This window comes from Mobula hypostoma, chromosome 16, assembly GCF_963921235.1.
Source record: "Mobula hypostoma chromosome 16, sMobHyp1.1, whole genome shotgun sequence".
Lineage (NCBI taxonomy): Eukaryota > Metazoa > Chordata > Chondrichthyes > Myliobatiformes > Myliobatidae > Mobula > Mobula hypostoma.
The window spans coordinates 24,543,451-24,687,629 of record NC_086112.1 but is presented as its reverse complement, the minus strand read 5'-3'; the positions used below and the strand labels follow the sequence as shown (position 1 = coordinate 24,687,629).

General features: G+C 40.4%; 1 protein-coding gene across 3 annotated transcripts; it reads right to left on the bottom strand.

The window, feature by feature from the left end:
* Window positions 1-51,783: 51,783 nt before the first annotated feature.
* ythdc2 (YTH domain containing 2) lies at window positions 51,784-140,146 on the bottom strand. 3 transcript variants are annotated; one of them, XM_063068658.1, is made up of 31 exons: window positions 140,088-140,146; window positions 130,223-130,386; window positions 124,959-125,049; window positions 124,436-124,632; window positions 123,178-123,380; window positions 121,102-121,268; window positions 120,918-121,020; window positions 118,248-118,404; window positions 115,064-115,171; window positions 114,726-114,880; window positions 114,093-114,228; window positions 112,429-112,555; window positions 110,396-110,461; window positions 109,879-110,057; window positions 107,717-107,813; window positions 97,233-97,320; window positions 97,066-97,146; window positions 96,898-96,980; window positions 95,993-96,098; window positions 95,588-95,707; window positions 95,091-95,363; window positions 90,051-90,177; window positions 87,901-88,106; window positions 86,584-86,779; window positions 84,305-84,411; window positions 77,557-77,855; window positions 74,758-74,923; window positions 67,116-67,319; window positions 65,514-65,696; window positions 58,155-58,259; window positions 51,784-54,195 (listed from the first exon to the last, which is right to left on the bottom strand). In XM_063068658.1, exons 2-31 carry the CDS (start codon window positions 130,377-130,379, stop codon window positions 54,190-54,192), a joined length of 4,293 nt encoding a protein of 1,430 aa, XP_062924728.1. In that variant the 5' UTR covers window positions 130,380-130,386; window positions 140,088-140,146; the 3' UTR covers window positions 51,784-54,189. The 3 variants fall into 3 exon arrangements, with proteins under 3 accessions (XP_062924728.1, XP_062924726.1, XP_062924727.1); XM_063068656.1 differs by having other exon boundaries at window positions 51,785-54,195; window positions 84,305-84,414; XM_063068657.1 differs by lacking the exon at window positions 140,088-140,146 and adding an exon at window positions 139,517-140,063 and having other exon boundaries at window positions 51,785-54,195; window positions 84,305-84,414.
* Window positions 140,147-144,179: the final 4,033 nt, after the last annotated feature.

Here is a 144,179-nt window from a genome sequence, read left to right as displayed (position 1 = left end):
TGTGACTAGTGTCCTGAGCTGCCTATATTTCAATGCAAGAAGTATTGTAGGAAAGGTGGATGTTAGTGCTGAAGATGAGGTATCTGGTTTAAAAACGGAGGTGATGGGTAGTGAGGAGAGGATGTTGATAGGGCAAAATTGCAGTCAATAGGATGAGTTGCAATGTAAAAGGTGGACAAAATCGAAAAAGGTGAATACAGGTATAAAGGTGTTATATTTGAATCATGGCTGAAAGAAGGGTACAGCTGGGAGTTTAATGTCCAAGGACACACACTATATTGAAAGGACAGGCAGGAAGGCAGAGGGGGTGGTGTTGCTCTGCTGGTAAAAAATGAAATCAAATCATTAGAAAGGGGTGACATAGGGTCGGAAGGTATTGAATCATTGTGATTCAGCTAAGGAACCACAAGGGTAAAAAGACCCTGATGGGAGTTGTATACAGCCCCCAAACAGTAGGAAAAATGTGGTCTATAAATTACAACAGGAGATGGAAAATGCATGCCAAAAGAGCAAGGTTACAATGGTCATGGGGGACTTCAATATTCAGGTAGATTGGGAAAATCAGGTTGGTACTGAATTCCAGGAGGGGAAATTGCCAGAGTGCCTGTGAGATGGCTTTTTAGAGCAACTTGTGGTTGTACCTACTAAGGAATCAGCTATTCTGGATTGGGTGTTGTGCAATGAACCAGAATTGACCAGCGAGCTTAAGGTAAAAAAAAAATATGAGCGAATTCACCCTGAAATCTGAGAAAGAGAAGCTCAAGTCAGATCTGTCAGTATTACAGTGGAGTGAAGGGAAAGAGTCATGAGGGGGGAGCTGGGCAGAACCGATTGGAAAAGAACACTGGCAGGGATGACAGCAGAGCAGCAATAGCTGGAATTACTGGAAGCAATTTGGAAGGCACAGGATGTATACATCCTAAAGAGAAAGAAGCATTCTAAAGGAACGATGTCACAACCATGGCTAACAAGAGAAGTCAAAGCCAACATAAAAGCCAAAGAGAGGGGAAAAAAAAGAGTAAAAATTAGTGGGACATTAGAGGATTGGGAAGCTTTTAAAAATCAATGGAAGGCAACTGAAAAAGTCATTAAGAAGGTAAAGATGGAATACAAAAGTAGTTAACCAATAATATTAAAGAGGATACCAAAAATTTCTTCAGATACATAAAGTGTAAAAGAGAGGCAAGAGTGGATATCAGACTGCTGGAAAACGATACTGGAGAGGTAGTAATGGGGGACAACGAAATGGCAGATGAACTGAATAAGTATTTTGCATCAGTCTTCACTGTGGAAGACACTAGCAGTATGGTGGAAGTTCCAGGTGTCAGGGGTCATGAAGTGTGTAAAGTTACCTTAACTAGAGAGAAGTTTCTTGGGAAACTGAAAGGTCTGAAGGTAGATAAGTCATCTAGACCAGATGATGTACACCCCAGTGTTCTGAAAGAGGTGGCTGAAGAGATTGTGGTGACATTATTAATGATCATTCAAGAATTACTAGATTCTGGAATGGTTTCAGAGGACTGAAGAATATTCTCCAGTTTTCAAGAAGGGAGAGAGGCAGAAGAAAGGAAACTATAGGCCAGTTATTCTGACCTCAGTGGTTGGGATGATGTTGAAGTCAATTAATAAGGATGAGATCTCAGGGTACCTGGAGGCACATGGTAAAATGGGCTGTAGTCAGCACCGTTTTTTCAAGGGAAAACCTTGCCTGACAAATCTGTGGGAATCCTTTGAAGAAGTAACAAGCAAAATAGACAGAGTAGAATCGGTTGATGTTGTGTATTTGGATTTTCAGAAGGCCTTTGACAAGGTACCACATATGAGGCTGCTTAACAAGCTATGAGCCCATGGTATTACAGGAAAGATTCTGGCATGGATAAAGCAGTGGCTAGTTGGCAAAGAGTGGGAATAAAGGGAATCTTTCCTGGTTGGCTGCCAGTGACTAGCGGTGTTCCACAGAGGTCTGTGTTGGGATCAGTTCTTTTTAAGTTATTTGTCAATAATACCTATGATAGAATTGATGGCTTTGTTGCAAAGTTTGTAGATGATTTGAAGATAGGTGGAGGAGCAGGTAGTTTTGAGAAAGTAGAGAGACTACAGAAGGACTAAGGCAGATTGGGAGAATAGACAAAGATATGGCAGATGGAATACAGTGTCGGGAAGTGTATGGTCATGCACTTTGGTAGAAGAAATGAAGGGGCTGACTATTTCCTAAATGGAGAGAAAACACAAAAAAACTGAGGCACAAAGACAGGAGTCGTGCTAAGGGACTTGTGTAGGTTGAGTCTGTGATGAGCAAGGCAAATGTAATGCTAGCTTTCATTTTATGAGGACTAGAATATAAAAGCAAGGATATAATGTTGAGGCTTCATAAAGCACTGGTGAACCCTCACTTGGAGTATTGTGAGCAGCGTTGGGCCCTTTATCTTAGAAGGGATGTGCTGAAAATGGAGAGAGTTCAAAGAAGGTTCACGAAAATGATTCCAGGATTGAATGGCTTATTGTATGAAGAGTGTTTGATGGTTCTGGGCCTGTATTCACTAGAATCCAGAAGAATGAAGGGATGACCTCATTGAAATCTATTGAATGGTGAAAGGCCTTAATAGAGTAGATATGGAGAGGATGTTCCCTATGGTGAGAGAGTCTAAGGCCAGAGTACACAGCCTCAGAATTGAGGTGTGCCCTTTTAGAACAGAGATAAGGAGGAATTTCTTTAGCCAGAGAGTGGTGAATCTGTGGAATTCTTTGTCAAAGGCAGCTGTGGAGGCCAAGTCTTTATGAATATTTAAGGCAGAGGTTCATAGATTCTTGATTGGTCAGGACATGAAAGGATACGGGGAGAAGTCAGGAGATTGGGTCTGAGAGGAAATTGGCTCAGCCATGATGAAATGGTGGAGCAGACTCAATGGGCCAAATGGCCTTATTTTGTTCCTATATCTTATGGACTTATGGAACACCACTAGTCACCAGCAACCAATCCAAAAAGGACCCATTTATTCCCACTGTTTGCCTCCTGCCAATCAGATAATGCTATATCCATGTTAGTATTTTTCCTGTAATACCATGGGCTCTTATCATGTTTAGCAGCCTCATGTGTGGTACTTTGTCAATGATCTTCTGAAAAGCCAAGTCCACAACATCCACTGAGTCTCCTTTGTCTATCCTGCTTTTTATTTTTTCAAATAATCCCAATATATTTGTCAATCAAGATTTTCCCTAAAAGAAAGCTTTGACTTTGGCCTATTTTGCCCTGTGTCTCCAAGTACCTCAAAAATTCATCCTTAACAAACGACTTCAACATCTTCCCAACCACTGAGGTCATACTAACTGACCTGTAATTTCCCTTCTTCTGCTTCCCTTCCTTCTTGAGTGAAGTGACATTTGCAATTTTCCAGTCCTCTAGAATGATGCCAGAACCTATTGATTTTGGAAGATCATTACTAATGCCTCCACAATCTCTTCAGACATCTCTTTTAGAACCCTGCAGTGTAGTCTATCAGCTCCTGGTGACTTATCTACCTTCTGACCTTTCAATTTCCCAAGCACCATCTCCCTCACAACTGCACTCAGTTATGCACCATGACACTCTCAAACTACGGGCATACTATTAGAGTCTTCCACAGTGAAGACTGATGCAAAATATTTATTCAATTCATTTGCATTTCCTTGTCCCCATTACCATTTCTCCAGTGTCATTTTCCAGTGGTCCAAAATCAACTTTCACTTTTTCATCTTTCTACCCCCTCCCCCGCCCCTTAAGGTTTTCTTAGTTGCCTTCTGCTGTTTTTTTTTAAATTTCTTAATCCTCTATCTTCCCACTAATTTTTGTTCTATTATATACCCCCTCTTTTGTTCTTATGTTGGCTTTGACATCCCTTGTCAGCTACAGTTGTGTCACCCTGCCTTTAGTATACTTCCTCTTTGGGATGTATCTGTCTTGTACCTTCCGAATTGCTCCCAGAAACTCCAGCTATTGCTGTTCTGACGTCATCTCTGCTAGTGTCCCTTTCCAATCAACTTTTTCCAGCTCCTCCCTCATGCCTCTGTAATTTCCTTTTTTTTAATGTGCCATACTCTGCCAGAGCCTCGGCGACCACTTTTTCAAGTGGTTGTCTTGGAGGTAAGATACTGTGAGTGGTCCCCCACGTCCTTCTCACAGCGCAGTTTTTTTTAACGAGGCCGAGTTACGAGCTTGACACTCAACCTGGCACGGATGGAAAGCGTGCCCAGAAGCGGCCCGGCTGGGTTCAAATTCAGGAACCTTCGCTCCAGAGTCTGGTGCTGATGTCACTGCGCCACCAGCCGGCCTTTACTCCATTGTAATACTAATACATCTGACTTTAGCTTCTCCCTCTCAAAATTGCAGGGTGAATTCTATTCATAGTATGATCACTGTTTCCTAAAAGTTTCAATACCTTAAACTTCCTAATCAAATCTGGTTCATTACACAGCACCCAATCCAGAATTGTTGATCCCCTACTGGGCTCAACCACAAACTGCTCCAAAAAGCCATCTCAGAGGCATTCCACAAATTCTCTCTCTTGTGATCCAGCACCAACTTGATTTTCCCAATCCATCTGCATTTTGAAATCCCCCAACACCAACATTATATTGCCTTATTGCCATGCTCTCTCTATCTCCTCCTGTAATTTGTAGACCACACATTTGGAGACATGTAACTTACTCCTAATCAGGGTCTTCTTACCCTTGCAGTTTCTCACAAGGATTCCACATCTTCCGATCCAATGTCACCTCTTCCTAAAGATCTGATTTTATTTTTTACCAGCAGAGCCACTCCTCTTTCTCTGCCTACCTGCCTGTCTTTTCAATAGATGGTGTATCCTTGGATATTCATCGTCAGTGATCACTTGTAGTCCAGCGTGATTCTTCTCCTGGTGGTTGACTTGGTCACTTGCGGGTCATGAGACAACTGAGGAGGCCGATCCGTGATCCGCAAGTCCTGTTGCAGTGTTGGCAGGTGTAGGTCATTGAGGTGGTTGTGGATGTAGCTGGTTGGGCCTTTCCCTGTCTCTCCTTACACTAAGGCCACTTAGTCTCAGCGGCACGGGTGGAGGTATTCTCCGAGCTGTGCAGCCCCCTCATAGTCCCCTTGGATATTAACCTCCCAACTACAATAGTCTTCCAAACATGACTCCCTGATTCCCACAACATCATACCTGCCAATCTCTAACCACTCTACAAGATCATCTACCTTATTTCATATACTGCGTGCATTCAAATACAACACTTTCAGTCCTGCTTTTGACACCCTTTTCAGTTGTGTCCCTCTTTCACACTGCAGCCCATCCCACTGACTGCAATTTTGCCTCATCATTTAGCCTGCCCTTCATGACAATGTCACTCTACAGTATGACTGCTTGTACCTATCCTCAGCCCTATCACTCTGGCTCACATCCCCCTGCCAAATTAGTTCATCTTTATCTTTAACCAGTACATCTTTGGTATGTGGGAGGAGACTGGAGCACCCAGAGGAATATATAACGTTTGTTTCTTTCTCCCACACGTGTGGTGGAGATGGAACAATGAGAGAATCTAGAACTAGCAAACAATAATAGGATATTATTACAGGGTAATATTAATAGAATATTCACTTCTCACGCAAGATATCCAATGAAACCTTTGTGACTAGGTTTTTCAAAACATTCACTTTTCAAATGAGTTTAATCTTGAGGAACGCACCAAAACTGCTGATGTTATCACCTACGTCCATATTCATAGCATTGCTGCGTGCTATTGTCTTGTGTTCCATAGGTTTTTTGGAAAAACTGACTGTGGATCATTCTTTTCTTCCTCAAGGTTACTGTGAAAACTAATTATCAAAGATCTGTATCGATGAACAGAGATTTTAATTCAATGAGCCTTCTCTAATGGGTGATTATGTGTAAGTAATATTTCAGCATATCCCCAGCATAATTTATTTATTCATTAATCCTTTCAATTAAAAAAATAAATGACACTCTGAACTCAAAATAAAATATTAAGATCCATTCGCCCAAAAATAAATGATGTTTGTGTTTTTAATAAATGTTTAATTTTCCACTTTGGTGACAAAATTCTGGTTCCTTTCTGAGATGATCATACAGTTTAATTATTGATGGTTCCAGCAACCTCACGCCCACTGTTCCTGACTCTACAAGTTCTGAGCCTCAACAGTGCCAAGAAGGGGCGGGTACAAAATGGACTTCAGTGCTTCCTCAGTGAAGGAAATAAAAAACTGCAGTACGTTATTCAAGAGTACTGTGGTATTTCTTTAAAGAATAATATTTGCAGAAAGCCACATGACTATGCAGAAGAATCTTACCAGAGGAAATGAATTTGAAAGTAAAGATATTGAAACAACTAGCAACACAATAAATAATGAAGATGCCCAATCATTAAGTAAAAACATAATTGCAAGTAAGTTTCAGAATTAAGAGGTAAAACTGTGTCAGAGGCGCTTCATTGTCTCCCACCTCTCCCCCACCCCCCCCCCCGCCCCCAGTACTTTGCTGTTACAATATGGAAGGAAGCCACATTCAATTTGATTCCGGCAATTTTTTTTTTGGCATCCGTTAGTCTTGCGAGACCATGGATCTGCGCCTGGAAAATCTTCACTCTCCAGGGTGCAGGCCTGGGCAAGGTTGTATGGAAGACCAGCTGCAAGTCTCCCCTCTCCATGACACCAATGTTGCCCAAGGGAAGGGTATTAGGACCCATACAGCTTGGCACCAGTGTCGTCGCAGAGCAATGTGTGATTAAGTGCCTTGCTCAAGGACACAACACAATCCCTTGGCTGGGGCTTGAATTCACGACATTCAGGTAGCTAATCCAATGCCTTAACCACTTGGCCACGTGCTCCCAACAGGAGCAATTACAGCAGCATTATAATGCATAATTATTAGATCATTAAGATTGACGTTACAAGAAGCTAGACCATAAAATGGCAAGTTAAATTCTTAGGGCTGTTTCAAAGCAAATCAAGGAGATCGTTTTTGAGATGCACAAGACATTCTGTAGGACGTGCAGTTTAGGGCAACTGAAGAAGGGAAAGGTTTAAAATCAGTAGGAAAGGGAAAATGGTTGCTAACTCAAATGTCACATTCCACAGTATGTTTTGATGTGCATGTGATAAATAAATCAGAATCTGAAATGCTAGTGGGAATAAAACATTACAGATATAGAGAGATGTGTCCCATTCAGTCTTCACTAGAACTGAAGATCGCTTGGGAAATGAAGAGCTATGACAACATAGATACAAGTAAATTGCTTAATTTCTTTGAGAGGAAGGAAATTCAAAATGTGAGACCTTCTGGGACAGGGTTGAGGCAGAAAAGGCGAATCATTCTACAAGGAAACTAAATGCTTGAAGAAGTGAGCAATGAAAGTACAGGGAGTTGGATTGAACTAAATGCCTTCTGTGGAGAAAAGCAATGGCATTAACTTCGGGGGACTACACACACTCTGCTCCAGAGATGATCTCAGCCTTGGTCAAAAGATGGAGCAATGCACTGAATTCTAGAGATGAGATGAGTGTATCTGCATTGAGGCATCATTTGATCAACAGTGGAAGTCGATGTGAAGTCGCAAGGAAAGCACCTCAATGGTTGGAGTCAGACCTTGCATGCCCCAGATGTGGGTCCTAGAGATTATTCATCTCAGGTAAAAGACACCACTCCACTTAGGGCAGAATGGTGCTATTACGGTTATCGTAGCGCTTTACAGTACCAGCCATCAGAAGATCAGGGTTCAATTCCTATCATTGTCTGTAAGGAGTTGATATGTTCTCCCCATGACCATGTGGGTTTCCTCTGAGTGCTCCATGTTCCTCCCATATTCCAAAGACGTACGGGTTAGGGTTAGTAAGTTGTGGGCATGCAATGTTATCACCAGAAGGACTTGCAACACTTGCAGGCTGCACCCCCCCACCCCCACACATCATCAGAGTGTGTTGGTCATTGACACAAACCATGAACTTCACTGTGTGTCTTGATGTACATGTGACAATTAAAGCTAATCTTTAAATCCAGCAGTTTGCCAGGGTGGTAATCCAGGACCAACTACCTTCAGCTGCTTTATCAATGACCTGTTCTTCATCATAAGAGGCTTGCTTTACCAAGACCACCATCCCAAACATTTATTGCCTATGCCATGTTGGACAACTGTTGCATTTCCTACCATTTACAAAATACGGTGCAGTTACTCCAACAGCACCTCAGTCCACCAGGATGGTCTCAGGCAATTAGACCACTGGACCACCATGATGTGCAGGTTCCATCTGAGTCAGACATCAGCCTGACATGAAAGTATGACATCGTTCCTTTAGGTTCCCCGTTCCAAATCTTAGAATCCCTCCTGAACAGTAATGTGAGAAGACCTACATCAGCACTAGTTGAAGCTCAAGTTCAAGTTCAATTGTCATTCAGCCATACATGAATACAACCAAACAAAATAGAGCTGCTCTGGGGCCAAGGTGCAAAACTCAGTACCATCAGTCATACACGGCACAAAGTACAAATAGCACATATAGGATATCATTAAAATACAGTCACACAAAAAAAAATATAAACCAAGTTCCTGAGTCCATGAATGTTGCAGCAGTCTGCAGTCGAGCACCATACAGCTTGTCTTCTGCCAAGTGAACACTGGGGGGCAGCACCAATCCCAGCATGTGCACCATGCCACACCACCTCTGGCACTCCAGTGGAGTACCTGACTCTGATGTCTCCCCTGGCCGGCTGCAAACAGGTGGCACTGCGGCTTGGGGTCCAAGTCCTCGCTACAACCAAGGCCATACAGCTACCCCGCTGCCGGCCAATAAACCAATGAACTGGACTTGCAGCATTCCACACCACCAATGTCCAACAGGGCCTTGCAATCACGAGAAAAGCGACTAAGACGATCAGTTGCTGTGAGACTCCACACCTCCTTCGCTCACCGCAGGCAGCATCACAGTCCACACTAAGTCCGCTGTCTTCAGGTTCAGCTGACAACTCTGATGGAGTAGACCTGCAGTACTTTAAGTTCTAAATGTCCAACAAGGTCTTGCAATCGTAAAATATATGTTTAAAAAAGACAATAGGTCTTGATGGTGGGTCACCCACTGCCAAGGCCTATTAAGGATGGAAAATTATTGCTGGATGTTCCACAATTCCAAAATTCAGAGAAATTAATAATTTAAAAAATACATAGATGCACAAAAACCTTACTTTTTTAGAGAAACAGCAGAGTGACAGGCCCTTCTGGATCAACAAGCCCATGCCACCCAGTTACATCCATGTGACCAATTGACATGCTAACCCATGAGCCTTTAGAATGAAGGAGGAAACCCAGAGGAATGCACATGTTCATGGGGAGAACTTACAAACTCCTTACAGAATGCTGTGGGAAAATGATGTAAATTGGATAAATCATTATCAGCTGACCAAATTGATCTGGCTAATGGCCATCCAGGCTCCAGGTTTCAGATGACCAACGCACAGGTCTGACTCTGTCACTGAGGCTCACATACTGAACCCCAAACAGCCCAGCCTCCAGGACTGACTGCAGTGATGTCGACTATTACACAAGCTCCAAAACTCAGAGCTTGAGGTCCTACAGCTCAAGGCACTCATTGCACTTGTTGCTGTCCACGATTCAGAAAATCTTCTGGAATTCAAAGCTGATACGTTGATGGAATGAAGGGCTAGGTAAATAGGGGAAAAACAGAGGACAATGATTAACTTATAATCAATCACCTTGTAAGTGCCTTAGCTTACGCTTTGGACAAGTTTGGACAAGTCAGAAAGAAGCTTCACTCTGCAACGGGTGACATACTGGCCATTATTGTCTAAAGATAGGCATAGAGTTAAATAAGGAACTAAGTGATCCTGCAGAAGCATCTCAAGGTATAGCTAAATATGGGAGGGATGAGGTAACGGCTAGAATGTTCTTGAGAAAAGGGGAAGGGGTCCGAATGGGGAACTGGTGGGCTAGCTTTGGCTTAAAATAATTCTAACTAACTGACCAATGATTATCTTACATCTAATTGTATCTTAGCATGTGATTGAAATGATTCTAATAATGTCTAAACTTGTAATTGTAAGATTTCCTGCTACCTGATCAATGTTATAAATTGTGGAAAATTGTGTAATTCGGGGGCAGTTTCTGGACTGGCTGTTTTGGGAGATCAGTCTGTAACTTCCCCCATAGCATGCTATGAGTAGAGAATAAAGGTTTGAAAAGAATTACGTGTGTCAGTGTATTTGTGGTACAATTGCTCTTGCATCCGGTCTGATTGAGTATGACAACGTGACCTGCATAGAGCATCGAACAGTTCAGCACAGGAACAGGCCCTTCGGCCGACAATGTTATGCTGAACCAATTAAATTAGTAATCAAATAGCCTCATAAATTAGTCTGTTCTGCCTACACAACGTCCATATCCTTCCATTTTCTTCACACTCATCTAAACATCTCTTCAAAGTCCTGAATGCATCTGCCTCTACCACCCTCTCTGGCAGTGCATTCTAGGCATCTACCACTCTCTGTGTAAGTATCTTGCCCCTCACATCACATTTGACATTTCCCTCTCTCAGTTTAACTGCATGCCCTCTGGTATTAGACATTTCAACCGTGGGAAAAAGATACTGTCTATCTATTCTGTCTCTGCCTCTCATAATCTTACAAATCTCCATCAGATCTCCCCTCGGCCTTCACCGCTCCAGAGAAAACAACCCAAGTTTTCCCAGCCCTTTGCCCAGCACATGATCTCTAATCCAGTCAACATCCTGGATGTTGCACCCTCTCCAAAGCCTCAAAATCTTTCCCATTATGGGGTGACCAGAACTGTATGATGTGCCCTAACTAGAGTTTCATGAAGCTGCAAAGTTTACAGACTTTTTAACTCAGTGCCTTAACTGATAAAGGCAAGCATACCGTATGCCTTATTAACCACCCTAACAACCTGTATTGCCACTTTCAGGGAGCTGTGAACTTGACCCCAAGATCCCTCCATTCATCAACACCATTGAGGGTCTTGCCCTTAACAGTGTACTGCCATTACACATTTTACCGACCAAGATACAACACTTCATGTTTGGCTGTGTTAAACTCCATCTGCCATTTCTTCGCCCATATGTGCAACTAATCTATATCTCAATGTAATCTTCATCTGCCTTCTACACCACCCCCAGTCTTTGTATCACCTGCAAATTTACTAACCCGCTCATCTACATTTATCATCCAGGTCATTTACACACTGTACATCACAAACCACAGAGTTCCCGGTTCAGACAGTTGTGGAACACCACCGACCACAGACCTCTAGCTGGAATATGTCCCTTTGACCACCATCCTCTGTCCTGTATGGGCAAGCTGGTTCTGAACCCAAATAAACAATTCACCTTAGATCCCATGCACATTAATCTTCTGGATGAGCCTCCCAGGAGAGATCTTGCCAAATGCGTAACTAAAATCCATGTAGATAATGTCCACAGCTCTATCTGCCTCAGTCATCCTTGTCACCTCATTAAAACACTCAATCAAGTTAGCAAGATACAACTTGTCTGGCATAAAGCCCAGCAGGCTCTCGCTAATTACGCCATGGTTTCCCAAATGCTCATAAATCCAATCCCTAAGAACTTTCTCCATTCAGTAACTTCCCTATCACTGATGTGAGACTCACCAGCTTATAGTTTCCAGGATTGTCCCTGGTTTCCTTCCTGAATAATGGAACAGACCATTTGTTTGAGAAACGCCCCCCCCCCCCGACACCAACATTTAAAAGATTGACCCATAACGCAGAAGTTGGAGTGTCACAGTAGCGTAGCGATTAGTGCACAGCGCCAGCTCTGATACTGGGGTCCAATACCAACCACTGTCCATAAGGAGTTTGTATGTTCTCCCCGTGACCGTGTGGGTTTCCTCCGGGAGCTTCAGGTTCCCCTCACCTTCCCGAATGTACAGGTGAGGGTCAGTGATTTGTGGCAGAAACATGGCAAACACATGCAGGCTTCCCAGCACAATCTTGGCTGATTTGATTTGATGCAAGCGACACTTTTCATTGTACGTGTGACAATGAAGTTAATATATTTCTTACTGCCTGCTTCCTCCACTTCACTGAACTCCTCAGTCATCAAAATACCATATTTCCTACAGCGTAGAAGCAGCATTCCACGCGGCTGCTCTGTATGTCAACACACCCCACCCCGCCATTTGTACCAGATGACGTTGCAATGACCCACATAAACCCAGATGACAGTAATTATCTAGTAATTAATTCTATCTCACCATCTAATTAACTATGCAACAATCACTATCAAGCAGTTTGTTTGGCATGGAATAACAATTTTAAAGAAACTATGTTAATGTCAAAGTTAAGGTAAATAGTACAGAAATTCTTCATAATTTCTAGAAAGAAATCTATCTCTGAAACCTTTACAATTTCCACACCCGTCACAATTACAAATTTTATAGTGTGTAGAAGAGCTCCACAGAATGGATTCCATGCTGTGTACTGCATATGTTGGCAAAATCCTCCTCGACTTATATTGGATACATTTCTAAAGCCCTGAGTCATCCTTTGCTGACAGTAATTGCCTTGTACCTGTTGTACCAGTCACCCCAATCCGTTGTCCACCACCACCAGCAATCGTTTGTTTATCATAGTCATAGTCATAGTCATAGTCATACTTTATTGATCCCGGGGGAAATTAGTTTTTGTTACAGTTGCACCATAAATAGTAAATAGTAATAGAACCATAAATAGTTAAATAGTAATATGTAAATTATGCCAGTAAATTATGAAATAAGTCCAGGACCAGCCTATTGGCTCAGGGTGTCTGACCCTCCAAGGGAGGAGTTGTAAAGTTTGATGGCCACAGGCAGGAATGACTTCCTATGATGCTCTGTGTTGCATCTCGGTGGAATGAGTCTCTGGCTGAATGTACTCCTGTGCCCACCCAGTACATTATGTAGTGGATGGGAGACATTGTCCAAGATGGCATGCAACTTAGACAGCATCCTCTTTTCAGACACCACCGTCAGAGAGCCCAGTTCCATCCCCACAACATCACTGGCCTTACGAATGAGTTTGTTGATTCTGTTGGTGTCTGCTACCCAACATCAGACCAACAATGTGAAAGAAACTTCAATGTCAAAGTTACATGTTAAATACCAAATACTGAAGCTAACAACGTTCTAGAAAGAAATCAATCCTATTACCATTAAACTTCTCCCATTTGCCAAAGTTCTGCACTCTGTAGAAGCAATATCCTGCGATTGGATTCTGCACTAATTAGTCCAGATGCTTGAATGGGCTCTCTAATCCACTGAAGAAAGTCAAGTCCAGTGAAGTATGTGAATTATTTTACTGTATTTGATTTTGATTCAATGTCTTGAGTAATTAGTTTCATTTTACAATGCTTATACCTTTTTTATATATTTCAAAGCTGTTTTTAAAATCTGTTGTTTAGTGGTTATCTTGCTTTTGAATTGCAGACGAGCTGTTGAATGTCAAAAGATTAATGGAAGTAAAGAATGTTCCAAAATATATGGATGTACAACACTGTTTTTCTCTGTACTTGCAACTGGAAATCCTACACTCCCAGGGAGGACTGTCATTGGGACTATTTGTGCCAAATGGGAAATTCAGGCACTTGCAGGAGCGATTCATCACAGAAGAGTCATAGAGCCATTGAACACTATAACACAGGAGTAAGTCCTTTGGTCCATCTAGTCCACACTGAACTATTATTCTGCCTAGTCCCAACAGTCTCCACCAGGACGATTGCCCTTCTTAGCCATTCCATCCATGTACCTCTCCTAATTTCTCTTAAATGTTGAAATCGAACTTGTATTTTTGCTGGTAGCTCATTCCACACTCTCACCAACTTCTGAGTGAAGAAGGCCCTCCTTATGTTTCCCTTACACCATGACCTTGAGTTCTAGACTCACCCAACCTCAATGGAAAAAGTCAGCTTGCATTTACCCTGTCGATGTCCCTCATAATTTTACATACCTCTATCAAATCTCCAATCATTCTCCCTTGCTCTTGGGGAGAAAAGTCCTGACCTGTTCAGCCTTTCTCTATAACTCAGGTTCTCCAGTTCTGGCAACATCCTTGTAAGTTTTCTCTGCACTCTTTCAATCTTACTAGTATCTTTCCTGTAGGAAGGTCACTAGAACTGCACACAAGACTCCAAATTAGATCTCACCAACGACTTATACAACTTCAACATAAAATCCCAATTTCTAAACTCAATACTTTGATTTGTTAAGGCCAATCTGCCAAAAGCTCCCTTAACGACCCTGTCTCCCTCTGACACCACTTTCAAGGAATTATGGATCTGTATTCCCAGATCCCTCTGTTCTACTGTACTCTTTTGTGTCCTATCGCTCACTGTAAAAGTCCTACCCTGGTTTGGTATCCCAAAGTGCAACACCTCACACTTTCCTGCATTAAATTCCATATGCCATTTTTCAGTCGGTTTTTCCAGCAGGACCAGATCTCGCTGCATTCCTTGCTGTCCACTACATGCCATCTCCAATTATATTATCTGAAGGAGATCTTCAGCAGGATCCAGCCCTGCGTTGGAATCTCGTAAGTAGGTGAGTTCTCTTCAATTTCTATAAATTAGCATCTCGCCTGTGCTTTCCCCAAGAATCTCCAAACCTCTGATCTTCCAACAATTTGCCCCCACCACCACCTCGCCACAAACTTTTAGAACTCTGGCCAAAGTTCCAGTCTCATGACCCAGACTCCTACCTCCAGGCATCTCCAAACTATTGGCCAGTCCAATAACTAACTAAAGCTCAGATTTCTGGTCACCTACACATGCCTCAGCCAGTCTCTGATGTCTGAGCATCCAATAGCAACACTGCCCAAATACCTCCACCAAAGCTTGTTGCCGTACCACCCTGGCAAGCTCCAATTTTATGATCAAGGCCCATATGTGAACGTGTGGTTAATGGTTGGCACATATCTGAAGAATCATTTTCATACGGCACGGTGCTATGGCAGTGTCCCAAGTAAGAGTGTGGTTGTCAGACACCCAACAGACCTGATTCCACCATCATCCCCCCACCCCCAACATTTCCCCCCACCCTCCTAGTCAAGGCTTTGTTTTGACCCTGATTACTAATGTCCTCATATGCACTCAACACCCAAGTCCTGGCCACTCCTCCAGATAACCCGGAGAGCATGAAAGAACGCGTGCGACCGACAACCAGTGGCATCGAAAGCCTCAGGCAAATTTGATCAATGGACCCACAACAGTTAGTCATTTGCATGCTGTACACTGATGCTTTAATACTTTCAATATCACAGATCAATGTCTAAGCTGTAAAATGTACTTATTTAACTTTGTTTCTGAAGCAAGCTATATGGTAGCCAATCCATTAAGATTTTTCATGGATTATATGTAGTCCTTGTCAGAGTATTATTTAGCAGAGCAATATTCTCTGGATACTTTGACTAATTTTATATGATTGAGACATTTATTTCTTAAGCCATCTATTGTTATTACCACCACCCCGATGAGTCAGAGACTCTGGTGTAACGTGTACAGTGTGTTAGAGTGGCCGTTCCAGACTGACTGATGAAAGCATTACCGATGTTTATTATAAATCAGGAATATAACTGAATTAACAGTCCTTCAAGGGCTACCAGGTTTTACAATATTTCACAATACTGCCAGGTTTTGTGTTTTCTGCAAATTTAGAAATTTTGATTCGAACCCTTATGCCTGGGACCTTCATATAGAATACCAAAAGTAATACCTGCAACACTGATCTCTGCAGTTTGCTTTTATTCACCTTTCTCCACTCTAAACAACAATGAGAAGCTGCAGACACTGCAAGTCTAAACTAAACCCAGAACATGTTGGGAAACGCACAATGTGTAAACCAGCATCTGTGAAGAGAGAAACAGTCTTAACATTCCAGTCCTGAGGGACAGGCACTGACCCTAAATGTTAACTTCACAGAAGCTTCCTGATGAGGGTTTCAATCATTTTCAATTGTACACTTTCTAATACCTTAGTACCCTTTCAGTAAATCACGCTATTATCTTTGGCAATAGATTGAGTACGTACGTTTAAGCAATATGTTAATCTAAACAGTAATGGCAGCTGCAGGAGTTGTCTGTGCCTCAGACAAAGAAGCAGGAATGAAAAATTATTGCGGACTACCCATCCTGAAAATTCTCTTTTCCAAAGCTCCCTTCTGGAAAGCGCTATAGAGCTATTAAAACAAAAATTTCACGCTGTCTTAAAAGTTTCTCTTGCCAGGTAGCGAATCTGATCAACCATACTATTTAATCTATCCCCCCCACCGTCTCCTCTATCAATGACCCCTGTCATTACACTGCACTGTAAACATTTAAAACCACTTTTTATAATGCTGTTTACATTGTAAATACATGCTGGTACTTCTTTATTTATGCACATTTTATTCCATATCTGTACTTTAATGTGGACATACATTTTTATATAATTCTTTATTTTTTATAATTGTTGCTGATTTTGTTGCATGTCACACTCTGGCCAACACACCACAGCAAATTCCTAATACATATAAATGTATATGGTTAATAAAGTTGATCCTTGATCTTTGATCCAATTATCTAGCAGTAAGTAACTGCCTCTCTATGGACGACAGAAAAAAATCTCAAACTTTACAAAAGTCGCCGCATTCAAACATCTTGTTCCGTTGATGTGTAATGCACATTTCAGTTCAGCCAAGATATGCAAATAGCACAGTGCCCTTGAGTGTACTACCAATTCAATTACAATCCTGTCTTTTCACAAATATCAGTAGTACACTCATCAGTCAGTCTGGAACGGCCACTCTAGCACCCTGTACACGTTACACCAGAGTCTCTGACTCATCGGGATGGTGGTAATAACATTAAATGGCCTAAGAAATCAATGTCTCAATCACACAAAATTAGTCAAACTATCCAGGGAATATTGCTCTGCTAAATAATACTCTGACAAGGAGTACACATAATCCATAAAAAAAAACAATGGATTGACTACCATATAGCTTGTTTCAGAAACAAAGTTAAATAAGTTCTCCCTTGTATACACATTACAGCTTAGACATGGATCTGTGATATTGAAAGTATTAAAGCATCAGTGTACAGCATGCAAATGACTAACTGTTGTGGGTCCATTGATGAAAATTGCCTGAGGCTTTCGATGCTACTGGCTGCCGATCGTACGTGTGCTTTCATGCTCTCCAGGTTATTCGGAGGAGGACCTAGGAGTTGGCTGTTGGGTGCAAGAGAGGACTAGAGACCAGCGTCTGAACAGAGCCATGGCTGAGGGAGGAGGGTGTGGCACGGATGATGGAGATTCCAGATCTGAAAACCAGATTCCCATAATGCCATGCATCATGGAACCCATTCTTCAGGTATGTGCCAACCATCAGCCCACCCATTTATGCTGTTGATGGGCCCTGATTGTAAAATTGGAGTCGGGCAGGATTGTATGGTGACAAGTTTTGGTGGAGATAGGTGGGCAGGGTTGGTATTGGATCAGAGACCGGCTGAGGTGTGTGTAGATGGCCAGAAATCCAAGTTAGTTATTGGATTGGCAGACAGAGATTGAAGATGCCTGGAGATAGGAATTTGGAACTATGGCCAGAGTTCTAGAGGTTGGTGAGGAGGTGGAGGGGGAAATATCAATATATTCAAACTATCTAGGGAATATTTAGCTCTGCAAAACAACTCCTATAAGGAGTACATATAATCCATGAATATCTTAATGTATTGGCCACCATATAGCTTGCTCCAGAAATGAAGTTCTCCCTTGTATGCATCTTTTACAGCTGAGAAAGTGAGAAACTACAGCAGGGTATACACTCAGTGGCCACTTTATTAGGTACACCTGTGCAACTACTCGTTAATGCAAATATCTAATTAGCTAATCATGTGACAGCAACTTAATGCATAAAAGCATGCAGACGTGATCAAGAAGTTCAGTGCTGTTCAGACCAAACATCAGAATGGGAAGAAATGTGACCTATGTGACTTTGACTGCAGAATAATTGTTGGTGCCAGACGGGATGGTTTGAGGATCTCAGAAACTGCCAATCTTCTGGGATTCTCACAAGCAACCGTCTCAAAAAAATGACAGAAAATGCTGCAAAAACAAAAAAAAATCTAGTGAGTGGCAGTTCTGTGGGCAAAAATGCCTTGTTAATGAGAGAGATCAGAGGAAAATGGCCAGACTGTTTCAGGCTGATAGGAAGGCAACAGTAACCCAAATAACAATGTGTTACAACAACAGGGCTCTGAAAAACACCTCTGAATGCACAACACATCAAATCTTATAGTGGATAGTCTACAGCACCAGAAGACCACACTGGGTTTCACTCCTGGACCACTAATTGAAAACAGACTGGTGTAATGGACAAGCAGATGGCAGATTAAGTTAAATGTAGGAAAAATGCTAAGTAGACTTTGTAGTGAGAAGAAGGAGAGGCAATACAGAATAACAGGTGTTATTCTGAAAGGAAAGCAAAAGTACCAGGAGGTTTGGGTACACGATTCATGGAAGGTGGCAGGACAGGCTGAGAAAGAAGTTAATAACGTATACACATTTCCGGTCGTTACCAACAATGGCACAGACTGTACATGCAAGAAGTCATGCTGAACCTCTAGAAAACACTGGCCTGGCATCAGCTGGGACATTGTATTCACTTCTGGCGACCACTTTATAGGACTTAGTGAGGATATAAAACTCTGATTGCTGGGATAAGAGACTGCAGTTTCAAGGATAAGTTAGAGAGACCGGGACTGTTTGTTTCTGAGAAGACTTAGAAGAAAGGTTTGTTAGATATATACAAAACGATAGACTGGATGGGTCTCAGCCCGAAACTCCGACTGTTTATTTCTCTCTACAGAAGCTGCCTGACTGCTGAGATCCCCAGCATTTTGTGTGTGTTGCTCCGGATCTACAGAATCTCTTGTGTTTTGCATTATGGGTGTTCATTACTGTTAGTGGAGAGATCAAGGACTAGAAGTGGCAGGTACAAAATAAAGAGGAAAGGAGTTAACAAAGAAATGAGGAAAAATATGTTTAAGTAGTGTATGTAACACACATAAAAAATGCTGGTGAACGCAGCAGGGCAGGCAGCATCTATAGGAAGAGGTACAGTTGATGTTTCGGGCTGAGACCCTTCGTCAGGACTAACTGAAAGAAGAGATAGTAAGAGATTAGAAAGTGGGAGTGGGAGGGGGAGGGGGAGGGGGAGATCCGAAATGAAAGGAGAAGACAGGAGGGGGAGGGATGGAGCCAAGAGCTGAAAAGTTGATTGGCAAAAGGGATATGAGGCTGGAGAAGGGAGAGGATCATGGGACGGGAGGTCTAGGGAGAAAGAAAGGGGGAGGGAGGGGAAAGCCCAGAGGATGGGCAAGGAGTATAGTGAGAGGGACAGAGGGAGAAAAAAGAGAGAGAGAGAGAAATAAATAGATAGATAGATAGATAAGGGATGGGGCACGAAGGGGAGGTGGGGCATTAATGGAAGTTAGAGAAGTCAATGTTCATGCCATCAGGTTGGAGGCTACCCAGATGGAATATAAGGTGTTGTTCCTCCAACCTGAGTGTGGCTTCATCTTGATAGCAGAGGAGGCCGTGGATAGACACATCAGAATGGGAATGGGACGTGGAATTAAAATGTGTGGCCACTGGGAGATCCTGCTTTCTCTGACGGACAGACCGTAGGTTCACTGAAGAAGTTTAAGTAATGTATAATTGAATTCTGGAAAACATAGCCTGCTGATACAATGAGGATGATTACAATGTGACAAAGAAGGATCTGGATAAGTTCAAGTTCGAATGTCATTCAAGCATACACATGTATACAGCTAAATGAAAGCGTGTTCCCCTGGGCCAAGGTAGAAAACACAGTACATATAGTCACACACAGCAGACAGCACATTTAGTCATGAACGCACATACAATCACAGAAATAATATTAGCACGTCTCTGGGCGGCATGGCCTGTAGACAGATGGAGCATGGGATGTTGTCCTGGAGCCATGTTTCTGCAAGAACAAGCATGAGGTAGTTCCTCATCTTGCACTGAGTCTGATGCAGACAAAGGTAATCTGACTTGTCTTCCAGGGAGCAGACAATAAAACACCAACGGGAGAGCTGGCCTGCAGGAGACAGCCCCCAACCCAGCACAGATTCCAGTGCACCCACCATGCCTCTGTTCTCTCCCACACCGCCTCCAGTGCCTCCTCCCCTGAATGGCTGTAACAGGCAACGTTGAGACATGGGGGCTTGGTCCACACGACAGCCGAGCCCACACCAATGGTCCCGGTCTCACCAATGAACCAGATTTACAGCATTTTGTATTACCAATGAACAACAGGGCCTTGCCATCACTGGAAACGTGTAAGACACACAATTGCACCACTTGTTGGATCCAGAGAGGCAGCCACAACCAGGCATGCCACTATCTTACTGGAAGCTACATTAGTAAATGGCTGGTTAGAATATTTACAAGACAACAGGGAAGGGGTTGGGGAATGGAACGAGGGATAATGAAACAGAAAATGCAGAAAACCCCCTGGTAATCAGGATTTGTTATGAGATGATGAACAGAGTTAATGTTTTAGATTGAAGACCCTCTCTCTAAAGAAGGGTCTTCAATCTGAAACATTAACTCTGTTTCTCTTCTCATAGTTGCAGCCTGACCTGCTGAGTATTTTCAGCACTTTCTGTTTTTATTTTAGATTTTCAGCAATGGCAAACTTATTTTTTCTTTTTTTTTTAATTACTGGATGAAACAAATGAACTGGCAGAGAGTAGACATGAGCATAAAGAACAAAGTGACCTCCTCTGGGTTTCAGCCACTCTATGAATCTGCAGAATTGTGTCTGATGAAGTAATCTGAGGTAATCTGAAGATGGAATTCATTCTAATCGGTTTCCACTGGAAATGTCAATATTTCTTATTTTGGCAGGATTCTGCTAAAAGCTAACTCATGACATTTTCTAACAATTCATCAGTTGTGACACTACTTAATTCATTAAAGCTCTTAAATCATGCACTGAGCTAATTTTCAGATAAAGCTTGACTTCTGGCTCGTTACATTTGGGAACATGAATTCTGGGAAACCTATTCCTCACTGGGCACTTGACTTAGCACGTTGAAAGTAAGGAAGTTGATGGGACGTCTTAAGTACTCCCAGTTTTCATCTTGTAGTTAAAAAGCTGAAACATCGGGTGGACCTGGGTACATTGGCCCACCTTGCCTGATGTTAGATGGTGAGCATTGCTGATTGTGCTAACCCAGTGATTCCCAACAGGGGCAGGTACACGTCCTAAGGGGGTGTTTCGGGAAGTAGAAGTTGTCGGGGGACATTCAAAATTCTTGAGAGGGGGCAGTAGGCGTGGGGCACGAGACCAGACCGACCGTTAGTGGACCAGGAACTTCCAAAAACAAGGATGACTTTGAGCACTTGCTTCTTCACACTGAGGTGCATTAACTGTCAAAAGGCTATTGCTTAAAACATTCCTTTGATCTTTTTGATGCTGTGGTTGAATTTTTGCTCAACGTCAACAAGAGCTTGGGAAACAAGATTGAACTTCTACAAGGAGATGTAGCATACCTAGCTAATCTGTATGACAAAATGAACATTCTGAATATGAAACTACAGGGTGAGAATTTCAATTTAATCCAGGCAAAGAGTGTAGTGTCCACTTTTATCAGAAAATTAGAAATATATGACAAAACATTGGGAGAAGACTGTTCTCACAGCTTCTCTGCATGGAAAGTATGGCACTGACTTTCAGAGATGATGATTTGCAAGAGTACTGCTTACACTTGCAGTCACTGAAGAAGGATTTTCAGAATTGATTCAAGGACGAATGATATGGAAATTCCGGACAGGGTAATTAACTCATTTCTTTGCAAGGTGGAAGAACAGGAAGAGAGCTTCCAAGAAGAAATCATCAAAATTCAGAAGCAAAGATGCTTTTCAAAAATGTTGGCTTTTGTGGTATGTGGCCGCATTGCTCTTCAATGCATTTCCATCCTCCTACCTTGTTGAAAGAGGCTTCAGTGCAGGGAACCACATACTCACAAAAAAAACAGAAACCGCTTGGACAGTGTTACACATGAGGACTTAAGGCTTTTGCTGTCACAACTTGAACCAGATATTTCAACTCTTGCTAAAGACCATCAAGCTCAAGGATCACATTGCCATGGAAGCTGCTGCTGTACAGAGCGCAGGTACTGTGCAAGTTAAGCTTAAAGACAAATAAAAATTTAAAGCAGAATCATTTTTCTCATGTCAGCATTTGGTGGACATGTTTTTACTCTATGGGGGTGCCAGAAAGTATGTTGTGCCTAAGAGGGGCGTTGGCAAGTATGAAAGTGCTTTAGGGGGGCGCTTGGTTAAAAAAAAAGTTGGGAAAAACTGTGCTAACCTCATGCAAAACCACCATGCAATAGAAGGATTTATTTTCCCATTTTTGTCCCACCTCTCTCAGAATGCCTGAAGAAAGCAGGTGGTATATCTAGGATGGAACTGGAATTTTCAAGTTCAAAGTTCAAAGTAAATTTCTTATCGAAGTACAAACAGTATATGTTACCATATACAACCCTAGGATCTCTTGCAGGCATACACAGTAAATCCAAGAAACACAATCGAATCAATGAAAGACTGTACCAACAGGACGGACAAACAACCAATGTGCAAAAGACAACAAGCTGTGCAAATACAAATGAAAAATAATAAATAAATAGACAGGTAGATAAATAAATAAAAATCAAGAACCTGAGATAAAGAGTCCTTGAAAGTGAGTCCATAGGTTGTGGGAACAGTTCAGTAATGGGGTGAGTGAAATTGAATGAAGTTATCCCCTCTGGTTCAAGAGCCTGATAGTTGTTCCTGAACCTGGTGGTGTGGGTCCTGAGGTTCCTGTACTTTCCTCCTGATGGCAATAGTGAGAAGTTAACATGGTCTGGGTGGTGGGAATACTTGATGATGGATGCTGGATCCTGTTTTCCTGGGACTGCGCTCCATAGTGGGAGGGCTTCATCTATTTTGGACTGGGCCAGATCCACTACTTTTTGTGGGATTTTCTGTTCAAAGGCATTAGTGTTTTCATTCCAGGCAGTGACATAACCAGTCAATACACGCTCCACCACACATATGTAGACGTTTGTAAAGGTTTTAGATAACATGCCAATTCTTCATAAACTTCTAAGGAAGTAGAATCACTGTCGTGCTTTCTTAGGGCAGATCCTCTGAAATGATAACACTGAGGAATTTAGAGTTGCTGGCCCTCTCCACCTCTGATCCCCCGATGAGGACTGGCTCGTGGACTTCGGTTTCCTCCTCCTGAGGTCAATATTCATTTCCTGCTATTGAGTGAGGGGTTGTTGTTGTGGCACCATTCAGCCAGATTTTCCATCACCAATTGGAATTGAATTGGTTTATTACTGTCACATATACCAACATACAGAGATTGTCTTGCAGACTGTTCACACAGTTCAGATCATTACATGGTACATTGAGGTAGAACAGGGTAAATCAATAGCAATACAGAATAAGTTGTAACAATTACAGGGAAAGCACAGTGCAGGTAAACAATAAGGTGCAAGATCAAAACGAGGTAGATTGTGAGGTCAGGAGTCCATCTTATCATACTTGGGAACTACTTAATGGTCTTATATCAGCAGGGTAGAAGCTGTCCTTGACTAGGGGCTACAGCAATTTTATGTTGACATCCAATATTCTTCAGAATTGTTCTAGATTTCAAATGGTTCAAATGGTTTCATTTTTTATCAGAGAATGTATACAGTATACAATGTAAAATACTTGTCTTTGCCGACGTCCATGAAAACAGAACCCTAGAAGAATGAACGACAGAAAAACGTTAGAACCCCAAAGCCCCCACTCCCCCTCCCAGCGCAAGCTTCAGCAATGCATCAACCGCCCCCCCACCACCCGTTTCAGCAAAAGCATCAGCGCCCACCACCCAAAAAACAGCAGCAAAGCCCCCAGAGAGAGATCGTGATCTGAAGTCAACAAGAACTATTGTTGACATGCCACAGGCTCCCTCTCTCTCTCTCTCTCTCTCTCACTAACAAAGGATAGAGAGAAGTCACCCATTTCACAGCAAAAGGGTAGACTAACAGTCACTGTTACGATGTTACAGTCTGCCACATTACTCTCCGACTCGAGAATCGGCAGCAAACTCTCCCTACCATCAAGAGAAAGAGAGAGAGAGTGATGGCCTGATAACAGAAACTCCCGTCCACACATCCACTGCATCAAAATGTTGATGTTCCTTCTCCTGCGACACCTTAGTGTGCAACACCAGACTGGCAAGGCCACACCCTGGAGGCATCACCTTCCAAATCGTGCCTGGAGAATGTCGGAAAGCAGCCAGTCCGTGAGCTCCAATAGCGGAAACTCATCCGCCGTGAAAAACCACAGTTTTGAGTGCCGTTGCAGATCAGGGACCTCGATAGAACCCCAGCCACCTTGAAAGAGAAAAAAGAGAGATTAAAGGGAGGACTTTAAGCTGCTTTCTCCTCTTTTTGAGAAGGCTGGGGTTCTAGGAAGTGGATGAGCATAATTTTCCTTGCATCTTGTTTTCGGATTCAGCTGAGTGGCTATTTGTAGCTTGGTTGGACTTGATGAATTTAGTTACACAGGGGATTTTGAGCCCTCTTGAGAAATGTTCACAGTACCATTATCTCATTTTAAAGAAAACTGACTCTTAAATAATGTTTGGCAGCGAGGGAAACAGCCAAAGAAGAAGTAATACCATTAAAGCCTCTTAAGAAATTATAATGAAAGCTTGAAAAGACTGATAGGATTTCCACAGAAATATGCCTTATTCATGAATGTGTTTGTTTTTAATTTGCATTTTAAAGGAATTGTGGCATAATCTTGATGTTAACTTTTATGTTATTACTGCATTTTTTTTAAAGATCCATCTATTTTAAGCTCAGACGCATAAAGAGCACAAGATGTGATATTGAAATAATTCGTCCTGGAGATGGCACAACATAGTGGGCCCTAGAGCTGAAGGACATGTACTGTTCGATGAAATTGTACTCTTACGTTAGGGGTTGTGTTAAAGCTGTTTAAAAAGAATATTATCAGGATTATAAGTACAAAGGGTACCACGCCTGCTGTAACGTTCTCCACTGACTTGGAGAGTCATCATCGTGAGAATGTTTCTTTGGGAGGCAGCTTTCTCCAACAGTTGGAACAGTGCTGCTGGCATTGTGTGTGAGAAATTTCAGCAGAGGAATTAATTGGTGTAGCCTGAAGATTGTATCATTAGATCAGAAAGCCCAGCAATGTTAGGCCAAGAGGAAGCCTTCTCTCCAAGTATTGACAGTGTGCAGTAAACCACGGCGTGGCAGAGACCACCTACTGCAACCAGGAACGATCCTGAGTCCAGGAGGCTGACTGCAGTGGCAGCCCTGAGAGTACTGAGTGAGGGCTGTTCTGCAGAAGAGTCTTGTTTGTATTGGAATTGATTCATTATTGATATTGGTTTTTATAGAGCCACACAGTAATGTAGCAGCTAATGTTACACTTTACAATGCCAGCTGTAAGATCGGGGTTCAATTCCCACCGCTGTCTGTAAGGAGTCTATACTTTCTCCCTGTAACCATGTGCGTTTCATCTGGGTGCTTTAGTTTCTTACCACTTTCCAAAGATGTACGGGTTATGGTTAGTAAGCTGATCTATGCTGATGTCAAAAGCATGGTGACACTTGTGGGCTGCCCCCAGCTCATCCTCGGAATCAGCTGGTTGTTGACACAAAATGATGCACCTCGCTGTATGCTTCAATGTTTCAATGTACACATTACAAATAAAGCTAATCTGTCATCTTGTCACATGTACCAAGGTAGAGCAAAAAGCTTTTATCTTGTCTGACATCCAGACAAGATCATGCCAGACAGCCTGCACAGATATTGCTCCCAGAAGTCTAGATATCAGCTCGTACCTCTGTAAACCCTGACTCAACAAGGTTCTTGGAGATGAACTCCTCTATTTGACCTCACATCTTTAATGAAAATTCACTGGCACACAGCACAAACCATTGCTCCACATGGTAGAACATTAGATTTTATTTTTACTCGGCCTTTAACAGTCTGACCATTTTACTTATTACTATTAAATGGAAAAGCCTCAACAAGCTCATAATGGCCCAGAATTTTTCTTCCTGGTGGCAATTTCCTCAGAAGTTTACATGAACGTATAAGTCAGAAAGCTGTCCTCAGTCACTTGCCACACACAAATAATGCTGGAGGTACTCAGCAGGCCAGGCAGCATTGATGGAAAAGGATATTGTCACTGTTTTGGGCCGAGACCCTTCGGCAGGACTGGAGCAGAAAAAGCTGAGGAGCAGATTTGAAATGTGGGGGGAGGAGAGAGAGAAACACCAGGTGATGGGTGAAACCTGGAGGGGGAGGCATGAAGTAAAGAGCTGGGAAGTTGATTGGTGAAAGAGACAGAAGGCCATGGAAGGAAGAAAAGGGGGAGGAGCACCAGAGGGAGGTGATGGGTGGGCGAGCAGATAAGGTGAGAGAGGGAAAACAGGATGGAAAATGGTGAAGGAGAGTGGGGGGGGGTGGCATTGTGGGCATTACCGGAAATTACCGCACATCAACTCCCTCTGGTGCTCCTTCCCCTTTTCTTCCTTCCATGGCCTTCTGTCTCTTTTACCAATCAACTTCCCAGATCTTTTCTTCATCCCTCCCCCCTCAGGTTTCACCCATCACCTTGTGTTTTTCTCTCCCCCCTTCTCCCCACCTTTTAAATCTACTCCTCAGTTTTTATCCTCCAGTCCCGATGGAGGGTCTCGGCCCAAAACGCTGACTGTACTTTTTTCCATAGATGCTGGCTGGCCTGCTGAGCTCCTGCAGCACGAGGAAATCTGCAGATGCTGGAATTTCAAGCAACACACATAAAAAATGCTGGTGAACGCAGCAGGCCAGGCAGCATCTCTAGGAAGAGGTACATTCGACGTTTCGGGCCGAGACCCTTCGTCAGAACTAACTGAAAGAAGAGATAGCAAGAGATTTTAAAGTGGGAGCATTGTGTGTGTTGTCTTGGGTTTCCAGCACCTGCAGATTTTCTCTTGTTTCTCAATGGCTTGCCAGTATTTTCTAGAGATCAGTGTGGGAGTATGAAATTGCAGCAAATTCCTAGCATGAAGGGGGAGGAATCTGCACTGGTACAGAGTCCTTGGAAATTAACAACTCATTTTTTGTCGTTGAGACGATCTGGAAGTGCATTAAGATACTGTAGCTTTTATTTAAACTTTTAACTTAGTAAATACATGTGAATATTTTCAAAAGTTTGAATTATTTTTAAAGCTTTAATAGTTTGAATTATTCAGATGATCAGAATCAATCACAATGTTTCTGTACTTGTCACTGTGTGGGAGCAGTTTTTGTTGTACAACATCCTACACAGGGACATACAGGAGAATGATGGGCAGCAGGCCTGGGTGACCTCACCAGTAATAACTAATTATGGTCCATGCATCTGTATACACACACACACACACATGCACTCACCCCTACCACCTCTTCTTGAAATCGCTCTCACTGATCACGTGACTCTTCACAAACCCATGCCTCTCTAGATAATGATTGATCAACCCCCACCTCCCTTCTTTAAGAATCAATCATCAACCCGCCACCCATCCCTCACCTTAGATTTACTGTTGAAGACAGATCAGTCTCTAACAACATTAACAACGCCCCTCCTACCATTCTCACACCCCGATGCAGATCATTTCCCCTCCACCCCAACTGCAACGCCGTCACCATCAATTCTCCGCAATGACCCTCTCTAAAACCCCCTCTACCACCCTACTGTCTCTCTCACTCCCACTCCCGGACATCAGACAGATCCAGGCCTGGACTTTGCCCCAGCCCTGGCCCAGTACCTGTACTGATAGCTGTGTGTGTTCTACACTGGCGCAAGGTCAGTTCATAGCTCCCAGAGCCTGGAGCCACTGAGAAATTTCCAGCCAATAGTATTTTCATTAATAGTGTATAAGTTCATTAAAGTAACCATCAGTGATAATATATAATGTATAATATATATATTTGACATGAAAATTGCTGTCAGAGTCTAACTCATTTTCAGTGTTGGAAGGACCCCTAGTGTATGAGTTGCACAGCATTTTATGTATTTAAGATTCAAGATAAAATATTGTTTATTGTCATACTTCAGTACACAAGTGTAAAGGAGAATGAAATGATTGTTACTCCAGATATGGTGCAGCATAAAAATCATAATCCGTATTTAAAAAACCCCAGTAAAACACAATGCTTGGGGGACGATGGGTGCTGAAGGGTTATGGAGAGGACTGGCTGATGTGGACATAGTGGTGGTGAGCGGTGCTGGGCGTGGCTTCATGGAAGGATGTACTGATCAGCTCGACAGCTTGGGAGAATTAACTGGCTTTTGAGTCTGGTGGTCCTGGTGTGGATGTCGCGGAGCCTCTTCCCCGGTGGGAGTGGGACAAACAGTCCGTAAGCAGGGTGGGTGGGATCCTTTGTGATATTGCCGGCCTTCTTCCAGCACCTGTCCTTGATGGTGTGTCAGCCGGTGCCGGTGATGCTCTGGGCAGTGCTGGCTGCCCCCTGTACAGCCCTCCTGTCTGCCGCCAGGCAGTTTCCATTCCACGCAATGATGCAGCATTTTAGAATGCTCTCGATTGCACATCTGTAGAAGGTTGTATCTGGTGACACATACATACTTCGATAATAAATTTACTTTGAACTTCAGGAGCAATTACATCAATCTGGCACAAGGTGGAGGTCGGCATCATCACAGGGTGCACTATCTCAGTGACACTGTTCTCCCTCGCCATGAACGTGCTCACTAGGTCTGCTGAACCAGAGTGCAGAGGGCCCAGAACAAATTCTGTTCAACAGCAAACACCTGTCAGGGCATTCATGGATGACCTCACAGTCACCACAGAATCAGTCCCAGGCTGCCAGTGGATTCTGCAGGGGCTCGAAAAGCTGGTGGAGTGGGCCCGGATGCGTTTCAAACCAGCCAAATCAAGATTGACGGTGCTGAGGAAAGGGAAGGTGGAGAACAAGTTCCGGTTCAGCATCACAGGCACAGCCATCCCAACCATCACAGAAAAGCCAGTCAAGAGCTTAGTCAAAGTTTTTGACAGCTCTTTAAGGGACACGACATCCATTCAGGCAACCTGCACCGAGTTGGATGGCTGGCTGAAATCTGTGGACGAGTCTGGCCTACCTGGGAAGTTTAAAGCCTGGGTGTATCAGCATGGCATTCTTCCCAGAATCCCGTGGCTCCTCCTCATCTATGCAGTTCCAATCTTGACAGTCGAAACCTTAGAGAGGAGGGTTAGCAACCACCTCAGGAGATGGCTGGGGCTGCCAAAGAGCCTGAGCAGCATCGCACTCTATGGACACCACAACAAACTGCAACTGCCCTTCAAATCCTTGGAGGAAGAATTCAAGGTAACAAGAGCCAGAGAAGTGCTACAGTAGAGGGACTCAAGTGACCCGAAGGTGGCTAGAACAGGGATCCAAGTGAGGACTGGCAGGAAGTGGAGGGCAGAGGAAGCTGTTCAGGAAGCAGAGGCAAGGCTGCGTCACAGGAGGCTGGTGGGAGTGGTCACACAAGGCCGAGCTGGGCTAGGATCCTTTCCAACTCCCCAAATGGACACCAGAGGGAAGGAAAGGCGTCGTCTAGTTCAGGAGGAGGTGAGAGCAGTAGTGGAGGAGATGAGAACCTGCAAGGCAGTGGGAATGAAGCAACAGGGAGCTTGGACAAGATGGGAGAATGCGGTTGAGAGGAAAGTGACCTGGGCTGAGCTTTGGAAAGCCGAACCACACCGCATCCAATTTCTCATCCAGGCAGTGACAATGTGCTTCCAAGCCCATCAAACCTGCACACATGGGGCAAGGCAGAGTCATCTGCGTGCCCACTGTGCTCCAAGCGAGGAACCCTGGAGCACATCCTCAGTGGCTGTGCAAGGGCACTTGGTGAGGGATGGTACAGGTGGAGGCATGATCAGGTCCTGAAGACCATCGCTGAAGCCGTCAGCGCAGGAGTTGAGTGGGTGAAGCAGTCCCGACCCTCCAAGCAGACCATTGCCTTTGTCAGAGCTGGGGAGCAGCCAATACCTGCCAAAAGAACATCTGCAGGCATTCTGACCTCTGCAAGGGACTGGCAGCTGTTGGTGGACCTCAAAGGGCAGCTGAAGTTCCCCAACCATATCACAGCCACCACCCTGCGACCAGACATTGTCCTACTGTCTGAGTCTACTAAGCAAGTGGTGCTGCTGGAGCTGATAGTCCCATGGGAAGATAGCTTTGAGGAGGCCTTTGAAAGGAAGCTCTCCAAGTACGCAGGACTGGTCAGCAACTGTCAGCAGGCTGGATGGAGAGCGAGGTGTCTCCCAGTGGAGGTTGGTTGTAGGGGATTCGTAGCCCGTTCCTTAGTTAGAGCCTTCAGCATTTTGGGCATCGAGGGAGAGGGGAAGAGGAGAGCCATCCGCAGTACCACGGATGTGGCAGAGAGGGCCTCAAGATGGCTGTGGCTCAAAAGAGGGGAGCCATGGAGTCATAAGTAGCTAGCCATCTGGACACAAGCTGGGGTCTGATCAGCCCCGGCTGGATCACCTGGAGGAGGTTGTATGATGTTGAAAGACCCGAAACACCCGATGATTCCAGGAACATCACTGAAGATGTGTCCAGAGGCATCAGTAGATGTATGTACACAGAACTTAAACCTATGACCTTTACTCCTAGTCTCACCCAGCCTGAGGGGACAATGCCTTCATGCATTTGCCCTATCTATACACTGATGCTAAGGTACCTCACATTACACTGATGTGTGAGGGAGATCACTGGCTCTCTCAGGACGATGTAAAACACAGGCATTTTATTTCCTTTTGCCAGTGGTAATTGTGCATTTAATATATCAGTAATACTTGAACAGTAATGTAAATATGTTGTTGATTAAGCATTCTTTGTTTAAATAATTCATTATGGGTTATATGTAAAAATAGGTAAATGGTATACAGTACTTCCTTTTGCCACCACCTCATATGTGCGCGTCTTGCTAGAAGTAAAAACTAAGAATGTACACGAGATATCCCCGGCTCTCTGGTATTTTTATTTCGATTAGTTTTTATGATTTGGAGTTACAATACATAACCGTCATCAGTCAGAGTGAGCACAACGTTCTGCACCGATTGCACTTCCCTGATCTACAGAGCCATCCAGAGCAAGACTGGGGTAATTACCCGGGCAACCTCCCGGCCACTGCCAGTCTGCCTCTGGAATACGGGAACCAGCATGACACTGGCTGAGCTTGTGGAGCAGACACGCACTGCAGCGCTGTAGTCTGAACATCGACAGAAGCTGTACCGAATGTGGTGAATAAGGTGACCACGTATAGAACACAAGAAAGGATGTTCCACCTCTGAACCAAAACAACACAGGCAGAGGAAGGAAGGTTCGTACAGCCCTCTGTGCCTGCTCTGCTCTTCAATAACACCTTCATATCCATAAGCAGGAAGACTACTCTATCCTAGTAATTTGGGCTCAGATCACTTGACAAAAGGCCAGTGTCCAGCTCATGAAATTATGCAGGCAATCCAAAGCCAAGAGTTAGCAATATATGTTATTTTTCACCATATCAAGCTGTTCCCCTCTCACTTCCAAATCAGGTTTATTATCACTGACCTACGTTATGAAATTTTTTGCTTTGCAGCAGCAATACATTATAATACTATAAAAATATTACTATAAGTTACAATAAGACAATAAGAAATATATATATATATAAAATAAATAATGCAGAAAGCTTTTTTCGTTGTCGCTGTTACTGTGTGATCCAGAATCTCCGGAGGAGAAGGCCCCGAGTCCTCGGCTTTGCTTGTTGCTCGGCGGCCGGGATGGGGTCGAAGCGCTCGGCAGAGGATGGTGCTTGGTGCTTGGTGTCGAAGGGCTGGTCGGAGGCTCGAAGTTTTCGGACAGACTCAGAGTTGGCTGTGGTCGGGTGATTCCAATGCCTCGACAGTTGTCTGTGCCCAGAGGTTTATGGCAGAGAGAGTTTCTCCCTTCTGCCGCTTGCTATCGGGGACTATCGGGAGTCGATCGGAACTTTGAGACTTTTTTTTACCGTGCCCATGGTCTGCTCTTTATCAAATTATGGTATTGCTTTGCACTGCTGTAACTATATGTTATAATTATGTGGTCTTGTCAGTGTTAGTCTTTGGTTTGTCCTGTTTTTTTTGTGATATCACTCTGGAGGAACATTGTATCATTTCTTAATGCATGTACGCATTTCTAAATGACAATAAATGAGGACTGAGTGTCCTCATAATCTAAAAAAAAAGTGAGCAAAATATTGTGGTGGTGTGTCATGGACCATTCAGAAATGTAATAGCGGAGCTGAAGAAATTGATCCTACAACACTTGAGTGTACGTCCTCAGGCTCCTGCACTTTCTTCCTGATGGCAGTAATGAGAAGAGGCTCCTTAATGATGGATGCTGTCTTCTTGAGCACCCTTCTGAAAATATCCTCGATGGTAGGCAGGCCAGTGCCCATGATTTAGCTGGGTAAGTCAACAACCCCATGGTATTCTTAAAGATTAGCCATTGTAATATTAAGGGAACAGAAACAAAGTAGTTAAATTATTGAGCTAGCAACGCAGAGACCTGGACATCAATAGACACAAGGTCAAATCCCAGCACATTTGGGAAATTTAAAAATCAGTTAATTAAATAATCCTCAGTTACCTGTCCAAGCTACTACAAATCATTGGTCTCAAGGACAAAAGTGGCAAGGACACACCAATAACTGCAAGTTCTCCCCCAAATTACACAGTATCCTGACTTGGAAGTAGGTTGCTTTGTTGATTATAACTGAGCTGGTAACTGCTCTCTCACTCAGAGTTCAGCAGTTTGGGAATGACGTTCACTGCTAACTTGAAAGATAAAGATGGATGGGTAATAACTGTTATCCTTGCTAGTCACTCCCTTATTTTATTTTACATCCTGGGGGAGGGGATGCTCACTGCACAACTAAAGAACTTCTGTTCATAATATTGATCTTCTCTGTACCTCTCATATGTCGACAAGATTTACATTATGCCAGCAGAGTATCGTTTTTTTTCTTCTCCCAATGTCCCAAGAAGGAGTTGAGTTACGTTTACACAGGTTCTCTTCCAAATTCATCATAGTAACTACCCTCCCCACCATTGAGGACATCTTCAAAAGGCGGTATCTCAAAAAAGGAGCGTCCTTTCCACCCAGGACATGCCCCCTTCTCATTACTGCCATCAGGGAGGAGGTATGGGAGCCTGAAGACACACGTTCAAGGTTTCAGGAACAGCTTCTTCCCCTCTGCCATCAGATTTCTGAACGGCCTATGAATCCATGAACACTTCCTCAGTATTTCGCTCCTTTTTTACTTCTATTATATTTTTAAAATTTATAGCAATTTTAATGTATTGCCTTGTACCACTGCCACAGACCAAAAAAATCATGACATAGGTTAGAGATAATAAACCTGATTCTGATTCTGGGCTGCAGCCCCAGCAGGCAGTGAGGGCGTGGAAGGTCTAGACAGTGATCTTTCCCCACAGTGTGTCCCTCAGCACGTCACCCACAACTGTGACATGTGCCCGTCGACAGCATTCGTTCTGCAGATGGCTGCTTACACTGCCAGTCAGATTCATTAATTTGTCACACATACCGTACATCGACACATACAGTGAAGCTGACAAAGTAAATTTATTACCAACGTATGTACTGACCTGAGATTCCTTTTCTTGCAGGCATTTACAGGAAAGTAAAGAAATGGAATAGAATTTATGGAAAAAAACTGTACATACAGTAATAAAGACAGACAAACTATCAATGTGCAACAGAAGGTAAATCGTGCAAGTGATAAAGAACGAAAGTAAATAACAGTGGGAATGTGAGTTGTACAGTCCTTGAAAGTGAGTCTGAAGGTATTGAAGTCTGTTCAGCATTGACGTTATCCGTGCTAGCTCAGGAGCCTGATGGTTGAGAGGTAGTAACTGTTCCTGAACCTACTGGTGCAGAACCTAAGGCAGCAGCGAGAAGAGAGCATGGCCTGGATGGTGGGGATCCTTTCTGATAGGCATTCTTTCCCGCGTCAGTGCTCAGCGATGGGGAATGCCTTTCCTGGGCAGCATCATCACTTTTTGTTGACTTTTCTGGTCCTGGGCATTGGTATTTCCATACTAGGCTGTGTCACAACCAGTCAGGATATCTTCCTCTGTGTATCTTCTATGAGACTGGCAAGTTTCAAGCAGACCAAAGTACAAACTTTCATCATGCTGATGGTTTTCCAACAGAAGTTGGTGTTTGTTCCTGGAACTTTGTGTAGAGCACAAAATCCTAAGTAAGACTGCTATGCTGAATGAACCTCAACAACATCACAGCTTCTTTCTCAGGATCTTCTTGGCAAACACAATCTCTAAGTGGAAGCGAATGAACACCTTGAGGACAGTGTACCAGTGGAACTGAGACTCTGGATGTACATGAAGTATCTGACAGAGAGGCCTTTCTCAACACCAGACAAGCAAGGTGTTTGTTCTTGTTTGAAAGTTCTCTTAATTAAGCATTCTGCCATTTGACCATGAAAGGCAACTCAAAGAAAAATCCAGCAGGCTCCATATGTTGCTGCTAATTGGTTCATGTGGTTTCACATAGCTATGCTGCTGACCTGAGAAGGCGAATGGAGTCAAAGGACAACCTGTCCAAATAGAAGATAATAATAATAATAAAAATAATAATAGTAACAAATTATTACCCAGGTAAATAGGTACATGGGTTGCATGTTGGAGGGGTATGGTTGGGTCTCTGCTTCAAGAAGATGCAAGCATCCTTTAGACTGTCCTGCTGTGGAATACAAGAGTAAAGGGATTGTAATTTCATTGTGAAGATGAACAGCCAAAGATGTCAGTGCAAAGGGACGGGACAAAGGTAAGAAGACAAGAATCTGGTGGGGCAAACGCAGGGTGAAACAATGGGTCTGCCCAAATAGTTTTGTTTATGGATCTCACGGCCCATCTCATTGCACTTCACCGTTTGCCTGCACTGCACTTTCTCTCTACTGTAACACTTTATCCTGTGCTCTGCTGTTGTTCATCCGAGAAGGAACAGCAACTTTCGAAGCCAACAGATGTGCAGAATTAGAGGAAAAGAGAAGAAAATAGAAAGAGAGGCAGCAACAACCAAAGCCCGATCTGCCATCTGGAACTACCTGTCCTGAATGTGGAAGAACTTTCAAAGCCAAGATTGGACTCATAAGCCACTTGAGAGCCCATAAGTAGATCAACAGAACAAAGACCATCATCCTCGACCTCGAGGGATAACCACAACGACGACGACGACAATTGTTTTACCGTGTACTACTCAATGCACCATTGTGATGAATTAATCTGTAGAGACGGTATGCAAGGTAAGCTCCTCATTCTACCTCAGTACCTGTGACAATAACAAACCAGTTTACCAGCTGGAGCAGGAGGCAGAGATGGGCTGAGACACTGCAAGGCTAGAAGCAGTGAAGGGAAGAGCTCACTAGGAAATGAGGTCTGTGACATCTGGGAAACGGTGGCCTTGATGGTGGGGTCACAGTTCAGAGCAGGTATCAGGATGTGTCTCTGCAAGCTAAAGATCAGTCCAGCAGCTCTGAGTGGCGCCAGCTTTCTCACCAAGGTTTGATGATGAGATTGATGAGAATTTACAGTGAGTAAGGAGTGGGCAGATCAAGGTGTTCTACAACCCATCAGCTGTGAGCAGTGAGTCATTCCAGGGAGAGTTAAAGGCTGTGGAACAGGAATTTTGGAGACAGGAGCAAGATGTGCAGTAAAGACTCCGGGTCAAATCATGGGCACAGAGGTAGAGACAGTGGAAGAAGTTCGGGGTCCTGTCATCATCTAGTCTGGGGTAGATATTGAGGATTGAAGCAGAGACAGTGGAAGAAGTTCAAGCCTGGAGTGCAGGGTCCTGATATCATCTAGTCTGGGGCTAGATATCGAGGATTGAAGCAGAGACAGTAGAAGAAGTTCGACCCTGGAGTTCGAGGTCCTGTTGTCATCTAGTCCATGGGTCAATACTGAGAACGGAAGCCCCAGGGTTGATTGCAGGTCCAGAGGTCAAAGCCCGATGGCCAAAGCTTGGAAACTGGAGACTGAAGGCCAGGAAGCTGGTCCTGGAGTTGAAGGACTGTCGCATGTGTGGCTGGGTGAGAGGGAGGAAAGCAGTTTGGTTTGTGTTGTTATTTTTGTTGTGTTCCATCTTGTTGTCTTCTGTTTCATTGTGTTCTATGTTGATCTGCTGGGCGCTGGAGGCATATGTTGGTGCCAGAATTTGTGGTGACACCAGCACATCTCTAGGTGTGTTTGTTGTAACTCAAACAACACATTTCACTAAATGTTTTAATGTACACATGATAGATAAATAAATAATCTGAATCTGAAAATAGTTTAACATCATGTTAGGCTCAAAAATGAACAGGGATTGGATCTTCATGATCTTACTTGAATGGTACCACAAAATATTTTACACTCATTTTAAGGTGCAAATGGAATTGAATTTCTCAACCTTCAAAGGACGACACTGGATTTCAGTACCACTCTCCTTCACCATTCCCCATTCCCATTTCTCTCTCTCTCTCACCTTATCTCCTTACTTGTTCATCACCTCCCTCTGGTGCTCCCCCTCCTTTTCTTTCTTCCATCGCCTTCTCTCCTCTCCTATCAGATTCCCCCTTCTCCAGCCCTGTATCTCTTTCACCAATCAACTTCTCGAAGTTTCACCACTCTCCACCCCCCCCCCATCTCCCGGTTTCACCTTTCACCTTGTGCTTCTTCCTCCCACTCCCTCCACCTTCTAACTCTGATTCCTCATCCATTTTTTCCCAATTCTGATGCAGGCTCTCGGCCTGAAGTGTTGACCGTACTCTTTTCCATAGATGCTGCCTGGCCTGCTGAGTTCCTCCGGCATTTTGTGTGTGTTGCTTGGATTTCGTTTCTGCATTGATTATGCAGTAAAGTCCATATGGTCAAGTGTAAGGCTTAAATCCATGATTACCTCATTTAGGGACAGAGGAATTAACCCTGGTCCATCAGGAAGAAGGTACAGGAGCCTCAGGACTCACTCCACCAGGTTCAGGAACAGTTATTACCCCTCAATCATCAGGCTCTTGGACCAGTGGGGATAACTTCATTCAACTACACTTGCCCCATTATTGAACTGTTTCCACAACCTATTGACTCAGTTTCAAGGGCTCTTCATCTCATGTTCTTAATATTTTTCACTTATTTAATTATTATTATTTTGTAGTTTTTTTTGTACTTGTACAGTTGTTGCCTTTGGTTGTTTGTCCCTTTGGTGCAGTTTTCCAGTGATTCTATGGTGTTTCTTTGTATTTATGGTGAATGCCCCCAAGAAAACAAATCACAGCGTTGTATATGGTGACATCTATGTACTTTGATAATAAATTTACTCTGAACTTTAATGGTAACGTGTAATTTCACTGCAGCTCAGATTGTGCAGCCTGTCAATGTGAAAATGAACCAATGATCTCACAGTGACATCCTGTGAGTGAAGCAAGCAATCGCAGGAATCGCAAGGTCACAGCGAAGTGCTTTATCTGTTGAGAAAATTAGATCTGAATACTTAGTTACAGTAAATCTCTGAAATATGTCAGGTGTCCGTACATTTGCAAAGAGTTATCCTGTAATTTAACATCTCGTTGTGATTCTTGGTAAAATATTATATCAAATTGCAACATCAATTGCACCATTTAGGGGAAGTTTGATAAGTACATGGATGGGAGGGCTGTGATCCAGGTGAGGGTTGATGAGACTCAGCAAAGTAACAGTTCAGCATGGGCTAGATGGGCCAAAAAGCCTTTTTCTGTGCTGTACTGCTCTATGACTCCATCGTTCTAAAAACAAACCAAACTAAAGAAAGAAATAAAGCACCTCTGGATTTTCCAGAGTTCTGAGAATTTTCTCTTGGAAATACAGTTTATTCATAATATATGTAATGAACTAAGAAAAGACTTCCTCAAAAATCAATTCAATGCATTCTTTTACAATGTGTCAACACCACGTGTTTCCTCCATAAACATTGCATCTGTAAGATGTTTGGGATGCGGTCACACCGGCCTCAGCCCTTCAGTGTCCGGTGGCAGATGGACCCCAGTTCCCGGACCTTTCACATGGGACCTTTGCAGAGGTTAGAACATAAAACCATAGAAATCTACAGCATATTACAGGCCCTTTGGCCCACAATGTTGTGCCGACCACCACATTATGTCGGTTCTGAGAGTTGAAGTAGTTCTGGCTCAGTTCACGGGTTATGGTTCGTGACCCAGCAAAGTCTGCTGTCCAGGAGTGCATCATCAATCAGTGTTGCCCATCCTAAAGGTGACCCGGCCTCCGCTCCAGGAACAATCGGCGCAGCCTTTATCAGAGGACTCAATCAATTCAATGCTATTTCCTTATTACAGCTCTTCCCAAAGCTTTACCTTCTAAATGACAGGAGAATGAGATGACTAACGGGTTGAACCTACAATTTGCAACACTGAAGAGTACAGCCCTGTACAGGCCCTTCAGTCTACAGTTTTTTGCCAACCTTTTTACCAATTCCAAGGTCAATCTAATCCTTCCCAACCACACACCCCTTCATTTGTCTTTCATCTATGTGCCTGGATGATGTGCATGAAAGATAAGGGAAACGATAATCATTGGATTTGTATCAAAGTCTCTTTTCAAAGTAGAACAATAATATTACCAACTAATCAAAGAAAGTTTTGCCATCATCTACAGCAACAAAATTCCAAAAGCACTACAAGGATTTCACCAGGATTTTACAGTTTTTACAAACCATAAACCTCTATGTGCTAATTTTGGTGAATACATCATCCAGAGTACAGAAAAGGACATGCGGCTCCTCCTACATTGCCTCTACTCCAAGACCAATAATACAAACTCAGTAACTGAGCAGTTAAATAAAGACAAAAACTGAACTCATAGTCACATCAGCTTTCACTGAAGCATCTACTGAGGAGATTGGGCCTTAACTTAAAACAACCACAAAACCAAGACTCCCTGCCAACCGTTAACGCCCATGTCAATACTTTGAAAAACACGAACATGAGGTGATGCCTGAAAAAGACAGCATGCAACACAAAAGACCCTCACCACCCGAGACATGTCCTCTTCTCATTACTACCATTAGGGAGGAGGTACAGGAGCCTGAAGAACCACACTCAACAATTTAGGAACAACTTCTTCCCCTCTGCCATCACATTTCTGAATGATTCATAAACCCATGAACACTATCTCATTATTCCTTTCTTTTGCACTATTCACTTGTATTTGTAATTTATAAATGTTCCTGTCTTTGCAATACACTGCCGCCATCATATGTCAGTGCTGATAAATCAGATTCTGATCGGGATTCTGTCACTTCCCACTGCATAAGAAGCATCATTCAGCAACAGCAGATTTCAGTGATAAAATCCACAATATCCTTCGGCACACCAACACAGCCTCTGGCATCTAAAGTAAAGATTAAAACCTCAATCTGGCACAGAGCTCATAATATACTGGGGAGCAGTGACCCCTGCTTTTCCAACACCAGCATTAAGCCAGCAAGTCGGAAGTTCCCTATTTCCTTTCCCTCTACTTTCTGGTCACATTTGCTACCCTCCAATCCACAATATCAATTCCAGAACCTAGAAAATTCTCAAAACTGACAGCTGGAGTACTTCTACAGCCAGCTCTTTCAACATTATACGGTGCAGATCATCAGCTCTGGTTTTTAGCATCACCAACCATTATCATTTGTTTTTTTACTAATTTCCTTCTGCTCTTCATTCTCAGTAGGTCATTGGTTTCTTGCATCTTCTCCCATAATAACAGACACAATATAATTGTTTGATTCCTCTCCCGTTTTCTTTATTCATTCAGAGATACAGCACAGTAACTGGCCCACTAGCCTGCACTGTCCAATTACACTCATGTGAGTATTTAACCTACTAATCCGTGCGTTGCTGGACAATGGGAAGAAACCAGACCACCCAAAGGAAACCCGTGTGATCACAGGGAGAATGTATAAACTTCTCACAGACAGTGGCGGGAATTGAACCCAGATCACTGGCACTATAATAGCGTTACGCTAACTGCTACACTACCATGTTGCCCCATTTGTTCCTCATTATAAATTTCCCTTGTGTCTATCGTCAAGAGATCTACATTTGCCACTGCTGGATCTGTTTCATGATCCATTTCTAAAATTCTTGCCAGTTTACTTTCATATTCTGACCTGCCTTTTCTTCTATCAGTTTCTTGGTCCCCTTTTGCTGAGCTATAAAACGCTTCTCTAATTTTTCTAGTTAGCCATAGAGAAATAATTTTTCTTTAGTGTTTTATAAGCTTTAAAGGATTTCCTTTTTTCCACATTGTGCATCACTCTAACCATTGACCGTCCATTTTCATACCTTTCAAGATATTCTTCCATTTACCCACAAGTGACCTTCCTCTTACAGCTTCATACTTTCCTTCCTTTATTTTTAAGAACAGAGCTTTGGAATGAATTTCACCTGTTTAAATTTCTATCACCTTAGATTATTCTTTCCTGAGTGGCCCCTTACTAAAATATTATGAATTAATCCTTTCTCATTGCATAATAGCCTTTTCTCTAGTTGGTTTCTTAAAGAACTGATCTAGAAAACCAGCTAGAATCCATCTAGTTATTGCTTATTTGACTTGTTCAGTTTAAGAGCAGATTCCAAATTTCCAGAATTACTGTATTACTGATTATTAGCTCCTTTAAACTCCTGAGTTAATGCTGAGCCCAGTATTGAGCAACTATTGGGTGGCTTATAAATAACTCCTACCACAATTTTCTGCCCTAGACCATTTCTTAGCTTGATTCAAGCTGATTCAAATTCTGTCAAAATAAAGTGAGAATTACTGCTGCCACCATTTATTGATTCCCCTTTGATGACAAGAGCGGTTTAGATTTGTGATAAAAGAAAAATGGACTTTTATTCAAAGTAAATTAGAGAGAATATGCATCAAACTCAGAAGACAAGTGTTTTTATTTTTGTTGCTTTTGCACAGACACACCTAACCTCACCAATGTAAGAAAACAACCTAAGTACCTCAGTTGACTGAACATGGCAATCGTGTTCCCCTGCTGAATACAGTTCACCAGCAGATTTCCCCTTTGTCTGCTGGAGGAGGTGATGGTTCCTCGGGGAAATGTGGCCAGAGCCAGAAGTGTGGGCTCCACTGCTCAGAGAGAGCAGAGCGGGAGAGGGGACTCGCTAGTATGGGCAACAGACTGATAATCGTTGGCAATTCTTGGGTCGATATTAAAGAATGAAGACCGAAAGTCAAACAGAAGTGGAGATACGATGGCCAAAGCCTGGGTCTGCCAGTCTCTAGAAGTCCGCTGGGGGAGTGTCTACAAGTTCAAGGCTACTGGAGTCTGGAGATGGTTTGTCCTGCATTGGGGTGAGGGGGGGGGAGCGGTGTGTGAGTGTGAGTGTGAGTGTGTGTGTGTGAGAATGTGTGAGAGAATGTGAGTGTGAGTGTGAGAGTGAGTGAGTGTGAGAGTGAGTGTAAGTGAGACAGAGAGAGAGAGAGAGAGAGAGAGAGAGAGAAGGAGAAGATAAGGAGCTTCATTTGTTGTTGTTTTGTTGTCACTAGTACATTCTACGAACTTGGTAGGCATGCTATGTTGGTGCTGGAAAGTGGGGCAGCACTTGTGAGTTTTTCCCAGCACATCCTTAGGTTGTGTTGGTTGTTAATGCAAATGATGCATTTCACTTTATGTTTTTATGTACGTGTGATAACTAAAGGAATCTGAATCTGATCTTTCTGTGACTCCAGCATGCCAGGTCGAGATGTCGTTGGACAATTACAGAACATCCTGAAGGTGAAGGGTGACCACAGGTTTTGGTGAATATCTTGGAGTTGCCCACGTTGTTCGAAGTTTCTGAAACACTTAACTGCACTCTTGATAGCTTCAGGATGACGGAAGTGTTACAGGAGACTGGGGGATATTTGAATTAGTTTGGTGAAACTCTCCCCTGCAGATGAAGCTGAAAAAGAAGATGAAGCAGGTGCAGGTGGTTGGAACTGTGGAAGCACGTGACCTGTAAACTCATTCAGCTCGGGAACAGGTCCTATCCTCCCATTGATGATCATTTACCTTAACTCTATATAAATCCTATTTTGCTCTCCACAAATTTCCTTCCACTTCGACCAGACTGATCATACCCTCACATCAATGGCAATTTACAGTGGCCAATCAGCTTCTCAACCAGCATATTTCTGATTTGTGACAGGACACTGAAGCAGGGACCCAATCACAGACCAAGTACTGTGTGCACTGTGATATTTACTGAGTGGCAAGAAAGTCAGCATCAAAGTTCAGGTGGAGATCAAAAATTCCAGAGAAATCCAAAAACCAGAATCAGGCAACAGGCAGAGTCGATATTCAGCCGGACAGAGTTGAAATACGAATGCTAGAAAGGCTCAGGAAAATTCACTGGCAGAATGTGGCAACAAACAGGTGAAAACACAGGACTGAAACACACTGAGCAATAAACAGAGAGACAGATGATAGGTGGAGCACAATGAGACAGAAGTGGCAGCAATACAGGTAATAATGAGAAACAGATGAGAGACAGAGTACTCAGTAATACAGGGGCCGGAGTAGAGCAGGAGTGGGGACAGGAGCACATGGCAAAACAAAACCACAGACTGACCGCTAGGGGGAAACACACAAAAGACAGAGTTCATCTGGAGGTACTGACAGCTAAAGAAATGGTAGCGTAGAGGTTGGTGCAAAGTTATTACCACGCAAGCACGGGGTTTCAGTTCCGCTGCTGTCTGTAAGGAGTTAGTCCGTTCTCCCCGCAACCACGTGGGTTTCCTCTGTGTGTTCAGACTTCCTTCCACATCCCAAAGGGTCAGTAGATCAATTGGTCAGATAGCTGTAATTGGGCTTGTTGGGCTGGAGGGCCTCTTACTGTGCTGGATCATTAATAGATAAGCATGGAGAACATCCAAACTTCACAGACAGTATGTCCAGGTCCATAGCCCCCTGAGAGTGGCAACACAAGGAGATAGGCAAGGAAGGTGTAAGGCATACCCGTCTTCATCAGTTGGATCCAATTTGTTCGATTTACTCTAGAGTGCTGTAGACTGAGCAGAGAGCTGATAGAAATTTCTAACGTTATGAGGAGCCTAGATAGAACAGATAGTCATGAATAGACACGATAGACACCGGAGGGCATAATTTTAAGGAGATGGATTGTGGGGCAGGTGGGGGAGTTTGGAGATATGTAAGGCAAGTTGTTTTTTTTTTACACAGAAACTGGTAGGTGGCCTGGAGAACACTACTAGGGGTGGTGGTGGAAGTAACCATGTTAGAGGTGCTGGGAGTCATTTAGACAAGCACACAGGGAGGAAGAAGAATTTCTTTAGCCAGAGGGTGGTGATCTGTGGAATTTGTTACCACAGGCAGCTGTGGAGGCCAAGTCATTTAAGATGGAGATTGATAGGTTCTTGATTACTCAGGGCATGAAAGGTTATGGGAAGAAGCCAGGAGATTGGGCTGAGAGGAAAAATGAATCATCCATGATGAAATGGCAGAGCAGACTCGATGGGCCAATTGGCCTACTTCTGTTCCTATATCTTATGGTCTTGGGACACACAGGGACTGGAGGGAAATGGGTCACATCGGGATTAGTATAATTTGGCATCGTAGTTGGCCCAGATGTCATAGGCCTAAGGGCCTGTTCCTGTGCTATCCTCTATGTTCCAGCACCGGAGATCAGGATTGAACCCGGGCTCCTGGAGCAGTGGGGAGCATCTCTGTTAGTTGATCACTATGTAAATATTTTCACTTGGAGGGACTGGGCTGAAGACAATATAAATGCAACATGGTACCCAGGCTGTTAACATTTTCTCAAAACTGACAAAATGAAAGATGATGTCATTTGATAGGTTTTATTTTAATATGAGAAGATGCTAGTGAATTTATGATCAATAGAGAACAGTACTGCAAAAGCTTGCTGAGTGAGCTGCAATTACACTGGAAGAAAGACTTTGAGACGGACTCATGTTTGAGACTGTGGACTTGTGGTTGAAGATAGGATTTCTTCAAGTAACTAACCTGATCATAAAGGGAAAACATGAAATTTGTTCTGTGGCAGGAAACACCAAAGATCAGCTTCAAGACATCAGGACAGAGTGCAAGTGCAAGATATACTTAGTGGCCACTTTATTGGAGACTGGAGTGGAACTCAGTGTGGCCGTCTGTTGCTGTAGCCCAACCACTTCAAGCTTCACTGCACACCACTATTGTAATGTATGGTTAGTTGAGTTAGTGCCGCCCTCCTGTCAACTTGAAATAGTCTGGCCTTTCGCCTCTGACCTCTTGTGGTAAACTATATATATATATATGTGTTGTAACTGGGTTACCTGTCTGGACACGCCCCTCTGCTGACTGCTCCTGTGGCTCCTCCCACAGACCCATGAATAAAGGCGATTGTGCCATTGCTCCTCCTCTCAGTCCAGAGGCAGATACTCAGCATGGTGGAGGTCACATTTTATTGCTAATAAAAGCCTTTCAGTATTTACTCTACTTCCAGTCTTTTGGAGTTATTGATAGTGCATCACCTCTGTCATGAACAAAGCATTTTTGCCCACAGAACTGCTGCTCACTGGATGGTTTTTGTTTCTCGTACCATTCTCTGCAAATTCTAGAGACTGTTATGCGTGAAAATCCCTGGTCAGCAGATTCTGAGCTACTGAAACCACCACATCAGGAACCAACAATCATTCCACGGTCAAAGTCACTTAGATCACATTTCTTCCCCATTCTGATGTTTCGTCTAAACAACAACTGAACCTCTTGACCGTGTTTGCATGCTGTTATGCACTGAGTTGCTGCCACATGATTGCCTGATTAAATATTTGCATTAGCAAGCAAGTGTACAGGTATAGCTAATAAAGTGAGAATAAAACCTGCAGAAATTTCTGGGAATGACAGATAAAACAACTGTAAGACAAGGCTAAAGAAATCCAAAGGATACCAGGGTGGGAGAAAACGTGAGTTTCACAAAGGAGAATTTCACAGAAGAAAATAAGGAATGTGTAGAAAGATGAATCATTTTGCAAACAAGTGCTTCTGGAAAAATTCATCCATACATAAAACAACCAAATACAATTTCTCTTCATTGATGAGGAGTATATTGCACTCAAAATTAAATAAGATTTCAAATACTGTAATATTTACATGGAGTCAGCAAAAGACTTTGAACTTGCAAAGGTGGAACTATTTAAATTTGTGCATATTGTTTATGGCTGTATTTACAGCATTATGTCTATCATGGTGTCAAAATAGTTGTTGTGCTGCGTCTAGTGGGGTAGTGAAGTGGGGAGTGCTTGTCACTCTCATTTTCAGCTTCCACTGCTGGCTAGCAGTCATGCGAAGAGAGCTGAATATGCAGGTTTCTCCCTGCCAGTAGGCCATAAGACCATAAAACATAGGAGCAGAATTAGGCCATTCAGCCCATCAAGTCTGCTCTGCCATTCCATTATGGCTGATTCCAGATCCCACTCAACCCCATACACCTGCTTTCTCACCATATTCTTTGATGCTCTGATCAATCAGGAAACAATCAACTTCTGCCTTAAATATACCCATGGACCTGGCCTCCATTGCAGTCTGTGGCAGAGCATTCCACAGATTCACTACCCTCTGGCTAAAAGAATTCCTCCTTATCTCTGTTTTAAGAGGTTACCGCTCAATTTTGAGCCAGTGCCCTCTAGTTCTGGATACCTCCACCATAGGAAACATCCTCTCCACATTCATCCTGTCTAGTCCTTTCAACATTCATTAGGTTTCTAAGAGATCCCCCTGCATTCTTCTAAATTCCAGTGAGTACAGGCCCAAAGCTGCCAAACGCTCCTCATATGTTAACCCTTCATTCCTGGAATAGCCTCCCCAACAGCAAGCCTCAGGTAGTGCCTCCTCGCTGGTGACACATGGAAACTGAACTCCTTTTGAACAGACTGAACTACAGAGGATGGGGGGGGGAGGTCTAGCCCCTGCACATCTAGCACAAAGGCCCATCAGTGTGTGGACATGCCCTGGTGCTCGTGAACCAAATCCCCAGATATGGGTAACTAGCCCCACTGCCTTGTGGGCAGCCTCGGGAGAGACAAAGGCTACAGGAGTAAACCCAGACAGCAAATCTGGAGTGGAGCCTCTAAGGTGGCTGGATGTCACTGCCATACTGGGCTGCCAGACCTCTAATGAGATTGCTAACAGGGCTGCCCGGTCACTGCCCACCACTGCGAGCGCTAGCATCATGGATTGAGTAAAGTTGGAGAAACGATGCTTATTTTTTAAAATCACAGTCTCTCACATAACCCCTAGCAACCTCTCATCGAATCCTGGTTGAGAACTGTGTCATTCCAATAATTATAAAAACAATTACTTCCACTTCTTTTTTTTAAAAAAAATCATAATTGTTACTGGTGTGACTTAAATATCACTTATCAATATCATTACAAACCTGGATGTTGTCCAAGCCCTGCTGCATGTGGACAAAAACTGATTCATTTCCTCAAGACTTATGAAGTAAACATGAAGCAATCATCAGTAATGATCTATGTTTTTGACCTGATCAGACAAGATCATTACTGAGGATAGTTGCATCTAAATCATTACCCAAAGATGGCCTAGTACTAAGATGTTTAGCTTCAGTGTGTGCAGATTACAACTCTAACCAGTTGGGAAGTATTTCTTGGATTCCCATTGATTCCACATTTACTGTCTTCCTTAGTGCCAATAGCTCTCGCCTCATCTCAAGAATTTAGCTCTAATGGTGAAGTTTACATCAACTCATACAAAACGCTGGAAGAACTCAGCAGGTCAGGCAGCATCTGTGGAAAGGAATGAACAATCGACACTTCAGGTCGAGGCCCTTCATTAGGACACCCAGTGCTGATGGAGTGTTTCAACCAAAACATTAACACTTATGAAGTCTCAGCACAAAATGTCGACTGTTCATTCCTCTCCATAGATGCTGACTGGCCTGCAGAGTTCCTCCAGCATTTTATATGTGAGAGTCTGGATTTCCAGCATTCGCAGAATCTCTAGTATTTATGAGCTTTGCAGCCAAGTGGCTCTGCAGAAACCAAAGTAAGCTAAACAGAAAGGTATTAATGAGCAAGTACTGCTGATAACACTGTCAACATTTCCATCATTCTCCCAATTTAAGGATAAATGAAGTGATAAGTAGTTAGATTTGATCTTTATCATCTGCTTTTACAAGGTAGGACATGCAAGAACAATTTCCCACATTATTAGATAAATAGCAATATTGAAGACCTACTGCAGCATGCTACATGGCATCTGTGGGCATGCTATGTTGGCGCTGGAAATAGAGCGACACTTGCAGGCTGCCCCCCCAGAACATCTTCAGACTGTGTTGGTCGTTGACGCAAAAGATGCATTTTGCTGTTTGCTTCAATGTATGTGTGAGAAGTAAAGCTAATGAATTAAGACACATCAGGTTTTGGAGCACAGTGGCACATAGTCAGCATTACAGCCTTTAACCTATCCCATATATTCCAGATATCACATGAAGTAAATCAAATTAGCTGAAGAATTTATTATGCTATAGGCAGCAGAACAACTTGGTGTGTATGGCTGAAAATGTCACATTTGGTGAACAAATAGTGGGCAAATAACTTCTTGCCACCTATGGGAGTAAGAGTAGGTTCTCCAGCCCCTTGTGCCTGCTCCACCATTCTAACTGATGTGCTCTGGAGTTGCATCTTCAAAAATCCTTAGTAGAGAGTTGCTGTGACCTATAATTCAGAAGGTATTCTTCCTTCATCTTGGTCACTTATTGTGAGAATGTTCCTCATTTCTAGATTTCCCCACAAGAGGAAAGATTCCTTGAGCATCTACTCTGCAAGTACCAAAAAGATTTTACATATTTCAAAGAAATCAACTTTCTTCTGAGCTCTAGAGAATGTAGGCTTAAACTTTCTTATACCTCTTCACACCTGGTATCAGTACAGATGGTTTGCGGTGTCGATTCCTTTGGTTTCAATTTACGGTCTTATAATTAGCTGTGCACGTAAGCCACAGAGGCTGCTTTCTATCTACATTGATGCTGAAGTTTCCTCGCTGTTGCCCTTACTGGAGAATCCCTCTATAATCTGAAGAAAGAGCTGGGACAATCACTGAACTATGACTCCTGGATAGCTGTATTTCCAGCTTCCCAGATAGATTTGGGTACTTTCTATTACAATGTGAATATTGATTAATTTCACAAGATTATTATATAGTGACAATGCTTACGGTAAAGAAGTGCATACACACTCAATATTACCTACAAATCCAAACAATAATGTTGATTCTTTATACTTTATTGTCGCCAAACAATTCATACTACGTACAATCATCACAGCGATATTTGATTCTGCACTTGTTGCTCCCTGGATTACAAATATTAAATATTAAAAATAGTAAAAATTAGTAAGTATTAAAAATCTAAATTATAAATCATAAATAGAAAATAGAAAAATGGAAAGTAAGGTAGTGCAAAAAAAAAACCGGGAGGCGGATATTTGGAGGGTACAGCCCAGATTCGGGTCAGGATCCATTCAGCAGTCTTATCACAGTTGGAAAGAAGCTGTTCCCAAATCTGGCTGTATGAGTCTTCAAGCTCCTGAGCCTTCTCCTGGAGGGAAGAGGGACGAAAAGTGTGTTGGCTGGGTGGGTCGTGTCCTTGATTATCCTGGCAGCACTGCTCCGACAGCGTGCGGTGTAAAGTGAGTCCAAGGATGGAAGATTGGTTTGTGTGATGTGCTTGGCCGTGTTCACGATCTTCTGCAGCTTCTTTCGGTCTTGAACAGGACAACTTCCATATCAGGTTGTGATGCACCCTCGAAGAATGCTTTCTACGGCGCATCTATAAAAATTAGTGAGCGTTTTAGGGGACAGACCAAATTTCTTTAGTTTTCTCCGGAAGTAAAGGTGCTGGTGGGCCTTCTTGGCAGTGAACTCTCCTTGGTTGGACCAAGTCAGGTCATTTGTGATATTGACCCTGAGGAACCTAAAGCTTTTGACCTGTTCCACTTGCGCACCACCGATGTAAATTGCGTCGTGCGGTCCACTACTCCTTCTGAAGTCAACAACCAATTCCTTCGTCTTGCTGACGTTGAGGGATAGGTTATTGTATTCGCACTATGCCACCAGGTTCTCAATTTCCTCTCTGTACTCAAACTCATCATTACCCCAGATACGGCCTACAATTGTGGGGTCATCAGCAAACTTACAAATTGAGTTCGATGGAAACTTGGCTACACAATCATGGGTGTACAGTGAGTACAGCTGGGGGCTGAGTACACAGCCTTGTGGGGCATGGTGCTCAGAGTGATTGTAGAGGACAGCTTGTCCCCTATTTTTACAGCCTGGCTCCTGTCTGTGAGGAAGTTGAAGGTCCAGCTGCAGATCTGAGTGCTAAGGTCCGGGTTCCGTAGTTTAGGAATCAGTTTATTTGGAATGATGGTATTAAAGGCAGAGCTGTAGTCAATGCAAAGGAGCCTTACGTATGCCTCTTTATTCTCCAGGTTTTCTAAGGAGGAATGTAGGGCCAGAGAGATGGCATCTGCCATTGACTTTTTGCTCCGGTAGGTGAATTGCAAAGCGTCGAGTTTGACCGGTAGGCTGTGGTTGATGTGTGCCATAACCAATCTCTGGAAGCACTTCATAGCAATTGATGTCAGAGCCACAGGTCGATAGTCATTCAGGCATGCCACCTTGCTCTTCTTTGGCACTGGGATTAACGTTGCCTTCTTAAAACACGAGGGGATCTTAAACTGAAGCAAGGAGCAGTTGAAGATGTCAGCAAACACTCCAGCTAGCTCGCTTGCACAGACCCGGAGAACCTGTCCCGGGACGCCATCTGGGCCCGTCGCCTTCCTTGGATTTATCTTCAGGAAGGCCCTTCTAACGTCCTCCTCAGTGACAACGAATCCCTATGCCACCAGGTCCGGTTCATCCAGAGGGAGCGGGACGCTCCTCTTCTGTTCCAATCTTGCGCAGAATATGTTAAGTTCGTCAGGAAGAGAAGCGCCACAGTTATTGATATTCCCAGCCTTTTCTTTGCGCCCAGTGATCTCATTTAGACCCTGCCATAGTCTGCTGGCATCCCTCTGGTTAGCCTGGGCTTCCAACTTGGCTCGATATTGCTCTTGGTAACCTTAATGGCTTTCCAGAGTTCACGCCTGGATTCTGTGTAGCGACTGGTATCCCCAGACTTAAAAGCCGCAGCTCTAGCCTTTAAAAGAGACTTGACCTTATAATTCATCCAAAGTTTCCGGTTAGGGAATAGTCGGATCGTCTTGCGAGACACACAGTCCTCCGTGCATTTCCAAATATTTAAGTCCGTGACAGCTGAGGCATACTCATCGAGGTTAGCTGCCGACTCCTTGAATACTAAGCACTCCACCGATTCAAAGCAGTCACGGAGGACCTCATCTGTTTCCTCCGTCCAACGCGACAATACTTTTGACACCGTGACCTCCCGCTTCAGTTTCTGTTTGTAAGCCGGCAGGAGGAGTACGGCCTGATGGTCCGATTTTCCTAAGTGAGGTCGTGGGAAGGAACGGTACGCATCCTTGACTGCTGTGTAGCAGTGGTTAAGTATATTCGGGTCTCTAGTGGGACAGGAGACATGTTGGTATAACTTTGGCAGTGCCTTTCTGAGGTTGGCCTGGTTAAAGTCCCCGGCTGTAATGAGCAAAGCTTCAGGATACCTTGTGTCAAGTTCACTGATGTTGGCATACAGTATGTTCAGAGCACACTCCACGTCCACCTGGGGGGAAATGTACTGCTGTCAGTATGACCGAAGTGAATTCCCGTGACAGATAGTAGGGACGACACTTCACCGACAGGTGTTCCAGGTCTGGACTGCAGGAGCTTGTCAGTGCCACTGTGTCCGAGCACAACGCAGTGTTGATCAGTAGGTAGACACCACCTCCCCTCGTCTTGCCCAAAGACACCGTGCGGTCCATCTGATGGATCAAAAATCCCTCCGGTCGGATGGCACAGTCAGGGGTGGCAGGGGAGAGCCAGATCTCAGTGAAACTCAGGGTGGCAGGGGAGAGCCAGGTCTCGGTGAAACCTGATATATTTGTACATGAGAATGTATGGATAATATTTAGCTTCTTGCTCTAGGCCATGAGATTACTGAACTCCCTACCACCACCTAGGTCTTATCACTTCTGAAGCGCTGGAAGCATTACACTGTTTACTTTTTAACTTGTGTCATAAATACACCTTATGCTAAATGTCCATCTTCTGGAATACATTTTATTATTTGTTTATTTATTTATGGTAATGTTACTTTAAGTGCTGTGTGTGAGTTATATGTACTGTGTCATGCACCTTGGTCCGGGGGGAATACTGTTTTGCTTGGCAGTATTTATATGTATGGTTGAATGACAATAATTTTGAACTTGAAGTTGTAAATAAATGACCATAAAGATGCTCCTGAGGAAATTGTTCCCAAAAGGAATCTTGTACTTTGTGGGTGTTGCACAAGAAAGATGTGCTTGTACTACAATATAATCTTCATCCATTCATGAGACCAGGCACTACACAGTAACATAGAAACAAGTTAGTTTATTTGAATTATATTCATTTTTTAAAAAATAATGGTAAAACTTCAGAAACAAAAACATAACTACACATTGCAGCAAAAGCCATAATGTTTTATGGGAAATAGATTTCCACTTTTCACAACTCCCTTCATAAGATGACAATCAACTGAAGCAATAATGCCCACTACACAACTAAGTTTTTGAGCAGAAATTGTCCAAAATGTTTCAGTCAGCACATTCAATGACTAATGAAAACTTTAAGTATTGTTTTTATAAATCATTTTATGATTGTAAAATATGTGACTGTCACACAAACTAGGCTGACAGCTGTCAGATTAATGAAGAGAAATTTTTCTAGACAATGTATATTTTCATTCAAGACAATTGTTATATCAAGAATAACGCCTTACAAAGTGTGCTTCATGCCACAAAAAAAACATTTCTATTTCCCATACCATCCATAACTTTGTTACATCTTTGTTTTAGTCCATTAGATTAAAACTGCGTGATCTCAGCATCAGCCACATTTATCTGAACCACACACAGAGATGGCACTTACCTTTTTGAGTAAGTGTAACTGCTTCCTTCTGCATTTAAGACATTCATTTCTTAGGTTTAAATTCTATATAATGGCCCCCTTCAATGCTTCTTGGGTTTCTGGCTGAGCTGGAGACCTGGCCTGTTGAGGTGTTTGAAAGCAGTGAGAATAGATCCATGTTAAGATTTTCATTTCTTCCCCATGTGGAAGAATTCTTTTCCATACAACTAATTAAGAATTTGCTCTTAAGTTTCTTGATGCCAAGTTACATTCTACAAGCAATGGTGAAATATTTCAATAGATCAGTTCATGAACATGTTGCTTTCTATATTGCTTCAATTAAATTTCTAGCGTAAAGAGCCAAATGTAGCACTTACATCCTAAATCATGATTATCTATACAGTGTAACAATCAAAAAGTTTCTTTCTTTCTCAGAAGGGTCAGCTATTCAAGAGTTAAGGTCATGTCAACTTGAGTTCTGAAAAGTTAAATTTTGTTTTAATATCGGCACTTTTAGTGTTTATACTGGAATGACACAAGATCATAAAATTAGTACATTAAGTGGAACATTTTAAAACATTTGACCTGCATCCACTTCTGACAGGATGCTCCCATTAATGTTTTATGAAAAATGATCTCATTTATTTCCCATCAAAGAACAGACTGCATTGTATGCAATTTAATAAATAATTACTAGTTTGTAGTTAAATTTCCTGCTTGAAAATGCTAAATCGTTCACAGTCTACCAAATGCACTTGTGAACATGGTTTATAATGAGACTAACAACTCAAACTAAATTACATAATGGTCACCAATAAACACCAGACAACACAATAGATCAACACTACAATTTTTAGAGTTATTTTAATTTTAGCTAATCTTTTGCGACAACAACACAGTGAAGAGCAAGCTACTTTCTGCACACAATTTGTAATTTCAATGCATGAAGCTCAATTTAACAGTTTTCCACCATCTTAACTAACAATCTTTGGCCATCATCTTAACTAACAATCTACATATGCATGTGCGTAATAATAAAACTTCCCATTCATTTTTACGGAGCTCTGGCTCATAGTGAAACAGTAAAATCAATGCTTTAAATCTTGGCCATAATATTTTGAAATTGTATTGTTGATAATATATCTTTCAATATTTTATTAACAGGAAGAATCCTTCCCTAAGAGTTACAATCTCTGCATCATGTTTTATCAGATTAAGCAATATTATTTTTATTAAATATAATCTCTCTGATAACAGTTATACATTAAATATTCAGTTGCAATAAAATTAATTTGTAACTGAGAAGATGGTGATCACATTGCAATACGTATGCCAAAATGCAACATAACAATTTGAAATTGGCAAAAGCTTTAATTTGTATAGATTAGGTATGATTTGACAGGTATAATTTCCAAATATATTGAACTGCCACTTAAACATGAAGCCAGAAACTAAACTAAAATAAGGAAAATTCTCAGCCTTTAAGTTACTTTTAAAAGGAAATGTTAAGATCAATTTGGGCCAACTACACTTAGGTACAGGAAATGTATTATTTTTGCTCAAACAGTCTTAGGAAAAAAAGTACATAGTTTCTTTCACACACTTTTAAATATAATGCTATGGAAATTATTTCTTCACAGTTTAGAAAACCACAGAACACAATGGAACAAGATGCAAGTGCCTTTTTATACATACATCAGACAAATATTAAACACAACACTTTCTTCCCCTCTCTTTCTTCCTCACCATTCATTTGTCAGTTTTTAAAGCATAACTTTTATTCTACTGAACTTCACGACATTCTCCAAGTTCTACTGGGACAAATCAAATTTGTGTTTCCATACATCTTCAGTAACTTGTCCAAAAATACAGTTTCCAGAGTTGCTGCAACATGAACTGCAGAGAATGGGAGAATATCTAGGACTGAAAGAAGATAAAGTACGTTAGTAATTTTTATTTACCTTGCCAAGGATAACCCAGTTGCATTCCCACACAACTCTAAATGCATGCCTAAAAGCATTCAAGAACCAAATCATAAAACCCAAAAGAATGCATTAATGAGAGATCATCTTTTCAAAGTTATCATCCCTTTACTACATTGAAAAGATCTGAACGGAGTGCCCAAACATTGTTAAAACTTCTAAAATTATTTCATTAAAAATGACAGACTATTTTACATCAAATATAAAGAGCAATCTTATCTAAAATTGTGAACATTGGATAGATTTAAACGAAATGTACTGAAACCTTAAATTTGTGCAATTGTCAGTTGAAGACAGCCGAAATAATAGATGGGGCTGAACTGAAGATTGAAATATCAACTATTTTGAATACAACTTACATTTATAAATGGCATATTTAGACCAGTTAAAGACAATCTAGCATAAAGAGAATAAATAAATTGATTTATTAAGGTCAAAAATGTCTGAAGATCAATGTTCCTTATGTTAATTCTTCTTTAAAAATGTTAAGTAAAATGTAATTAATGTAATTAAAATGCAATTTTCTATTGTCATTTATTTACATTTTATGACAAAGGAAGTCAATAGAATCAAAAGTTAGGCCTAACATCAAGAGTAAGATGGAGATAATAAATAACAAGGAAATCGGCAGAGATTCAATAGAGGTTTGGTTCTGGATATACAGTCAATTAAATTTTACTAGAAATAGAAAAGAATGCTTCTATCAGTAAAGTAACAAATACCCATAGATGATTTGAATAAGCTGTGATGATGAGGAATTAATGCCATTCAATGAGGTCTAGCCAACTAGACTACTGAGCCAAGAGTCTGTTGGTACTATTTATTGATCCTTGATAAAAGTGCAAATGTGGACAAAGGCACATTCAGGCTTGGACAAAGCCGAGATGCATTCCGCATTAACTGAATCTCAGTCTCTGGGCCAGCAAATGAAGAATGATCACTCAAAGAAGACAGTGAAAGGACTTTCAGAATACACTGATGAAAAACCTTTTGGAATATTTTCAGAAAGGTATTTGATTTACAAATGAGTTGTAGTTCGCTGTATTTGAAGTGTCTATTAGCTAACTACATTATGTAATAACTTAGTTTTGCTTTATATGAACAAAAATTATTTTTACAGTATATAGAACTTGGTAACATAGAACTTGAAAAAAATACTAAACAAAATTTTTTTTTTAAATTTACAATTAGATCATGGAAAAATTATATCAATTAACTCAAATGATAATAATGAGCAAATGAGCCCCATCTTTTCTCAAAATCAAATAAAGGTTCAAAGGTTTTTTTTTAGCATATTTTCTTTTCTTGCTGGCGGTTTGATGTTTATTTTTAGAAGCTTTTTGTATGACGCATGGCTCCGGGGTTGTACACCTAATGGGTTCTCTTTTTTTTCTCACTTTTATAGACAATAGACAATAGGTGCAGAAGTGGACCATTCAGCCCTTTGAGCCTGCACCGCCATTCTGAGATCATGGCTGATCATCTACTATCAATACCTGGTTCCTGCCTTGTCCCCATAACCCTTGATTCCCCTATCCATAAGATACCTATATAGCTCCTTCTTGAAAGCATCCAGAGAATTGGCCTCCACTGCCTTCTGAGGCAGTGCGTTCTACACCTCCACAACTCTCTGGGAGAAGTTGTTCCTCCCCAACTCTGTCCTAAATGACCTACCCCTTATTCTTAAACCATGCCCTTTGGTACTGGACTCTCCCAGCATCTGGAACATATTTCCTGCCTCTATCTTGTCCAATCCCTTAATAATTTTATATGTCTCAATCAGATCCCCCCTCAATCTCCTTAATTCCAGCGTGTACAAGCCCAGTCTCTCTAACCTCTCTGCGTAAGACAGTCCGGACATCCCAGGAATTAACCTAGTGAACCTACGCTGCACCTCCTCCACAGCCAGGATGTCCTTCCTTAACCCTGGAGACCAAAACTGCACACAATTTTCTGCTCAGTAGGTTTTTTTTGTTATCACAAAATTTTGTTTTCGATCTTTAAGATGATGGGGTTTTTTTTGAGGCATTGTAAGTGTTGTTACTTCGATGTACTCATGTTATTTTTCCTATATATACAATAAAAAGATTTGAAAAGAAAGAAAGTAATCTAAAGATAGCAGTAATAGGATGAGGAGAAATATCTATGTTCAATACCTTTGAAATAATATTAAAAATATCTTTCCAAAAAGTTTCCAGAGTAGGACAGGACCAGAACATATGAGTTAAGGAAGCTATCTCCCCATGACATCTGTCACACAAAGGGTTAATATGAGAATAAAAACGAGCTAATTTATCTTTAGACATATGTGCTCTATGGACAACTTTAAATTGAATTAGGAGTGTTTAGAACAGATAGAGGAAGTGTTAACTAGTTGTAAAATATGCGCCCAGTCATCCACCGGAATAATAAGACCCAATTCCTTTTCCCAATCTGACCTAATCTTATCAAATGGAGCTTTCCTAAGTTTCATAATATTATAAATAATAGCCGTTACACCTTTCTGACATGGATTAAGGTTAATTATAGTGTCTAAAATACAGGTAGGAGGTAGCGTCAGAAAGGAAGAGAGTATAGTACTTAGGAAATTTCTAACTTGGAGATATCTAAAAAAATGTATTCTTGTTAAGTTATATTTGTCAGATAATTGCTCAAAAGACATAAGGGAACCATCTAAAAATAAATCCAAGAACCGTGAAATACCATTAGTCTTCCAAATTTGAAAGGCACGGTCAGTGGAAGAGGGAGGGAAGAATATGTTACCTAACATAGGAATCGCAAGCCCAAACTGATTGAGATCGAAAAATTTTCGGAATTGAAACCAAATATGTAAGGTATATTTAACTATCGGGTTACAAACCAGTTTACAACGTTTCAAATCAAAAGGAAGAGAAGAAATTTCCAGTAATCTTTCCCCTTCAGCCCGTAGATTGATTGCATTTCCTACTTTAGTGGCGAAAAGATGTATTTTACAACATTGGAAGGAGATTAATGCTCCAACTACATTCTTTTGGTTTTCCCAGACGATACTATGCTTAAATCTGGAGAAAATTAGAAGTAATCTTTATGATTCTTCAGTTAAATTTGAACAGACTTGGAGATCTTTTATTCAACATTTTCATTTAATGTAACTTTTTTTTCTTTCTCTGGCCATATCTACATTCCCTTCTTGCTTTTTAACTGTTTTTAATGGAGGTCGGGTTTGAGGACGTGATTGTTTTAAGTTATTTAACTCTACTTGATACCTAGTTAGCCCATTGCTTTGCTTTGCTTTTTAGTTTAGTTACACGGTGGGTTTTTTTTGGGGTTTTTTTTCCTTATTGACATGTTTGAAAATTAGTATACTATTATATTATCTGGTTATTTTATATCTAAACTGCACTGTTTGTACTAATTTTTTTTGTATTAATATCTCTTGTAAATTTATATTGCAACTGTGTATCAATGCCTATATGGTTTACCTTTTGTGTACTAATTCAATAAAAAGATTTAAAAAGAAAGAAAAGAAAGAAAGTAATATAGAACTTGCATGTGGTGCAATATTCTACCACATTTCAAGATGTTCAGACAATATTTTTTTCTGCTAAATCCTTTCTAAATAAAGCTGAAACGAGATTGCAGGTGAAGGGAAAATAATAGATTACTATCAATGTTCCTGTTACATCACAAGCAAATTCTAATGTTATCTTTTAACACAGGCTCATGTAAAATAATGACTGTAGATCACAATATTCCATTTTCTACAGGAATATTTTTGAATTGAAATACAAATGGGTTAGGAGTATATCATACTGTTAAAATGTGCAATGTATGTAATAATATGTTAGCATTAACTATGATGGTGATGATTGTAATATCTGCCATTGTCGTGGTTAACATTTGATTAATGAACAGAATTACCTCCCCAAAGATGCCAAGTCTGCTTTCTGTCTGTGGTAGCTTCACCCCTATTGGAATGCGCTCCCAAAGCTGCAGCAACTGTTCTCCAACCTGTGGCTCTAGCTCCTAAATAGAACAAAAATCAAAACAAAGTCTTACCTTATGATGTCTTTTAGCACTATCTTAAATAGTTTCTAATAACACACCACTCTTAGCCCATAGGAATACACATCTATGAAAATATGCATTACTCATTTGATCCAGTCCCTTTGAATGACAAAACTTAACTCAAAAATCCTTTTTTCATGAAATGCATATTTTTTGAAGTTCAAAGAATAGGTGAACAAAATTATTGACAAGCTTAATTAGATTTAATAACAAAATATTTTCCATGGAATGCATATCTTTTGAAAATCATTGAATGGATGTACAAAGTTACTGATAAGTTGAATTAGTTTTAACATTTGCCAATTGCAATTAAAAGAACATATCAATTTAAAGAAACCCATCAATGAACCTGTTCTGAACAAATGTTCACAAGCAGAAGAGTAAACAAAATAAATTGACAATAAAGTCAATCAAGCTGCAAAGGAGGGTCAAAATACATTAAGATGTTAAAACGGCAAAATAACACAATAGTCATGATACATTAATTAATCAATGATATAAATCAAAGTAAACAGGTAAGATCCAAAACTACACAGGTGACCAAAACTAGAAACTAAATAGTCCAGATAATTCAACTTCAGGGGTAAAAAGCAGGCAAAAAGAAAAAAGGATGGTGAATATCAATACAGTGGAAAGAAATTATCATGACTTGACAGATCGTAATGTAAAATCAATTCATGAAGAACAAAAAAAAAGTAGCTAAAAGCAGAAAACAGTGGTTAATGTTATTTATAGGCCAACAAATTGTACAGGTAATATTGGGTGTGGCATAAATCAGGAAATTGGATGTGCACATATCAGGGGTAATATAGTACTCAAGATCGAGCTTAACCTACAGTTCAACTCGACAAACCAAATGTTGCAATAACATGGATGAAGAATTCAGGAAACACATCAAAGATGAGGAATCAACCAGGAAAAGGGTTATTTTAGGTCATATTTTTAATGTAATGAAAGGGGGTTAATTAATATTCTGATTTTCAAAGAACCAATAGGGAAGAGTGACTACAGAATGACTGAATTTGACTTTGAGTTTCCAAGTGATATACTTCAGTGCAAAGCAGGGTCTAGATAAAAGAAACCAAGAAAGCAAGAAAGGAGGGTTGGCTGTGTTTGATGGGAAGAATACATTAAAATGTTATGACGTCAGCTACAAGCAGTTTACAATATCCCTGCATCTAGTTTTTTTTAAGATATTTACGAATTCGAGATTATGTTAGGAAATATATACCTATCTTCAAAGTTTTAGACAAACATGAGTCTCTGGAGTCAATAAATAAATTTGATCCTGTTACTCGTAGTGCGGTATCCTATTTTTATCAGATCTTACATAATGGAGCTCGGGTGAATACTTCAGGTTTTAAACAGGCATGGATGGATGAATTGGGTATAGAACTGACAGAGGAGGTCTGGGATGAGTGTTTAAAGAGTATACATGATTGTCCAGTCAACGTCAGACATAGAATTATACAGTTTAAAACAATACATAGACTCCATTATTCCAAAGAAAAGTCGCAGTTTCTACCCTGATGTTTCACCAGTTTGTAACAGACGTAAGTCTGTGAACAGTAACTTGTCACATTCATTCTGGTCATGCTGTAAGCTTTATGCATACTGGAAAAGTATTTTTCACTGTTTCTCTGAGGGTTATGGGAAGCGGTGGGAACCAGACCCGCTCATAGCCGTCCTCGGAGCATCAAGCTCCCTATCTTCAGCCAATATGTATGAAAAATGGCTGTATTGTTTGGGATGATGATTGCTAAGAAGTTAATCCTGCAAATGTGGAAAATGGACTCTGTGCCTACGTACGATCTGTGACTGAGAGAATTGGCAAATACTTTACATTTGGAGAGACTAAGACTATGTAATGAGGACAGAGGGGACATCTTTGAAAGGATATGGGGCCCTGTATTGGACTTTCTTAGTCGTAGTCATAGTCATACTTTACTGATCCCAAGGGAAATTGGTTTTCATTACAGTTGCACCAAGAATAAAGTATAAATATAGCAATATAAAACCTTAAATAATTAAATAGTAATATGTAAATGCCAGGAAATAAGTCCAGGACCAGCCTATTGGCTCAGGATGTCTGACCCTCCAAGGGAGGAGTTGTAAAGTTTGATGGCCACAGGCAGGAATAACTTCCTATGACACTCAGTGTTGCCTCTTGGTGGAATGAGTCTCTGGCTGAATGTACTCCTGTGCCCACCCAGTACATTATGCAGTGGATGGGAGACATTGTCCAAGATGGCATGCAACTTGGACAGCATCCTCTTTTCAGACACCACCGTGAGAGAGTCCAGTTCCATCCCCACAACATCACTGGCCTTACGAATGAGTTTGTTGATTCTGTTGGTGTCTGCTACCCTCAGCCTGCTGCCCCAGCTCACAACAGCAAACATGATAGCACTGGCCACCACAGACTCATAGAACATCCTCAGCATCGTCCGACAGATGTTAAAGGACCTGTCTCCTCAGGAAATAGAGACGGCTCTGACCCTTCTTGTAGACAGCCTCAGTGTTCTTTGACCAGTCCAGTTTATTGGACTTTCTTACGGGGTGAGGACTGAGGTTTTTTGGTGCGGTGCACCTCTGCTGTGTATGTTTACTTTTGCCTTTATATTTTTCTCCCTTTTGCTGCCCAATACTTAATCTGATTTTGTTAAGGTCGTGGTTTTTTGTGGATGTGCTGTATTTTTTTGGTTTTTGTTTGTTTGTAATAAAAAAATAAAAAGAATATTTAAAAAATGGTATGATGTCATGCAGATAATGATGATATACAGGCTTTAATAATTTAAAGCAATATGAGCAATTAGCAAAAACAAAATCTTTTGAGGCATAAAGACTTAAAAGCATATGTGATTCATCTGAGGCTGACGAGAAATTATCAAAAATCTAAGAAGCGTGTAAAATGCCAGGAATAGTAGTAGGCCTGAGGACTGGAAGCATTTTAGAACTCAGCAAAAGAAGACAAAGAAATTAATAAAGTCAAAACACCCAATAGTAACAGGAACATCGAGAAGCAGATAGGGAGACAGATTCTGGAAAGGTGTAATAATAACAGGGTTGTCGTGGTGGGAGATTTTAATTTCCCAAATATCGACTGGCATTTTCCTAGAGCAAGGAGTTTAGATGGGGTGCAGTTTGTTAGGTGTGTTCAGGAAGGTTTCCTGACACAATATGTAGATAAGCCTACAAGAGTAGAGGCTATACTTGATCTGGTATTGGGAAGTGAACCTGATCGGGTGTCAGGTCTCTCAGTGGGAGAGCATTTTGGAGATAGTGATCACAATTCTATCTTCTTTACCACAGCTTTGGAGAGGGATAGGAACAGACAAGTTAGGAAAGCGTTTAATTAGAATAAGATGAAATATGAAGCTATCAGGCAGGAACTTGGAAGCATAAATTGGAAACAGATGTTCTCAGGGAAATGTACAGCGGAAATGTGGCAAATGTTCAGGGGATATTTGCGTGGTGTTCTGCATAGGTCTGTTCCAATGAGACATGAAAGGATAGTAGGGTATAAGAACCGTGGTGTACAAAGGGAGTTGAAAATCTAGTCAAGCAGAAGAGAAAAGCTTGCGAAAGGTTCAAAAAACTAGGTAATGTTAGAGATCTAGAAGATTATAAGGCTAGCAGGAAGGAGCTTAAGAATGAAATTAGGAAAGCCAGAAGGGGCCATGAGAAGGTCTTGGCGAGCAGGATTAAAGAAAACCCCAAGGCATTCTACAAGTATGTGGACAGCAAGAGGATAAGACGTGAGAGAATAGGACTAACCAAGTGTGACAGTGGAAAAGTGTGTATGGAACCGGAGGAGATAGCAGAGATACTTAATGAATACTTTCCTTCAGTATTCACTATGGAAAAGGATCTTGGTGATTGTAGGGATGACTTACAGCAGATTGAAAAGCTTGAGCATATAGACATTAAGAAAGATGATCTGCTGGAGCTTTCAAAAGCATAAAGTTGGATAAGTCTCCGGGACCAGACAAAATGTACCCCAGGCTCCTGTGGGAGGCAAGGGAGGAGATTGCTGAGCCTCTGGCAATGATCTTTGCATCATCAGTGGGGTCAGGAGAGGTTCCAGAGGATTGGAGAGCTGCAGCTGTTGTTTCCTTATTCAAGAAAGGGAGTAGAAATAGCCCAGGAAATTATAGACCAGTGAGTCTTACTTCAGTAGTTGGTAGGTTGATGGAAAAGGTCATGAGAGGCAGGATTTATGAACATTTGGAGAGGCATAATATGATTAGGACTAGTCAGCATGGCTTTGACAAAGGCAGGTCATGCCTTACAAGCCTGATTGAATTTTTTGAAATGTGACTAAACACGTTGATGAAGGTAGAGCAGTAGATGTAGTATGTATGGATTTCAGCAAGGCATTTGATAAGGTACCCCATGCAAAGCTTATTGAGAAAGTAAGGAGGCATGGGATCCAAGGGGACCCTGCTTTGTGGATCCAGAACTGGCTTGCTCACAGAAGGCAAAGACTGGTTGTAGACGGGTCATATTCTGCATGGAGGTCGGTGACCAGTGGTGTGCCTCAGGGATCTGCTCTGGGACCCCTTCTCTTTGTGATTTTTATAAATGACCTGGATGAAGAAGTGGAGGGATGAGTTAGTAAATTTGCTGATGGCACAAAGGTTGGGGGTGTTGCGGATACTGTGGTGGGTTTTCAAAGGTTACAGCGGGACATCGATAGGATGCAAAACTGGGCTAAGAAGTGGCAGATGGAGTTCAACCCAGATAAGTTTGAGGTGGTTCATTTTGGTAGGTCAAATATAATGGCAGAATATAGTTTCAATGGTAAGACTCTTGGCAGTGTGTAGGATCAGAGGGATCTTGGGGTCCGAGTCCATAGGACACTCAAAGCTGCTGCACAATTTGACTGTGTAGTTAAGAAGGCATATGATGCATTGGCCTTCAGCAACCGTGGGATTGAGTTTAACAGCCAAGTGGTAATGTTACAGCTATATAGGACCCTAATCAGATCCCACTTGGAGTACTGTACTCAGTTCTGACCACCTCACTACAGGAAGGATATGGAAACTATAGAAAGGGTGCAGAGGAGATTACAAGGATGTTGTCTGGATTGGGGAGCATGTCTTAGAATAGGTTGAGTGAACTTGGCCTTTTCTCCTTGGAGCAGCAGAGGATGAGAGGTGACTTGATAGAAGTGTATATGATTTAAGGCATTGATCGTGTGGATAGTCAGAGGCTTTTTCCCAGGGCTAAAGGGCTGCCGGCGACAGTAGTGGAGGCGGATACGATAGGGTCTTTTAAGAGACTCCTGGATAGGTACATGGAGCTTAGAAAAATAGAGGGCTATGGGTAACCCTAGGTAATTTCTAAAGTAAGTATATGTTCAGCACAGCATTGTGGGCCAAATGATCTGTTTTGTGCTATAGGTTCTCTATGTTTCTATGTGTAGAAAATGAGAGCAGACCAATAAGGAAACTAAAAACAGACTGTAAAACATTTTATACATATGTAAAATGGCAATAATTAGTGACAGCAAGTATGGGTCTATAAGAGAACAAGACAGGAAAAATTATAGCAGTGAGTAAGCAAGAAAGGTTAAACATTGCATCTGTCTTCACAGAAGAAGTGGAAAATCTGTCAGAAATGAGAGGATCAAAGTAAAATAAGGAAAACCAGGGGAATAACATAATCGTGAAAAATTATACCAGGAACTGATGAGTTCCACAGTTAATAAATCACCAAAGCTGATGACTTAGGTCCCAGAGATTTGAAAGAGGCAGCTTTGAATGTAGTGTATGTTCTGGTTATCATTAGAATATGGAACATAGAACAAAGGACAGTACAGCATAGGAATAAGCTCTTCATTAATTATATCTATGCTGACTATGATACAATCTAAACTAATCCCATCTGATTGCGCACTGTTTGTATTCCTCTGTTCCCTACCAGTTCATGAGTCTGTCTAAATGCCTATTAGATACTGTTGTTGTATCTGCTTCTCCTACATCCCTTTACATGACGATCCAGGCACTTATCACAACACTTACCTTGTACATCTTTAATTCTTCTTAATTTTACCTTAAACGTATGCCCTCCAGAATTTGACATTTCACCCTGGGAAATACAATATGACTATCTATTTATGCCTTTTATAAGATTACATACTTCTATCAGGTCTCCCCACAGCCTCCGGAGCTGAAGAGAAAACAATTCAAGTCTGTCTTTATAGCAAATGCTCTTTTCCTGATGAACCTCTTCTGCACTCTCTCTAAAGCCAGAATTACACAAAATACTCCAAATGTGGTCTAACCAAAGTTAGACTTCTCAACTTTTCCACTCAGAGCTTTCAATGATGAAGACAAGAGTATTATTCAGCTTTTCCTCCCTATTTACTTGTATTGCCACTTTCAGGGAGCTTGACCCTGAGATCCCTTTGTATATTAACACTCATAAGGGTGCTGCCATTTTCTGTGTACTTTTCTTTAGTGTTTTATAGAATCATACTGCATGAAAACAGGCTATTCAGCCCAACCCTTCCACACTGACCAGTGAGCACACTTCAGTATTAATCCCGTTGCTAGAATGAATACCATCTCGTTCTCACTTATACTCCACAAGATGGAAATACAGCAGTAAATATCAGAGAAAACGTTCCAATGAGAACCTGAACAACGTGGCTAGCATGAAGAAACCTCGGAGGTCTAGACAGTGATTGTGCATCTGGAAATCTAAGCTGCAGCATTGCACCATACAATGTGAAACCAGATGTGTTAACTGAGTAAGTATATCATTGCAGGGCAGCTGATCAGATCAGAAACAATTAACAAATGGTTTTAGTTATATGACATTAAAGCACATCACAGTGGGGTATGATAGCTTCTCCCATAACACCAATGTGCTTTACACATGCTCGTATATTGTTAACATATTTACAGTGGGAATGTAGCCAATTTCACCTATATCAGTTTACAGCACTGAAATGCTCTTAAAAATGATAAATAAGAACAGCTGATTAATAATTCTTAAAGGAATTAAGTACAAACTTCAATTACTGTTCAAATTAAGTTATTTGCACCGGACAGATATTAATGAAGAGAATAAAATGCAGAGTAAAACGAAGTTCTAACAAAACAAAATATTCATCTAAACATACAAACAGGTAAATTTAATTTTGTATAAATGCTCTTCTCCAGGAAAATATACATCAAATATATATTCAAGATTAGGTCATACCTGTCCATCTCTGCTAATCTGTACTTTCTTATTATCATTCCATGGGTTGAGGAGATGGTGGGCAATTTGGAAAGGAAGGCTTTCCTTTCTTATCCATTCAACTCGGAAGACCCCTCCCAGCCCAGCCGAACCCCACTCCTGGCTTCTTTCTCTTCCTATCTCAGAGATCATTCTGGCAAATCCCTAAAGAAAGCAGAGCAATCTTTAATTAGTTTTTAAATCATCTAATTTTCTCCTTGTAGATGATCTGTCCTATTATTTAACTGACAATTAAATGGTACCTTAAAAAGTTTCAGTTCATTATTTTTCACTCAGTTCTTGTGCAGTAAGCTTTATGGTTACATTCACCAAAAATATAATGGAACAACTTTTATCTATTTATTTATTCAGAGATACAACGTGGAACAGGCCTTCCAGCCCAATGAGCTGCACTGCCAGCAACCTATTTACTTAACTCTAGCCTAATCACAGGACAATTTTTCAATTAACTTACTAACTAGTGGGTCTTTGGACTGTGGGAAGAAACCAGAGCACCTAGAGGAAACACACGTGATCATGGAGAGCATGTACAAAATCCTCACAGTTGCTGCCACAAATAAACTCCAAACTTCAACGCCCCAAGCTGCAATAGAGTTGCGATAACCACTCGGAGGGTATAGCAAAGTCATGATGGCGCTAAACGGTGTCTCCTTAGCTTGCACCTTCGGAAACAGTTCTATTTCTGTCTTTGATATTTCTTTTCTTTCCTTTTCAAGGTCCATTTGAAGATTATTTTTGCTGGTGGGGGAGGATGGTCGTTGCTTTGCTGCTTCTTGTGCATGGGAGGGGGAGCTGGGGGGACTTGGGGTTCTAACATTTAACTGTCATTCATTCTTTGGGGCACTCCTCTGTTATCATGGATGTTTGTGAAGAAAAAGAATTTCAGAATGTATATCACGTGGAACTCAAGCCTTTTCCACTGTTTAGTAAAATCCAGGCTGATTTGTGATTGAACTCTCATAGATTACTTTGTTAAAGGTCTATTTGTTAAATCTAAAACTTATAATAGATTTACCAGCAATTGTTGTGTGTGAGAGATTGTGCTATACCTCAGCTGTAGCATTGCTGTAAAATATTTCCTGTGCATGGCCCTTTGATTTAGACTTTCCATCCATCAGAAACAGCTCATCTCAAATTGCCTTCTCGGTTATTTCAATAGATAGTGAAGCTGATCAGATCACTTCCTATCCATTTATGTTAACAACATTATCTCTCAGAATCTATGATACATTCCACATCGCCACTCCAACAAGGTTATTATCTCCTCAAAGAACTCCAGGTATGATCAAAGCAGAGTTTCAAAACTGCAACCGCAATATAAGTGGAGACACAAAAGACTTCCGATCCTGGCATCTGAAGCAATAAACAACTGGTTGGAGGACTCAGCAAGTTGAGCAGCATCTCAGGAGCAAAAGAAACTGTTGACACTTCAGCTTGAAACCCTAGGTCAGGAGTCCAATTAAATGTCCAAAGAGAAGTTACTTGAAAAAGAGCCTTTCCTTGATATCGTAAGTTCTACAAGCAATTAAATGAAAATGGACAGTCCGTTTCTTAAACTTTTACCTGAAAGTGTCCTGATCCTTGTACAGAAAATACCAGATACACAATACTGCTTTCCCAAAATGCACGGTTTAATTTCCGTTCATTGCTGGGTGTAGTTGACCAAATTCCCTTCTGTTGAGAAATTTCAAGATTACGAAGGTTGCTGCTTTTCAAAATGAAGAAACGAACTGGTACATTTGGTCTTGGTGATGGAGACTTTGACCCCTGAGAACAAAATGATGATATTTTATTAACTTTTAATCCTCTTCTAGAGTGAACAAAAGTCTAACTGAGAAAAATTGGTGGTTAAGAAAGACTGCTCTCTCCTGGGCAGCAGGGGATAATTTGAATCATACTTTAGGACTTTCCCTCAATGTTGCCAAACCACACCAGCTGGCATTATAAATGAAAAAAAGAATATTCTTACATATATGGAAACTATGCTGCCAGACCTCAAGAATTTACAATTTCTTTCCAATAGTTAAAATAGCTTTAACTATTTAGACTCACTCTGTTAACAGATAGAGTTACAATGCAAATAGTATACTTAAGTCTACAATTAAACTGTAAAGAATATACTTCGAGCAAATTAAATATAAAAATTAATCACTGATGCGAATATTTATTCTAGGCATCAATTTCAAGCTCCTAAAGTTAAGCTGTAACAGCAAATTACTTCTTTTGAAGACACTTAGGTATATGACTTTGAGTATTACTTTTGATGAGGTCTGGAACTGAATGTTCCTGGTGAAAACTAAACTGAGCACTAGAAAGTAGATTACTGGCGAGTAAGTACTGTCGACAAGATCTTCCATCACCACTGATGATGGGGAATAGATTTATTAGCTGATAATTATGCAGATCAGATATGTCTTGCTTATTATGAACAGATGTAACTGAGCAATTTTCCACATTGTCAGGCAGATGCCAATACTGCAACTGCTCTGGAGTAAAGTAACTGGAAGCATGAGTGAATTCTCAGAACTGCATCTGGGATGTTGTCTGTTCCCATATCCTGCGCTGCATTCAATGCTTTTGGCATGTAGCATGAATAAAACTAACCACAACCTATTTTCTGCAATAGTGTGGGATTTAAGTTAGAAATTGTTGACTACAGCTGCAAAAGCTTCAGCTTGTGCTTTGTACTCGTCTGCTGGGCCCCAAAGTCATTGAGAATAAGAATACTCTTGGACATTCCAACAATCTACATCAGTGTATGGTATGGGAACTGCACCACGGCAGACAGGAAGGCTCAACAATGGGTAGTCAAAACTGCCCAACGCATCGCCAGCACAGGCTTACCCTCCATCAAAGACATATATACAGAAAGTGTGCTTTGATCAAAATACCAAATTCTACATTCCTTATCACCATCACCTGAGTGAACAGGAGAATGCTACATTACAGGTTCAACAAGAAATTTGGTACTCTGATCAAAGCACACTTATTTCTTCCTTGTTATGCTCCAGTGCCATCTTACTGCTGTCTATTCCCTCAATCATCCCAAAATTAACCAGGACTCATGTGCCATTTTGAGTTTAATTGTGTCTAGGCAGTTGAGACTAGGGTGTATCTTATTCAAGGTGTTGGCCTGCATTCCCCAAGCTTGATGCTCAGTGCAGGTAGCAGCCTGAGACATGTTATCACCTAATGTGGCTTTCTCTTTGAAGACTCTGACAAACTTCTACAGTTGTACAGAGGAAAGCAATCTGACTGGTTTCATCAGTCTAGTACGTGTGCAGGTCAGTGGGACTAGGCAGAAAATGGTTCGGCACAGCCAAGAAGGGCCAAAAGCCCTGTTCCTGTGCTGTAGTTTTTCTATGGTTTCTACGGGAACCTCAATGTACAGGAATGCAAGAGGCTACAGAGAATGGTGGGCACAATCAGTTCCATCATGGATATAGTTCTTCCCACCATCAAGGACATCTACAAGAGGTGTCTAAGGAAGGTGATGTCTATTATTAAAGGCCCCCCTCCCATCAACCAGGCCATACCCAATTCTCATTGCTGCCATTAGACAGGGGCTACAGAGGCCTGAAGACCTATATTTGAAAGTTCGACAACAGTGTCAGAGGGTTCTTGAACAGAGCTGAAAAACCTTAATTCCAGTTTGGACTATATTTCCCTCAACTTATATTGATGTTATTATTTTATTTCTATTAATTCTGTTGCGTAATTTATGTATAACTTATGCTATTTTAATTATGTTTGTTAAGTATGTAATGTACTGTGCGGCTGCTGCGAAAAGCTAATTTTCATGGCATTAAACTTTAAATACGTATGTCCATGACAATGAACTTGGCAATAGACAAACTAGCTCCTGCGCCAAGAATCACTGCCCAGAGTCCATGCACATCCACACAGGACAAGGAGTCTATATCATCAGCCCTCTGCACTTGTATATGGTGGGCCCACATGTGGCATGGTGTAGAGGCCCCACCCTTGAAGTGCCCAACCAGGTGTCGGGATTTCGGCAATTGTAAAGGCTGAGGCACTTTAAAAGATTTGAAGTCCTCTGATACTAAAACATTTAAAAGCTATTGCAATTGCAACAAATAATTACAGATTGTTAATATATTTTTCAAGAATTTCATCAAAAGCAATTATAATTGAAGCTCTTGAACTGAAGCAAAACAATTAAAAACTTAACTTCTAACTACCTAGACACCTATCAAATGAATTCTGTGCCAAACCTAACCAAGGCCAGGTGCTTAGTGAGCAGATATTTCCATGGATTCAAGAATGACAATACAAATGAACGAAAAAATGGTTCCTTAAATTATGGAGTTGAAATGAGTCTATGTATATTATTATTCTACTCAACCAAAGAGCGAGGGAAGCTCCAAGAACAAAATCTGCTGAACAATCTCCACATATTTCCTGGTTTGCCTTGTACCGCTAAGCTAGTGACTAGTGACCACCATCCCTGACAATTACCAGCATGTGTATCTCTTAACAGCTGTTCTTTTCAAAAAAAACTTCAGTGGCTGAGATGCACTGGACCAAAATATATTCAAATCAACTACTTAAACTTCTGAAAGTGCAACAAGCCACACAAAAGTTGCACCTTCTCAAATCTAGAGAAAAATTCATTTATTTTTATCATGATTAAATAAAGCAACAAATACGGATTAGATACAGTTTATTATAGTTTCAAATAGTTCAGATAAATGCAAAAAAATCTTTAGTTGTGCATTTCATATAGCATATTTAGAAATTCATTATTTCAATTGTCAAAACAATTCACATCTTAATTAAGTCTTGAAGATTATGAAATATGGAATTTTATGTAAACAGGCACAACTTAAGACACAGTACTGTGCAAAAGTCTTAGGCATGTGTAAAAAAACTCCGTAAAGCAAAGATGCTTTCAAAATTAATGAAATTAAGTTTCTAAATATCAAAAAAATTAATATAAAGAGCAGAAACTATTAAAAAACAAAATCAAATCAATATTTGGGGAACCACTTTTTGCCTTTTAAAACTGCATCGATTCTCTTGGGTACACTGCTGTGCAGTTTTATGAGAAAAATTGGCTGATAGGTAGGTCCGAGTATCTTGGAGAATTTGCTATGGTTCTTCTGCTGAATTTGCTTGCTTCTGCCTTTCCAGGTAATCCCAGACAGCTGCGATGATGTTGAGATCAGGGCTCTGTGGAGGCCATACCATCTGTTGTAGAACTCTTTGTTCTTCTTTTTGCTGAAGATAGTCCTTTATAACCGTGGTCATCGTTCTGCTGCAGAATGAAATTCGGACCGATCAGATGCCTCCCTGATAGTAATGCATGATAGATGAGTATCTGCTTGTATTCCTCAGCACTGCGAATTCAATTAACTCTGACCAGATCAACAACTCCATTTGCAGAAATGCAGCTCAAATCTGTAGAGAACCTTTGCCGTGCTTCACTGCTGGCTGCAGACACTCATCCATGTAGTGCTCTCCAGCTCTTCTATGGACAAACTGCCTCCTGAAAAAGGATCTAGTGCTTTCCGGGCTTATATGACAAATAAACTCTTCTCGGGCTCCAGCCAGGTAAGGGTATCGATTATAACCGATATTTCGATGACAAATTCTGCCATCTTCTTCAGGGATGACGCCTGGTCATGTCCAGTCCAATGGTATTTATACCAATAGTTCATCCCTCCTGATTGGTTAGACCTCATCTAATCAGGTTTTGCTATCCTGTTAGAGCCAAAAATTTCAAATTTTGACGTGTCAGTTCAGAGCACTTGCTGCCATTGTTCACCAACCAAGACCTTGTGTTTTTATGCTTAAGTTGAGTCTCTTGGCTTTGTTTCCTCTTCAGAAGAATGGCTTTTTGACAGCATCTCTTCCGTAAGACCACCTCTGACAAGGCTTCTCCAGACTGTACAGAGGTGTGTGTATTTGGGTTTCAGTGGTTTCTGTGAGTTCTGTGACTTCTTCTGATTTAGAAGGGACATCAGTTTGGTGTATCTCTTATCTACAGTACTCAGTTTCCATGGCCGACCACTGTGTTTCTGATCTTCAATCTTGCCCGTTTCTTTGTGCTTCTTCAGAAGACTGTCTGCTGCAAAACTTCTGCTTGGGACAGACCTTGCCGATGCAGGATGTCTACCTTGTATTGTTGCTATGCTCACTCATGCCATGGTGTAAGAATTGATGATTTGAAAGTTAAACTGTCACATCTGCCACACCCTCATCTTTTCATTTGGTTGTCCTTTGCCCGGTTTGATTTCTTCTATATCCATATCTGTTTTAGTTTATCAGTTTAGTTCATTCAGCTCTATTTAATTGATCATTAGCACGTCCCTTATCTTTTTTTTTTATCATGCACTGGGTTATATACCCACAAAATAATCCAGTTTTTATTTGAAAGGTTGTCTTCTATTTCTACTTCCTTTAATGAAATACAAAAATTTATCAGTAACATTTAATTTTTTGAAATATTAATGTTTGGAAATCTAAAAATTTGCTCTTTTCTACTGATACACTAATGCAGAAGACAAAGAAATAAACATCAACAAAATATAAATAAAACTTTTAGAGTACCTAAGAGACCTTTGCATAGTACTGTATGACTGTAATAAAAATTAAAAGGGAGAATTAAGCTATGACAGTGGTTCTCAGCATAGGCCGTGCTAGATTTTGTAAGGGCCACAGGAATTTCTGATAAATTTACTGTTTTTATCAAAAATTATTAAAATATATAAATTTTAAAAATTAATACTGGTAATTTAATAGAGCCCTGAATGAAATGAATGGGAAAATGTGCTGCTAAATGGTGCAAATGAAGCAGCAAAACAGCTTAGTGTGTGTGTGTGTGTGTGTGTGTGTGAGGGGGTGTGGCATGACGATTGTTCTCTCTCCTCCTGCTTGACTATGCACAAATCAACATTTACATCCTGCAGTGCGGCCCACTGAGCCACACTCTAGATCTATCCCCAAATCACAAACTGCAAATGGGGTGGGGCTGTCTGCAGCAAGGCAATCAGTTAGTATGCAGCAGGAGGCTGGTTTTGTTTGCCTTCCATTGACTCGTGCATGACAGGCAAGAACACGTGAAGTCTACCACCACATGACTACCACTAGAACTACCATTAAATCCTTGACACTCACAGTTTTAAAGTAAGTTCAATTAGGACTAGGGTTAGAGTACATATTCTTCATTGCCACTCAGAATTTACATATATAATAGCATTTTATAAAAATATTTGCTGAAAAAAATTAAATTATTTTTAAAAAGTACTACTTTAAGACAGTCTGCTTCAAGAATTTTGTGAAGAAATTGTGAACTCCTATTAATGCATACTGAGGCCTGATGATTATCAAAAGGTAACTGTCTTTGTAGCTTTGTTGCACTTTGGGATAGTAATACAGCATTCCTAAGTGATAAGCAGCTTGGAAAACAAATTGTCACTGCTAACTCTGACATGTCAGATATATTTGAAAAACTATTTATTAAACAAACAAGGAAAAAGCTGCAATCTCTTCTCAAGCAAAGAGGCTATTACTGCTTTCCTTGGAAAACACAAACTTTTCAGCAACAATATTGAACATTGCAAGTTTATGCAATTTTCTTCACTGGTTACTCTTAAAATAGAATTGTAAGATGATTATCTGATTGCTTATCTTGATCATCTGAAACAACTGCACACTGGTATGGAACTTCAGTTCAGAGACCTGCTGGAGATGCAGACATCCCACCTCTCCCGGAACTTCCGGGAGTCTCCCGCATATTAATAGTGGCTCCCTGATGCCCGCAAATTATATACAATATCACAGAAATCAATTTTTTTGAGAGCGAGAGAAAAGCAAGAGAGAGCGCGCGCGAGAGAAAGCAAGCGAGCGCGCGAGCGAGAGCGAAGGCAAGCGAGCGCCAAGCAAGAGAGCAAGAGAGAGCCAGCGAGCAAGAAAGCAAGTGAGAGCACGCGAGCAAGAGAGGGAGAGAGAGCGAGAGAGAAAGCAAGCGAGCGCGCTTGAAAGCGCGCGAGTGACCATGAGAGAGAGAGAGAGAACGAGCGAGAGCGCGCCATGGCAGAGTGTTCCAAAAAAATATAACACGTACATCACCCCAGACTACACTAAAGTGTACCCCTGCCTAACAGGGGTCAAAAATAATGACAGTGTTGCTCACTGCACTGTTTGCAACAGTGACCCACCACGGTGGGTTAAGACTGTAAAAGACGTGTTGAGGTGAGTTTAACAGGTGTCATTCATTCATTAGCATAGCTAACGTTATTTAAATTAGCTGGCCAGCTGATAAAGAGCTACTCTATTGCAGACATCCCACCTCTCCCCGAAGTCTCCCGCAAATTGATGGTGCTACCTCCCTGAAATGAGTTTTTGCAGGGTGGGATGTCTGGAGATGCATATTCCAGACTGAGTTGTGGATCCATTTGGGGTGAATGTGAATTCAGTTGACAGCACATTGCAAGAACGTTTTATTGAGCTGCAGAGTGAAGTAACAGTTCAAGCAAAATTCAAACACAGCAAGTAAAATCTCTGGATTACTAGTGAAGTTCTGGGAGAAAGCAAAGTTGTTTTTATTTGAATTTCCCAACACTCTATTAATTGAACATGGTTTCAGTCAAGCTATTCACCTGCTATCAAATGCTTGTGCTGTCTTGAGAAAAGAGGTGATCTCTGATTATCTCTATCTAAATTGCAACCAGATATTCAAAACCTGATTTTGATTCTGAAAAACTCACTAATTTGCATCAGCTGCAAGGATCTCGCTGAATACCTAATGTAACAATATTGTGCACTTTTTTGTTGTTGCTTGGATGAAAATAATATATAATATAAATAATGTATCCTATTCAGTGTTTTGAAATATACACCTGTAACATTATATTTAACATATAGTATCTATAACCTATTAAAACATAAATATTGACTGTATATTAGTGTAATTAGTACAGTTGACCAGAAAAAATTTTAGCAACTAACGGGGATTATGGAGGATGGGGGGGCCACTGAGGTGAATGAAAGTCACAAATGGGCTATGAGCAGGAAATGGTTGAGAACCACTGAGCTATGGGATGAAATTTAGGAACAAAAACGTCTCATTGTTTGAAAGAAATTATTAAATAGCGAACAGGATTAAACTGGGTTTGTAGAAGGCATCTCAAATGGGTTAAATCCTGCATTGTCAGATTTAATGATTCATAAACACACCTACCTTGCCTGAAGGTGGTGGAGATGGACTGGCACATGGGCTGGGATAGTTACTGCTGTCTGTTGATTTAACAGATGACTGATCTGAACGGTCATCAGGACTCCTCTTTGGGTGAAGTAAGCCCCTTTCCTTATATCGTTGTTGCTGCTGCTGCGACTTCAACTGAATTCTATAAAAAGTAAATTGATGGTTTATATCTTTTAACAAAGGAAATCAACATCAAGGTTTGAAATGTAAATACAACAAATATACAAAATATGAAAACTTCAAAGACTATGGAGCAATGGTAGTGTACTAGACCAGTCATCTAATTCTGTGCTACAATATTCTAATTGCATCATCTCTGAAAAATTAATCAACTCCTTTCTGTATTGGGTAAATAGCCAGTATGTGACCCCAATTTACATTTATACAGTAACATGGTGGTTTGTGTTTTTACCTAACTATACAATAATATTTTTTATAAATGGGGTATCACTTTCAGATGTTATTCTAGGAGAGTATTCATGGGAAATAACAATGCCAACTGAAAGGCTTTGCTTTTCTCAAGATCAGAGTATGTTATATGTCCATTAAATAGATAAATCTATAAATCTTGGAGTTTACAGGCAATCCTTGCCACGTGGAGCGAACTGCAAACAGCTACATAACAACAAAATCAGAAATTTCAGGCCAAGGACTGTCCGTATCAAGAATATAGTCATTGACCCTAAATCTTTCTTGAGATGTAATTCACATTTCCACCACCTTACAATTGACAATGAAGGCCACAAGAATGACAATCAGACAGGACTTTTGGAAACATCTGGCAGAGTGCTCTGCGCCAAATATTTGGATCAATTTGGTAGAAAGTATGACAAAGTGAAGCCCTTTTTTGTTGAATCATATTTTTAACAGAATGCAGCAAATGTGGAGTTCTGTTAGTTCCTGATTTTACACAATGCAGTATTGCATGGTATGAGAAAATTAGGCACTTTGTGATAAATTATATGTAGATAAAAATCCATCTTACTGAAGTTATTTGGTGTTAATATGTTTTAACAATTGAACAATTTAATTTAAAGTGTCTGATCATAGTTAATTGCTTTTTGGTTCACAAGCAGCAAGACACTATTAAAATTACAACTTCCTCGATTTCCACTACAAAATTCGAAGTTACACTAACCTTCCAGTGTTCCAATAAAACTGGCAGCACAAGAGTAGATAATACACATGATATACTGTTAACAAAGCAGCAAGGAATCATGTGGAAGAGGAGGAGTAATAGTTTGGTCAATTGCTCCTTCACGCAATTCTGTGCCTGTCTAAACCAGGAATCAATCCAATAGACCTTCACTGCCCTCACTCTATAGCAAGAAAACCCCTTTCCAAATAAGGACAACAAATTTCCACATAAAACTCAAGTTATGGTCTCAGCTCAGACCACAAATGCAATAAGATATTGCTGCATATTTCCATGATTCTTCTGGCTATGAAAGCCAACAAACCATTTGCCTTAACTACATACTGAACCTGCTTGCCTACTTTCTTTGACTGTTGTAAAAGGATGCCCAGTGACCAGGTCCATTGCGCTCCCCCCCGCCCCCCCGCTCCAATTACCTAATCTATTGCTGTTCAGGTACTAATCAGTACTCCATTTTCCCACCAAAATGGAAAACCACTCATTTATATGATGTTTAACTGTATCTTGAACATTGATGTCAGTTTGAGACATCAAACCTCACTAACAATTTCAACAAATGTTATACTGCTAATTTAGTAAAGATAGTTGAAATAGTGGAAGGCTCAGATAACCGGTAGACTTCACAATCATCAGGTTGGTGAATAATTGATTAAATAACCTACTCAACTAATAGTTCAAAAGAAATGGCTTTCATTCTGCTGTTCCTTTGTAAAGATACAACTGTAGTTTAATAATTTAACAGAAACAGATCTTGTTAAAGCTTTAAATTTACATAAAGAATACCTTCAGTATGTTTTTAAAAATTGCTGAGTTAAAATGTTGCACATTCATCCTTGACAAAGAAATTGAACCATTATTAGCAGGATCCTGAGGAATGAGATTGGATGAGATTGAAAAGGATGTTTCATGTTGTGACAGAAACTATAACTAGGAGTCACTGTTTGAAAATAAGGGGTTGGCCATTTAAGAGAGATGGTGGTTTTCTCTCAGAACTCATGAGCCTTTGAATCTTTCTTCCTCTTTAAAGGGCAGTGGAAATATATTTTTAAGGCATTGATGAAGAAAATTGAAAGATTACAGAGGGGAGATGGAAATGCAGGAATGAGGCTGCAGTCAGGTCAATCATGATCTTATTAAATGGTAAAATGGGTTTGAAGGACTTCGTCCTAATTCATATTTTGTATTGGTCTATGTTTATTCTGCTTTTCCAGCATAATTGTTTCAAAGGACCCTACTTAGATATGCAGGAAAATAAAAGAATTTTCAATGACGCATCAGATAAAATTTAAAATGTACATTGCCAATTGTGAAGAATGAGTTTGAAAGGTAACAGAATGAGAACGATCAATAATAAATGAATCATTTAACTACTATTATCAGGGGTTCAAAACTCTGCACACAATAGGTGAGTGATTTTCATTTACACATCTGTTCCTCCATTTATTTTATTAGATTTCTTTACTTGCATACCACATAATCTTGTGAAAACTGATTCATTGAGCTGATCCAGTTACCATCAGACAAAATGTGAAATGTTCAGTTTTGCTAGAGTACATTTAAGATTCAATATATTTCACAAACCAATTATTACAGATTTTAGTGGACTGCTGACATTCTACCTTTCTCTAAATTCCACACTAGAAGAATCGTCTGAAAACTCTGCTTCTGCTGAGCTTTTCCTACTGTTTGATCTCCATGATGAGGAGACTGGAAGCTCTTCTGAAGACATTGGCCTTGGTCTTTGTCCAATCCCTGAGGGTTGATGCAGCCCCGCTGCTTGCTCCTCACTGCTAAGTACTCCGATGATTGCCCTGATAGTCGCTTCATCTACCTGAGTCCAAGGTTTTGATGGAGCTCGCATTCTCCTCAGGAACAGACTGTGCCATTTCTGTCGTAACTGCAAGACAAGACTGGCTGCCTACAGCAAAATAAATTAGTAAAGAAAAAAAATCAGTGAAAGAAAACTAGTGCACCTTATTTGGTCCACAAATTATCTCAAAGCAATTTACAACTTAAGGATTACTTCTGCCTTTTTAAAAACTTATCCTATTCTGGGCACTTGGCCTTTATTGGAGAATCCAGCATTTACTGTCTGTAACAACTACATCATAACTATGCCTCTAACTGAGTGAGACCCTACAACTGAAGAGATCTTGGACTTTATTGTTTATGGTATTTGGAGGTTAGGAGAATAAAAATGTGTAACACAGATTTACTGCAGTTATTGTCCTTAAATGCTTTCATAGATGAGCTTTATTTTAAGATTATATTTCTAAATATATTATGTAAATACTGCACAAAGAACATTAAGTAAACCACATTATTTGATTACAATAAATAAAGGGGTTTAGAAGAAATTTCACTTAAAGTCTGCTGTAACAGCATTCTTTCTGTATCAGAAATCTCTTATTGGTTCTTTATCCTGTTCAGCTTTGACAATTTGTAGGGATAAGATATTTTGAAGTTGACAGGTATATACATCATAATATTAACAGCTGCCAAAATTGCTATAGTTAATATTTTCTACTCCATAACCTATCAATTATATCTTGGCTCAGACTTCCAATTACATTCAGACTGCTTCAGATTACTTCAAAAAAAAATACACTGTCTTACATGTCCTATATTGCAAATTAGTTTGAATATTGCCCAGCCTTGTGCAGCATATCCCCTCTAAGCGAGTGTCCAGACTTTGTAATAAAAATATGCCAAATCAGATGCTGGGAGAACAGAAAAAACCTACAATAAATTATTACCTTGATCCTCACAGCCACTTCCATCTATTCAAGTTTTCATGTGCCCAGCTCCCTTTGTTGCCACCATAACGGTAACACTTCAATCTTAATAATACATACATGGAATTATGATGTAGTGGCCATTACAGAGACTTGGCTGGCACCAGGGCAGGAATGGATTCTCAATATTCCTGGATTTCAGTGCTTTAAAAGGGATGGGGGGGGGAAGGGGAGGAGGGGTGGCATTACTGGTCAGGGATACTATTACAGCTACAGAAAGGGTGGGTAATGTAGCAGGATCCTCTTTTGAGTCAGTATGGTGGAAGTCAGGAACAGGAAGGGAGCAGTTACTCTACTGGGGGTACTTTGTAGGCCCCCTGGTAGCAGCAGAGATACAGAGGAGCAGATTGGGAGGCAGATTTTTGAAAGGTGCAAAAATGTTATCATGCGTGACTTTAACTTCCCTAATATTGATTGGCACCTGATTAGTTCCAAGAGTTTAGATGGGGCAGAGTTTGTTAAGTATGTCCAGGACGGATTCCTGTCACAGTATGTGGACAGGCCGACAAGGGGGAATGCCATACTGGATCTAGTACTAGGTAATGAACCGGGTCAGGTCACAGGTCTCTCAGTGGGTGAGCATCTGTGGGACAGTGACCACCGCTCCCTGGCCTTTAGCATTATCATGGAAAAGGACAGAATCAGAGAGGACAGGAAAATTTTTAATTGGGAAGGGCAAATTATGAGGCTATAAGGCTAGAACTTGCGGGTGTGAATTGGGATGATGTTTTTGCAGGGAAATGTACTATGGACATGTGGTCGATGTTTAGAGATCTCTTGCAGGATGTTAGGGATAAATTTGTCCTGGTGAGGAAGGTAAAGAATGGTAGGGTGAAGGAACCATGGGTGACAAATGAGGTGGAAAATCTAGTCAGGTGGAAGAAGGCAGCATACATGAGGTTTAGGAAACAAGGATCAGATGGGTCTATTGAGGAATATAGGGAAGCAAGAAAGGAGCTTCAGAAGGGGCTGAGAAGAGCAAGAAGGGGGCATGAGAAGGCCTTGGCGAGTAAGGTAAAGGAAAACCCCAAAAAAAAGGACGACAGGAGTGAAGGTAGGACTGATTAGAGACAAAGGTGGGAAGATGTACCTGGAGGCTGTGGAAGTGAGCGAGGTCCTCAATGAATACTTCTCTTCGGTATTCACCAATGAGAGGGAACTTGATGATGGTGAGGACAATATGAGTGAGGTTGATGTTCTGGAGCACGTTGATATTAAGGGAGAGGAGGTGTTGGAGTTGTTAAAATACATTAGGACAGATAAGTCCCCGGGGCCTGATGGTATATTCCCCAGGCTGCTCCACAAGGCGAGGGAAGAGATTGCTGAGCCCCTGGCTAGGATCTTTCTGTCCTCATTGTCCACGGGAATGGTACCGGAGGATTGGAGGGAGGCGAATGTTGTCCCCTTGTTTAAAAAAGGTAGTAGGGATAGTCCGGGTAATTATAGACCAGTGAGCCTTACGTCTGTGGTGGGAAAGCTGTTGGAAAAGATTCTTAGAGATAGGATCTATGGGCATTTAGAGAATCAGGGTCTGATCAGGGACAGTCAACATGGCTTTGTGAAGGGCGGATCGTGTCTAACAAGCCTGATAAGAGTTCTTTGAGGAGGTGACCAGGCATATAGATGAGGGTAGTGCAGTGGATGTGATCTATATGGATTTTAGTAAGGTATTTGACAAGGTTCCACATGGTAGGCTTATTCAGAAAGTCAGAAGGCATGGGATCCAGGGAAGTTTGGCCAGGTGGATTCAGAATTGGCTTGCCTGCAGAAGGCAGAGGGTCGTGGTGGAGGGAGTACATTCAGATTGGAGGATTGTGACTAGTGGTGTCCCACAAGGATCTGTCCTGGGACCTCTACTTTTTGTGATTTTTATTAACGACCTGGATGTGGGGGTAGAAGGGTGGGTTGGCAAGTTTGCAGACGACACAAAAGTTGGTGGTGTTGTAGGTAGTGTAGAGGATTGTCAAAGATTGCAGAGTGACATTTGATAGGATGCAGAAGTGGGCTGAGAAGTGACAGATGGAGTTCAACCCCGAGAAGTGTGAGGTGGTACACTTTGGAAGGACAAACTCCAAGGCAGAGTACAAGCAAATAGGATACTTGGTAGTGTGGAGGAGCAGAGGGATCTGGGGGTACATGTCCACAGATCCCTGAAAGTTGCCTCACAGGTAGATAGGGTAGTTGAAAAAGCTTATGGGTGTTAGCTTTCATAAGTCAAGGGTTAGAGTTTAAGAGTCGCAATGTAATGACGCAGCTCTGTAAAACTCTGGTTAGGCCACACTTGGAGTACTGTGTCCAGTTCTGGTCACCTCACTGGACACCTCACTATAGGAAGGATGTGGAAGCATTGGAAAGGGTACAGAGGAGATTTACCAGGATGCTGCCTGGTTTAGAGAGTATGCATTATGATCAGAGATTAAGGGAGCTAGGGCTTTACTCTTTGGAGAGAAGGAGGATGAGAGGAGACATGATAGAGGTGTACAAGATAATAAGAGGAATAGATAGAGTGGATAGCCAGCGCCTCTTCCCCAGGGCACCACTGCTCAATACAAGAGGACATGGCTTTAAGGTAAGGGGTGGGAAGTTCAAGGGGGATATTAGAGGAAGATTTTTTTACTCAGAGAGTGGTTGGTGAGTGGAATGCACTGCCTGAGTCAGTGGTGGAGGCAGATACACTAGTGAAGTTTAAGAGACTATGAGACAGGTATACGGAGGAATTTAAGGTGGGGGCTTATATGGGAGGCAGGGTTTGAGGGGCGGCACAACATTGTGGGCCGAAGGGCCTGTACTGTGCTGTACTATTCTATAATAAATCAGCTATGATGGAATGACAGAGCAGACTCGAAGGGTTAAGTGGCCTAATTCTGCTCCTATGTTTTATGGTCTTACTCTTACCAGAGTTCTTGGAAATTTGAGGACATGGGAAACGTTATGCAGTTGGATATTGAAGCAGTTAACTTAGTTTGCTTTGCTTTATCTTAAAGAATTAAAAACATACATAGGGTTTTAAGCTTAAAAACACATTTCAGAGTACAAAGTCAGCATATCTGAAGAACTTTAAACAAAAAGGATTATTTGAATTAAAGGTATAAATTTTATTGATCTCCAGTTACTATTAGATCTGAAGGTACAGATTTTATTTGTCAGCTGCTCCTAAAACACATTTTATTCAATTACAATTATCACATGCATTGTTTAAACCCAATCTACTTTTATTTGTACAAACCTATATATTAAAAGAAATTCGGGTTTCAGTTGATGATATACAGGTTGAAAAAAAGAAACTTAAGCCTATGTACCTTTTATACTAACCCCTTCAAAGATTTCTAGCTTAAAAATGGGATTTCCAATGCAACAAAACAGATCAGCACGCAACACAAGTCATTTAATACATTGCCTTTGAGAAGCTGGCAAACAGCAAATCAGATATTCAATACTTCATTTTCAATAGGGCAGACATGGCAATCATCACTTATTATCAGAACTTACTTCCTTAAGTTGCATCAACCCAAGACAAGGGTATTGAATGTGAATCTGCAACAGTTCAATCTCTGTACAAAAACTGCAAGATTCTAAGGCCATTATTATGATCCTCTACCACAGCCCTTTGAACTTTATCTATGGGTAGTCAAACCATACACTGTGTGCTCCTCCTGCAACTGTCTGATAACAATGACTGCAAATCATTGCAGTAATGGTTATCTGGAGAAGACAAATCTCAGCGTTGTATTCTGCATGCATACTTTGATAATAAATTTAACCTTTGGACCTTTGAAAACTGCCCAATTCAAAATTCAGAATAACAGTTAAATGGAGGAGTATAATAAGCAACAGCTGGGTTCCACTTCAAGATTTAGGGTTTCAAGTAAAAATAGTGATCATAAAATATAGATTAGTAGATGTCCATTAGTTCTGCAAATACATTTTCTTCAGCACAAAAAGTCATGTATAAGTATAAAGAAGAAAAACACACAGTTCTCCACATGAAAATCAAATTAAGATTCCAAAATAGCCCAAAGATCATTGATTCAATTATCATTTGATTTAAACATTCTGCTTAGGACAATTATCCATTTATGCCAATTGAAGTAAGTACTCCATCATATAAAGAAGCCTGTGAATTGCCTATATAGGCTAAGTGCAGGGATTGGTTCTACATATGTACCGTGGAGAACATTCTGACTGGTTGCTTCACTGTCCAGTATAGAGGCATCCATGCATAGCATCAGTCAAAGCTGCAGAGGTTTGTAAATTCAGCCAGCCCCATCATGGGCACTACCATTGAGGACATCTTCAACAGGCCTCAAGAAAGCAACAACATCATTAAGGACCCTCACCATCCAGGGCATGCTCTCTTCTCATTACTACTATCATGGAGGAGGTACAGGAGCCTGAAGACCGACACTCAAAGTTTCAGGGACAGCTCCTTACCCTCTGCCATCAGATTTCTGAATGGACTATGAGCCCATGAACACGACTTCACTATTTTGCTCTCTCTTTGCATGATTTATTTATCTTTTATATATTCTTATTGTAATTTATAATAATTTTCATGTATTGCACTGTACTTCTGCCACCAAACAACAAATTTCATAACATATGTCAGTGATTTGAGAAACCCGTTCTTTGATGAGGGAGATGAGGTTAGAGTTGGGTGTTGCCTTTAAGAACTCATGAGAGTCCCAGGCACATCAAGATAACCAATGGCAATCAGCAGCTGCTGCTGGGAGGGCCTGCCAATGCTTTCATCATCCAGTCATTAATACAAACTGCAAAAAGTCAAGACTATAGCACCGAATCATGTTTACATTTTGCCAACCAGACAAAGATCCATTACTGCCTACTCTGTTTCCTGTTAACCAACGAATCTTCCACACCATAAACTTCTATTTTCCATCAGCAACCTTGATGCTGCACCTCATCAAACAAGTTTGTGGCCTGACACCTTTATTCTCAACATGTTGCTTCTTCAAGGAACTCCAATGATTTAGTTAAACTTGATATTTCCTTTCATAACACCATGGCGACTTTGATCAGTTGCAATACTTCTCATCATGACTTCGAATATATTTCCTATTTCACACGTGAAACTCACTGGCCTGAAAGTAGAGAATCCCTACTTTCTGATTCTCTCCCTTTAAAAAAAAAGTTACATTTGCTATTTACCAATCTAATGGAACCTCCTCAAACCTAGGAGATAATTGAAAATTAAAACCTTTGCAACATCACATGAAGCAGTTCTTAATACTCTATGGAATCCATCAAGAACCTGAGAATTGTCAGTCCACAACTCCAACTGTATCACAGACTACTGAACTGCAAGCTTGACCTCTCTGATATCCTGATAGCTTTACAATTATATGTACCGAAATCGTGAGATTTTACTTTAAAAAATGCAGAACAATGGACTTTTAGATTGCAAATTATTTTATATAAAATGCAAAATCAGAATAATGTCTCAAAGGGTGAAGTTACAGTGGAACAGCATGTTCCTAAATCAGGTTAGCATGTGTGTACACCAATAAATCAATAAGTAAACTCAACAAAAAACATAATTTCATAAATTACTTACTTCTGGATCTATTCTAAAATTCAGCCATTCTTCCAGTTTCAAAGTTGCCATCTTGGAAGTGGATTTGTCCTCCATTTCACTGTCACTACTGTCATTGGTGACACCATCTACTACACATAATATTGGATGGAAAATTTGTAATAAAGAATCTTTTGGTTTCTTCTGCAGAAACTGTGGTATGAACTAAGCTTAATATATTTCAAGTACTGATATGAAAAGGTTATCATAAAATGTCAGGCTTGATACAGCAAAAGCACCCTTGTGGGTTCATCCCAAATGAGCACATAATCTAAACTGACAACTCAGCATGATACTGACAGAATGCTGTTACAGATCACATTTATCCAATTAACATTAAGGCAATGCCCAACTTGCTGTCTCAGTTTATATTAAGAGGCAAAATTCAATTCTCTGTTTTATCCAAACATTAGTTTCAAAATCATTTGGTTATCTCCCTGCTGTTTATGGAACCTGACATATGCAGAAATTGACTTCGGCCTTCCCTCTCATTACAAGCAAGGCTACAGCACTGAAATACACAAGTGTAAAGTGTTTTGAGATGTCCTCAAGTCATGGAAAAGCCCTTCCACACTGCTGTGTGACAAATTCTGTTGTCAGAAATTGCTTTCTCTGAACTTGATCCAGAGATTCAGAGAAATTGTGTTTTTTTAAATAAAAGTTTACAAAAAGCTTGTGAATTAACTTTAAATTTTTTAGTGAAAATAATGGGTTTATGGTAACGTTTCTGAGTTCAATTATTTTTTAAAGAAAGGAAAAACCCACAAGATAGATCAGAGTGACATACGTTCCAACCAGCTAACTGGAGGGCATACATCAGCATGGTCTAGTAACAGAAAACTCTGCTCTGTCCACTGGGGTGATCCTGAGCTTCTGTTGCTTGACACTTTAACTCTCAATCCCAATCCCATTCCCTTTCTGTCCAGTCCGTCTGTGCCCTCCTCCAATGCCACAGTAAGGCTCAATGTAAACTAGAAGGATAACATTTTATCTGTCAAAGCACATTGCAACCTTCTAGAATGAACATAGAGTTCTCCAGTGTCTGATTAACTCTTCTTTCGTTGTTTCCCAATCATCATGATTGTCATTTTCTATTTCTATTACAGTATATGCCTTGCTAGCAATCAATATCTATGCCTCACATTGCCCCTTCTGTCGTACACCTCACTCCTGACCCCAAGTAATGCTTGGCTGAATTCCTCCAGCACCTGCTTTTGTTTCAGGATGATCCAGATTTGCACTGCATCTCAGCACAGAACATGCATGTCATGTCCAGGAGAGAGATCTGGCCCAAATGTCTTACTCCACGTTATCCTTCAAATTACAAAACCTATAAATTAGGATCAAAAGAATTCTTCATGGCTCCCATTAAAACAAAATTTCCACATTAGCAGGATGTTGTACAAAAGATATAAAATATGTAGCACATCATCTTTATGTTAACAGATAAGCAAAATTCCATGGTGAAACATTTAATGATAATTTTTGTTGAAAAATGGAAAGTGAGTCTTCTTCAATGATTAAAGCTCACAAACAAAAATTCACAGCAAATGGCAAAAAATTTGTCGTGTGCACTTGCTACTATTCTGCTTCTGATTTGATTATAGTCTCAATCTGATGAAGAAATTACAATACTGAAGCAGACTTTCTTTTCTCAGCTTTTACTCTTTAAATCACAAACTAGATTTGTACACTGATTTCCCCCAATACATTTCTACTTTCAGCTGTGCAGACACACGTAGGTCTAAACACCATCCCACTAGGAAGGGCAGAAGAAAATCTCAAGGTGTTTATGGATGAGGAAAGACATAAAATTTGCATGACTGAGAAATTTAATTGCTTCCTTATTACCTTAAATGCCGTTATCTACACTAATCTACATCTAATTTTATCTGCCTTTGATCTCCCTACTTGCAAACCAAATTCAACCGATTTGTGACTATTGCTGCTTTCTTGAATTCAATGTTCACCTCACTTCTGACCCCAAGTAATGCTTGGCTGAATTCTTCCAGCACCTGCTTTTGTTTCAGGATGATCCAGATTTGTACTGAATTCACAGTTAAGCAGAAAAGTTCAAAGAATGAAATAAATTATTATTTAATTGTTTTTAAGCTATAAAACACATTGCAAAGAGCTCATACGCCTGGCTTCAAACAAATTTTATTTGCTCTTTAAATTATACTTGGAGCTTCTTAAAAATATTCCAGCAATTTAAAAGGTACTTTATTTACACCTAAAATTTATGACTATGTGTATGTTACCTCCAGTGGAAGAAGGCTCTTGTAATGCGCTGCTTGACAGTCGAGCTGGACCACCAAATAAGACCACGGAGATTGGTGTTACAGCAGAACAGCATCGTACATTAGCAATTCTGTGTGCTCTCGTCATTTCATCATAAACAAGCCAATCAGTGGGCAGTGCTTGAACAGCTATAGTTTGTCCATTTGCTGGTGGAATCTGGTACAAAATTGAGTCCACTATTAGAAATGTAGATTTATTATAGCACAAAATGAGGTCCACAGACTCAATGCCAGCCAATGTAGTTCTGCAGATCAATGTAGTTGCTCTATTCATCACTTGCACCACTATACCCAGCTCCTCACACATAGTCCTGTCAAATCTTTACTCTCAGATATTTATGCAATTCAATTTAAAATCTACCGTACACTTTTTACATACAAATTTCATTTTTTTTGTTGAGATGAGGAATAAAAATGAAGTATTACAGATATTTGTATCCAAGAGATTCTGCAGATGCTGGGAATCTTGAGCAACACACAAAATGCTGGATGAACTCTGCAGGTCAGGAAGCATCTATTCAAGCAGTATAATAATAATAGGCATCCGTTAGTCTCATGAGACCATGGATTTGTGCCTTGGAAGGTTTCCAGGGCGCAGGCCTGGGCAAGGTTGTATGGAAGACCGGCAGTTGCCCATGCTGCAAGTCTCCCCCCTCCGTGACACCGATGTTGTCCAAGGGAAGGGCATTAGGACCCATACAGCTTGGTACCGGTGTCGTCGCAGAGCAGTGTGTGGTTAAGTGCCTTGCTCAAGGACACAACATGCTACCTTGGCCAAGGCTCAAACTAGTGACCTTCAGATCACTAGATGAACGCCTTAACCACTTGGCCACACGCCAACACTCAAGCAGTATATATGGGGGGGAATAAACAGATGACGTTTCAGGCTGAGACCCTTCATCAGGACCGAAAAGAAAGGGAGAAGGAGTCAGAATAAGAAGGTGGGGGAGGGGAAGGAGTAAAAGCTGGCAGGTAATGGGTGAAGCTATGTTTGATGGGGGGGGAAGGGGGTTGACGTGAGAAGCTGTGAGGTGATATGTGAAATAATTAAAGGGTTGAAGAAGAAGGAATCTGATAGGAGAGGACAGTGGACCGTGGAAGAAGAGGTGGCAGGGCCACCAGAATAGGGAAAAATAAATATTTGAGAACAGTGATAAAATCACAATGATACTTCTTTAACTAAATATAGATAGAATGTTTTTTTTAATTCTGAGTTTTGACAGATGCTGAAAGACTTCACAAACTAACCTTATAATGGCAAAAAAAAAGAGGTCTTACCTTCTTATATTGTGGTTGACTAAGAACTGAGGTAGGGTGAAATCTTACTTTTTTCTCTTTAGACCCAGCCAACGTTAAATTTTCTCGGTCAACATGGATGAGATTTGGGTACATTCCTGCAACTAATGCAGCTTTCACCACAGCCCAATTCTCAGAGTTTGTGTTTACATCTCGAATGTCACCTCCTCCTCGTGCCCTTACAAAACCTGGGAAATAATATTTATATTTAAATGGTTAAAGGAAAGCAATAAGGATTGATAATAATCAAGTTAAACTCCAATGCAATATATACAAATGGAATGTTACATTAAAATCATAGAGAGCACGGCAATGTTCACTCGAAGCTAAACAGGAGTTAAGAGCAAATTTAATAAATACAAAGTTATCTTTATTTATTTGAAAGTTGCAACAGTGTATCTCTTGCTTCAGAGAGATCAATCTCCTTACAGAAACACAAACTTTAATCAAACCAAGCAATCAAATATGATGAACACATCCTCAGATTCCTATCAAGAAACATCCATGTACAAGGTGTGGTAAGAAGTGAATAATGATTAACGTCCTGGCATTTAGGCATTTAATACCTTGATTCCCAACCACAAATGTGAAAATGGCATTTAGGCATCCAAGCTCTATTTAGTTGATTTAAAGATATAGCACGGTAACAAGCCCTTCTGGCCCAACAATCCTGTGCCACCCAATATGCGACGCTATTACAGTTTGGGATGTTAAAGTTCAAAGTTCAATTTCAATACCTCTGTAAGGAAGTTTGCATGTTATTCCTGTGAGCACGTGTGTTCCTTCTGGGTACTCTGGATTTCTCCCATGGCCAAACATATAGTAGGTTAGTTGGTCATTGTAAATTGTCCTGTGATTAAGCCAGGATTAAATAGGTGGGGTGCTGAATGGTGTGGCTCATTGGGCCAGAAGGGCCTGTCCCACACTGTCTCTCTAAATAAATAAACAAACTGGTACACCTTTGGAATGTGTACTGTACAGACAGTACATATACATTCATCATAGCTTTTAGGGGTCTGTGGTAGTGGCAATTACCCATTATATATGGTCTATATAATGGGAAAATAATGCTAAGAATGAAGGCAATGCTTTGCCCTCTATAGCCTTTACATTTACATTCTATGTCCCTCTCTTCCCAACTCTTTTATTCTAAATGTTTAAAAATTACTACTGTATATACTTAGAGATTCTGGTTATTATTAAATAAAAGTCCATTGAGCTAAATCATAAAAGTATGCTGCCAAGTGTGGTATTCAAGAGACAGAAATTCTCACATTTAAAGGCACCATGAGGTCTACTTTACATAAACGTACTTCAGAAAAGATAATTATCTCAATATTATTTAATCTGAATATACACATTATCAAGCACCACATTGAACATAGTTTATATAAATAATTTTGAATGTTGATCACAAAATAAAAAACACAGTAATTTAAATTTCAGTAACAAATTCCGTGATGGGTGGAATGCAAGAATGAAGTTAAATACATGATGGTCAAATAAATATTTAAAGATTGTGGTATAGTGCGAATGGTGTTGATGTTTACAGCTTTTGTAACTGAATGTAAACATTGTTTACATTTTAAAATGTAAAAAGGTAAGAATGTTGAAAGTTATCAGTGGTTTTGTAGAGAAGAGAGGAAGGTGTTTCCTCTCTTCTTAAAAGTCAGGTGTCACTTAGCAATGGATTTAGCCTATATATACAAGTAAAGGCAAAAATAAACTACATTGTGGGTATTCAATTGTTGAAAAAAAAATCAAACATTGCTTTGGTTTTAAGATTTTAAAGAAAATCAGCATAGCTTGAGATAAATACAGAAAATAAAAACATTTTCAAACAAATTACTACAAATATGAAGAATAATTTTACGATGCAGCATATTTATATATGTACCTATTCTTTCTTTTACAACCATTTTAGAACATTTCTTTGAAAATTGTTTCTGTAATCATGAGAACATATTTTGGGAATGAAAATAGAATAAGAAACTAGAAAGAATATCTTCCAACAGACAACAAACTGTGAACTGCAATAGTGATTAACAGATGATTACCTTTCAGAATATTACTGCAGGCTACTGGTTAATGAATTTGAGCTTGCTTTAATGCCATCTCTAAAATGGGTTTACCTGAAGCTCTGAGCTGTCCCAATAATTGTGTCCTCATGCCAATGATGATTTCCATCGTAGCCTGAGAAAGGAAATTCTTTTCACAGAATGCTCTCTCCCAGCCATCGCTGCGAGCCTTTTGCCAAGCCTAGCAGAAAAAAATATATTTGCAATCAAAATGAATTATCTAAGCATACAAAAAATCTAAACTTTCACATTACTGAATCAACAATCAGCAACATTTGAAGTAGCCAAAAGCAAAAAAAAACAGCATTCTTATTGTTATCATATTTGGTATAGTATTAAGTTTAGGAATGTTCCTCACAGAAAACGAAATATGTTCCTTCTGGAATTGTGCAATAGGGTTGCTACACTTAAGAGTTCGAAGGTCAAGAATAATATTCAAGTTTATTTAGATACCCTGGCAGTTAGAGTATTTTAATTGTTTTTTTTTTGTTTAATATGGTAAGAAAGAAAAACACAAGAATTGTACATGGACAAACAAGAGAAAATCTGCAGATGCTGGAAATCTTAGCAACATACACAAAATGTTGGAGGAATTCAGCAGGCCAGGCAGCACCAATGGAAACAGCACAGTCGGCGTTTTGGGCCAAGACCCTTCAGCAAGACATGGAGTTCTGAGACCGTTCCAAACTCCAAGTGATGCATTTGGATCTTTTAAGGGAAAGTAGCATACCTTCTTTACTTAGTATGAATGGTCATTGTAAACTGTTCTGTGATTAGGCTAGGGTTAAATTAATGAGTTGCTGGGCGGTGTGTCTCGTTGGTTCAAAGGGCCTGTTCTGCATGGTACTGTAAATAAAAATAAATAATACTGATATAGTTTACCTTCAATCTCGATTTGAAATGGACTAGCAACCTATCGGTGCTTCAAATCATGCAGCTTGCCAAAGTTGCGCATGTTTCAAGAATTAACAAAAATTCAATCTCTGAACCCACCATGGTGGCTTTAGATTCTTTTCCCCAGTTTAACAGAGGTCCCAACACATTTAGACCCACTGTTACACTAAGATAAAAAGTGCCTACCATTTCATGCCCAGACAGCATTTCAGTAAACCTGATCACTTGGCTGTTCTTCTCCTACCTGCATACAGGCAGCGGCTGAAGAGCAAGGTCCAGTGATTAGAACAACAAAGACGTGGTTGTGGGAGGCAGAAGAGCGACTATGGGATTACTTCCAGTCGGTGGACTGGGCTGTGTTCAAGGACTCAACTGTGATCTGAATCAATATACCATGGTTGTCATGGACCTTATTAAAACAGTTTAGACTAGTGAGTCCCTGCAAAATCATTCAGTCTTCCCCACCTAGAAGCCCTGGATGAACCATGAGATCCTCAATCAGCTGAGGGCCTGATCAGAGGTATTCAAGTTTCAAGAAGTCCAGGTACAATCTCTGGAAAGGCATCTCACAGGCAAAGTGGCAATTCCAGACTAAACTTGAATCAATGACAGATGCTCAACAGTTGTGGCACAGCTTGAACACTATCACCTCTTATAAAATTAAATCAAGTGATATAGGCAACAACAGGGCTTCGCTTCCAAATAAGCTCAATGCCTTCTGTGCTTGCTTTGATATCAAAAGATGGAGGAACCAACACAAAGTCCCACAGCACCTGGTGATCTGAGGCTGACGTGCAAGGGTGAATCCAAAAAAGCATCTGGCCCAGACAGGGTACCTGGCGAAGTACTAAAGACATGTGCTGATCAACTAGCTGGAGTGCTGAGATCTTTAACTTCAAGCTTCAGCAGTCTGAGGTACCCACCTGTGTCAAGCAGGCTTCAATTACATCAGTGCCCAAAAAAGAACATGGCAAACTACCTTAATGACTATCAGTCAATAACACATCCACAGTGATGAAGTGGTTTGAGAGATTGGTGATGATGCATATCAGCTCCTGTTTGAAAAGCAACTTGAATCTGCTCCAATTTGCCTATCAGAGCAAAAGGTCCATAACAGATGCCATCCCATTGGATCTTCACTCAACCCTTGAACACCTGGACAGCAAGATGCATACGTCAGGATGCTCTTTATCAACTACAGCTCAGCACTTAATACCATTATCCCCTCAGAACTAATAAATAAGCTTCAAGACCTTGGCCTCAATACCTCCTTGTGCAACAGGATCCTCAATTTCCTCATTTAAAGATAATAGTCAGTTTGAACTGGCAACAACATCTCCTCCACAATTTTCATCAGCACAAGTGCACCACAAGCTGTGTGCTTAGCTCCCTTCTCTATGGCTTTACACTTATGACTGCTCCAATGCCATATTCGAATTTGCTGATATCACTGTTGTGGGCCAAATCAGTATATAAGAGAGAGATTGAAAATCTGGCTGAGTGCTGCCGTTAACAATAACTTCCTATTCAATGTCAGCAAGTTCAAAGAGCTGATTATTGACTTCAGGATGAGGAAACCAAAGGTCCATGAGCCAATCCTCATCAGATGATCAAAGGTGGAGAGTGTCTGCAACTTTAAATTCCTCGGTGTTAGTATTTTGTAGAAACTGTCCTGAGCCCAGCATATAAGTGCAATTACGAAGAAAGTATTTCCTTAGGAGTTTGCAAAGATTCAGCATGACATCTAAAACCTTGACGAACTTCTATAGAATCGTAGCGGAGAGTATATTGACTGGCTATATCACAGCCTGGTATGGAAACCCAAGCCCCTTGAACAGAAAGTTCTACGAAAAGTAGCGGATACGGCCCAGGTAAAGCCTTCATTACCATTGAGCCCACTTATACAAAGCAAGAAAGCAGCAACCATCATCCTAGGTTCTCACTGCTGCCATCAGGAAGGTGGTACAGGAACCTCAGGACTCACACCTCCAGGTTTAGGAACAGTTATTCTCCTTCAATCATCATGCGTTTAAACCAAAGGGGATAACTTCAGTCAAATTCAGTTGCCCCATCATTGGAATGTTATCACAACCTATGGACTCACATTCAAGGACTCTTCATCCCATGTTCAAGATATTTATTGCTTCTTTATTTATTATTGTTTCTTTCTTTTTCTATTTGCACAGTTTGTTGTCTTTTGCACACTGGTTGAAAGCCCGTAGGTGCAGTCTTACAATGATTCCATTATAGTTATTATTATTCTACTATAGATTTACTGAATATGTCACAAAAAATGTATCTCAGGGTTGAATATGGTGACATATATGTACTTTGATAATGTATTTGTGTTGAACTTTTAACAATATTCTTAATGATCATCTCAAATCTACTCCAGGCCGCAAAAACAGGGAGTATTTCTAAATTCCTCAGGCATTTCACAAGCCTTGCCAATGTTCTGAATAATTGCCTCAGGCAGCCAATCCGACTAATCCTAATTCATTTAATCAAACCTGCAGTGATTTGTAATATACACGTCTGACAATATAATTGCACTTGAGATTAAAAAGGCAGAACTTTAGAGTTAATAGATTTAGTTCTGCAACATACTTTCATTTCACAAATCTAAAATAGGACTAAAGAAAAATTAGCAAGGTGAATGGAAGAATGAAGGATCAAAAAAGAAACCTGTGTATAAGTGAGGTACAGGTGTTCATTAAAATATAGCCTAACTTTATATTCTAAAAAAATCATTGGGCAATTCCTTGTGTTGGCAACATCTCTACTTGTCCTGCACAGTTAAGATCACTGCATTCTTGCAATCTAGTCTTTTGCTCTTCACAGATTTTACTTGCTCTATAACTAACTGTTGTAGCTTTCCGAATCTTAAGCTCTGAAATTTACTTTTCCTTTAAGTCATCTTCATAACCTTCCTCCTCATAAAGATCGCTTTTCATATGTCAAAATATCTCCTTTTGTGTCTTTTTTAATGTTCATGTGATAGATACTTTACTACGTTAAAGGCACAAAGCAAATGGTTGTCATTTTACTTTTATTATCAATTAGTCCAATTATCCAGGAAATAAAATTCTGAAAGAAACAGTGACCTGTATTTGTCCACTCTGATTGTATCTACCCAAAAAATTAAAAGCTGAGAACCTTGCATTTTGTTTGGAAAATACTTCATAACTGAAACATCAACGGGGAAAAGAGGTAAACACTCTTTAATAATCTACCTTTCAAAAATTAATCTGCAAACAGCAATTTTTTCATGATATGGCAAAAGAACTGCACTTAGCTTGGTTCCCTTACTTAAAAAAGTATACCGCAGCATTGTTCTAATGATAGTCACCAGGATAATTCCTGGTTTGAAAGAGGTGTCCTATCATGAAAGGTTGAATAGATTGCATTCTTTGAAGTTTACAAGAATGCGAGGTGACCTTAATGAAAAATAAAAGATCCTAATAAGGCATGACAGGATGGATATCAAGATGCTTTCTTGTGGTAGAGTCTTGAACAGGGGCCATAGCTTCAAGATCAGGGGCTAGTTATTTAAAACAGAGATAGGTAGAAATTTCTTCTTATACACTGTACATAAGTGAACTGCTGGAATTCTCTATGAAGGCTAGCTCAGCAGTAGATTTAAAATGAAGGCAGATAGCCTTTTGAAATTTCAGAGGATTGCTACAAGGAGGGCAGAATGGAGAGGTTGAGGTCTGGAGCAGAGCAGCCTACTCCCGCTCCAATTGCCCACTCAGAGAGCAAGATTTATTGTCATTGGTAATCGACTATTGTTTTGTGCATGTTAGTTGCATTGTATTCACAACACAAAATGCTAATATAATCCATACCAGCTAGGTTTTACTTATAGCAAAAGTTCCAATAAAATGGCAAAACGTTGTAAATACTCAGAAGGTCAAGCTGTATCAATGAGAAGAGAATGCTATGTATTTCTAAGTGATGGGGCCCAGTGAATTAAAAGGGAACACAGGAAGACGGTCCCTGAAAGCCAGGCACCAAACCATGGAGAATTCCTCACAACAGAATAGTGAATTATCAGAGCTTTACTAATTCAGCCAGTAATTTCAAAATCAAGCAAAATAAATACATTTTGTAGTATTAAAAAGGTACTTCTATAAGGTTTTAAACTTCAGATTGTAATTACAAGACAGATGTACCGCAGAATTAAATGGAGAAGCTCACCTGGAAAGCTCTTAAAAGAGCCATATGATCACTGAATGTTCCTGCAGCAAAATGCTTTCTGCATAACATAGAAGCACGCTTCTGTGAAGGTTGCATTGGTAGGACAAATGGATCGCGATAGGCCAAAGTACAGCCAATAGTGAGAATAGGATCAAGACACTTTAGCACTACAGCACAAAGAACCATCTTTCCCAGATGAGGTTCCACGGGAAGATCTGCTAAGTGGTAACCAAGCTCTGTTAAATCTTCCCAGCTGTCCATGGCATCTATAGTCTAGAATGAAAAGAAGTATAACAAATATGTTCCTAATATTGTATTTTATAAACACGAATAAGAATGCAGATGTTGGAAATCCAAAGCAACACACACAAGATGCTGAAGGAACTCAGCAAGTCAGGTAGCATCCATGGAAATTAATAAACAGTCAACGTTTCAAGCCGAGACCCTTCAGGACCGTATTTTATATTTTTATTTTAATTATGGTAAACATTTCATACCTTGAGCATCTCAACTGCATTTTTAATTATAAGTGATGGAGGGGGTTCTGGTGCTTTAGCAAGGAAGTCGGCAATAGGACAATTAATTGGAGCTAGCAGTTTGGTATGTAAGCAAAGTTCCTAGGGAAAGATAAAATGCATATTTTAGAATGGTCAGTTTTATGAAGTCTTTTTACAGATTATAAAATTTTTGACAGAGATTGACACTTTATTATTTACACAAGATCATTGAATATCAAATGTATAATTCAATGCCATCTACTCCCAATTGTGTTATTCTGGCAGAAGGAAACTTCTGTGTATTAAAGTTGTGATTGTCACTTATTTCAAAATTAACCACGGTTTAACAATAAAAATTATACATTAGGATAAAATAATAAGCAGGCAATAAAACCAAACTATCACCTGCAGTGGCATTCGTAGCAACTCAGGAATCTGAAACTCCAGAAGATTTTGAAACCGTAGTCTACTGAATAGGTGAAAACAAATTCCTGGTCGGCAGCGACCTGCCCTACAAAAACACACAGAAATATCAAACAATTAAATAAAAGTAAAATCCATTACGTTTTGAACAACTTAAAATTTCACAAAATTTCATCATTCAAAAAGGCATAAAAAATGAAAATTACTCAAACCTGGCTGAGTAAAGAAAAAAATTATTCATGAGATTTTTCATTGCAATACCATAAATTTAGGTTATAGCTTGATATTTTCTGGGCGACAGGCACTTCCTGGAACACTCTTCCTCGTATTTCATTTTCAGAAAAGCTGAAAATAGATCTGTGAACTCTGGAATTATACTTGAGATGTTCCTATCCTAACCTTTGATGAACGCAATAATAATAATGAAGAAGCTTAAGAAGGTTATGCCAAGGACATTTCCTCATGGAAGCTCATCTGATGACAATTAATCTCCCTTGTGTCATCTCAAATTCTGCCACTGATCAGTTTTCTTTTTGGTGCTCAAATATCAATATCTTGCTTCTTTCCTTATATTTAATTCTTATGTTCATTCCTGGATCAAGGCTACAATGATGTTTAGGAAGGAGTAGTTCCGGTAAGGCAAAAGATCAGAATCAATAGTTTATTGATGAATAGGTTTGGTTTAATGGCAATCCAAAACTTTACTCATGAATGAGAGAAAACTGATAGGGCATTAACTGGCAGGCTTAAGCTTGCCTCTTTTTTTGAGGACAAAACATGTAGGCAACTGGTTATATTACTATATAGATTCCAACATGTAGCTGGTTTGCCCAAGAGTTTTTCTTAAGCTTTAATATTAAATTTAATAAATAGAATAACCATTTTACCTTCCCTTCCTCTGGATAGCACTCGCCTTGGAAATCCACACCATTTTTAACATTGTGACAGAGTTTAGTGCATCAAATGATTTCTGAAACAAAAGTGAAATTGAAACAATGAAGAGTTTCTGAATTCTTCATGCTGTAGAAAATACTGACGTGTTGATTAAAATTTACCTCTTTTACTTTCCCAGAATCAATGACAAATACCACATCATTGACAGTTATGCTTGTCTCAGCAATATTTGTGGAAAGAATCTGAAATAAGATAGATCAATTGTCTACAAGTGAAGGAAAAAATTATTTTAAATGAGTGGTTTTATTTTAAATAACTTTAAACTTACTATTTTACGAACTCCATTAGGGAGACTCTTTAACACTTTCTTTTGGTCAGATGTCTGCATGTTGGAATGAAGCATGAAAATCTGAAATCTAAAAGGGCATATTATTGTACAACTCATATCTTTGTTTACATTTATATAAGCTATATAAGACCTTGGTCATACCCCACTTGGAGTACTGTGTTCAGTTCTGGTCACCTCACTACAGGAAGGATGTGGATACTATAGAGAAAGTGCAGAGGAGATTTAAAAGGATGTTGCCTGGATTGGAGGGCATACTTTATGAGAACAGGTTAAGTGAACTTGGCCTCTTCTCCTTGGAGTAATGGAGAATGAGAAGAGACCTGATAGAGGTGTATAAGATTATGAGGGCAATTGATCATGTTGATAGCTAAAGGCTTTTTCCCAAGGCTGAAATGGCTAACATGAGGGGTCATAATTTTAAGGGCTTGGAAATAGGCACCAAGGGGATGTCAGGGGTAAGTTTTTCCACTCAGAGAGTGGTAGGTGCATGGAATGCACTGCCGGCGGCAGTGGTGGAAGCGGATACAATAGGGTCTTTTAAGAGCCTTTTAGATAGGTACATGGAGCTTAGAAAAATAGAGAGCTATGCACTAGGGAAATTCTAAGCAGTTTCTAGAGTAGGTTACATGGTCAGCTCAACATTGTGGGCCAAAGGGATTGTAATGTGCTGTAGATTGCGATGTTATGTATGTAGAGAAATTTTTCCTATCACACCAATACAACATGATGATTTGACAATACATATTTTACTCTGCATATTTGCAAAAACAATTAGCTTGGACTACACAAATAAGTTGTTTCACTTTTAGACACTTAAAGGCTTCAGGTGCAACTTTGCAGTACTTGTTCTGTTTCTTCCAGGCGTGGTTACCAACCTTCTCAGAGAGTGACATAAACTGGGGTAAGAGGAGTGATACTGCAAAGCAGGGAAACCTGCCAGAAAGGAAAGGTGCAGCAGGACCATCAGCAAGTGGTCCTTTCCAAGAAGGGTGATCAGGGACCAATTTTCCTCTATGTATATCAGTATGACTAAGAACACCAGAGATTCTGCAGATGCTGGAAATCCAGAGTAATATGCAAAATATGCTGGAGGAACTCAGCAGATCAGGCAATATCTATGGAGAAGAATAAAAGGTCAACATTTCAAAGCTCAAGTTCCTCTCCATAGATGCTGCCTGGCCTGTGGAGTTCCTCCAGTATGATTGAGATACTTCACTTCAGGAAGAAGGAAGAACTGTGTTCACAGACCCATCAAGTATTGTGCTTTTGGCTCTTTATGGGCTAGAGCAGAGGAAATCTATAATGTTTCTCAGAAGATCTGCAATAATTTGCTGCATTAGAGTTTACAGGACACTGTTCATTACAGGAAAATAGAATTCTCTTCTCCCTCAGCAGACATGTGCATTTAGGATGCTCTGCTGACAGTGCAGAATGCCAATGACCACTTCATACTGCACTGATGGCACTGCACTTAACCTCAGCAAAGTAGAGCAACAGAAAGAACTTGCACTGTTCTGCTTCACATAGAGTGTGCAGCCACAACAGAGGCATCGTGACGACATCATGCCAGTATCCAAACTACAATCACCCGGTTCCGTTTTGGATCAGTCTACTCTGCTCTACTCTCAAACTTGAGCAACTGAACCAGACCAATGGGTAGCTAGTAAGATACAGAACAATGCTGATTCCAGTGCACAACTCAAGCACCAGAATTGTGGCGTCTACAACAAGAAGGCATAGGTTTAAGATGAGAGCAGAAAATTTAAAGGTGATCTGAGAGGCAAGCTTTTCCACACAGGGCTATGTGGGTACATGGAGTGGGTTGCCAAAGGAAGTGGTAGAAGTGGGCATAAATACAATTGTTTAAAATACACTTGAACAGGCACATGGATAGGAAAGGTTTGAAGGCAAACACAGGCAAGTTGAATTAGCTCAGGAAGGCATCTTGGTCATTGCATGAGTTGGGCCAAAGGGTTTGTTTTTGCTAAACAACCCTATAACTAATGTGAATATAACAAAAGCCATGCTCCCAACCGCAAATTAATACAGAGTGTAAAGCACCCTGGTGAGCCTGCTTGGGAGCGCAAGATGCACACAATAAACAAAATGTCATGATGGTTCAACAGACTGACTTTGGGGTCTGGGGAAATTATTCCAAAAGAGATTCAACAAACTGACCTCATAAAACATAATGGGAAATGATCGCATTGGAACATACAAAACTCTTACAGCTTTCACAAGGTAGATGCAGTGATGATGATGCCTATGGCTGATGTACCTAGAATCAAGAGCTACAATTTTAAAGCAAAGAGGACAGCCATTCTGAGTTGAAATGAGAAGAAATTTCTTTACCCAGAATGTTGTGAATAATTGTTATTTTCTACTCAAGAGATGAGCAGACCTAGTTGAAGAATATTTTTAAGGCATAAATTGACATTTGTATATTATGAAGGTCAAGAAAAAATGGATTAGTACAGGAACTAGGGTTGTAAAGAAAGCTTTTGGCACATTGGCCTGTATAAATCAAAGTACTAAGTACAGGAAACACGAGGAAATCTGCAAATGCTGGAATTTCAAGCAACACACATAAAAATTGCTGGTGAACGCAGCAGGCCAGGCAGCATCTATGGGAAGAGGTACAGTCGACGTTTTGGACACAGACCCTTCGTCAGGACTAACTGAAAGAAGAGATAGTAAGAGATTTGAAAGTGGGAGGGGGAGGGGGAGATCCGAAATGATAGGAGAAGACAGGAGGGGGAGGGATGGAGCCAAGAGCTGGACAGTTGATTGGCAAAAGGGATATGAGAGGATCATGGGACGGACGGGAGGCCTAGGGAGAAAGAAAGGGGGAGGGGGGAAGCCCAGAGGATGGGCAAGGAATATAGTGAGAGGGACAGAGGGAGAAAAAGGAGGGAGAGAAAAAAATATATAATAATAAAAAATAAATATGTATGTGGCCCGGATGCTTCACCAGTTGCAGCTTTATAGGAGAGTGAAAAAGAGAAAGCCACTGTTGAAGAAACACTCATATGAAACCTTGGCTAGAGTTTACTGGAAGGCATGTGGGAGACTCTGAAATCAGCTGGAAGAAGGTTCTATGGTCCGATGAAACCAAAATTGAGCTTTCTGGCCATCAGACTAAATGCTATGCTTGGTGTAAGCCAAACACCACACATCATCAAAAAGACACCATCTCTATCATGAAGTATGTTGGTGGTTGTGTCATGCTACGGGGATGCTTCACTGCAGCAGGCTCCCTGAAAGGCTTGTGAAGGTAGAGGGTAAAATGAATGCAGCAAAATACAGGGAAATCCTGGAGGAAAACCTAATGCAGTTTGCAAGAGAACTGTGTCTTGGAAGATTTGTTTTCCAGCAAGACAATGATCCCAAGCACAAAGCCAAAGCTAAAGAGGAATAGATTAAAAACAACAAAGTTAATATCCTGGAGTGGCTACGTCAAAATCCAGACCTCAATCCAATTGAGACTTTGCAACTGGAATTGAAAAGGGCTGTTCACTCACAAACCTCATGCAATCTGACAGAGGTTGATCAGTTTTATAAAGAAGAATGGGGAAATACTGCAGTGTCCAGATATGCAAAGCTAATAGAGATCTATCCACACAGACTCAAGGCTGTAGTTGCTGCCAGAGGTGCACCTACTAAATACTGACTTGAAGGGGGTGAGTTAATTATGCAATCAATTACTTTGTGTTTAATAATTGTAATAAATTTAGACCAATTTGTAGAAATTTGTTTTCATTTTAACAAGTCTTTTCTGTTTGATCAGTGTCAAAAAAGCTAAATTAAATCCACTGTACTTCAATGTTGTAAAACAATAAAACATGAAAATTTCTGGGGGGGGGTGAATACTTTTTATAGACACTGTACATGTGATAAATGAATCTGAAAACTATATCAGCATTCCAAGCAACACTATGACAAGAACCACATTAACATCAACTAATTAACCTTGTGAACTACTTTAATGCTCATCTTCGATAAACCTTTGCTGCATTTACTGAAACATGGATGATGCAGTAGCGAAAGCCACAAACGGCCTTCTAGCATGGCTCTTGCAGAGGTGATCTTAAAAGACTCGGTTTTCAATGATAAGCAGTGCAGCAGTTTGGGCTAGCTGGCTATGGTGGAATCTCAGAAGCAGAGATCTAAAGGTAATCGGAAGATTTTTACTATATAAAGCACTGACATTCCCACAGGGTGGCATGGTGCTCCTGTCATTACGTTGCACACCAGATTACAGAAATGTTAAAATATCCTCATAGCCCTTTTAAATACTGGTAACAAGAACCACAATAACAGTCTTGAGGGTTGACTGCAATACTCTCACATTTAGTGCATCCTGCTTTTTAAAGGCTGATAGGGAGGAATAGGAATGTGATGGGCTGAATAGTGTGAAGCTAACGCAGCAGTTAGCATTTGAAGAAGCATTTACCAACACTGATTAGATGAAATGAAAACCTTTGCAACACCACATTTGGATCCTTGGAGCTGAACTTCAAGAGTGATATACACCAATATCTCTGAGTGCCACTTTGGCTGCATTATTACGTTTAGTTTTAGCAAAGCAACACAATAAGATTTTAATAAACTCGAGGAAGTCTATAGATGCTGGAAATCCAAAACAACTCGCGCAAAATGCTGGAGGAACTCAGCAGGTCAGGCAGCAGCTATGGAAAGGAGTAAACAGTCAATGCTTTGGAGCAAGACCCTTCTTCAGGACTGAGAAGGAAGGGAGAAAACACCAGAATAAAAAGGCTAACTGGAAGGTGATAGGTGAAGCCAGGTGAGTGAGTAAGGTCAAGGGCTGGAAAAGAAGGAATCTGATGGGAGAGGAGAGTGGACTACATAAGAAGGGGAAGGACAAGGGGACCTAGTACAAGTGATAGGCAGGTGAGAAGTAGTAAAAGGTCAGAATGGGGAACAGAGGAAGGGGGGGGGGGAGTCGGGAATTTTTTTACCGGAGGGAGAAATCAATATACTTGCCATCAGGTTGGAGGTGATCCAAACAGAATATAAGGTGCTGCTCTTCAATCCAGTGGGTGGCCTCATCTCAGCACAGGAGGAGGCCATGGATCGATATGACGGAACAGGAATGAAAATCTGAATTAAAACATTTAGCCACCGGGAAGTTCTGCTTGTGGTGAATGGAATGGAGATGCTCAAAGAAGTTGTCCCCCAATCACCCCTGAAATGAGGAGCCATTATTGGATCTGGAGTCATACAGGCCATACTGGATAAGGCTGACAAGCACACTTTCCTGAATGACATTAGTGACCCAGATTTTGTTCTTAAACAGCAATCTGTAATCTTTATGATCACTATTGCCAGTGTAGGGTTTTATAAGTAAACCTATAATTTATTTAATTACTTGAACAAATTCCCTTTTGCCTTGTATAATTGCCAGAAGGGAGAGCAGTGAAGAGGGCCGAATGGACAAGGGAATCGTGGAGGAAGCAATCCCTGTCGAAAGTTGTTGGGGGGGGTGGGGTAATGATGTGTTGGATGCGGAGGCTGATGGGGTGTTAGGTAAGGACAAGAGGAACTCTATCACTGTAAGTCAGCAGCATCTATAACAGAGGGAGGGAAACCTCGTTCTTTGAAGGAGGAGGACAACTCTGATATCATGGAATGGAAAACTGAGTCCTTGGAACAGAATCAGCAAAGGGAAAGAAACTGAGAAAAGGGAATAGCATTTTTACAGGAGGTACAGTGCGAATGCAGTTGCCAACATAGTGGAAGATTATTTGGGGAGTATTACCAGGGAACGCTTTGAACATGGACTGTTCTACATAGCCAACGAAGAAGTAGATATGGTTGGGGCCCACATGGGTGCCCATAGCTACACCTCAAGTTTACAGGAAGTGGGAGGAACTGAAGAAAAAAATTGTTGAGGGTGAGTTCTGCCAGATGAAGGAGGGAGGTGGGGGACGGAAACTGGTTGGTTCTTTTGACCAGAGAGAAGTAGAGAGCTCTGAGGCCTTCTTGATAAGGCATAGAAGTGGAAAGGGACTGAACAACCATGGAGAAATAAACCGGCCGGTGGTATAGTGGCATCTGCACCAGACTTCAAGGTGAGTGGTCTTGGGTTCAAATCCGGCCGCTTCCTTGCACACTTTCCATCCGAGTTGGGTTGAGCATCAAGCTAGCAACTCAGCCTCAAAAAACAGACAAATCCTAAAAAAACGGCAAGATTGTTGCCCGAGGTGCCATAAGGCGTGGAAAGGAACAGCAAACACAAAATCCATGGTGAAAATAAGGCCATCAAAGCCAGGGAATTTAAAGTTACTGAGGTGATCGAGAACAAGAGCAGTGTCATGGATGTAGGTGGGAAGGGACCGAACCAAGAGAAATAGAATGGAATTGAGGTATGAGAACACAAGTTCAGAGGGGCAGGAGCAGGCAGAGATAATATGCCTATCTACACAGTAGGGTTTGTGGATTTTAGGAGGTAGAAGCGAACAATTCGGCATAAGGGAACTATGAGTTTGGTGACAGTGGATGAGAGTTCTCCAGATTTGATGAGGTTAGTGATGGTGTCGGTGACAGTTTTCTTATGGTCCGGAATGGGGTTCACTTCAAGGGCTAAGTATGAGGAGCAGTCTGAGAGTTGCTGCCTGGTTTCAGCAAGGTAGAGGTCAGTACACCACACTACAACAACACCCACTTTGACTATGGGTTAGGTGGTAAGGTCGGGATTGATGCGAAGAGAGTGGAGGGCAGTGTGTATAGAGGGGGTAAAGTTTGAGGAGGACGGGAGTGCTGAAGTCGAGATGGTTGATGTCTCATCAGCAAACCTAGATGAAAAAATCCAGAGCAGACAGAGAGCCAGAGCAAGAGGTCCAAGAAGAGGAGGAAGACTGAAGACAGGAGAAATGTCATCCATGCGGGGTGCGGAATTCTTGCCAAAGAAGTGGGCTCCGAGATGGAGGTAACGGAAGAGGGGCTCGACGTCGTGGCAGGCATGGTAACTCAGTGAGGTGTAGGTGAAGACGGACAAAAGCAAGGCCTTTGCTGAGGACAGAACAAAATGCCTCAGGGAGGGGAAGGTCAGAGGGAATGGTGAGGACATGGCAAGGATTAGAGCTGGGATCAAAAAGGGGAAGAGAGCTAGTGGTACCAGAGGAAAGAGGAGGTTCAGGGTATTTAGGGAAGTTGGGGTAGGAGGAAGATGGAGTCTCCAAGGACCTAAAAGGTAATGGTGAGTTCTGAGAGACATGAAGTTGGAGAGTGGTGGCTGGGGAAGGGGAGATTGGGGGTCCAGCAGTACTGATTAAAGATGCTGGCTCCAGACATTAAATAGGTGCAATGCACTGGACATTACACGCTGTTGGTAAACTTCACACATAATGGACTCAAAAGAGGATCAACTAATACTGTGCATGTTCCAAGCCTTCCCCAGTAATGTTCCCCAACTCTTCCTCCGCTAGATTGACAAATGCATTGGTGCTGCTTCAGGCACCCATGCTGAGCTCATCAATTTCGTCAACTTTGCCTCCAACTTCCACTCTGCCCTTAAATTCACTTGGTCCATTTCTGACACCTCTGTCCCCTTTCTTGATCTGCCCGTTTCCATCTCTGGAGACAAACTGTTGACCAATGTCTTTTATAAACCTACCAATTCCCACAACTATCGTGACTATACCTCTTCCCCCACCGGCTCCTGCAAAAATGCAATTCATTTTCTCAGTTCCTTCGTCTCTACCACATCTATTCCCAAGAGAGGCTTTCCTTTCCAAACATCAGAGTTGTCCTCATTTTTCAAAGAGCAGAGTTTCCCTTCTCCATCACTGATGCTGCCCTCAACTGCAGCTCAATTTCCTAAACAACTGCACTCACCCCATCCTCCCGTCATCTTAACAGTGATAAAAGTTCCTCTTGTCCTTACCTATTATCCATGAGCCTCCGCACCCAATACATCATTCTCCACAACTTCTGCTATCTCCAAAGGGATCCTACCCACCACCCCCACTTACCATAGGGATAGCTCCCTTTGTGAACCCCTTGTCCATTTGTCCCTCCCCACTAATCTCCCTCCCAGCACATATCCTTGCAAGCGGTCTGCCCACCTCCCTCACCTCCATTCATAGCCCCAAACAGTCCCTCCAAGTGAGGCCACACTTCACTGCAAATCTGCTGGGGTCATCTACTGCGCCCTCTACACTGGTGAAACCATAGTAAAATGGGGGACTGCTTTGTCGAGCACCTCTACTCCATCCACCAAAGCTGAACTTAACAGTGGCCTAACGGTTTAAGTCCAATTCCCATCCCTGTCCCAACGTGTCAGTCCATGGTTTCCTCTTGTACCATGATAAGGCCACCCTCAGGGTGGAGGAGCATTACCTTATATTCTGTCTGGGTTGCCTCCAACACGATAGCATGAATATCAATTTCTCCTCTTGATTTTTTTAAAAAAATCCCTTCACCTCCCTTCTTCTTTTCTCCACTCTGGCCTCTTCTCACCAGCTTATCACCTCCCCCTGGTGTCCCTCCTCCTTCCCTTTCTCCTATGGTCCACTCTCCTCTCCTACTAAATTGCTTCCTCTCCAGCCCTTTACCTTTCCCACCCACCTTCTAGCTAGACCTCCTTCCACCCCCCCCCCTTTTTATTCTGGTATCTTCCCCATTCTTTTCCAGTGCTGATCATGGCCTGAAACATCAACTGTTTGTTCATTTCCATGGATTCTGCCTGACCTGCTGAACTCCCCCAGCATTTCCTGTGCATGCTTTGGATTTCCAGCATCTGCAGAATTTTTCGTGTTTATGAATTAATACACTTATATCGTCTCCAGATTTTAAAAAAAAATCATGAGACTTCCTCTGAATGTCCCACACAGGAGATTAGTGTGCAAACTTAAAGCACACGGTATTGATGTGGATAGAGAATTGGTTAGCAGACGGGAAGCAAAGAGTGGGAATAAACGGGACCTTTTCAGAATGGCAGGCAGTGACTAGTGGGGTACAGCAAGGCAAGGCTCAGTGCTGGGACCCCAGTTGTTTACAATATATATTAATAACTTGGATGAGGGAATTAAATGCAGCATCTCCAAGTTTGCGGATGACACGAAGCTGGGCGGCAGTGTTAGCTGTGAGGAGGATGCTAAGAGGAGGCAGGGTGACTTGGATAGGTTGGGTGAGTGGGCAAATTCATGGCAGATGCAATTTAATGTGGATAAATGTGAAGTTATCCACTTTGATGGCAAAAATAGGAAAACAGATTATTATCTGAATGGTGGCCGATTAGGAAAAGGGGAGGTGCAACGAGACCTGGGTGTCATTATACACCAGTCATTGAAAGTGGGCATGCAGGTACAGCAGGCGGTGAAAAAGGCGAATGGTATGCTGGCATTTATAGCAAGAAGATTCGAGTACAGGAGCAGGGAGGTACCACTGCAGTTGTACAAGGCCTTGGTGAGACCACACCTGGAGTATTGTGTGCAGTTTTGGTCCCCTAATCTGAGGAAAGACATCCTTGCCATAGAGGGCGTATAAAGAAGGTTCACCAGATTGATTCCTGGGATGGAAGGACTTTCATATGAAGAAAGACTAGATGAACTAGGCTTGTACTCGTTGGAATTTAGAAGATTGAGGGGGGATCTGATTGAAACGTATAAAATCCTAAAGGGATTGGACAGGCTAGATGCAGTAAGATTGTTCCCGATGTTGGGGAAGTCCAGAACGAGGGGTCACAGTTTGAGGATAAAGGCGAAGCCTTTTAGGACTGAGATTAGGAAAAACTTCTTCACACAGAGAGTGGTGAATCTGTGGAATTCTCTGCCACAGGAAACAGTTGAGGCCAGTTCATTGGCTATATTTAAGAGGGAGTTAGATATGGCCCTTGTGGCTAGGGGGATCAGAGGGTATGGAGGGAAGGCTGGTGCAGAGTTCTGAGTTGGATGATCAGCCATGATCATAATAAATGGCGGTGCAGGCTCGAAGGGCCGAATGGCCTACTCCTGCACCTATTTTCTATGTTTTCTGTGTTCAGTGTATAAAATTTATCACCAACGGCAGTAATGACCCATTTTGACATAAGGATTGTCTGTTTGTTTATTTTCAGCAGATAAATGGACCTGAGACAAATGCAAGAAAGCCCAATATACCAGAGGGTGGCAGCAGCAACGTTCCAATTAGTTTCAGTCCCATTCCATAGCTCAGGAAGGTTTCTGTTCACAATCATCATCAAAAAGTTTACTTTCAGAAGAAGTGAAGAACTAAGAAAATATTATTAGGTAAAATGTTTTTTGAGAAGGTAAAATACACTTATATTACTCATGGTTCGAGGACATACTGTAGAATGCTGTTAACAATATGTAATAAGTTAAATATCGAGAGTATAAGCAAATAGACACAAATTGGGCCTGCACTAAAAACTGACATGCTTTATACATTTACCTAATTTTCTATCTCAGAAATTGTAAGCAATAAATGTTTTGAAAACTTACTTGTGAGAATTATCTGCAAATCTTTTATCATCATAAAGAATGCGATCTCTGAGACCTACAATTTCGTCGTATCCTGGTAAAAAGATCAAAACTGCACCTGGAAACATAATAATTAAATAAAACTTCTCTTGTAATAATAATTTTATGATCACTGGATGATTAACGTACCACTAAACCCTACTGAATGATGCACAAGTGGCATATTCCTGTAACTTTGATACATAGGCTTTATTGACATTTTTGCCAAGGATTTTTCCCAATCCCAACCATCACAAATCATTCACAGGTACATCTCCAAACTTAAAACCTATGTAATATCTACATCATTATGATTAAATTACTGGATTAACAATTCAGAGGCTTGAATATATGTTATGTAATAAAAGCCTGGTTCAAATCCCATCACTGTTGTTAAGGAACTTATCTAATACACAGAATTATATGGAAATAACAAGCCATTATCAATTACAGAAACAAAAGGACTACCACAATATCGTAAAAACCCATCTGCTTCACTGATACTGTTGAGGGTATCAATTCTGCTATCCTTTGTATAGCTGATAAGCAACACCTCAGCAGAATGCCTCATTCCCAAATGCCTTCTGATATATCATAGCAAGTTTATAAGCTACTAAGGAGTAAGCTATTAGTTATGGCTATTTTGGCAAAAAGCCCCGAGGTCAGATAGGAATTTAAATTCAAGTAATTAAATAAGTCATAAGTTTAAATATAAAACTTATGCTAGCAATAGAGATCATAAAGATTACAGAAAGCTGGTAAAAAAAATTAGGTCACTAATGTCATTTAGGAAAGTATGCTAGTCAGTCTTATCCAGTATTGAGTGCATGACTACAGATCCATCTATGTCTTAATAGCTCCTCGTTTCAGGGGTGAATGGGGAGGACACTAAATTTCAGCATTCTCCATATCCCCAATAAATCTAATAACAAAAATCAACAAAATATTCATCCCTTAAAAATAACAAATTTAAATCTACTTGTTATTAATTAAGCTAGTTCATAGACCATGTTACCAATGGCATAGGAATCCCATCCAAATCATTTGACATTCTCCCATTGGAGAAGCATTCTTTTCATATCTATTACATCAAGATCCCTCCGGATTCTGCAAAATAAATTTCTTGCATCTCAATCTATAATGTACTCAGATTAATTTTTGTGCTACTTCTTCTTTTATATAACTTTATAATGTTTTACTGTTTCAGTGAATTCCCAATCATCAAGTTTACTGCTCTCATGGACAATTTCGTAAACCTTCTTCTTGGATCTAACATTATCTTCCATTTTCTCTTAGTCATAGCTGGAGTGTATTTCCTATTAGGTTTTTGTTCCTTAAATGGGCGTGTTTGTTGCAAACTATGTATTAACTTTTCAAATGTTAGTCATATCATTCCGCCCCCCCTATTTTCCATATCTTTCAAAATAGTTTCTCAACGTATCATAGCCAATGCATTCCTCATCTCTTTGTAGTTTGTTTTGTTTAAATTTAAGACCATGGCTTCAGATTGAATGACCTCATATTCATATTTTATATAAAATTCTGTAATAGTATCATCACTCTTCCCTAAAGGCCTCATATCTATAAGATAATTCACTAATTATTTTTCAATACGAGATATAGACTGTTCTATCGGCAAGTTCCTCAAAGTACTGATCCAGAAAATCAGCTCTTAAACACTCCTTGAATTCATCATCCACACCATTTTTGCTAAATTTGGGTTGTCCAGTCATAATTCAGATTAAAGTCATGATCATTGCACCACTGATTTCCCAAGTTATACAATGCCCAATATTACCACTACACTTGGCCTGGAAGTTGTCTAATGGATCCCATGTTTTCTCGCCTCTTAGGTCCCCCTAAACTGATTCTTCTACATGTGGGGCAGGGCAATTCTTTCTGCTAACTTACACATTGACAATGAATTTGTCAACAATTTTTTGATCAAATTAGATGAAGTGAATAAATTTCAAAATTGAAAAAAATGTAATAACTAAATATATCCAGTATATAATTCAGGAGGACAAATGGAATATCTCAACTTAACAATGACCAAGGATACAGAATAAGTAGCCATCCTGTGCTGAATTTAACCTTTATTGAAATATTTACCAAGAAATCCAAATGCTTAAATCATATCTTACCATCATCAGAACTCTGAAAGATGTTGTAAAGAAGGTGCATTATTAGATTCAGGTCAACCTTTTCGTCATCAAAGCTATGGTGGTAGACATCTAGAATTTCTTTATCTTCTCGACTTATCTCTCCACAGTCTGATTGCACCAGAATACTCTCATCCAAATTCCCCAATTCTACCAAAGAACTTTTGTGAAAGTAAGAAAATAGCAAGATGCCCAATGTTATAAATCTGCATACTAAAGGAATATCTTTTCACCTGCTGCAATTTGAAAGTCAGTATAATTATGATTCCAGAGTCAGAAATACATAAAAATACATTGGCTTATTTAAATCCTAATATTAGGGTGCATTTCACCGTGATCATTGCACATGATTATAACATTTCACAAAACACCTTCATTACCGATGTGCACACAATTCCCTAAACTCAAATAATATAACTCTAACACGATTTCGCTTTATATGTTTCTTCCTTTCTGTGATTAATAGATTTCAAATATAAAATAACATTTCTGTCCTTACTTGAAAGATTCCAGAAGATCTATGATCTCAGTTTGACCAAATCGTTTAGCCCAGTCCAAAGCCAACCTAAAAATATTGAAAATAAATTTCTGAAACTTGATAGTAACCTATAGAGCTATCATTGTGATCTATCAAAAGGTGGTTGACATATTTAAATGGAAAGCTTCTTGATGAAATTTCATCAAGCACATGATAACATGCATAACCATCATCATGTCTACAACATCAGTACAAAAAGATATTCACAGCACAAAGCACATCGAATTTGTATTGAGGCCAATTCAAATCTGCTTTTCCTGAGTATATTTGCTGACATTTTTTAAACTAGGATTTACTTGCGCATCTCATGCACGTAGTTAACAAGCCATTCATAATAAATCACTTCCATCCCTATGTGTTTACTATCAAAGGTTGATAAAAATCAACAGAGAGATGATATTTCATCTCAGACCTGAGGAAGAACAAGAGGGGAGGTGAGGGATAACAAAATTACACTGAGGAAATTGGGTGAAGTAGGTATGGGGAAAAAATGTCTGAAATCACTTCCTCAAAAGGGTAGTGGAAATCTGAAACCTTCTACTCCTAAAGAAAGTCAATAAAAAATTAAAAGGTGAAAGCAAAATAAAAATGTTCAGCAAGGGTTTTATCAGTTATGGCTAAGACAGTTCCTCATTAGAATGGGCATCAACCAAGATCTAATTGAATGGCATAATGTGCTTAATTTACTTTTTAAATTTCTGGAGTATAGACTATATTTAAATCACTGAAGAAAAATCCTCCATTGATAAAGAAACTCAATATATTTGCATATGTTCAAAAATAGTCCAGAATTTGAACTCAAAAATGATTATTATATGAGGAATTTGTAATATATCTATCTACATAAGTATCTCAGGTCCAAGAACTAGCTAAGCCTCAAGGTTACAGAGCTCACCCAACAAGCAAATAAACTGTTGGGTCTCTTATGCCAGAGCTAGTAGATAGACAAGTTTAAATTCCTGTTCATTCAAATAATTCCCCTCAATGCAGCATACAGAGAGAAACTGAATCACAGACAAAAGTGTGGGATTTCTGCATTAAAAGAACAATTCATGGGAACACTACATTGCTTAGTCACTCACAGTTAAGATACTATGATTACTTTTGCAAAATCCAGATCAATACTACACCAATTTTACAACTTCTGTAATAAGCTATAAACTTGAACATTCAAAATCACACTTGTCTGCATCCTAAATCGCATCAAATCCTCTTCATCAAACACAGATGTGCACAATGAATTGCACTATCCCCAGTCCAACAATGCCCAAGTTTCAAAATTCATTTTAGTCCTTCATTTTTAAATTCTTCAATTGCTTTGTCTTTCCTCCAGTCTCACAACCCTCTCAGTGTGTCACATCTGTCCAATCCGGCTTCTTGCTCACCACTGTCAATGCTTTCAGCTAACTAGACCCTACTCTCTCAAAATAGTCTCATTTTATTACTAGAATTGTTTACTAAGTAAGAATTTTATTAAGCAAAACAAGTTCCTATTCTCCACAGCGTCACCAATACCAACAGATGAACCTATTAAACTAGACTAGTCAATTTTTAAACACAAAAGATTCTGCAGATGCTGGAAATCCAGAGTAACACATACAAAATGCTGGAAGAGCTCAGCAGGTCAGGCAGAACCTATTAAAAAGTAACAATCAGTCAATGTTTTGGATTGAGACCCTTCATTAGGACTGAATGCAGATCCTCCAGCATTTTGTGTATGTTAGCCTAGACAATTTTTCTGACTTCCTGGAACCCAACCTCACACACTCCTGATCATGTTGTTGCTGCTGAACTATTAGCTTTCAGTTCAACAAAATACCAAGTGCTGTATAATTATCTCCATTGGCATGGGAAAATAGTGCGTAAAGAAATTGTTCTTGAATTGAAGACTATTAGATCTTAGGTTGATTACGGAGACAATGTTTTGATAAGTTAATTAAATAAATCACACATTTTAGCTTAAAAGATCAACGTAAAAACAAAAAAATCCATACCAGCCATTTGAAGCCTTAACATTTACATTTGCTCCCATGCTGAGTAGCTGTTCTACTTGACTTAGAAAGCCCCGGCCTGCAGCTATCATTAATGGAGTAGCACTGGTTTCACTATGCCTGTAGTCAACTGAAATTTGGATAGAGATTACTGTGTAATAATAATACAACATAAAACATCAATGTACCATGTATGAATTTTGTCTGTGCACTTTAATGAAAAAAGTACACAGATGTTACTGAAGGAATGTTCTTATTACTGGTATTTGCTGCTTGTTTATCAACCCATAAGTGCATCAGATCCCACCAGATTTTATACCCGCAAAAGTGATTGTTGTTTACTTTACAAAATGAAGCACTGGTGAAAGCAAGTATTGTAAGTGTAATTGCAAACAACAGGAAAGATACATATTACTTTCCCCAGAACAAAGATTCAAAGGCACTATAAATTCAGCAATGAAAGCTATATATCCGCCTGAATTGTTCTCTATCATTGCACTCACAACAACATCCCGCCCCTCCCAATGCTTTTCCAGACGTCGCTGCCTCATACAATCCCCCTTTATAATCTCACTGTTGTAAACAATCACTAACAGTTTTTAGGAGTTTATGATGAGAACTTTTAAAACAGTTCAAAAGGATTTAAAAATATTAAATAAAGGGAAGAATAAATGTACTTAATGACACGGTTAATTAATTTAAAGTCAAATGAGCCATTTGAATCTAGGTGGCACACTTAGTCAAATAAACGCTTCATGTGCCAGACATGGCCAGGGAAAGCTGAGGATGAATCCCATGGTAGAGCAGGGAGTCAGATGCACATCTAGCCTCCAGCATGTTTCTGACTTCCATATTCACAAGCAAAGATATGAAAGGTTGGGCTATATAAATTCAATCAGTCAAAATCCTTTTAGGAAATACTTTGATGTTTCTACTTTGTTTGCAATCACATTTACAACAGACAAATGACTTGAAACTATCCTGTTTCCCCCATTTTGCCTTCTTCAGTTTTGACCATGGAAAAAGTCAATGCAGATTACCCTTTCAAGGCTGAATTAAGGTAACAGGCTGATAAATATGTTCATGAAGCCTAAATAGGAAAACAGATAATAAATAAAATAAATAGGTATTTATTTAAATAAATAGATATTTAGCATTATAAAATCTACCATCAGGGTTGATGCAGAGAAACTACTTTAAGATCCTGTTATAAAGTTGATACCAATTAAATCAACAGAAATTTCAACAAAACCTAAAGTTTTAGTTTATATTAGGCACCCAGGAGATGGATGTATGTATGTGTGTGTTATTAATGTTTGTTTGCACATGAATAACATTCTTTCTGTTTCCATGGTGCATTAATAACTCCTTGTATCAAACCTAGTAAGATTAGGAAAATTAGAACAAGAAACAGAAATATCTTGTACAAGTAAATTATAATATATTTACATTTTAGCATGTCTCATCTTTAATTAGTAAAATACCAGAAATAACCTTTGAGCAAAAAGATTAGGAGAAAAAGCTGAATGTAAATAGAACTATACACCTTTCAATCTGGACTCAAATTTCTCATTCACGCAGCCTACAATTTTCTATTACACAGCAGAGAATGGCGAGATGGCTTGTTACTGTTATGTACTCAAAAAATATACCCTAAGAAAACTTACCACTGATGTTCTCACTTAAAATAAGATGGAATAGTTGAGCAAAAGCATCAACATCTTTGTGCAGCCAAATATCTGAGAGACAGGCATCCATTTCCTTTATAAGCCAAGGCTCAAGGGAATTAAAATCCTTTTCGCTCTGCGAAGTAAAGAAAATGGACAGCAAATGGATCCTACTGGAATCACTATTGTCCAGTTAGGAAAATAACACAAATAAAGAAAAATGCTGAAAATTGTTTTGTAATCACGTTTCAAATGATTCATTAATTTATCATAGGTTCAAAATACAAATGATCACAAGCATAAAATTAAAGAAAACAACTGTAATTTTTTGGGAGCCAGTAATGAATAAGAGATCAAAAAAAAATGGACATTTCATAATCACCATTGGAACTGTACTCAATATGTGGTACAGAATGTTTCATTTCAAATATATCATTTTGAAAAAAAGAGCTAATTCTGTCATCTGCCATTGCAAGCCAGCCATTATTAGATGACCAAAAATTCATACAAATGCTTATGGATTGAACTGTATGTCCTTGTGGACGAGTAATATAATCAACTTGGACAACATGGCAAGAGGACATAAAGAAAAAGAGAAATTCAAGATAATCATTTAAAAAGTAGCCAAATTACCAACTGACTAAATACACTGTCTCCACCATCATCAAGTAAATCATTTTCTGCTGTCAGATTTGGGATAAATCTTTGTCTTTGATACTCTGATCTGCTGGTACAGCTGGTCTCCTTAGCTTTATACCATTCGCTCAAGTTTGTTTGCTGCTTGTCTTCTGAGAAAATAAAATTTATTTCTTATTATTTTAAGTACAGTTAATTCTAATACAACAAAACTATATTAAAAAAACCTACTATCTTACAAACTTAAGCTAACTCCAGGCTGCTGGCTCAATATAGATTTATTTTTTAAGGAATTAATAGCGGACAGAGAAGGAGATATATGCAACTGCCGTTACCTCGCTGTTTTTCTTTTTTATATTTTAACATTTCTTTATTTGTGTAGCCAGTGGTACGCAAGATGTCCTCTAAAAACAGCTCTTTTACTTCAAATGGTCTTCCTTGAACTTGAAAGAAAGGCACCAAAGATCAAAATCCATTGTTGAATCAGCCTTGCTCATCTTTGATACAATATTTATACCTCTACTCAAAGTCTAGCAATCCTATTTGACATATAAGATTGTCATCTTGTCAAGCTTCTTTATAAGGCTTACAATACAGAGCAATGATTAATTCCAAAGACCTGAGCAATACCTGATTAACCTGCTTAGAGATCTTAATATCAGATTATTTCATCATTACTACTGCATCTAGTGTGGTAGTGTAGTGGGTTGTGCTTGTCGCTCTCACTTTCAGCTTCCACCATGGGCTAGAAGTCTCGCGAAAAGGAAAGCCCAGTGTGTAAGTCTCTCTCTGCCAGTACGTAGCCTTTCCAACACTAAGCCTCATGTAATGCCTCCTCGCTGGTGACACATGGAAACTGAACCCTGTTTGGACTCGGGATGAACTACAGAGGGCAGAGAGGAGGGCTGGCCCCTGCACATTTAGTATACAGGCCCACCAGTGTGTGGACACGTCCTGGTGTTCGTGAACCTGTTGTCCTGCTGTGGGCATTTTGCCCCACTATCTTGTGGGCAGCTTTGGGAAAGACAAAGGCTACGGGAGTAAACCCAGACAGCAAATCCAGAGTGGAGCCCCTAAGGCAGCTGGACGTCATTGAACATCCTTCCGGCAGTTCCTGCAGCCAAGCTAGTGCCAAACGTATTGATTCATAAGCTTTCCTTTGGACAACACTGGTGAGGCCGAGTGGGGGATCTTGATGACTGGGCATCTCAGGATCTCTATACTTTCTGCCCAGGCTTGTAATGATGATCAAGACAGACCAACCAACTATTGCTAGGTGCAACTACATTGCTATCACATTACTGATATTTCATGATACTCTGAGAAATGAAATGTCATTAATTTTCAAGTCTTTTTTCAAGTCTCTTTTTAGAGAAAATGTCAGCTGGTTAATCTTGCACTATGATAAATTTATTTCCCTGGAAATAATTAAAGTTGGCCTAATTAAAGCTGGTTAAGTCACCGGGACTGGACAGGATGTACCCCAGGCTACTGTGGGAGGTGAGGGAGGAGATTGCTGAGCCTCTGGCAATGATCTTTGCATCATCAATGAGGACGGGAGAGGTTTTGGAGGATTGGAGGGTTGTGAATGTTGTTCCTTTATTCAAGAAAGGGAGTAGGGATAGCCCAGTGAGTCTTACTTCAGTGGTTGGTAAGTTGATGGAGAAGATCCTGAGAGGCAGGATTTATGAACATTTGGAGAGGCATAATATGATTAGGAATAGTCAGTATGGCTTTGTCAAAGGCAGGTTGTGCCTTACAAGCCTGATTGAATTTTTTGAGGATGTGACTAAGCACATTGATGAAGGTAGAGCCGTAGATGTAGTGTATATGGATTTTAGCAAGGCATTTGATAAGGTACCCCATGCAAGGCTTATTGAGAGAGTAAGGAGGCATGGGATCCAAGAGGACATTGCTTTGTGGATCCAGAACTGGCTAGCCCACAGAAGGCAAAGAGTGGTTGTAAACGGGTCATACTCTGCATGGAGGCCAGTGGTGAGCCTCAGGGATCTGTTCTGGGACCCCTTCTCTTTGTGATTTTTATAAATGACCTGGAAGAGGAAGTGGAGGGATGGGTTAGTAAATTTGCTGACGACACAAAGGTTGGGGGTGTTGTGGATAGTGTGGAGGGTTGTCAGAGGTTACAACGGGACATTGATAGGTTGCAAAACTGGGCTGAGAAGTGGCAGATGGAGTTCAACCCAGATAAGTGTGAGGTGGTTCATTTTGGTAGGTCAAATATGATGGCAGAATATAGTATTAATGGTAAGACTCTTGGCAGTGTGGAGAATCAGAGGGATCTTGGGGCCTGAGTCCATAGGACAATCAAAGCTGCTACGCAGGTCGACTCTGTGGTTAAGAAGGCATACGGTGCACTGGCCTTCACCAATCATGGGATTGAGTTTAAGAGCCGAGAGGTACTGTTGCAGCTACATAGGACCCTGGTTAGACCTCACTTGGGGTTCTGTGCTCAATTCTGGTTGACTCACTACAGGAAGGACGTGGAAACTATAGAAAGGGTGCAGAGATTTACAAGGATGTTGCCTGGATTGGGGAGCATGCCTTATGAGAATAGGTTGAGTGAACTTGGCCTTGGAGCGACAGAGGATGAGAGATGACTTGATAGAGGTGTACCAGATAACGAGCGGCAATGATCGTGTGGATAGTCAGAGGCTTTTCCCCAGGGCTGAAATAGCTAGCACAAGAGAGCATAGTCTTAAGGTGCATGGATGGAGGTACAGAGGAGATGACAGGAGTAAGTTTTTTTTTTACGCAGAGAGTGGTGAGTGCGTGGAATGGGCTGCCAGCGGTGATGGTGCAGGCAGAAACGATAGGGTCTTTTAAGAGACTCCCGGATGGCTACATGGAGCTTAGACAAATAGAGGGCTATGGGTAAAGCCTAGGTAATTTCTATGGTCGGGACATGTTCGGCACAGCTTTGTGGGCTGAAGGGCCTGTATTGTGCTGTATGTTTTCTATGTTTCTATGCTCCTATGTCTTATGGTCTTATGGAGTATCCAAGAGGCTGCTGTGAAAGAAATACATTGCTTTCTTCTCTTTCTCAGCTGGCTTCAAGAAGTACCATTCACATTAGTGAATGAAGTAACCCTGCTTCAGTACATTAAGCCCCAAATTTTCTTGGCAAATATCATATATGCAGAGAAAAATATACAAATAATATTGGTATCCTCAATAAATGGAGATGAAAAATATCTTCCACCAATCCCCAATTTTCACAGATTACATAAGGTGCACGAGCAGTGCAAACTGAAAGATTTAACAAGAATAGTTATGCTGTCCCAAATCTCAGTATGCATTATGTTCATTCACTTTAGAACTAGCAAAATACCTAAACACCTCCTCAGTTATCATTCTACTAAGAACACAAAATCAACATTAGATCATCCAATCAATCGTACTTTAGCAATACAAACAATAAACAAATACAAAAAAGGAATTTGAAATTTCATTACAGGATACCAAGTACATACAAGGTATTGTACATCAATGTTTACTTACTGTATATTACAGGACAGCCATTAAAATATCTGACAAAGAGATTAATATCCAGAGCTGCACTAGAAAGAATAAGTCTTAAAGATGGATGTTTTTGCATCAAATCCTTCAGTTTAGTTAATAAGAAATCACTAAACCGATCTCGCTCATGCACTTCATCCTGTCATATAAAAAAATGGAGACAAAACTGGATGAGTATGCATTTTTAAGCAGAGTTACTAAAATCCTATTTTTCATTTGTGGAGTTACTCCCTTTATCAATTAGTGGCATAATTGCTGCAAACCATACTACTTAAAGTTGTTCTTTCTCTTGCAGAGTTAATTCCATCAATTTAATCAAAATGCTTATAATACAAGTGCCATTGAACTGAAAAGTACCAAGGAATATTCACCCTCTGCTCTGCAACTCTTAAACTGAAGAAGCAAATCCATTAAGGAAGTAAATCCCTTTGGCTAAATTGTTAAAGGGTTTCCTGAACAACCTTAGCATGAATTTAGTTATTATTTAAAAACACTAATCTTCAGCTTTTCAATATGTGTGTCAGCATTTCATAAGAAAAATCAACATTCGCAAAAACTACAGAAACTCAGTATGAATCAATGAGAGCAAATAGAAGGCAGTCGGGCTTTTGAGGCCAGCAGGAAAGAAAACTAAAAATTAGCATTATTAATTTCTCACAATTTACTTCCACAGAAATTAAGGCAGATGATTAAGAAAATATATGCTTCTTCAGAAACATTATAAATTTGCTTTTATTTAGTGTTTTTTTCCCCATGAAATTAGACCAAAGAAGAAAGTTGCAAAAACGCAACTACTGAAATAGTTTTATTTTCCTCAAAGAAACTATCTGGGGCAACTCTGGCCTTATGTGAGCATTTACTTTCTTGAAATGACATGCAACAATAGGGACACTGAGGAGACTGAGGTCCTTTAACATCTGCCGGAAGATGCTGAGGATGTTCTACGAGTCTGTGGTGGCCAGTGCGATGTTTGCTGTTGTGTGCTGGGGCAGCAGGCTGAGGGTAGCAGACACCAACAGAATCAACAAACTCATTCGTAAGGCAGTGATGTTGTGGGGATGGATCTGGATTCTCTGACGGTGGTGTCTGAAAAGAGGATGCTGTCCAAGTTGCATGCCATCTTGGACAATGTCTCCCATCCACTACATAATGTACCGGTTGGGCACAGGAGTTCATTCAGCCAGAGACTCATTCCACCAAGATGCAACACAGAGCGTCATAGGAAGTCATTTCTGCCTGTGGCCATCAAACTTTACAACTCCTCCCTTGGAGGGTCAGATACCCTGAGTCAATAGGCTGGTCCTGGACTTATTTCCTGGCATAATTTACATATTACTATTAACTATTTATGGTTTTATTACAATTTAATTATTTATGGTGCAACTGTAACGAAAACCAATTTCCCCCGGGATCAATAAAGTATGACTATGACTATACTATGAGACAAGGCCCTCGAGAGGTTGCAGTAATCATTTTCTAGACCAGGATGCAGGAATAGGAATTTCACATTCAGAATCTAAGTTTCATCTCTTTAGAGCATAGGAAGTTGGAGAGAAGTATATGAAAACATAATTGTTTTTAACAGGATAGATCAGGAGTATCAGTATCCATTAAAGTAGGAGTCATGAACCAGACGGGACAGATTTAAAGCAACAGCATAAAATCCATGGAAGCACGAGCAAAACCGTTTTTTTAAACACATAAGGTATTGCTTGAAAGCATGCTGAGTGAAGATTCAATTGTTACTTTTAAAAGGGAAATGTAAAGATTTGAAGATTTTTAAAAAATCAGAGCTACAGGATAAAGAATTGAGGCAATGGAATTCACTGGACCTCTGTGCTATATTGACTATCTAAGGCACAGCTGACTGTTAAATTTTCAGACAGACCAAATAGCTGTTTCTAACTTTTGGGCTTTGATAACATTATTTTCTCAAAAATTTTTGTTCCAAGATTTTATCAGCTACTTTTTTAAAATAAGAGAACTTTTTTCAGGGATCGATAATTTATCAAGCATATTCATCTCTGGATTTAGAAATTGCATCATAGTAATTAAAAGTTAGCATTTTGTCTGTTTTTTACAAGGCCGAGTTCCTAGCTCAATGCCCAACACAGTACGGATGGAAAGCATGTAAGGAGCTGCAAACCCATCTCCTCTCCCTACTTGATCTTCTACAAACTCATCCAGCCTCAGTTCACAACAATGTTGGCTAAAGTCAGTATTGCATTGCCTGTTGTTGAACATCATGAGCTGCAAATCCACCTCCTCTCCCTCCTTGATCTTCTGCAAACTCACCTAGCCTCAATTCACAACAGTGTTGGCTAAAGTCAGTATTGCATTGCCTGCTGATGAACATCATGAGCTGACTACACTGCTTTGCTGATATTTCCATGGACTGTATACTTCCATGGACCTTAGCTACTCTCATACTAACACCTTCAACACCATAGCTTACAATGTGATTCAAGCCAAAATATGCAAAGCATTTAGCAAGCAATTCAAAATGAAATCACCCAAAGATTCACAAAGGTGAATTGAAAGGCCTTTTATAATGTTGAAAAACCTTTTATTTCCAGCATTTTTCAAAATCTATTTCATTACTTTAATTTTCTCTTTGGTTAGGAAAAATATACATTATTTTGATAAACTTACTACTATTACGTGAGTGACAGCAGCCAAGGTGCTATCTCCAGCCATTAGTGTTCGAAGAAGAACTCCATTAGTACAAAATGTCAATAGTGTCTTTGGAGATACTCTGAAACAAAAGGATTTAGCATTAACAAATTTAAATGTCAGGTATGGCTGTGTGTTAAACAACTTTTTTCCTTTATTATACCTGCTTTCCAGTCTAATTTGGTAGCCAATTGTCTGCCCAATCTTCTCACCCCTCTCGGCAGCAACTCTTTCTGCGACAGCAATAGCCGCAAGTCGCCTCGGCTGAGTACAGAATATTCGGCAAGGGATTCCATTCTTGCAGCAATCGTCCAGAAGGAACTGTGGAATCTGAGATACAAAAAATGAATTTGGCTAAGCTCAAATTAAAAAGCAGATTCAGAACAAATGCACAATTATGCTACAAAAAAAAACAAATAATTAAACTTTAAACATATAGAAATCTTTATAAAATACTAATTAATGACAACATTTAGTGAGTCATTATTGGCAGAATTTATGTGCATTTTACTATAAATCAACAATTACAAAACAAGGAAATTACATTTTATACTTTTTCAGAACCTTAGTGACAGGCAAGTTTTTAAAATACTTTCAAATATTGTCTGGCATTGTAAGAGAGGGGTGAATAACTAAGCTAACATTTCAACCTTTGCCTGGTATTTATACCTTAATAATGAGAATTAAGTATTCACATTCATGGTGTACAGTAATTAAATCCATTAAACAAAAATTGCTGATGTGACTATCACATAGAGATTCAGGCTACGTCCACACTAGACCGGATAATTTCGAAAACGCCGGTTTCAAGTAAAAACGACAGGCGTCCACACTACGCGTTTTTCAAAATATCTCTGTCCACACCAAAACAGATATTTGGGTGAATCTACTCCTACTGGGCATGTGCAGACACATCTACAGAAAACAAGCGAAGAGGAAACGGTATAATATTTACGTTTCCACTGTGGCGCTGTGCTATTTCCATAGAATAAAACTAGAGTACCAACAACAACAGCGAAATAAAGTTTTCAACAATGTCTTTGAGGAATACAAAGAAAACCTCTACTGGAAAAATCTGACCGGACTTCGTTTAGATAAGACAATGAAGTCAAGCTGTTTCTGCGAGTTACAAACGACTACAAAGTCAGCAAAGCAGTAGAGCTGTTTAATTCCAAACTAACTATTAACGTAGACAATAAAGTAAACAACACACGCATGAAGCCGTCCTCTACCCAAGATCAACAAGAGAGTGGAATCTTCAGCCACCAGACCTGCGCAGTATTTCTGACATTAATATTTTTAAAGATAGATTCAATGAAATCAATTTAGGGGATCTAGTCAAAAAAGTTCACTTTACAATTTAACTCTCACGCCATTCACACCGACTGTGCATTATAACAGCCGCCCGGCAGTGCTTGTGCAGTACCAAGGAGAAGCAAAAAAGCATTGTTGTTGTGGTGTTGTCATGACAACATTTTTAAATCTCTCCGTTTACCCCATCCACACTACAACATGAAACAATCGTTTTCAAATTTACACACTCTGGAGAGTGTTTTCAAAAATCTCCGTTTTCCAGGGATGAAAACGCCGTCTCAGTGTGCATAGAGGGTCAAAACGAAGAGAAAAGCTTTGTTTTCAAAATTATCTGGCGTAGTGTGGACGGAGCCTCAATTTGAGACAAAAATTAGCGAGTGTCATTCAGCTTCCAGTCCTTTCCAGTTCTGATGAAGGATCTTCAACCCGAAATGTTAAAACTGTTTCTCTTTCTAAAGATGCTGCATAGTGTTTTCAACATTTGATGTTTTTATTTCAGAGTCCTTCAGCATTTGTTGAAATGCCAGGGTAACAGATTTATTCATAAGAAGAACAAGAGTTGATTTTTTTTTGAATTAACAGTAAATGACAGAAAAGTTGACCATCTGGCAGAGGCATCAGTCTACACATCATGTAGAAACTATTTAAACTTTGGAGTGTCACACCCATTAAATACACAAGCTACAATTAAATAGAGCAAAGGTTAACAAAAGCTCTTTGTCACTAAAAGTAAACACACGACCTTAAATTAAAGGTTTTTCTAAAAACATCTGAAAATAGTTTGTTCAAAATTTCACTTCAAACTTACATAAAATCAAGTTTAATGCATTTGTTTTCACATACAAATGGAAAAATATATGGAATCTATTTTGAGGAATTTTGAATAAGCAACAAAGAGTTTTATTAATAATTAATGAGGCCATACCTGAGTAGTCTTTCCAGATCCAGTTTCTCCAACTATTAAAAGCACTCTGTTCTCTTTTATAATTTTCACTATTTCATCTTGCTTTTCAAAAACAGGCAAAGACTGTCTGAAGGCATCTAATTCAGAATCTCCACGTTTTGGTGGAACTTGAGGAATGCCATTGTTGAGTCTACCACTGGTTTTATTCATTTCTCGGTTGTTTTCTGGAGAGACAAGGAAATGAAGCCAACTGCTGAATAGCTTGAAATTCAATATAAAAAGTCAAAATAGAATGTAATACAAAAATGACTACTTGTAACAAGGATTTTTAAAAATAACAGATATACTTTTAAAATCTATGTGAGCAGAGTACAGACTATATTAAATTCTGACATCTTCTATTCTGAGCTCCCGATAGTTTAGCATCTGCTTCACAAAGTTGTTTGCCACACTCCACAGATACTCACAGAGATTCTAGTTACGATGCTCGTTTCCACTCATAGTCCTGGTCCCACTCAGCAGAGCTCCTTGCTCCCAATTGCTTAAAAATTCACTGTTTTTTTAAAGAGGTTGCCCAATTTTATAATGAATAATTTTATTCATGAACCAATAGCAACCAGGACCCCTGTTCCTTCACTCCCTTAAAGCTTACCAGGTTCATCGAGAAATTTGAATTAAAAATGTGTTTGGGTTGAATAACATTAATAGTCTGGAGAATCTACTAAACCAGCATCACCAAAGTTCCAAGCAAGCCGGATTATCAGAGCTTTACTATAATTGGGAAACATTGCATACAACCTTTCTGTCAGGCTTTGATAAAATAAGAATTCAAATGTCCATTGCTTATCACCATTAAAACTGTTATCATTATGAAGCAACAGCTGCTGTTACCTTAAAAGATGCCATTAACAAAATATATAGGACTCTTTTCAGCAAAATCATAGATTCATCAAGAAGGGAAATAGGCTCTTGGGTCAAGCTGGTTCATGCTGATCAATATTCCCATTTTCTAATGTTGCATTTCAATTTTTAGAATATTATTTTCCAATTAGAAATACAGTTCACAACAGCAGATATGGAAAAAATCAAGGTAATTACACATTATGGTATTCAATAAATGTTCAATATTAACAAAAGAAGCATAGGAAACAAATCCATCTCCTAGCTTCAATTCCGCAAAAGTTGGCCAAACTAGTTTTGAGATTGTTATTAAAACTGAAGGACAATTTTTTTTCTAATATGCTTACTTCCACCCTTCAAAACAAATAGTAGTACATACCTGCTTCAACAGTCAACACATTCCCACGTTCAGTTCTGGGTAAAAGATCTGTGCGTTCTTTATTTGTCACAGGAAACCTCTGTATTAGACTGCAAATAGCATGTTTCATGATGTGAGTCAGCGTGCAGGTCATGATGGCCTGCGCCATCTCCAAACCATCTTTTTTCTTTACTGTAAGAAACCTATGTATGCCTTTCCTAAAGAGGAAAACAAAATCAACCACGTTTCTTGATGAGTTTTAAATAAGAAATGTTATTATATTTACAACATACAATATAACTTTTATGAACTATGCATTATGAAAAGACTAGAGAATTTCAATAATTGTTCATTCTTACATATTTATCTCACATTTGCACACCTATGTGCAAGTGATAGAAAAGTGAAAATTAGATATGTAGCTTTAAACATATTTAAAACAATACAAAATCATTTAAAATGTACATTATTTGTGAACTGGAACATTCAATGTTTTTGCACAAGAATACCACAGCAAAAAACATATGAAATCTTTGCAACTTACCCTTTACTTTTAGAGATCAGGCCTAGGGACTGGGCAAGACGATGAATAAATGCTCTTTCTGTACTAGTCAGGGAGGATGGAAATTCCATTTCTAAAAAGAAAAATTGAGCTGTTACTGAGAAATAATATAACTGAAGTGTCACACATCAAAGTTGCTGGTGAACGCAGCAAGCCAGGCAGCATCTGTAGGAAGAGGTGCAGTCGACGTTTCAGGCCGAGACCCTTCGTCAGGACTAACTGAAGATAGAGTGATTAAGGGATTTGAAAGTTGGAGGTGGGGGGGAGATCCAAAATGATAGGAGAAGACAGGAGGGGGAGGGATGGAGCCAAGAGCTGGACAGGTGATAGGCAAAAGGGGATACGAGAGGATCATGGGACAGGAGGTCCGGGAAGAAAGACAGGGGGGGGGACCCAGAGGATGGGCAAGAGGTATATTCAGAGGGACAGAGGGAGAAAAAGGAGAGTGAGAGAAAGAATGTGTGCATAAAAATAAGTAACAGATGGGGTACGAGCAGGAGGTGGGGCCTTAGCGGAAGTAACTGAAGTGTCATTAGTGCATCACAGGAAAACTCCACAAGACTCCCCCAAATCTGCAAATCACGCTGAAACAAATAATTCCTTAATTATGATTATAAATTCACTGTAGTTATTACCAAAACAATAATCTTGAATGTCTGCAATGTTCAAGATTGTTTAATGTCATTTCCAGTACACAAGTGTAAAGCAGAATGAAACAATTGTCACTCCAGCTCCAATGCAGCACATAAGAAACATAATTAGATATAGAACTCAATAATAATTTTAAAAAGTACAATGTGGAGAAGAGGATCAGCCTTACTACTTGGAGAAAGTAAACATTTTTGCATCTGGTTGTCCTGGCATAGATGCTATGTGGGCTCCTCCCTGATGGAAGTGGGACAAACAATCCATGAGCAGTGAGGGTGGGATCTTACAGACTGGGAATCTGTTGTTAAGAAAAATATGAAGCTGAAATATAGCTCTAACATCAAAATAAGATGATGAATACTTAAGATGATGAATTGTGGCAAGTTGAATTGTTGGGAACCTTAAATTATCATGATCCTAGATGAGAATGTTTTGCTATAAAACACATTATTGTCCAAATATAAATATTCCTCTGTTCACATATTCCAATTCTTTTTATTTTGTTTTCAGCTCACGTGTATTCACTAGTCTCCTGCCCTTTTGCATTGACAGCCAATTTGCTTGCATGTGTTCCCAATCTAACAAACAGCCCTGCCTACCTTCACCATACTCCAAATGTTAGCCAAAGTCATCTAAAACAAAGTCTATCTATTTTTGCATGGAAGTGAAATACAAATCCTGCCCTTGGGAAAGTTTTCTACATCAGAGAATTATGATAATGTATGAGGCATAGCACCCAATATCATGGAATGTTACAGCAATGCCAAAATTAATATTCGGTTGGAGAACATTTCACATTTTGCCTCAGTGTTCACAATATTGAAAAATACAAAATAAAAAATGAAAAAAAATCTATAGATATGAAGAAATCCCTTCTGCAAGTCAAACAGGATTTGGCAAATTTTCAAACATCACCGCAAATGAAAATTGAAGCAAAGAAAACTGTCACTGATACCTTTACTCAAGCAGAATCAGGAACAAAGTATGTAACAGTGGATTGAACAATGGAGAGCAAGAAGCTTGAGGCTGTTTTAGAATAATCTTTAAAATGACTATAACATGAGTAGCTAATGTTAACTTGCAAGAGGCAAGTCAAAAGAGGTAGCACTCAACATAAACATAAGGGTGCCTCAATGTACTGCTAAATCTTAAAAAGTATCAGAAAAGATCAAGCTACAGAAACAAGTGGGTTGATCTTTCAAAGCTGTACCAGCACATAGTTTGCATACTCAGGCCAGCTTGTCTTCAAACTTAACTCTAACTCATCTCAGAAAATGGTGTGCTGAAACCTGAAAGGTTTGAGAAGATAATTCCAGACTGACACATTGTAGTACTGAGGGCTTCAGTGCAGGATTAAGGATATACATGCATATACAACAAATATCTACCACTGGGATACACTGTTGAAATAAGCCAACACGAATTAACAAACCTTTTAAGGCTCTTTTTTAATTATTTTACAGGACTTAAGCACTCTAATTATCTCTCATTATTTCCCTTCAACTAAGTGGCTTGCTGGGTTATTTAGATCAACTACAGGTTTCCCCCGCCATCCGAAGGTAGAGCGTTCCTATGAAATGGTTCGTAAGCCGGAATGTCGTAAAGCGAAGAAGCAATTACCATTTATTTATATGGGAAAATTTTGTGAGCGTCACAGACCCAAAAATAATCTACCAAATCATGCCAAAGGACACATAAAACCTAAAATAACAGTAACACATAGTAAAAGCAGGAATGACATGATAAATACACAGCCTATATAAAGCAGAAATACTTTTCCACAATCATTGCCGGCACTGTTCTCTGTAGCAAAAATCTCACGCAAGCGCCGTCGGCAAAAACACGGCACAAGCGCTCTCCAATAACCTTTAAGCTATGAAGCTGCCAAATCATACTAAATAACACGTTAAAATACACAGCTGATATAAAGTAGAAATAATGTATGTACAGTGTAGTATCACTTACTGGAATTGGGACAGTGCCGAGCACATTGATGATGGTGTGTTAGGCCGAGTCGTTGGAGATTGGGGTGGTGCAGTGGCCCCCACCGTCCAGGCCACCAACTGATACTGATCCGCGAAGCATGCAGGGGTCCAGCAGTAGACGGGACGCATCCAGCACATCTTTAAGAAAAAAGCCGAAATAAACAAGCTAATTAATTAGGTGCTGCCCAACACGTAATTGTCGGCCCAGATCAGAGGCGATGCAATCGGCACTGATCTGGGCCAACAATTATGTGCTGGGCAGCACCTAATTAATTAGCATGTTTATTTCGGCTTTTTTCTTAAAGATGTGCTATGTGCCTCCCAGCTACCGTTGTATTCTCCGCAAATCGGTATGTGCCCGCGGCCCGGGGGCTGGGGTGGTAGGACACTGGGGTGTCATCTCATCGTTGATCAGGGCAGGCGGTCATCTTCTTCTATCTCTGCCTGCCTCGATGTCGAAGGTCAAGGTTTGTCGTCTGCAGTGGCTGATGTGGAAGGCTTGCTTGACTGTTGAGCCTCGTGCATTTTTCTATCATACAGTTCTTCGTAAGGACTCGAACCATCTTGCAAATATGTCCAACCCGATGTACCCTTTCAAAATTCAAGTCGTACTTTATTATTACTCATTCGGTTTCGATTGTTATCCTTTCCTCTTCCAATTGCATCAGCTTTTCATATGCCAAAACCTCTTCAACATCATCTTCGTCAACTTCCACAAGCCAAACTCACTTTGTCCTTACTTCGTTCACCACGATCAAAACGCTTAATTATGTCTAGTTTTACGCTAAGTGTAACACTCTGACGAGCTGTTTTAAGCTTTTCCGATATCTTAGAACTCATCTTGCTAACGGCTGCTCACAGGCATGTGTTTAAGCAATGCCAGCTAGAATGTAGTTCCGAATCCAGAGGAGAGCGGCTGCTCGGGGCGCGCGCTGATTTTTTTTATCGCGCGCTGCTTTTCTTCGTAACAGTGAAAACATCTTCTGTTAACAAAAACAGGGTACTAATGTAGGTCTTTCGTAACAGTGAGGTTTCGTAAAGCGAACGTTCGAAAAGCGGGGAACACCCGTATATCTGGAATGCCTAAGTAAAGCAGATCTTGCTCGAAGGACAGTAATGAATTTTTACAACAATCATCTGGTTTCAAATATACTGTTACAACAGGAATTCTGCAGATGCTGGAAATTCAAGCAACATACATCAAAGTTGCTGGTGAACGCAGCAGGCCAAGCAGCATCTGTAGGAAGAGGTGCAGTCGACGTTTCAGGCCGAGACCCTTCGTCAGGTCGACTGCACCTCTTCCTACAGATGCTGCTTGGCCTGCTGCGTTCACCAGCAACTTTGATGTATGTTGCTCAAATATACTGTTACTGGAAAGTTTATGTTAAAACACATTTATTTGATAAAACAATTTAAATTCCTTCTGTTGTAATTTAATATTGTCTTCTGGATTGAAGGTGCACTAAACTAAGCAAACACCTCTAACATCTTTTTGCACTATGGAGTACTGGTTGCTTTGTCATTTTTAGGTTTGTTGTAACTAATTTACCTTCAACAAGGTCACACAAATGGCCAGATAAATTCTTTCATATTAACAATTGAGGGATGAATAGTAGGTAATACTCCAAACTAAATGTCTTAAGAATGAGAAGCAGCAGTAGACAATGCACGGCACCTGCTCCACCATTCAACAGGATCAGGGCTGATATTTTTCCTCAGCACCAATTTCCTACACTAATTCCTTTTTTCATCTATTCTCTTAACATCTGTTATGGAATTTTTACATCTGTCAGAAAGGGCTGCACCTCCAATATCACACACAAGATGCTGAAGAAACTCAGCAAGTCAACCAGCATATATATGGAGAGGAATAGAGAGTCAACCTTTCAGGCTGAGACCCTTCTTCAGTACTGGAAAGGGGAAGATGCACTGCCCCATGATCCTTGAATCTTCTCATCTATAAATTTCCTCCATTCTTATGAGCTACGTTAGGCATTTAATTAAATCTGAAGTGAATATTAACCAATCATTATCTGACCTTGAGGGAAGAACACCAACACTGAGCCATGGATATTCTAGTAGACATAAAGAACCTGCTGCAGCATTCATGTTGGATGATGTAGTCATACTGCATTGGCAAACAATCTTTGCTCAAGACACCATCATAAGAACAGATTAACTAATTACTCAGTTTCATATATTGTAGAACCCTGGAGTGCACAAACCAGCTGTCTGATACTGAAATAACTGATTACAAAGTGCAGAATGCCCTGAGGTTACAAGAACAAATTTCCTTCCCTGAGTGCCTTTAGTGAGACAGGTATTTCCTCTTTTGAAATTAAATTTCTCCAGTTGCCATGGTGTGATCAACTGACTGGATCAATAGTTCAGGATGTTAGCCTGGCAATTTAACTACTATGCGACTGTATCCTATGATGTGGGAAGGGATAAATTCTTTCCTTCAATAATATTCCCAATGGAATATGGAATTTAAACTTCATTTTTCAGTTGACTTTTTTTAACCATCAAACAATATGAAAGTAAACATCCAGTAAATACTTCATGCCATCACATATCATAGAATCATAACAAATGCACTGTTACTCCATCCACCTTTTTGATCGCTGTAACAGAATCTTTCTAGTGCAATATTTATTGCAATCTTCACTTCTTCATCAATCCGGATATCTTTAAGTCCTTTTGCTTTGGAGGCAGCTTGGTTTGACTGGGCACTGCCAGGTCGTGGGGACACACTTGCAGGTCTTGACATATTTGATCTGAAGAAACAAATAAAATAAAATATTTTCATAAAATTTTAAAATCAATTCTACACAATATGAAATAATGTAATCTAATTATTTAACTTACAATTCTTATATCAGACTATGTTATGAGTTTTACAGTTCAAAATCAATGCTTCATTTTGTACAAAACTTGCCAGTTTTGATGTGTCACTGTTCATGTAAACTAAATCCCTCAATAACAAGTGCAATGTTTTAAAATTAACCAAACAGCTTCCTACTGTCAGTACATTAGACGTATTCAACAGTATAAAATGCATACATTCATTGAAAAACAAAAAACAGCAGGCAAATTCAAAAAACAGTTAATATTTCTGGTTAATGACCTGAATAATACCAAGTATAGCAACACCAAACATATGGGGAATTAGAGGTCCCTCAGCCCAGTATGGCAGTGCACAGTAGGACTGTGCTTATTTGGTTGAGTCCATTCTCAGTTTTTGACACGACCTAGGGGAGGCCATTGATAATTGGTGAGCGCTGTATTGTATAGAGGGACTGACGGTAGGCTAATGAGCATTGTATTGCATGGAAGGGAGGACGGTAAGCTGAAGGTGAGCGCTGTACTTTACGGAAGGAAGGATGGCAGGCTGATGAGGAGCACTGTATTGCATGGAAGGGAGGACGGTAAGCTGAAGGTGAGCGCTGTACTTTACGGAAGGAAGGATGGCAGGCTGATGAGGAGCACTGTATTGCATGGAAGGGAGGACGGTGGGCTGATGATGAGCATGAAATGTGTTTTCTGAGCTTTGAATGGACTTTCCCAACTTGGGCTATGATGTCAGCCTCTTCCTCCTGAATTACCTCCCCCAACTTCCCTTTACACGCGCTGACCGCCTTATGGAGCAAACAAACTACCAGTGCAGTAGAAAACTGGAGGGAAATTTTCATTCTAAAGAAGAAATTTTTACGTGCCATGACTCAGCTACTGGTTTGCTACTTTGCTGTTGTTGTAAACTTCACAAAAGGGTTTTTTGTGGTTTTCTCGTTTAGTTATTTATTATGCCGTTGTTTTATATTATTTTATTAATCCCTATGTTAGGACAAGATGCAGTATGAGAAATTGAAAAGGTTTCACCCTCAAACAGTAGAACAAGTTGACATATTGTTGACATGTCATATGATGCTGAAGATGTTTTGTGTGATAAGCTGAAAAACAGCAACTTCCCTATCCAGGTTGATTGGTCAACAGATTTCACCAATAAATGTCATGTAGTAGCATGTAGTATCACAGTTGGAAAAAAGCTGTTCCCAAATCTGGCCATACGAGTCTTTAAGCTCCTGAGCCTTCTCCTGGAGGGAAACAGACGAGAAGTGTGTTGGCTGGGTGGGTCGTGACCTTGATTATCCTAGCAGCACTGCTCCGACACCGTGCGGTGTAAAGTGAGTCCAAGGATGGAAGATTGGTTTGTGTGATGTGCTGTGCCGTGTTCACAATCTTCTGCAGCTTCTTTCGGTCTTGGACAGGACAACGTCCATACCAGGTTGTGATGCACCCTAGAAGAATGCTTTCTACGGCGCATCTATAAAAATTAGTGAGGGTTTTAGGGGACAGACCAAATTTCTTTAGTTTTCTCAGGAAGTAAAGGTGCTGGTGGACCTTCTCGGCAGTGAACTCTGCTTGGTTGGACCAAGTCAGGTCATTTGTGATATTGATCCCGAGAAACTTAAAGCTTTTGACCTGTTCCACTTGCGCACCACCGATGTAAATTGGGTCGTGCGGTCCACTACTCCTTCTGAAGTCAACAACCAATTCCTTCGTCTTGCTGACGTTGAGGGATAGGTTATTATCTTCGCACCATGCCACCAGGTTCTTAATTTCCTCTCTGTACTAAAACTCATCATTACCCGAGATACGGCCTACAATTGTTGTGTCATCAGCAAACTTATATATTGAGTTTGATGGAAACTTGGCTACACAATCATGGGTGTACAGTGAGTACAGCAGGAGGCTTAGTACACAGCCTGTGGGCACCGGTGCTCAGAGTGATTGTAGAGGAGAGCTTGTCCCCTATTTTTACAGCCTGGGTCCTGTCTGTGAGGAAGTTGAAGATCCAGCTGCAGATCTGAGTGCTAAGGCCCAGATTCCAGAGCTTAGGAATCAGTTTATTTGGAATGATGATATTAAAGGCAGAGCTGTAGTCAATGAAAAGGAGCCTTATGTATGCGTCTTTATTCTCCAGGTGTTCTAAGGAGAAACGTAAGGCCAGAGAGATGGCATCTGCCGTTGACCTGTTGCTCCGGTAGGCGAATTGCAAAGCCTCGAGGTTGACCGGTAGGCTGTGGTTGATGTGTGCCATAACCAATCTCTCGAAGCACTTCATAGCAATTGATATCAGAGCCACAGGTCAATAGTCATTCAGGAATGCCACCTTGCTCTTCTTCGGCACTGGGATTATCATTGCCTTCTTAAAACACGAGGGGACCTTAGACTGAAGCAAGGAGCAGTTGAAGATGTCAGCAAACACTCCAGCTAGCTCGCTTGCACAGGCCTGGAGAACCCGTCCTGGGATGCCATCTGGGCCCGTCGCCTTCTTTGGATTTATCTTCAGGAAGGCCCTTCTAACATCCTCCTCGGTAACGATGAATCTCGATGCCACCAGGTCTGGTTCATCCGGAGGGAGCGGGACGCTCCTCTTCTGTTCGAATCTTGCGTAGAATACGTTAAGTTCGTCAGGAAGAGAAGCACCACAGTTATTGATATTCCCAGCCTTTACTTTGCGCCCAGTGATCTCATTTAGACCCTGCCATAGTCTACTGGCATCCCTCCGGTTAGCCTGGGCTTCCAACTTGGCTCGATATTGCCTCTTGGCACCCTTAATGGCTTTCCGGAGTTCACACCTGGATTCCGTGTAGCGACTGGTATCCCCAGACCTAAAAGCCGCAGCTCTAGCCTTTAAAAGGGACTTGACCTCATAATCCAAGTTGAAGTGAAATAAAAGGGGAAAAAAAATGGCGATTCTCAATGCCACAAGTGTTTAGGATCTAGAATGAACTGCCAAGACAGAAGTGGAGGCAGATTCAAAATAAAGCTGCACATGCATCTGAAATTCGAGTGCGCAGAGCTATGGGGAGCAGGCACAAGAAGAGAGACTGAATTTCTGTTTTGCAAAACCTGCTTAGACTTCTCAAGTGAATGGCTTCTTTCTGTGCTGTTACCTGTCTACAATTGCCACTGTACTTTTCTGTGCAACCATACAGAATGTTGTGAGCCTCTCCTCACTGCCAGAAAGCTAACTGAAGCCTTAGCCATATCCATTTGAAATCAATGGCCTTCAGTACAGAAGGGCTTCAGCAAGTACTTCAGTTAAGGCATCATTCTAAGAAGAAGTGATGATTTCAAACAGCCCAGAAATTACATCCAAAAAACGGAGCTTTCAAAGGCCTGTTTGCTTACCACATAAATGAACTTTCATGAATGAAATTCACGATATCTCTTAGACTCAATTTGTAGCACAGAGTACAGTTAGTAGGGCTGCTGCCTCATAGCTTCAGGGAGTCCAATGTCATTTGTATGAAGTTCGCACTTTCTCCCTGTAATTATGCAAGTTCCACTAGATGCCCGGTTTTCTCCCGCAGACCAAAGACATCCTATGCAGACTGGTAGGTTAACTAGCGTTGTAAACAGGCCCAAGCCTACAGATAATTCATAGAATCTAGGGGGAGTTTATAGGAGTATTTAAAAAATAGGATTAGTCTAAATAGTTGCTTGAATGAATAGGCTTGGTCAGATGAAGGCCCTTTTCCCATGCTGAGCTCTATGAAAACATGTGAAATAGGAAATGGCCATTCAGCTCTGTTCCATCATTCACGGATGATCATACACTAGAATATGGTTCTTTCTTTCTGTTCCTATCCCTTAGCATTGAGAAATATATATATAGTTCCTTAAATATAATGTCTTACCCTCACAATTCTCTGTAGTAGACTAATAAACAATTTTACCATCCTTTAGATTAAGAAATTTCTCCAGGTCTTGATTCTGAATGTATATATGGCATCCGTTAGTCTTGCAAGACCATGGACCTGCGCGTGGAAAGTCTTCACTCTCCAGGGCGCAGGCCTGGGCAAGGTTCTATGGAAGACCAGCAGTTGCCCATGCTGCAAGTCTCCCCTCTCGGCAAGGACCAATACAGCTTGGCACCAGTGTCGTCACAGAGCACTGTGTGGTTAAGTGCCCTTGCTCAAGTACACAACACGCTGCCTCAGCTGGGGCTCGAACTCACGACCTTCAGATTGCCAGTCGAATGCCTTAACCACTTGGCCACGTGCCCACACGATTCTGAATGACATACCTCAAAATATGGAGTCTGTGACACCTCATTCTGAACTCACAGGGAGAAAGTTTTCAATAGGTGGTGTGGGGTTACAACTAGTCTGTTTATAGCTGATACAATTTTGAAAGTTTATGAGTATCTCTTTCTACAATACTTCACTGAATATAGGCCTAAATGACTGAATCTCTCCTCAGACTTTTCTCCTACCATTCCAATAGTCAGTCTAGTAACCTTTCAACCATCTGCTTCCATGAACAAAACAGTACACAACACTCTAGAAGAGGTCTCGCCAAGACCTTGTGCAGTCACTGCAATACATTCTTGTATATTCAGTTTTCTTACAATGAAGGCCAAATGCCATTTGCCATCCTAACTGCTCATTGTACCTGCACATTTGCTTGCCGCAGCTGCTATACAAGAAGACTCAAATCTTAGTACACCTTCCCATTTTAAAGTCAAAGTCAACTGAGAAAGTAAAAGTAAGTATATGTTATCATATACTACCTTGAGATTCACTTTCTTGCAGGCATTTACATGAAAATACAGTACAAATTTACAAAAATTTACACATAAACAAATACTGACAAACAACCAATGTGCAAAAGAAGATAAAGTGTGCAAATAAAAAATAAAATAAATAATAAAGAACATGACTTGTAGAGTTCTTCAGTGAGGCTATAGGTTGTGTAATCACATTCTATTCTCATTCCAATAGTAATGCCTTTTAGTTTTTTTATCCAAGTCAATATCCTTACATTTATCCAGGTTAAATGCATTGGTCATGCATTTTACCGACTCATACAAATTGTCTAACTTCCCGCCTCTTTGCACCCTCTACACAGCTGACAATTCCTCTAACTCCAGCTTTGTGTCATCTGAAAACTTGGAATCATTGACATATATTGTGAATAACAAAGAGCCAACCACTGATCCCACTCATCACTGCCTACCACCTGGAAAAAACTTGATCATTCTTACCCTTTGCTTCCAAATACAGCATATTCATGAATTATCCTCAGTCTATTCTACACTCCAATAAATTTAAGCACAATTTTTCTTTTATAAATCCATGCTGACTTTATTTAATCCTATTACTCTTTCTAGGTGTTCTGCTTTTACATCTCTTTTACAAAAGACTCCAACACTTCCCCTCATTACTGGTGTTAGCTAGTCTGTAATTATCAATTTCCATCTCTTTTTTAAATGTGGGGTTACATTTGCCACTCTCTAAACTGTAGCAGCTGCTCTAGAGTCTAAAAATCTTTGGAGATCACTATTTTCAGGGCTACTTCCTTTTTTAGGATTCGGCCCTGGGGATTTGTCAACCTATAGCCTTATTAGTCTCCCCAGCAGTTATTACTTTACTAATATTGTGTTTCTGTTGCTCTCTCCCTCCCTCTTGATCTTCGGTTCCCTAGCATGTTTTAGGAAGTTCCTTACATCTTCCCTCACGAAGACAAATGTGGTTAATTGCTCTCCCATGCCATTTTTTCCCAATTATAGTTTCCCCTGTTTCTGACTCTAGGGACTTACATTCGTCTTCACTCACCTTTCTCTATTCATAAAAGTTTCTACAAATAAATTAACCTTTACGTTCCATCTTCCCACGCTTGATAAATCTTTTTGTAAGTTCTAAACTGCTCCCAATCCTCAGGCCAGTTGCTTCTCTGTCAAATTTGTATATCTCCACTGAGAAGTTAATACTACCTCTACTTTCCTTCAGAAACCACAATTGTGCCATCTATACTGACATTTTTTTCTGCCAGACAATAATCAGTAATTTTTGTAATTTGTGTTCTTTAAATATTACCCATAATTTATCCATCAATTGACATAGTAATGCTCCCTGATCAGTCAACTCATAGCTCATTCCTTTGTAATTTCCTATGTTCAGATTCAGCATTCTAGTTTCTGATTCAACTATTACACTTTCCACCTCAATGAAGATTTCTATCACGTTATGCTTGCTGTTCCCAAAGGATCTTCACACAGCACAACATCCAGTATAATTAAATCCTTGATATACTGGTCTAAAACAATGAGTATCATACACAACCAGCTGGAATACTTTATCACAATATTATTGCTAATTTGGTTTGACCAATCATATCACATCACAAATTTGCTGTTTAACTCTATCCTTCTGTTACCATTACTGTTTGGAGTCTGCAGCAAACTCCCGCTGACATTTTATGCCCCTTGGCATTTCCTAGCTCCAGTCCGACAGATTTCTCATCAGGATATTCCATCACTGCACAGATTTCCACCTTTACTAAAAACCCAACACCATTGTTCTTCCTTCCTAAATACTCCTCTATGTTCATGTCCCATCCTTGATATATTGCCAAAAAACAAATATATCCTGATCATTTAACTCCTTTTGTGCAGTTAATTGACCTACCTTATTCCAATGTTCTGTGCATTAGGCTCAATGCCCTCAGGCTGTCTTGTTAACATAACATCTATTAGCCTCTTTCTCCTACTGTTTCCTCCTTTTGTCTCTCCCTACTCAGGCTTCTATCCCTCTGTCTTCCTGGACTGCAGTGGAAAACTCCCACCACCCCATGCCCCCAAGGACATCCTGCAAAGGCATAAACTATCCAGATTGCCCTACCTTCCCCAGAACTAGTCCCAGTCCGAGAATGTGAATCTTTCCCCTGTACACCATCTCTCCAGCCATGCATTTATCCTACTTCTGCTCTCACCAACACGTGGACTGGAGTTGCTACATTTGAGGTCAACTTCAATTTATCTAATATCTTGTATTCAGATCACACAACCTCATTTTTTTTAAAACATCCTGGTACATATATAAAACTTGACAATGCCCTGTAGTTGATCTGACCTGACATTTCTGAAGAATACAATAAGATATTTCTGACATTCTGATTATAAATGACTTATTCTAGGAAGACTTCCAACGAAGAGTTCCAAGTCTTTGTGTGGGCTATAAATTTACTTCTATTACACAAAAATGTCTGCTGATTATTATTAGGAAGATGACTAAGACCATAAGGTAATACTAAGATAGTTCAGGGTAGGATTTGGGGAGTGTCAAAACAACAAAAATTGGTTTTTTGAGGTTTAGAAAGGCAAAGACCCTTGAAAGGCAAAAGACAACTACAGGTACCAGTGATGAGCTAAAGGAAATGAGGGCTAATTAGGCAGAAGTTGTTTTCAGAAGATCACAGGAATGGACAAGTTAAAGAGAGGGAAGAGACTTGAACAAGAGAACAATAATATTAAAGTAAAAATGACTATTCACATTTACATCGCACATCTGAAGTCACAGAACAGAAACAGACTCTTCAGCCCACTGAGTCTGCAAATCCCCCATTTATGTTAATCCTACATTAAGCATATTATTAATTTTTTACATAAATAAGGAAATCAGGAGGGCAAAAAGGTGACATGAGACATCCTTGGCAGCTAAGGTAAAGAAGATACAAACAGATTTTGATAGTATATTAAAAGCAAAAAAGTAACTAGAAAGAGAAAAAAATCCCTATAACAATCAGTGTGGTGATCTATATGTGGAAATGGAAGAGGTCCTAATTGAATATTTCACACCTGAAGATAATGGAAACTACAGAATTTAGGGAAGAGAACAATGATGTCCTCAGACTTGTTATGAAAGAGATGTCGGCATATATGAAGGACATTAAGATGGAAAAGTGCCCAGGGCCTGAACAAGTGAATCTAAGGACGCGGTGGGAAGCAAGCGAGGAAGCTGTACAGCCTCAACAATATGTATATTCCAGAGCCAAAGGTAGGGCATTCAAAGACTGGAGGCTAATGTGCATTTAAGAAGGCTGCAAGGCCAAACCAAGGAAATACAGACTGGTGAGCCTAACATAAGTGGTGGAAAAGTTAGTGGAGAGGATTCCCAGAGATAGAATGTTATCATGTCTCACAAATTTAAATCAGGAAGGTGAGATCACATGGCATCCAGGGTGAACTGGCCAACTGGATACAAATTGGGTTATTGTAGGAGTCAGAGGGCTTTCAGATTGGAACATGTTTGTAAGTTATGTGCAGTAGGATCAGAGCTGGATCCCCGTTGTTCATCATGTATGTTAATCTGGATGATTAATACATTTGCCAATTGATGGATAATTGAGAAAGTTGCCTGTATTGTAATAGGATCCAGATCAACTAAGAAAGCAGGCAAATGAAAGGAAATCTAACTCATACCAGCGCAAAGTGAAGCATTTTTGGAAGTGACACTGTGAAAGACAGGGTCCTTGGGACAGTAGTATAGAACAGAGATCCATGAGTTCAAGTACATTGTTCCATGAAAGTGATGAAACAAATAGACATTTCTGCATTGCTTCCATGGGTCGTGTCTTTATGTTATCAAGCAGACAGAAATGTTGATAGGCCAGATAAGCGAAAATGTAATCGTAGAAGTATATTTCAAGCAATAAGTACAGCAAAAATAAACAAACATAGGGAAAAATGTATTTTGAACAAACATTGAGAGGGAAAAATAAAGGGAAATAGAGCTGGAAATTGGAGATAGGGGGATTTGAAATCAAGAATGAGTACTTTAAAAATTCAGAGATTGAATGAGATTGCTTAATCAGGAAGCAATGGGTGATCAAGAAGGTGCAAGTGAATGATATGGGGAGCTAAATTGTGGAGCATATCTATGGTAAGAAAAATAGAACATTTAAAACACTAGTCATGTCTAAAGATAACAAATATTGTCAACTTAAAGTGAAAGCTAGTGCAGTTATAGAAACTGAAACAAAATATCTTATTGGTGCTCAACCATGATGATGCACTCAAAACAAAGGAATGCGTATTTCTGCTGAGAATCCACGCACCTGTCCTAGGACTTTCACTTTCAGGCCAATTTAAATTCCATTCTAATTTTGATTGCAGCAGAAATTGCTTTGCTGTACTTATATTCTAAATTATTTATTGAGAATTTCACAGAATCACCGACTGGAAGGAGTTTCGGCCCGTTGGGTCTGTGCTAGCTTTATGTAAGAGCGCTCTTGGGCTGCTGACGAACCAGGACAAGCCTGATCCGAAGAGAGTATAAACTGCACTCAAATCCAACTGTTCAACATTGGCTGTCATATAAAAAGCAAGCCGGACCGCCGCATCAAGAAAAATCTAATCGTGGTGTAGAAAGAGCCGACACCATGCCCCCACCCCACCGCGGCTGAAGGGAGGGGAGGGCCCGAGGTGGTGAGATAACTTGCGGAGTAAATCCGGAGTGAGCGGGACGGGGCCGCTCAACAGCTCCTTCAGGTGGGATAACGCAAGACGTAGCTCGACCCGATTGTTGGCGAGGCCGCAACCGGATCAATGGTTGTCTTGAAAAGAGAAACTAGCTGCGGCTAGATTTGGTTTGGTTCAGGCCGGCCCGGCTTTTCATTCGCCCCTCACCTGCGACGGTAACCCGACACTTAGCTCCGGTTCTCATTGACGCCGAACGACCGACGTGCGACGTCACGCGCAAGCGGAGGACTTCGCTCCACTATCGACGTCCATGCGGACGGACGCTTGGCAAGCCCCGCCCACACCAGAGAGTGATCTTGGCACCAAGATCGTCGCCAGCCTACCAAATGCTACAGGAACTCAATAGGCTAGGCAGCACCTACGGGGAAAAAAAAGTACAGCCGATGCTATGGGCCGAACCCCTTCCGAGGACCTTGCCCAGGATTTAAGTTCTAATTGGAATGGAAACTGGAATTGTGTGAGATCGGTTCTGAAGTACATGGTATCACATGAGCTTACCAACAAGCACGAAGACCTCACTTCAGAGAGGGGCCCTCCCAGTCAGATCCTTCTTGTATTATCGCCCAACACACATTGCCCTTACCACAGCTGCCATGAGAAGGGATGGTTATGTACCCTTTACCCTTTCTAGTCTGTGGTTTGCTAAGAGCATGTGGAGAAGTATGCCAAGGCACTAGCCTTGATTGGGTTCTCTGATGTGTGGACTGTTCCCGGGGACACAAACGGAGACAGACATTAGAGGGTCATCAACGTCTTGAAAGGCAGTCTTTGATCTTCCCAAAATTCGTTGGTCTTCCAGCGCTGTGGAATGTCCTTAAGGGAATGCCGCTGACTGGCATGATCTAAGCTCTTTCCACGAACACACAGGGCTGTGGAAAATCCCTCAATCATTGAAATGGGGTATCAACTCAAAGGGGCACATAAATAATCATGACTTTTACAAAAATAGGCTAACCCTTCTGAATGTAACACTTATTGTTTCGTGGGAATGTCAAGGGACAGAAGTGAGTTGTTGTTATTACTAATAAAGTGTTTTCAGAAACTGAAAGATCTTAAGGTAGATATGTCACCTGAACCAGATGGAATATACCCAGGAGTTCTGAAAGAGGTAGCTGAAGAGATTGTGGAGACATTAGTAATTATCTTTCTAGAGTCACTAGATTCTGGAATATTTATGGAGGACTGGACAATTGCAAATATCACTCCTCACTTTAAGATGGGAGGAGGGCAGAAGAAAGGAAATTATAGGCCTGTTAGCCTATTGGTGTTGGGAAGATGTCCCAGTGTACTTGGAGGTGCATGCCAAAGTCAGCATGTTCTTTAAGGGGAAATTTTGCCTGACAAGCCTGTTGTAATTCTTTGAGGAAATAACCGGCTACACAGACAAAGGAGAGTCAGTGGATGTTATTTACTTGAATTTTCAGAAGGCCTTTGACAAGGTGCCGCACAGAAGGCCGCTTAACAAGCTAAGAGCCCATGGTATAACAGTAAAGAAACTAGATAGAAGATCAGCTAACCAGCAGGAAGCAGAGTAGGAATAAAATGGGCCTTTTCTGGATGGTTGCCAGTGACAAGTGGCATTCTACAGGGGTCAGTGTTGGTACAGTTCCTTTTCTCATTGTATGTCAATTATTTAGATGACAGTGTTGAAGGCTTTGTGGCCCTTTTCGCAAAGGCAGAGGGGCAGGTAATTTTGAGGAAGCAAGGAGTCTTCAGAGAGACTTAGACTGGGAGAATGGGCAAGATGGAATTTAGTGCATGGAAGTGTATGGTCATGCACCTTGGTAGAAGGAATAAAGGTGTAAACTATTTTCTAAATGGAGGGAATATTCAGAAATCCGAGGTGCAAAGGGACTTGGGAGTCCTCATGCAGGATTCCCTAAAGGTTATTTTGCAGGTTGAGTCAGTGATGAGGAAGGCAAATGCAATATTAGCATTCATTTCAAGAAGACTAGAATATAAGTGCAAGGAAGTATGTTGAGATTTGAAAGGTCACTGGTGAGGACTCCCTTGGAGTATCGTGAGCAGTTTGGGCCACTAATCTAATAAATAATGTGCTGACATCGGAGAGGGTTCAAACGAGACTCACAAAAATGATTCTGGGAATGAAAGAGTAGAGTTTAATGACTCAGGGCCTGTCCTCACTGGAATTCAGAAGACTGAGAAGGAACCTCATTGAAACCTATGGAATGTTGAAAGGCCTCAACAGAGTGGATGTGGACAGGATGTTTCCTATGGTGAGAAAGTTTAAGACCAGAGGACACAACCTCAGAATAGAGGAATATCTATTTAAAACTGAGATGAGGAAGAATTTCTTCAGCCAGAGAGTGGTTAATCTGTGGAATCCTTTGCCACAGGCAGCTGTGGACACCAAGTCATTGGTATATTTAAAGCAGGGGTTGATAGATTCTTGTTTAGTCAGGACATGAAGGGATACGGGGAGAAGGCAGGAGATTGGAGCTAGAGGGAAATGGATCAGTCATGATGAAATGGTGGAGCAGTCTTGATGGGACAAATGGCCTAATTTTGCTCCTATGTCTTACGAGTGATGGAAGTGAACAACCCATAGCCTTTGCATCATGTTCCCTTATTGCTGCAGAGAAACATTATGCAAATTGACAGGTCTTGAATATGGTTTGGGATGTACAATTTTTCTAGCAGTACTTGTATGGGAGAGAGTTTACCATTGTTACTGAGCTTCAATCACTAGTGTCCATTTTCAATCCACAGCAGGGTGTTCCATTAATGGTAGCAGCACAAATGCAGAAATGGCCTCAGTTTTTCAAACGACACAATTACAAGATTGAATTTAAGAGGACAACTAATCAGGGGAATGCTTATGAATTGTCCCATTTACCCTTTCAATAGGAAATATCTGAAAAATGTTACATAATTGAGTGGAAATGTATTCTATATTGGAGGGAACGTCGACTCAGACCATGAGAGGCCTGCGTCGGCCCCACACAGACTTCCAATCTGCGCCTTGTAAGGCATGATGAATTCTATATTGAATTACAGTTTATAGCTAAGCAGGGAGTGTTGTGTGGTTAATATTTCAGTAATATTGTAAATATATTTAAGGATTCTGTCTTTTACATAATTGTACTTTGATAATAAAAATTACTTTGTATTTTGAACTTCATTGCAGGTTATATGTAAAAGCATGTGAATGGCATTTGTCATTACACCATGTCATAAGTACACACCTCACTAAAGTAAGAACGAAGTAGACACGTTTATTCGGGCACTTGCATTTTTCTTCCAATTAGTTTTGGAGTTACAAAACATAGCAGCACCTGCTGGAGTTTAGAAGAATTGGGGCCGGGGGGGGGGGGGGCGCGTGGAAAGTGGATTTCAATGAAAGGCCTAGAGTGAATGCGTCCTATAGTAGGTGAGTCTGGGACCAGAGGACACGGACTCATAATAGAGGGTTGTCCATTTAGAACAGAGGTAAGGAGGAATTTCTTTAGCCAGAGGGTATTGAAAATGTGGAAGTCATCGCCATAGACAGCTGTGGAGGCCAAACCATTGAGTGTATTTAAAGCGAGATTAATAGGTTCAAAATTGGTCTGGGTTTCAAGGATACGGGGAGAAGGCAGGATAATGGGGTTGAGATGGATAATAAATCAGTCATGATGGAATGGTGGAGCACAACTTGATGGCCATCAAATGCTCCTCATATGTTAACCCTTTCATTCCCAGAATCATTCTCATTAACCACTTCTAGACCCTCTCCAATGAGAGCAAATCTTTTCTTAGATACAGGGCCCAAAACTGCTCACAATACTCCAAATGTGAGCTGACCAATGCCTTCTGAAGCCTCAGCATTACATCCTTGCTTTTATATTCTAATCCTCTCAAAATGAATACTAAAATTGCATTGGCCTTCCTTACCACTGACTCAACCTGCAGGTTAACTATTAGGGAATCCTACATTGTGACTTCAAAGTCCCTTTGCACCACTGATTTTTGATTATTCTTCCCATTTAGAAAAGTGTCTTCATTCCTTCTACCAAAGTGTATGACCATACACTTCCCGACACTATATTCCATCTGTCACTTCTTTACCCATTCTCCCAATCAGTCTAAGTCCTTCTGCAGACTTCCTGCTTCCTTAACACTACCTACCCCTACACCAATCTTTGTAGTGTCTGCAAATTTGGCCACAAAGCCCTCAATTCCATCATTGAAATCATGATATATAATGTGAAAAAAAAGCGGTCCCAACATCGACCCCAG

What these genes read in the sequence shown, in the direction of transcription:
- ythdc2 (XM_063068656.1), bottom strand. Translation starts at nt 130,379, where the DNA reads ATGTCAAGACCTGCAAGTGTGTCCCCACGACCTGGCAGTGCCCAGTCA. An exon ending in GATCTGGAAAGACTACTCAG is followed by an intron (nt 121,269 to 123,177) that starts GTATGGCCTCAT and finishes TTTGTATCTCAG; the next exon opens with ATTCCACAGTTCCTTCTGGA. An exon ending in GTTAAGGCTTCAAATGGCTG is followed by an intron (nt 110,462 to 112,428) that starts GTATGGATTTTT and finishes CAATATTTTTAG; the next exon opens with GTTGGCTTTGGACTGGGCTA.